Genomic DNA, 115,429 nt, shown 5'->3' with positions numbered 1-115,429 from the left:
TGCTGAATCGAAGGATCATATCTTCATTGAATGTTCATTTTCAAGGAACATTCTTCAACTCTGAAACATTCATGCTGTTTGGATCCTTTGCTTTTTCGAGGATCATATGGATTTTCATTCGGTGCTTATGTGCCACTTGGGGCAATCTTGTAAGTTGTTATTGCGCTCATGAGAACTTGTAAGCAGGCTTAGTCCACCTCTTCTGTGAATGTGGAGGAAAAAAAAAAACTAATCAGAAAAATTAATAGGATAATTGATTACAAACTTGGGTTTATCTGACAAGGATTTTAACTGGTAAACTTTCTCGCTAACGCGAAAATAATCATGTTGGATAAATAAATTGTTTGAAAATAATGCCAAAATTTTGTATGTTCTATGATGAGGAGACATGCCAGTTATTCATTTTCTTTTTCAATTAGCTCCAGTAATTTTTTTTTTTTTTGGTAAAAAAGAAAGCATAGTGTCGATAATTTTGCTATTACGTCACCCGCTAATTAGTTCTTGGCTAATGTCTCTGTTTTTTTTTCCCCCTCCTTAGAGATTTATCAAGATAACAGCAAAGAAGTTTTTAGCCTACTGATATTGGAGGAGATGAACCTACAGATTTTGCTGGTGTATGATGTATATGATTTTGGGGTATGCTACCACCCTAAGCGTATAATAAAGGAGCGTACATTTGTAGAAGCCAAGCTTGTTTAGATCATCCTGGCCGCCTCAAGGATAGTCCTCACATTGAGTCAAAGATGAAGAAGTTGGAAAGGACGTATAATATGACTAATGACTTGAAAGTTCAAAGTGGTTTGGGCTGCATAACAAAAAGCATAGCGTTGATACTCGTTTGAAAGATAGTTTGAACAAATGTTGCAAAGTTTTTGTAACTTCTTATCGTTAATGTATGAGTGTTTTGTTTTCGAATGAAAAATATAATTTCTTTGTAGAGAGACCCACATGTATCTTCTTTGAGAAGGAAGTTCTCCCCTCAATATGCTCAACTAGCAATCATAATTAGAAATGGCCCATGCCTAGGAATCCTCGAAGACCTTTCAAAAGATCATGCGACTGTAAACCATCAACAAAGTGAGACTTATGATGATGAGACAACTAATGGTGCAAGTCAAAACTTACGCCACCATCATCATCAACACAAGTTTATTCCGAGCCTTCAAGAAGAAAAAGAGCTACGGGCTGCTGGATTAGTTGAGATTGTAGGCCCTTTTGGCTTTTTTTTTTTTTTTGAAAAGCTAATGAGAGGATGGAAATTGCTAATCACATTGAACATGCTAAAGATTTCGACAATGATAGGAGAAAAATCAAAGATGAGCTTCTTTAAAGTTGAAACTATGCAGAAAAATCATGAGGGATCATGAGAACGTTCATCTCGTTTCTAAAATTTGAAAGGGACCGGATAGGATGGAAATTATGGAGATGGTTCTCCAAGAGATAGAGATAAGAATGACTCGCCATTATAGGCTACGATATAGAGGCTTGCATATATTTGCTTCGAACGACTTGCCTATAAATATCTCTGGATTTCACCTCTGGATTTCACAAAACAACAGTGTTCAATGTTATTCAATGCCATAAAACTACAAAAGGACTACACACAAGAGACCTAATATATGTATAGACACCATTAACCTAACTAAAATACCATCATAGAAGTTACAAGGAGACAAAACATAGACAAAAGTCGTTCCAAGCAAAGATTAGAATGATAACTCATTCTTATCTCCCACCACTTAGAGAAGCATTTTCGTAAATTTCTTCCTATCATCTAGTTCTAATCCAAAAGGGAGCTGAATGATCTTAAGATCCTTCACAGGTTTTCAACAAAATGTTATTCTATCCACAATTCTTAGAGACGTTTAAAGAAACTCATCATTGTTTATTTTATCGTCATTGTCCAAACTTTTAGCATGTCCAATGCAACTAACAATCATTTAAATCATCTCACTAGCTTTTTCAAGAAAAGAGCCAAAAGTGCCTAGAATATAAACTAATCTATCAGCGCATTTATCACTTGCTTTAGCCCTTTTTTCCCTTCTTGAAGGCCTGAATGATTGTGTCTAGAAGAAGATGGTGGTGGTAAGTTTGGACTTGCACAAATAGTTGCCTTAACATGATGATTCTTACCTTGTTGATGGTCTAAAGCCGCACGAGCTTCTAAAGGGTCTCCATTGAGATTCCATTTGGCGTGTTCCTTTCATTATATGATTGGTATTCAATCATATCGAGGGAAGGGCTTTCCTCTAAAAGGAGCAATTCTCTCTACAAAGAGACTATATTTACTATTGGATAAAGAAACAAGTAATAAAGAAGAAAATGAGCAGTGACACACACCTTGCAATATTTTTGCCAAATATCCTTCGAGTGACTGTCAACACTATGGTTTTCGTAATCCCACCCAATACCACTTTGATCTTTCAATTTATAAAGCTTGTAACTTCATTGCTCATGGCCAATATAGGGGGAAACAAGAGTTTCCATATAAATAGCAGACTCAACATTATGATGCTCTTCAATGGGGTAATTCTTGTAAGTACCATCCTTCAGATTGAACAAAATCATCTCCGACACATCGATCTGGAAAACAATTTTTCCGCTCCGGGTGTAGGCTATTGGGATTACATAAAAAATATGGTCTGGAAAACCGTCGATTGGGATGCTGAATAATCTTGTCCAAGATTCCTTTTTCCCGTATTCGTTCATGACCCAAGCCTCGAAACTTATAGAAGTGAAGTCATAAATAAGTAGGCGTCCCTCGTGAATCCCCACACCTTCAAAAAGTACACCTTCGACTTTGGGGATTGGAATTGCCTCTTCAAATGTTTCCGTCGCTAAACCAAATGGAATGATCGCTTGCTCTGTCCTATATCCGCTTCCATGATCCACGATCCAATGAACAGCCCCGTTCAGATAAATTCCAACTCCATCCAACAGGGGAACATCTTCGCTTGGAACCCTTCTCCAGGAACCATATCGGAGCGAAAATATCTCCAATACACATTCCTCAGAGCCATCATCTGCTGTAAAGAAAGCTCCATGTACTAGTTTGTAGTCATCAGTTGTGGAGATGTAACCGAACCCATGGAAGCACTCGTATGTTGCAACTAAATTAGAAGCTGGCAACTTCCTGGACTCCCTGGTGGTTGGGTTATACACGAGAAATCCACCGTAGACAGCCAAACTCACCAAGCCATGGCACGACCCCGCGAGCCCCCGGGGTTCATCCCTTCCCAAGTCATGAGACTCTACCACCACATGATCATTGACCTCATCGTCGTCCAGTGCTTCATAGTCTATGATTTGAAGCGGGTTGCTTTTGATGATTTTCTGGCTAGGGGCTACGGTCTCCAAGCTGAGCATTTGTAGGTGCAATTTTGCAAAGTGCTGGTCAGAAATCAGTGATCGCCATCGCTTGCTTACGCACTTGAATCGCATCAAGGACTTGGCCGGTAGCCTTGACAGTATGTCGATGATAATATCCTCTGTAATGTTTTCTGCCACGGCGGAGCTTCGACTTGTTTCGGCAAACTGTTTCTTCATCAAGCTCATTCAACAAAGAGATCTGTTTCTCCACTGTTTAATCGGTCTTTTCCTGAGCAGGCTTAAACAAGGAACTCTTCTAGTCAGAACCACAGAATAAAAAAAAATGGTTTAGGACTCGATCAACAAGCATGCTCACCACAAAGCAGACAGGATCAACAGACAAATTCCAAGACATCCTATCATACACGGAAAGACAGGAGATAGAATAATGATTTGGAATGTTCAGTGGAAACCAAAACTGATCAGACCAATCCACCTTTCCTTATTGATTCTTAGCACACTCGTCGCACTACTTACTGAGTAAATCTTGTCTATAGCAACACTCCATGCTACGCACACTCCACCTTGAGGCTTGTCACAGAAAGGGGCATTAAGAATTAAAAGACCGAGCAGAAATCCTAAGACCTTAAAATCGCACGAAAAATTAGCAATTGGTCACTGCGACAGAAGGGTTCGCCGGAGCAGAGGAGACGACGATCTCACAATATCTGTTATGAAAAAGAAGCCCGGAAAGAGGACGACGACGACAACAACAGCAACAAAAAGAAAAAAACATCAGTAAAACGTGCGTGTTGGTGACAGGGTCGGTCGTTACCTATGACAGAGTGTTGCCAAAGCTCGTTGCCTCGCCGCTGGATCTAATTGTAACCATTACAGAGTGCTATGTAGAAGGAGAAGGCGGAGGAGGAGGAGGTAGGGGTTTTCAGGAAGGAGCTTTTATATCAGGAGTCCCACGCTCCACACGAGATCTTTTAATCCGGATTAGATCCTCACTTCAGCCGGTTTTGGACAGCAACCAAACACCCACGAAAAAGCAATACGGCCTCTGGTCGATAACAATTCTGTTATAAGAACGATTTTTAAGCAGCAATAATTTTTTCTAATTCTATTATCGAAAACAAAGAATTATATTTCTTTTTCTTCTTATTTCTATTTTAAATATGTTTCAAATAATCAGATTTTCTTTTTCTTTTTTTTTTTTTGCTTATTTCCGTTGCAAATATGTTCCATGGCCATTGATCTATTCTTGAATAGAAAAATTAACTGAAGTTACAAATAAATTTATGTTCTTTTTCCATTCCCGAGAACAAAAGATCAGGAATTAAAGAAATAGGAGCGTTACTCCTATCTTTTGTTGTCACGACCCGAACCCCGAGGACTCGAAACATCCCCTCGATCCGGCCACGCATACGTACGGTTCTTCAGGATCCAAAGGCCAACAAAATTTACACCTGCGAAAGCAACAACAATCTCCGTACAGAAAACCAACTTACTACTACGATAACTTGGGATGGTAAAAACAAACTTATGTACATATATGCACGGTTGTTACAAACTCTCCAAAAACTAAGGCTTCAGAGGCCACTATACAAGCCTGTGACCACTACAACAAAAAGATTACGTGGTCGAAGCCCACTACATAACCAAAAGAAAACGCTACAAAAGTTGAGAGGTCAACCATCCTAATCCTCGTCCTCGCTAACAGGCAATATCTCATCTATAGTTGCCGGCTCGTCCTCGTCCAACTCGGGAGGCTACTCCACATCCGAAGGCTCCATGACTTCCCCATCCGCTTCAGGCGTCACAATCTCTAGGCTGGGCTCCACGTCATCGGGACCGGCGTTCGGGTGTACCACTATGCCATCTGGAGGTGGAGTACTAGTAGGGTCCCAATCCCCAACACCGTCATAGGGAATATCAAACCGGTCGGCGGACCCACTGTCAAGTTCCCGTGACGATAAGTCCAAGCCACATACATGTAGGTCTTCCAAAAGAGCTCTCCGATGTCCACCCAAATTGTAATCACGTGCCTATAATACACGTTGTCTTCTCCCACCAGGTACTCGGTAACTACCGTATCCATGTCTCGTGGGATCCCGAACCTCCGGGGCAAATTATTCATTGCTGAGGCAGAGGGTCCGAAAAAGAGAGCCCATGACGGGATGAGATAAAATCTTAGTAAGAAAGCCCCTAACCCTAGGTTAGAGTTCTAGTGCCTCCAGACACAACTTAGGTGTGCAATTCTCCATAAATCCTCCTATACTCAAAAATTCAACAAATAAATTTCCAAATATTCCATTCTTCCTCCAAAAATTGCCACACCTTACAAATATTCCACATTACCCCCATATCGATATTTCACGTCTCAGATCGGAATAAAAATATTCCACGTTGCTCCAATGCCCGCCTTCCACGCCTTAGGCTATAATATAAATATTCCACGTGGATCCAAAGCCCGCGTTTAACGCATCAGATTATCATATAAAATTCTATATTGGTCCAAAGCCCGCGTTTAACGCATCAGGCTATTATATAACCGGACAGACCCGCGTAATAACGTCTCAGGCCATCATATAAAATTCCACGTTGGTCCAGAGCCCGTGTTTAACGCATCAGGATATATTATAACCGGACAGACCCACGTAATAACACCTCAGGTCACTATCCCACGTTTAACGCATCGGGATAATATAATAAGCACAACCCCGCGTTTAACACATCATGGTAAATTAATAATAACAGAGCCCGCGTCATAACGCCTCAGGCTAAATATGGTCTTACCATGACAAACCCCGCGTAATAACGTCTCGGGGTATATTTCCACACTTCCTTCCAATTATTCCACTTAAGACCATATAACAATAATAATTCCTCGATCGCTCATATGATACCACACGGTCCCTTAAATCCTTCCGATCGATCAATCTTTGCCACGTGATCTTGCTAAATTTCCTAATTACAGATCGAAACCACCCGATCTCACCCATTTCCTCTTATGACAGATCGAAACCACATGAGCTTCTCAATTTTTCTCCAACAAAAGATCAAGACCACATGATCTTTCTAATTTTCCTCAATTGCCCAATCGAGACCACTCGATTAAATTGTACTAGGCAAATACTCGATCGGAACCACGTGATTCACTCACGTTAGAGAATTGATAAATCGGGACCACCCGATTAGGTCACACAAGACCAATGGCCAATTGGGCTACACAATTAATTTTTGTCACCACAAAAATTAATCCGCACCACACGATCAAAATTATACTAACATAGCAATTAATTATTACCGTCCGATCAAAATTTCACTAACATACAATTAATACGCACCAATTAATCAAACTATACTAACGTGGCGATTAATCTGGGCCGTCCGATTAAATTACCCCCACATGCAATTAATCTCCACCACTCAATTTAATTTATACTAAGCATGAATTTATCTCGGCCGTCGGATCAAGCTTCCTAGACAAGATTCATTTTGGGCCGTTGGATTAAAGCAAGATAAGCTAGATCAAATCCTAGCCATCCAATACTAATCATGCAAATTCACTATTCATTCAAGAACATCATCTTTTCTCTCTCCTCTCCCTCTCATTCTCGGTCAAGGCATGTAAATGAGCAAAACCAACCAATTTTTCACCCAAATCTACTCAATCTCATGTCTATTATCACCCTAGATACCTAATCTAAGGTTATGGACCAACTTACAACAAATTTAGCAAGTTTTCCGGCGAGAAAACGGGAGAAGAATCTTGGTTCCAACCGGCGGCTTTGGCGACTCCCTTTGATCGGCTAAAATCCTCAAGATCCGGCGGTTCCCGGTAGTGCACGGCGGTAGTCGAGCTCCGGCGGTTCAAGGCGACACCGGCGGCAACTTGAAGAATTTCGGCAATGGAGGGTGAGGGAGAGAGGGAATTTCGTCCAAGGGGTGAGGTAGAGAGAGTAAGTGAGATAGTGAGAGAGAGTGCTCTTGACAATAAAGAGGAAGAAGGCCAAAAATAATAATTAATAAAAGGTTGGATATTTTTGGGGTCTTCAAAGTTAAGAGGGGCAAAAATGAAAATTCCCCCCCCACAAAGACTAGTCAAATTTCGGCCAAGAGGGAAAAATGACCAAAAGGCCCTTCGGTCCAAATGAAAAAATTGGGTATTCTTCAAGGGCAAATGGGTATTTTCCCATTTTCAGTCCAAATTTTATTTTTCCCGAACTTCTTGGGCGAACCGCGAAGAATTTGTACACTGGGTGAGGAAACGTCCAAAATTTAATTGTTGGAACCCTTGAAGGTCCGACGTCAAATTTTGAAGCTCGATCGCAATCAGTTTCGATCAATAGAATTTTCAGCGCATCTCAAATTAACGGGCAGCTTTTAGGAGTTACGCGTATCGACCCGTGATTAAAATCACATTTAAGAATTTCTCGAGCCATGACGACTTTGGTTGTCATTTAATTGCGAAGGTTAATCACTAGTCCCGATGGACACGATTGTTAGAAAATAATTCGGGGAAGTTCGGAACCCACACGAGGTCAAATGGAATCACCCGTGATCCAAGCGTAGGGTATTATCCAAATCGTTCATTAATTATTCTAGGATCGGCCTATATTGGTCGAAAATATTCCCTCGACAATTTTCATGGCCAAAGAGTCGGTCTAGGATCAAGTTCTTAGGTCCACGTACTTAATTTTCCTAGCTAGCTATTCTCATTTGGTTAGTCCGCTCGAGAGGGATCAATTCCGAGTGAGATTAGTCTGAAATACATTGATAAGATTTTTCATTTATTCAAGGTTTCGAAACGAGTCGGAATACAGAATGTCACATTTGTTCTAATCCCCTAACACAACCTAAGAAGAAATTTGCTATGGAGACACCGACATTATTGTTTATCGTGTCACCCATGTTTGGCATAAATTCTATCTCGGGGACCAAAATCAAAGTCTAGGTTCACCCGACTTGAGATTTTCGTTAGAACGAGAGCACTAGCTAGTTTTACAGTTGACAGTTTGATTTGTTAAGGTCTATGTCATCAGATCATTGTACTTTTCCTGCAATGAACGGAAGCACTCCATGTAAAGATGGTTTTAAAAGGAATGTAGGATGGCTCAACGGAGTATTGTTCTGCCTGTCATTTTCGCCAGCCAGATACCAAAACAATGTGCTGGACTTATAAGATAGATTGATGAGATCTCAACTGGTTGAGCTTGTGTACCCTTTTCTTTTCTTCTTCTTCTTGATTGCATTCCCTTGAGAATATGTTGTGCTAATGCTAGCAAATAGATTGAACCGAACGGCCTTCTCTTGCCCTCCTAAAACAGCGGCATGGAGAGCAGTTCTTCCCTTGTTGTCTAGCAATTCGCAAATGCAGGGACAAACTTTTAGGACCTGTTCCATAGCGGAAGTGCAGCCTCCAAATGCCACAATATGGAGGGCAAATTCCCCGCCCATGCGTGGGATGTAAGCGGCTGAACTGTCGTACTTTAAGACCAATTGAACTGCATTGACATTGCCAAAGTGAGCAGCATAATGGAGAGGAGTCCAGCCGAGGGCATCTCCTTCTCGTGTCATGTCCGATCATTTCAGTACAATCTTCTTCATAGTGCATGATAAAATGACAAAAGCTTAAAAACTTCTGTAGCCACTTAGTTGAGTTTTTCTTGTTAAATCTTGTTTTAAACTATTCAACCTGCTAGATCTAACTAGAATTTTAAGCAGACAGGCTCTTCCACAGTTTGGGACATCTTTTGCAGCAGACAAGTTGGGAAGGAACTGGGGGACAGACTCTTTTCCACTGCCAAGATCTAGACTCTGCATCTCTCCACTAACCTTCACTAAAATTAAGACACGAGTCAATTAGCTAAGCCTCCATTTAGAGTTAATTAACTTACAACGTACCGTTATTGCAGCCAACGCAAATCTGAAGCAAATGGAAAGGCCAGACAGCGAAGTTGCAACCTTCCAAAATGACTGGAGTCTTTTCTCCTACTAAACAAACATCTGGACCAATCTTGTAGATATGGCAAGAATTCTAGACAAGCAAGCATGTCTGCTGCTTGCGTTGCTAGTATATAAACATGACGATAGTGCTAGGTCAGCTTCTCTGCTAGTTATGCTAATCAAGTCAAGGATTTCAAGGGACAGCCTCACTTCCTGTTCTATGTATATAAACTTCGCATCCTACATGAACTGTGCTTAAGAAATCCTAAGACGAATTGTAGAATACATCTCATCATCAATTAACTGTCAAACACATTTCACCTGTCAGTCACCACTATTTAAGAACTTACTCGTCCAAGTGATTCATGGCACATTATGCAATGTAGGCTCAAGTGAAGATTTTCACTGGCTTGTTTTTACACAACGACCCTGATCAGACAATCACAACCTACAACTTTGAATTTATCAAATTAGCAATAGGATTGACAAGTCCCTTGAGCCAGCAAAGTTCTTCCAAAGCAAGTGAAGAAAAGATGCACAGAAAATAAAATCACGAGATCAATAGAAAAACTAAAAGCTTGTAACTGGTTGAGTTATAAGACATGAAGTACCATTGAGCTGATAATACAGAGCAGCGTGCAGAGCAGTTATCCCATTGGTGCCTCCGCGATCTCGCCGTGCCCCATCGCCGTGGCGATATAAAAGAGCGATTTGCCGGCGCAATTTGCATAGTCCAAGAGCCCAGCGTTGGCATCAGCGAGCGACTTCACCGCCAAGCAATGCCCACTCCTCACGCCCAAATGCGACGCCTTGTCGCCCTCCGAATTGACCATCCCGCGCAATTCCTGGAGACCCCCGTCATGCCCAACCTGGCGTGATCAACGATGAAGTCAAACAGGTCGGAGCAACCCACTCTGGCTGCGACCTGAAGCAGGGTCTCTTGCTTCGAGTACTTATAAGAGACGATTAAGACGGTTGGTGGACTGCAATGTCGTATGACAAAATGTTGATGGCCTGAAAGGTTCTCAAACTAATTAGTCCTATCATCCGAGGAATGAGCCAAGGCTATGTGGACCAGGACAAAAGTCAGGAATGAAAATTCATTTCTATGTTGGTACTTATTGCTGTCAAAGACAAAATGAGGCCCGACAAAACAAGGATATAATCCAGGTTAAAATATTTCGTGAGAAGAGTGGGAAAAAGGTGGATACGATTTATCATATGCCGGTATAAAAACTACTTTTTGAAAAGCCGTAGCTACTCCTCCTCCTTCTTCTCCGTAGCTCTCTTGTTAACTCGCCATCAAATCTAGCATTGGCGTCACTCCATCATAGGTAACAAAGACCCCATCACCAGCGCTACACGCACGTTTTATGGAAGGATCTTTTTTTTTCACTTACATAGACTTCTTTTTCCTTCCAGAGTTCGTCGGATGATCGTCTCTAGCAGTATCTCGGTGCTCCGGCCAACTCCTCTGTCGCAAGTAACAGCAATTAAACATATTCCACCGGTTCTTTCTAATTGTTTGTATGATTTTGAGGTCTTGAGGATTCGCGCTTGTCGACTTTTATTTCTCGATGAGCCTGTTTTCTAACAAACCGCAAAGGTGGGGCGTGCGCAAGAGTAGGTTCTTGATAATTTGGACTGCTCCTAGAAACAAAATTTTTACAGCAAGTCATGCATAGAATTGCTAAGAACCAAAGGACCAAAGGTGGCTTGGTCTCATTTGTTTTGGTTTTGTGTGAACGTACCAAAGGATTCTTTTTCCTCCGGACATTTCGTATGTGCTAGGATGTCTGTAAAAGAGACAGAATGAGGTCTTGGAATTATTCTGTTGATGTTGTCTGCTTCTTATGCGGTATTGCTGCTGAATTGAAGGATCATATCGTCATTGGTTGTTCATTTTCGAGGAACGTTCTTCAACTCTGAAACGCTCATGCTGTTTGGATCCTTTGCTTTTTCGAGGATCACATGGATTTTCATTCTTCACTGGGCTGTAACAGCCATTGGTGCTTATGTGCCACTTGGGGCAATCTTGTCAGTCGTTATTGCGCTCATGAGAACTTGTAAGCAGGCTTAGTCCACCTCTTCTATGAATGTGGAGGAAAAAAAAATACTAATCAGAAAAATTAATAGGATAATTGATTACAAACTTGAGTTTATTTGGCAAGGATTTTAACTGGTAAACTTTCTCGCTAACGCGAAAATAATCTTATTGGATAAATAAATTGTTTGAAAATAATGCCAAAATTTTGTATGTTCTATGATGAGGAGACATGCCAGTTATTCATTGTCTTTTTCAATTAGCTCCAGTATTTTATTTTATTTATTTATTGGTAAAAAAGAAAGCATAGTGTTGATAATTTTCCTATTATGTCGCCCGCTAATTAGTTCTTGGCTAATGTCACTGTTTTTTTTTTCCCCTCGTTAGAGATTTATCATGATAATAGCTTGGGGTGTCAATGGGTCGGATCTCGACCCGGCCCGAGCTTGCTCGAAACCGAACAGTGCTAAGCCCCACCCAGCCCGAACCCCCTTCGAACCGGGTCGGGTCGGTTTTTTTTTTTCCTTTTTTTGAATCAAAATCATTTCATATATCCGTCAAATGAGAGAATATAAAAAATAAAAATGAAAATAAGATAAATTAAAAAGAAAACGTGGGTGAAAAAAAAAAAGCTGGAATTGGGCCGGACCGAGCCGGCCCGATCCTAATAGTACCAAGCCGGCTCGAAAATTAGGGTGAATTTTCGAGCCGGGCCGGGTCGGGTTGAGCCGTCGCAGGCTTTTTTGACACTCCTAATAACAGCAAACAAGTTTTTAGCGTACTAATATTGGAGGAGATGAACCTACAGATTTTGCTGGTGTATGATGTATATGATTTTGGGGTATGCTACCACCATAAGCGCATAATAAAGGAGCGCACATTTGTAGAAGCCAAGCTTGTTTAGATCATCCTGGCCGCCTCAAGGATAGCCGTCACATTGAGTCAAAGATGAACTTGGAAAGGACGTATAACATGAATAATGGCATGAAGGTTCCAAGTGCCTTTGGGCGGCATAACAAAAAGCATTGCGGTGATACTCATTTGAAAGATAGTTTGAACAAATGTTGAAAGTCTTTCTAACTTCTTCTTATCGTTTATGTATTAGTGTTTTGTTTTCGAATGAAGAATATAATTTTTTTGTAAAGAGACCCACATGTATCTTCTTTGAGAAGGAAGTTCTCCCCTCCATATGCTCAACTAGCAATCATAATTGGAAATGGCCCATGCCTAGGAATCCTCGAAGACCTTTCAAAGGATCATGCAACTTTAAACCATCAACAAGGTGAGACGAGACAACTAATGGTGCAAGTCAGAACTTACGCCACAATCATCATCAACTCAAGATTATTCTGAGCCTTCAAGAAGAAAAAGAGCTACAGGCTACTGGATTAGTTGAGATCGAGGCCCTTTTGTTTTTTTTTTTTAAAAGCTAGTGAGAGGATGGAAATTGCTAATCACATTGAACATGCTAAAGATTTGGACAATGATAGGAGAAAAATCAAAGATGAGCTTCTTTAAAGTTAAAACTATGCAGAAAAATTATGAGGGATCATGAGAACATTCATCTCCTTTCTAAAATTTGAAAGGGATGGACAGGATGGAAATTGTGGAGATGGTTCTCCAAGAGATAGAGATGAGAATGACTCATCATTATAGGCTACGATATAGAGGCTCGAATATATTTGCTTCGAACGACTTGCCTATAAATATTAAGCATCTTATGGAGTTCATTTGTTGCTTTTTGGCATTGAACAACATCACTGGATTTCACAAAACAACAGTGTTCAATGTTATTCAATGCCATAAAACTACAAAAGGACAACACAAGAGACCTAATATATGTATAGACACCATTAACCAAACTAAAATACCATCATGGAAGTTACAAGGAGACAAAACATAGACAAAAGTCGTTCTAAGCAAAGATTAGAATGTTAACTCATTCTCATCTCCCATCACTTAGAGAAGCATTTTCGTAAATTTCTTCCTATCATCTAGTTCAAATCCAAAAGGGAGCTGAATGATCTTAAGATTCTTCACAAGTTTTCAACATAATGTTGTTCTATCCACAATTCTTAGAGACGTTTAAAGAAACTCATCATTGTTTATTTTATCGTCATTGTCCAAACTTTTAGCATGTCCAATGCAACTAACAATCATTTAAATCATCTCACTAGCTTTTTCAAGAAAAGAGCCAAAAGTGCCAAGAATCTAAACTAATCTATCAACGCATTTATCACTTGCTTTAGCCCTTTTTTCCCTTCTTGAAGGCCTGAATGATTGTCTAGAAGAAGAAGATGGTGGTAAGTTTGGACTTGCACAAATAGTTGCCTTAACATGATGATTCTTACCTTGTTGATGGTCTAAAGCCGCATGAGCTTCTAAAGGGTCTTCATTGAGATTCCGTTTGGCGTGTTCCTTTCATTATATGATTGGTAGTCGATCATATCGAGGGAAGGGCTTTCCTCTAAAAGAAGCAATTCTCTCTACAAAGAGACTATATTTACTGTTGGATAAAGAAACAAGTAATGAAGAAGAAAATGAGAAGCGACACACACCTTGCAATCAATATTTTTGCCAACTATCCTTCGAGTGACTGTCAACATTATGGTTTTCGTAATCCCACCCAATACCACTTTGATCTTTCAAGTTATAAAGCTTGTAACTTCATTGCTCCTGGCCAATATTGGGCGAAACAAGAGTTTCCATATAAATAACAGACTCAACATAACGATGCTCTTCAATGGGGTATTTCTTGTAAGTACCATCCTTGGGATTGAACAAAATCACCTCCGACACATTGATCTGGAAAACAATTTTTCCGCTCCGAGTGTAGGCTATTGGGATTATATTAAAATTATGGTCTGGAAAACGGTCGATCGCGATGCTGAACAATCTTGTCCAAGATTCCTTTTTCCTGTATTCGTTCATGACCCAAGCCTCAAAACTTATAAAAGTGACATCATAAATGAGTAGGCGTCCCTTGTGAATCCCCACACCGTGAAAATGTAAACCTTTGACTTTGGGGATTGGAATTGCCTCTTCAAATGTTTCCGTCGCTAAACCAAATGGAATGATCGCTTGCTCTCTACTATATCCGCTTCCATGATCCACGATCCAATGAACAGCCCCGTTCAGATAAATTCCAACTCCATCCAACTGGGGAACATCTTCGCTTGGAACCCTTCTCCAGCAATCATCATATCGGAGCGAAAATATCTCCAACACACATTCCTCAGAGCCATCATCTGCTGTAAAGAAAGCTCCATGTACTAGTTTGTAGTCATCAGTTGTGGAGATGTAACCGAACCCATGGAAGCACTCGTACGTTGCAACTAAATTAGAAGCTGGCAACTTCCTGGACTCCCTGGTGGTTGGGTTATACACGAGAAATTCATCGTCAACAGCCAAACTCACCAAGCCGTCGCACGACCCCAAGCCGTCGCACGACCCCGCGAGCCCCCAGCGTTTGTCCCTTCCCAAGTCACAAGACTCTACCACCACATGATCATTGACCTCATCGTTGTCGAGCGCTTCATAGTCTATGATTTGAAGCGGGTTGCTTTTGATGATTTTCTGGCTAAGGGCTACGGTCTCCAAGCTGAGCATTTGTAGGTGCAATTTTGCAAAGCGCTGGTCAGAAATCAGTGATCGCCATCGCTTGCTTACGCACTTGAATCGCATCAAGGACTTGGCAGGTAGCCTTGACAGTATGTCGATGATAATATCCTCTGTAATGTTTTCTGCCAAGGCGGAGCTTCGACTTGTTTCGGCAAACTGTTTCTTCATCGAGCTCATTCAACTAAGAGATCTGCTTCTTCGCTGTGTAATCGGTCTTTTCCTGAGCAGGCTTAAACAAGGAACTCTTCTAGTCAGAACCCCAGAATAAAAAAAAACGGTTTAGGACTCGACCAACAAGCGTGCTCACCACAAAGCAGGCAGGATCAACAGACAAATTCCAAGACATCCTATCATACACGGAAAGACAGGAGATAGAATAATGATTTGGTATGTTCAGTGGAACCAAAACTGATCAAACCAATCCACCTTTCCTTATTGATTCTTAGCACACTCGTCGCACTACTTACTGAGTAAATCTTGTCTATAGCAACACTCCATGCTACGCACACTCCACCTTGAGGCTTGTCACAGAAAGGGGCATTAAGAATTAAAAGACCGAGCAGAAATCCTAAGACCTTAAAATCGCACGAAAAATTAGCAATTGGTCACTGCGACAGAAGGGTTCGCCGGAGCAGAGGAGACGACGATCTCACAATATCTGTTATGAAAAAGAAGCCCGGAAAGACGACGACGACGACAACAACAAAATGAAAAAAAAAAACATCAGTGAAACGTGCGTGTTGGTGACAGGTCCTGTCGGTCGTTACCTGTGACAGAGTGATGCCAAAGCTCGTTGCCTCGCCGCTGGATCTAATTGTAACCGTTACAGAGTGCTATGGAGAAGGAGGCGGCGGAGGAGGAGGAGGAGGAGGTAGGGTTTTTTCAGAAAGGAGCTTCTATATCAGGAGTCCCACGCCACTCTCCACACGAGATCTTTTAATCCGGATTACATCCTTGCTTGAGCCGGTTTTGGACAGCAACCAAACACCCATAAAAAGGTAATACGGCCACTGGTCGACAACAATTCTGTTTATAAGAACGATTTTTAAGCAGAAACAATTTTCTCTAATTCTATTATCGAAAACAAAGAATTTTATTTCTTTTTCTTCTTATTTCTATTTTAAATATGTTTCAAATAATCAGATTTTGTTTTTTTTTTTCTTGTTTCTGTTGCAAATATGTTCCATGGCCATTGATCTGTTCTTGAATAGAAAAATTAACCGAAGTTACAAATAGATTTATGTTCTTTTTCCGCTCCCGAGAGCAAAAAATTAGGAATTAAAGAAATAGAAGCATTCCCAAATGGACGCTTATCATGTCCTATCTTTTGTCCTAATCCCCTAACACAACCTCAGAAGAAATTTGCTATGGAGACACCGACATTATTTGTTTATCATGTCACCCATGTTTGGCATAAATTCTATCTCGGGATCAAAATCAAAGTCTAGGTTCACCCGATTTGAGATTTTCGTTAGAACGAGAGCACTAGTTTTACAGTTAACAGTTTGATTTGTTAAGGTCTATGTCATCAGATCATTGTACTTTTCCTACTATGAATGGAATCACTCCATGTAAAGATGATTTTAAAAGGGATGGAGGATGGCTCAACGAAGTATCGTTCTGCCTATCATTTTCGCCAGTCAGATACCAAAACAATGTGCTGGACTTATAAGTTAGATTGATGTGATCTCAACTGGTTGGGCATATGTGTACCCTTTTTCCTTTCTTCTTCTTCTTCTTCTTCTTCTTGATTGCATTCCCTTGAGAATGTTGTGTTAATGCTAGCAAACAGATTGGAAAATCTCATTTTGAGTAACGACATAGATCGGGACTCGCAATTGGAAAAAGGTTGTCGGTTGGTTCTCTCATTTTCGTGGAATACATACGCATGTACGTAAGATCGCCAATTTTAAGGTTAGAAGCCACATTGTGCTCCTCTTCTTGAATCATATGTTAACTACTCGATCAATTACTTCATCAGAATGCTTTAGATGTTGTTGCATATGTTGGGATATATGTAACATGCATAGGCAAATAAAACATAAACGCAGCGGAAGTAAATAAAAACCTATACACGTATCTCCGGAGGCATAGTTCGTGCGTTTCAATCGAAAATCATATTAAACGAAAGAGGGTCAACGAGTTACCTCTTGAAGCGTGCTTGAAACAAAAAAGGTTCAGACGTTCTATCCGAGCCCCACAAGTGTTGAGCCTCTAGTTCGGACACACCACCAATCGTAACGTCAAACAGAAGAACGAATTCGCGAGAATCACCACTTGAATTGTGCTAGCAATATTGTGGAATCAATTCTCACAACTCTCAAAAATTTCTGGTCTTTCGTTCAATGCAAGAATAAAAGTGCAAAGAGAAATTTCTAGTTTTTCTCATGCCTTTTACGCACACCAGCGCACACTTTCTCTTCATTCTCATTAATGGGCGCCGCACGATGAGTGTTTTGCCGATCGTGTCACACGAGCACACGATCAGCAAAACCTGTTGTCCACGTTTGTGTCATGCACACGTTGCAGATCGTGCGAATAAGGCACACGATCTGTTCATGGGCAAAACAACACACGGTTAGCAACTTTTGCTGATCGTGTGCTTGCACTATTATTACCATTTTTTTTTAAATTAAGAAATAAAACGCATGGTCAGCACTTGTTGTGCTAACCATGTACGTTGCACGCACATCAATATGTACGTGCAACATAAATTATATATAAATATATATAACAATTATATATATACATATAATTTAATAAAAACATAATAGTGCGATTAAATGTGTGCATTTCGGATACATCAATATGTGTCCACTATAAGAGTGCGTGTGCATCATATGCACGTACGTCCATGACCAAAAATAAGAATCAAATAAAATCTCATCTAATTTAATTGTTCGACTAATTCGGTGTACGTAATTGCAAACATATTTGCAATATTGTCTTTCCATTCAACGTCGTCATTTATTGGTTAAGGTGTGTGACATCCCTAGGTTCATCACCGAGCTGGCAGTAAGACATGCACTAACACGTTAGTACTTCCAAGAGAATTGATTGTCCCGATCAATCTCTAGGTCCTACAAGTCATGAGTGACATCTAGCAATATATCATGACTACCCAGGCAGTGTGAATCCTTTAAGAACATAATGAACCTATCAGCTTTGACTACAGTGTAATTCAATCCCTCTGTCTTACTATATCCCGATCGAACAAAGACCATGGAATATTTGTCAAGTCACCAATTCGATCATATGCACAAATCTAATCGACATGCATTCATACGAGACATGAACATTTCATTCTCGGTTATAACCCCGGCCGAGGATTTCAATGCATTGTCATAATTAAATTGCATAGGATATCATACCTTGCATGTGACAAGGAGACAGATTCTATTTTGCGCACACGTGTGACTTCATATGTGCATGAACTGTGACCATCAAGTACAGAGACGGATCGACGAACCGTCAATATGCGTCCTTGTGAACCATAGCCATCCAACACACAAGTCAACACTGTGCCTCAGGTCTAAGGATTATTTACACAAGATCAAAGCATGAACAATTAGACATTGACCATGCTAAAAGCTTCCATGTCGCTAATCATTCAACGCGTGTCACGTTCAGTGAACTTGTCTAGTACAAGCACCTGTGTTTTAACTCGGGCATCGCAATACCCAATGACTTGTGACTCGTCATTCCTTTAAGTATCAAATACTTAATTATGAAGTCAAGAACACACCGATCTCAACATGATCATTGATATCCATTCAATGATCCATTGATCGGGAACATTTTAAAGATTCAGTTTAACCGTGAATCCGTCACATATATTCTTAACGTCTCAAGAATAGGTCCAGTCACAACCGATCTTATGGAATTTATTCATATAAGTAAATAATTGGACAAATGAATAAATATGTCTTTGCCATTAATTAAATAAGAAATTGAAAATACAACTGAAATCCCTACCATGTAACTATTACATAGTCACTTTAGGGCATATCTCTAACAACATATCCTATAATAATCTTGGGTTGGGCGGGATTAGAGACAGTAGAATCAAATTCAAATATGACTTGCGAACCAGAAAGATACATGACTATAAGAACTCTTCGAGGAATTATGTTTACTAAACATAATGCGCTAAACCGGCAAACGTAATGCTTGTACCTTTATTTGCTCATCGCCAACATAGGGCAAAACAAGAGTTTCCATATAGATAGCGGACTCAACATTATGATCCTTGTCAATGGGGTAATTATTGTAAGTACCATCCTCCGGATTGAACAAAATCGTCTCCGACACATCGATCCGGAAAACAAATTTTCCACTCCGGGTGTAGGCTGCCGGGATAGTATAAAGTTGACAAGTAAGTAAACCGTCGATCGGGACGCTGAACGATCTTGTCCAAGATGCCCTTTTCCCACATTCGTTCATGATCCAAGCCTCGAAACTAGTTCTGAAAGTGACATAAAAAATGAATAGGCGTCCCCCGTGAACAGTCCCATTTAGATAAACTGCGACTCCATCCATCTTGGGAACACCTTTGCTAGGAACCCTTCTCCAGGAACCGGATCGAAGCGACAAGATCTACGATGTACACTCCTTAGAGCCATCATTTGCTTTAAGGAAAGCTCCATGTACTATTTTATAGTCATCGGTTGCGGAGTTGTAACCGAACACACAGAAAAACTCGTGTTCCGCAACTAAATCGGAAGCTGGCGGCTTCCTGGACTCCCCGGTGGTTGGTTTATACACGAGAAATCCATCACCGATAGCCAAACTCACCAAGCCATGGCACGACCCCGCGAGCCGTTCATCCCTTCCCAAGTCATGATACTCTACCACCGCATGATCATTGACCTCATCGTTGTCGAGTGCTTCATGGCCTATGGTTTGGAGCTGGTTGCTTTTGACAATTTTCTGGCTCGGGGCTATGTTCTCCAAGATGAGTCTTTGCGGGTGTGTCGCGACCTAAAAATTCTAAAAATTTATAGGCTAATGGATTATCAAGTTAATTATTTAACTAACCTAACTCGGACTCTCCTAAGTCCATACCAAATCGCAACTTGAGGTTCAATTGATTAACATGCAATGTATTTTAATTTTGGAGCTGCCACTAATCTTTTATGGTTGATTGATTAGAAACCAAAATAAAATAGTGGGAGAACTATTTTATTCCTACGAACCCGAGATTAAGAGTTCAGGAACTTGATTATGCCGGATTACTCTAACGCCCTTTCGGTACCATTTTATTTCATGAAAATCATTTGAGAAAGCAACATTAATTGATTTTGACCTAAGTCACTAACAAAGGTTATCATACGGGTGCGCAATCAATTAATGAACATCCAGAAATCAATATAATCAAGGGAGCATGCGCCACACAAGATAGTTCTTTTAGTTTTGATTTTTTTTTTATGAATGCATGAAAACTATACTATATGCAATGCAATGTTATGAATTAAATGCAAGACTAAACAAGATGACATGCAAATTAAATTAATATGCAAGTGAGACCGTGGTTTAATTAAATTAACTACGTGACATGTAAATTAATTAAAACCTAGACATGCAATTCTAATACGCAATATAAGCTAAAATGCAACCTAATATGACATGGCAAGAAATAATGACGTGGCAAAGATGACATGGCATGGATGACATGGCATGTATGACGTGGCATGGATGACGTGGCAAGGATGAATGATTTTTTTTATATTTTCGGATGAATTAATTTCCTAAAATAGAACTATGCCAAAACAATATTTATCTTGCATATTTTAGAGTTCAAATTGACCTAAACCCTAATATATTAAGATAGATTATTTTAGGCATAAAATTCTATTTAAACATGCAATTTCCATTCTAGTATGCAATCTAACCTAAATAAAAAAATTAGATATGCAATATCTACATGATGTTGTTTTTTAAAAGATGCAATTTTCAGATACGCAAAGTGAATGAATGCAATTTTTTTAGAATTTTTGAGATCACATCATGCGACGGGTATATTCTAAAAAAATATGACAATCAAGCAATTTAAATCAAATGAGGAAAGTGAATATGCCAATCAATGTCAAACAAGAAAGTGGATATATCAATCAAGTTTTGGAATATTTCGCGAATATTTGAGTCAATCTTTAATTCGTAATCCTATGATTAACGATTGAACCAAAATCCTTGCCTAATCAAGTATTCCATCAATAATCCTAAAGATGGACATTCTCGATCATATGACAAGTTGCGGATTAGGAAAGGAAATTTTCCTAATCAACCTGTATTTTGAAAAGATATCCACTTTGATGTGATGTGATATGATAGATATATTCAAATATTCAAGCTAAGCAAGATAATATTTTCGGATATAAGAAAATATACCTTTTGAATATAGGTTTCCTAATTTAAATTTGCGTAACTTGACGGTCATGATCGCACTCCACAGACCGAAACGGTGAGGCTTACACGTAAAGATCACGAACAACTTGTGGGTTGATGACCGGTTCGGGTGGTTCTTGATCGAGAATTGCTTGCGGTGGAGACTCAGTGATCATGGACGCACAAGAGCAATTGGACTCAGGCTCGCAGCAACAACGTTAGGATCTGTTAGTGTTTAAAGATAAAAACAGAGGACTGAAGAAGTGTTTTTGGTACTGAAGAAGAAAAGGAAGATACGTATGTGCAGCCAACAAGGAAATCTACTTCTATTTGATTTCTCAATCTCAAATTTAAAGTCTAAACAAACTGAAAGTGAGAGAATCATGGATCAAAATCTCAACAACATATCTAACTACTTCCTAAAGACTAGGACAACATGATTTTATTAACTGAAACAAACTAAAGAAAAAAGAAACGTATTCAAAGAACACGTGCAGCACTGAAGCAATTTTATAACACTCCTCCTTGCTTCAGGTGCTGCAAATCCCGAGCTTCTCCCTTAGATCTTCAAATTTGCTTACAGGCAATGGCTTCGTGAAAATATCTGCCAACTGATTTTCTGACTTGCAATAAACAAGTGCAATTTCGCCTTCTTTCTGCACTTCCCTTAGAAAGAAAAACTTGATTTTGAAATGCTTAGTCTTCCCATGAAAGACTGGATTGTGAGAAATTGCAATTGCTGCCTGATTATCAACAAGAATTTATGTGTTGTTCCACTGCTTCAAGTGCAAATCACATAAAATTTTTCTTAGCCAAATTGCCTGATTAACTGCTGCTGTGGCTGCTATGAACTCAGCTTCTGCTGTGGACTGTGCTACAACTTCCTGCTTCTTAGAGCACCATGAGAAAATTCCTGAACCAAGACTACAACAATAACCAGAGGTACTTTTCATATCATCCACAGAACCTCCCCAATCACTGTCAGAAAATCCCAACAGCTTGAAATCTTGGCTTTTCCTAAACTTCACACCAAATTCAATTGTTCCTTTAATGTATCTCACCACTCTTTTTTGCTGCTCTTAAGTGCATTTCAGTAGCACAATGCATAAAACGAGATAAGAGACTTACAGAAAATAAAATGTCTGGTCTTGACGTTGTGAGGTACATTAGACAACCAATTAGACTTCGAAAGTAACCCTCTTCAACTCTGTCAGTCCCATCCTCTTTGCTCAAGCTCTCCTTTTGATTCATTGGAGTGGCCATTGCCTTGCAATCCTCCATATGAAACTTCTTGAGAATTTCCTTGGCATACTTCTTTTGACAGATGAAAACTTCATCTTCCAACTGCTTAATCTCCATTCCCAGAAAGTATGTCATTAGTCCAAGGTCTATCATTTCAAATATCTGCATCATTTCTCTTTTGAACTCTTCAACAAGCTTGGTATTACCACCTGTGATTAAGAGATCATCAACATAAAGAGAGACTATGAGCAGATCATCTCCCTTATGTTTCACATAAAGAGTAGCCTCCGACATGCTTTTTTCGAATCCGAGGCTTGAGAGATGCTCATCTATCTTGCTATACCATGCTCTAGGTGCTTGTTTCAAGCCGTATAGAGCCTTCTTGAGCAAGTAGACCTTCTCCTCTTCACCTTTTTCCACGAATCCCTCGGGCTGTTCAACATAGATCTCATCCTGCAAAATACCATTCAAGAATGCAGATTTTACATCTAGTTGAAACACCTTCCAACCCTTTTGAGCTGCAATTGCTAACAAGAGTCTTATGGTGTCCAATCTAGCCACAGGTGCAAAGGTGTCTGAATAATCAACACCAAAAATCTGTGCATACCCCTTAACTACAAGTCTAGCCTTGTACTTGTTGATGGAACCATCTGCATTTAACTTGGTTCTGAACACCCACTTTACTCCAATAACCTTTCTATCCTTCGGTTTGTCAACAAGCTCCCAAGTCTTGTTTTTTCTTATCATTGACAACTCCTCTTCCATTGCCTTCTTCCAGTTCTGGTCTTTAATAGCTTCTTCATACCCTGCAGGTTCACAAATGGCCACATTGCATCTCTGATAGATGTCAGAGAGCAGTCTTATTCCATGAATTGGTGGATCATCTTCCAACTCTTCTTGCCACAGTTCTGTTGCTTGCTCTTCTATTGTTTGGCAGGGAAGACTTGATTTCTGCTTACTCGTGGATGCTTCTTGTGTCTGTTTCCAGTTCCACTTCTCATCTTCATTAAAGAACACATCTCTACTGACAATTATCTTCCCCGTTTGAGGTTGATACACCTTGTAGGCCTTGGAGGAAGAACTGTAACCCACGAAGATGCCTGATTCTGACTTCTTGTCAAGTTTATCACGCTTGACCTGTGGAACGTGAGAGAAACACATACAACCGAACACTCTAAGGAAATTGAGTGAAGGTTTATAGCCATACCATGCCTCGAATGGAGTTTTGTCCTCTAATGCCTTGGTAGGCAATCTGTTCTGCAAGAAAACCGCAGTACTTGCTGCCTCAGCCCAGAAATTCTTTGGCAGCTCCTTTTCATGAAGCATGCATCGAGTCATTTCCATTATGTATCTGTTTCTCCGCTCACTGACTCCATTCTGCTGTGGAGTGTAGGGAGCGGTGTGTTGGTGCTCGATGCCTGATTCTTCACAGAACATGCAGAATTGCTCTGAAGTAGACTCCCTTCCATTGTCAGACCTAATGCATTGAATGTTGCTACCACTCTGCTTCTCCACCATTTTCTTGAACTTCCAGAACGTGCCAGCCACTTCTGATTTATTCTTCATGAAAAAAATCCAACACATTCTACTGAAATCATCTATGAAAATAACGTAGTACCGACTACCTGCGAGTGATTGAGTTCTTTGAGGACCAACAACATCTGTGTGGATTAGTTGCAACTTGTGAGAGGCTCTCCAAGTTGACTTAGGAAATGGATTTCTATTTTGTGTACCGAATTGACAGGCATGACAATTCGGTAAATGGTCTGCAAAGACTGGTAAACCATTTGACAGCTCCTTTTTCTTCATCAGCAACATTCTTGAAAGGTGACAATGGCCTAGTCTCTTGTGCCAGGTCTCAGTCACATTCTCCTCCGTGGAATAAGCAGCTTGTACCTCCTTGGTTGGTTCAAATGAGAAGCTCTTGCATCTCATTTTTTCTTTGACGATTTCATTTCCATTTGCATCTTGAATGAGGCAAAGTTTATCTTCAAAGAACACCTTGAATCCTTTTTCAATGAGCTGACCAACACTCAACAAATTTTGGTCGATATCAGGTACAAAGAGAACATCTGAAATTGACTTTGTACCTGAATTTGTTGAGATAGCAATGGTTCCCTTTCCCTTCACCGGAATATAGTCACCATTTCCTATTCTGACCTTTGTGATTGTCGTGGGCTTCAATTCTTTGAAAAGACTTCGATCGTGAGTCATGTGGTTTGTGCAACCACTATCTATCAGCCAACTCACATTTGATTCTCTGGTTGAGAAGCAAGTGGCTACAAACAGTTTATCTTCCTCTTCTTGGTCTGCAACTTGAGCATCTTCTTCCTGCACCTGATTTTTATTCCTGCATATCACTGCCTCGTGTCCGAGCTGATTGCATTTTTCAGGCATCGTTACAAGGATTTTTTTTCAACAATCCTTGATTCTGGCAGAGAAGAGCCGAGTAGTCTGACTCGGCTTGCAATGCTAAGCAACCTGTCAGAATACTCTTTGATGGATTCAGTCTTTTTCATCTTCTGCAACTCAAAGTCACGTACCAGATTCAGCACTTGCATCCCTCGGATCCTTTCATCTCCTTCGTATTTAGTCTTGAGATAATCCCATATCTCCTTTGCTGACTTCAGAGACATGATACAAGTGAAGATGTTGGATGAGACTGCAGCAAACAAGCAGGCCTTTGCCTTTGATTTCTTCGTCTTCTTCTCCTTCTGTGCTTTGATCTGCGCCATGGTGGGATTGTGAGGAAGAGCAGGAATTTCATAATCTTCTTCCACTGCTTCCCAAAGATCCAAAGCATCCAAGTATGTCTCCATGCGTACTGCCCAAATCTGGTAGTTGTCTCTGTCAAACACCGGCGGAGCAATTGATGAGAAACTGGCTTCGGCTTCCATGATGCGTCAAACTCACACACACAGATCCCTTAAGAAGAGAGCTCTGATACCAATTTGTTAGTGTTTAAAGATAAAAACAGAGGATTGAAGAAGTGTTTTTGGTACTGAAGAAGAAAAGGAAGATACGTATGTGCAACCAACAAGGAAATCTGCTTCTATTTGATTTCTCAATCTCAAATTTAAAGTCTAAACAAACTGAAAGTGAGAGAATCATGGATCAAAATCTCAACAACATATCTAACTACTTCCTAAAGACTAGGACAACATGATTTTATTAACTGAAACAAACTAAAGAAAAAAGAAACGTATTCAAAGAACACGTGCAGCACTGAAGCAATTTTATAACAGGATCAACAACGGCTCAGTAGGGTGCTAATCATGATTGGACGCTCCCAATTTGTATGAAGTGCACGCATGATCCCTTTGGGAGGTAAAGGGAGGCTGAGAGATGGACGCCAATTGTCAATTGCAATTGTATTCATGTGAAGAGAAAATAAATAATAATCTAACATTAAGGGATAGTGGGGGTCAGATCAAGACGATCATGGTGGACTACCCTTTTGTCCTTCTGTACGTATTTTCTTCCTTTCTCAGTCCTTTGCTTCTTGTTTTTGACTTTCGTTTTGTATGGGAAACCCAAATCGAAATTCTGTTCTTTTTATTTCTTTGACCACCGCTTGGACTCCGATCTTCAATTCCAAATAGGTTGATCTAATCAACTGCGGAAAACTCTTGGCAAGGACATATTCGGTGTAGAGTTCGATTCCTGCAACACAACAAGAAAGAGCAAACGACCAAGTACGAATCCACATAAAAGCACAAGGAGAATAGGTACGCCAGGGCTGATCCGTGAATACTAAAAGTGTCTGACAAGGTCGTCCCGAGTTGATGCGAAAGCAAAGGCACGGTTGGTTTGATTGGGAAGTGCTCATTCCACGGTGCAGAGACCACGTCAAGGACGATCGTTCATCGGGGCAGTCGCTCGAGTTGGTCGTCACTTGGTGGCTGGCAACCTACAAATAGAGAGAACCTAGATATCAAGAAATTGAAACATAAGAAGCTTGACCTCATTTTGAGTTCGCTGGAAGATGCTTGGAGACCACCGAAGTTTGACGTTGAAGTTTGCAAGGCCGCTCGATACATGAGTGGAAGCTCAGAGGGGTAGCCTTGGTGCTTCCTTCATGTGCACTACTCTTCTTTGGCCATGTATCAGAATTCGTGTGGCCCTCTATGCTCTGGCCATCTGTGACAAATTAGTTGGCCTCTCAAACTTCTGCCGTATATTCAATGAAAGTGTCCCCCGAATGGAAACCCTACATGTGTATTTATAATGGTGAGCTAGGATTTACGTGTAATTTTCATTATTTGCAAAATTGTCCCTCAACTTGTGATAATCGCAATTTGATCCGGAGACAAAATATTCATCCTTGATGCCTTTTTTTTTTCAATTAATGGACATTTCTAATTAAAAGGATTTTCCCAAATTAAACAGTAAATGGGCTGATTTAAGCTCAAAATTATGCCAATAGCCTTGTTAATTTTCGGCACACACTCCTTCTTGATTGTCAAAAAATCCAAACTAAGCCTAGTCCAGTCCTCTGTCAAATTGAGCTCAATTGCTTTGCCTCTGGCCTAAATGCAATGATATGCATGACCGACAAAAAGTAAATATGCAGTGCATGAGAAATTAATTTTTTATGAGAACTATGATAAATCTCATTTTATACTTAAATGAATGATTTACTAAAAATCAAAATTTAGGTGTCAACAGCTGCCCCTCTTTGAGTGAAGGCTCGTAGAGGTTTCGCTCAAAGATAAAATTGGAACCTAAATTTTGCAAATGCCAATCATAGTAATTTTTGGTGGGAATGAGTCCCATTTTTTATGTGAAATAAATGATGCATGAATTGCAAGACTGTAAATATCGGAACTAGAAAAATTCCTAGACTCCTCAGTGGTCGGGTTATATAGGAGAAATCCGCGGCGGACAGCTAGACACACCAAGCCATCGTAAGACCCCACGAGATCAGGCTCCCAGCTAGGATCGTCCATTCTTGGCTCACGATGCTTTACCCCTGCGCTACCTTAATCGCCACCAATGCCACCATCAAGCAGTTCGTAGTCTATGGTCTCAAGGGAGCTGCTCTTGACGATTCTCTGAGTTATATCCCCTGCCTTTAGCCTTTGCAAATGCAACTTGGCAAAGCCCCGGTCAGAAATTAGACACCGCCACCGCTTATTGACGCATTTGAATCGCATCAAAGACTTGATCGGTAGCCTCGAGAGTATCTCGACGACGATATCCTCAGTGAAACTTTCAGCCAAGGTTCGGCTTGTTTCAGCAGATAGACTCTTCATCGCGCAGGTCTTGAGTGAAAGATCTCTATGTTTGCTTTTCGATCTTCTGCTGAGCAAAGGCTTATATAACAAGTCAAGTATAGTACCAAGTCAAGAAGCCTGCTCAAGACGAGGATTGACCAAGTCTTCGGCCACGCGGGGAGGAAAATGGAAACAGGAGATGGTAGCGGTAGGTGGAAACAGCACCCTATCCTTGTTCAACAAGCTTTTCAAAAGGTCAAAAATCAGTTTTTCTACACTTCCCGAAATCGAACGGGGCCTATATTTTATAGCAAGTGCGTTCTTTCGTGGTTGGAGCAGCAGTACATTCACATAAGGTGGTATGCTGAATATGTAAAGGTGAGGCCCATTGGGCGTGATTACAACAGCAATTTACACGATTTGCATCACCTTAGCAAAGATAATTACAAACTAGTAAGTGTGATGTGAATTATTTCGTCCTGAAAGAGCAAGTTCCGTAGATACTTCCTCAATGGGCATAATCCAAGATCCGGCTTCCCTAATGGATCCATGAACCACCAAAGAAAGGATGTCACAATAAAGCAGCCGGCCATAAGGTACGGTGTCAATCCGAGGCCGATGCACTTGGCCAGCACTATGTACATTGCCGATGCAAACGCTAATACCATCCCAAGTATCGCGATGAAGGTGAACACCATGGCAGCCTCTATAAACCGGGCTCGCTTGTAGTAGCCCCCGCCAGAAGTCCCTTATTGGAGATACACGGTGGCGACCGAGCAGCAAAATGCCATAGTATCGAAACTCACAAATGCCTTGAAAGCTAGGTTTGAGGTGAGACTGGCCATCCCCTTGTCCGGTCCGTCGTTGTGGTAGCCGCCAGGCATTGTGAAGGCTGCTGCAAAAGTGACTGAGGCTATGAGCATCGCCACAAGGAGGTGGATCTCCAGCATGTTGCCCTTTTCGTGAGAAGAGGTCTCTTTGTGGCCGAAGTTCTCGGTCTGCACTATTTCATCGAGCCCTCAATTAAGCATCTTCTTGACATTCGTGTTGACCCAGGCTCGCATGTCTTGTACGCCGTAGAGCTCTTTCAACATGAAATAAACATTTGCAGCTGCAAAACCACTCTACATACAAGGAACAGTAATGACGATCGAATTTCTGTCGCTATGTTGTTAGCATAGACATCCTTAATACAAATTCAAATCATTAGATGCTGGTGGTCGATCAGCTGCAGAAATCCTCAACTAACATACGAGAAGCTGGTGTGGTCTATATAAGCTAATCCTAGACTGAAACAGGACTCCTTTGCCTCATGGCCTAGCTTCTTGTTAAGTGACAACAGGAGAGAGATACCGAATGGAAGATAACATACCTCTTGATATTTCCTATAAATGCGGAGGGCTGTCAAGTCCTTCTTGTTCATGGCTTTTATGTCGACTTGGCTGTCCCGAGCAAGGATCGCTATGATGCTGTACTTTTTGTATGTGGCAGCCAGATGTAAAGGTGTGCTCCCATCTTCGTCCACTTCTTTCACTAGGCCCACAAGCTTCGGGATCCCAAAATGAACCGAACGGCCTTCTCTTGCCCTCCTAAAACAGCGGCATGGAGAGCAGTTCTTCCCTTGTTGTCTAGCAATTTGCAAGTGCAGGGACGAACTTTTAGGATCTCTTCCATGGTGGAAGTGCAGCCTCTAAATGCCGCAATATGGAGGGCCAATTCCTCCCCCCCCCCCACTTGCGTGGGATGTAAGCTGCTGAACTGTCATACTTTAAGACCAATTGAACTGCATTGACATTGCCGAAGTGAGCAGCATAATGGAGAGGAGTCCAGCCGAGGGCATCTCCTTCTCGTATCATGTCCGATCTTTTCAGTACAATCTTCTTCATAGTGCTTGATAAAATGACAAAAGCTTAAAAACTTCTGTAGCCACTTAGTTGAGCTTTTCTTGTTAAATCTTGTTTTAAACTATTCAACCTGCTAGATCTAACTAGAATTTTAAGCAAACAGGCTCTTCCACAGTTTGGGATATCTTTTGCAGCAGACAAGTTGGGAAGGAACTGGGGAACAGACTCTTTTCCATTGCCAAGATCTAGACTCTGCATCTCTCCACTAACCTTCACTAAAATTAAGACACAAGTCAATTAGCTAAGCCTCCATTTAGAGTTAATTAGCCGACAATGTACCGTTATTGCAGCTAACGCAAATCTGAAGCAAATGAAAAGGCCAGACAGTGAAGTTGCAAACTTCCAAAATGACCGGAGTATTTTCTCCTACTAAACAAACATCTGGACCAATCTTGTAGATATGGCAAGAATTCTAGACAAGCAAGCATGGCTGCAGCTTGCGTTGCTACTATATAAGCATGACGATAGTGCTAGGTCAGCTTCTCTGCTAGTTAGGCTAATCAAGTCTAGGATTTCAAGGGACAGCCTTGCTTCCTGTTCTATGTATATAAACTTCGCATCCTACATGAACTGTGCTTCAGAAATCCTAAGACGAATTGTAGAATACATCTCATCATCAATTAACTGTCAAACACATTTCACTTGTCAGTCACCACTAATTTAGGAACTTACTCGTCCAAGTGATTCATAGCACATTATGCAATGTATGCTCAAGTGAAGATTTTCACTGGCTTGTTTTTACACAACTACCCTGATCAGACAATCACAACCTACAACTTTGAATTTATCAAATTAGCAATAGGATTGACATGTCCCTTGAGCCAGCACAGTTCTTCCAAAGCAAGTGAAGAAAAGACGCACAGAATACAAAATAGCGAGATCAATAGAAAAACTAAAAGCTTGTAACTGGCTGAGTTGTAAGACATGAAGTACCATTGAGCTGACAATACAGAGCAGCGTGCAGAGCAGTCATCCCATTGGTGCCTCCGTGATCTCGCTGCGCCCCGTCACGGTGGCGATATAAAAGGGCGATTTGCCAGCGCAATTCGCACAGTCCAAGAGCCCAGTGTCGGTCTCCACGAGCGACTTCACTGCCAAGCAATGCCTCCTTATGCCCAAATGCAACACCTTGTCGCCCTCCGAATTGACCATCCCGAGCAATTTCTGGAGACCCCCGTCATGCCCAACCTGGCGTGGTCAACGATGAAGTCAAACAGGTCGGAGCAACCCACTCTGGCTGCGACCTGAAGCAGGGTCTCTTGCTTCGAGTACTTGTAAGAGAGGATTAAGACGGTTGGTGGATTGCAATGTCGTATGACAAAATGTTGATGGCTTGAAAGGTTCTCAAACTAATTAGTTCTGTCACCCGAGGAATGAGCCAAGGCTATGTGGACCAGGACAAAAGCCAGGAACGAAAATTCATTTCTATGTTGGTACTTATTGCTGTCAAAGACAAAATGAGGCCCGACAAAACAAGGATATAATCTGGGTTAAAATATTTCGTGCGAAGAGTGGGAAAAAGGTGGATAAGATTTGTCATATGCCGGTATAAAAACTACTTTTTGAAAAGCCATAGCTACTCCTTCTCCTTCTTCTCCGATGCTCTCTTGTTAACTCGCCATCAAATCTAGCATTGGCGTCACTCCATCATAGGTAACAAAGACCCCGTCACCAGCGCTACACACACGTTTTATGGATGGATCTTTTTTTTTTCAACTTACATAGACTTCTTTTTCCTTGCAGAGTTTGTCGGATGATCGTCTCTAGCAGTATCTCGGTGCTCTGGCCAACTCCTCTGTCGCAAGTAACAGCAATTAAACCAATTCCACCGGTTCTTTCTAATTGTTTGTATGATTTTGAGGTCTTGAGAATTCTCGCTTCTCGACTTTTATTTCTCGATGAGCCTGTTTTCTAACAAACCGCAAAGGTGGGGTGTGCGCAAGAGTAGGTTCTTGATACTTTGGACTGCTCCTAGAAACAAGTTTTTACAGCAAGTTATGCATAGAATTGCTAAGAACCAAAGGACCAAAGGTGGCTTGGTCTCATTTGTTTTGGTTTTGTTTGAACGTACCAAAGGATTCTTTTTCCTCCGGACATTTCGTATGTGCTAGGATGTCTGTAAAAGAGATAGAATGAGGTCTTGGAATTACTCTGTTGATGTTGTCTGCTTTTTATGCGGTGTTGCTGCTGAATTGAAGGATCATACCGTCATTGGATGTTCATTTTCGAGGAACATTCTTCAACTCTGAAACATTCATGCCGTTTGGATCCTTTGCTTTTTCGAGGATCACATGGATTTTCATTCTTCACTGACTGTTACAGCCATTGGTGCTTATGTGCCACTGGGGGCAATCTTGTCAGTTGTTATTGCGCTCATGAGAACTTGTAAGCAGGCTTAGTCCACCTCTTCTGTGAATGTGGAGGAAAAAAAATACTAATCAGAAAATTAATAGGATAATTGATTACAAACTTGAGTTTATTTGACAAGGATTTTAACTGGTAAACTTTCTCGCTAACGCGAAAATAATCATGTTGGATAAATAAATTGTTTGAAAATAATGCCAAAATTTTGTATGCTCTATGAGGAGACATGCCAGTTATTCATTTTCTTTTTCAATTAGCTCCAGTATTTTATTATTATTATTTTGGTAAAAAAGAAAGCATAGTGTTGATAATTTTCCTATTATGTCGCCCGCTAATTAGTTCTTGGCTAATGTCTTTTTTTTTCCCCCTCGTTAGAGATTTATCACGATAATAGCTAGTGGTGTCAATGGGCCGGGTCTCGGCCCAGCCCGAGCCGGCTCGAAACCGAATAGTGCCAAGCTCGACCCGGCCCGAACCCTCTTTGGATCGGGCCAGGGTCGTTTTTTTCCTTCTTTTTCTTTTTTGAATCAAAATCACTTTTCATATCCGTCGAATGAAAGAATATAAAAAATAAAAATGAAAATAAGATAAATTAAAAAGAAAACATGGGTGAAAAAAAAAAGCTGGAACTAGGCCGGACCGACCCGGCCCAAAAGGCCCAAAAATTAGGATGAATTTTCGGGCCGAGCCGGGTCAAGCCGGGCAGGCGCGGGCTTTTTTGACACCCCTAATAACAGCGAACAAGTTTTTAGCGTACTGATATTAGAGAAGATGAACCTACAGATTTTGCTGGTGTATGATGTATATGATTTTGGGGTATGCTACCACCGAAAGACACAACCATAAGCATACAATAAAGGATCGCACATTTGTAGAAGCCAAGCTTGTTTCGATCATCCTGGCCGCCTCAAGGATAGTCCTCACATTGAGTCAAAGACGAACTTGTAAAGGACGTATAACATGAATGACATGAAAGTTTAAAGTGGTTTTGGGCGGCACAACAAAAAGCATTGCGGTGATACTCATTTGAAAGATAGTTTGAACATATGTTGAAAGTTTTTCTAACTTCTTCTTATCGTTTATGTATGAGTGATAGTGTTTTGTTTTCGAACGAAAAATGTAATTTCTTTGTAGAGAGAACCACATGTATCTTCTTTGAGAAGGAAGTTCTCCCCTCAATATGCTCAACTAGCAATCATAATTAGAAATGGCCCACGCCTAGGAATCCTCGAAGACCTTTCAAAGGATCATGCAACTTTAAGCCATCAACAAGGCGAGACTTATGATGATGAGACAACTAACGGTGCAAGTCAGAACTTACGCCACCATCATCATCAACACAAGATTATTCCGAGCCTTCAAGAAGGAAAAGAGCTACCGACTGCTGGATTAGTTGAGATTGCAGGCACTTTTGGCTTTTTTTCTTTTTTTAAAGCTAGTGAGAGGATGGAAATTGCTAATCACATTGAACATGCTAAAGATTTGGACAATGATAGGAGAAAAATCAAAGATGAGCTTCTTTAAAGTTGAAACTATGCAGAAAAATTATGAGGGATCATGAGAACGTTCATCTTGTTTCTAAAATTTGAAAGGGATGGATAGGATGGAAATTGTGGAGATGGTTCTCCAAGAGATAGAGATGAGAATGAGTCGTCATTATAGGCTACGATATAGAGGCTTGCATATATTTGCTTCGAACGACTTGCCTATAAACATCTCCGGATTTCACAAAACAACAGTGTTCAATGTTATTCAATGCCATAAAACTACAAAAGGACTACACAAGAGACCTAATATATGTATAGACACCATTAACCAAACTAAAATACCATCATAGAAGTTACAAGGAGACAAAACATAGACAAAAGTCGTTCTAAGCAAAGATTAGAATGATAACTCATTCTTATCTCCCACCACTTAGAGAAGCATTTTTGTAAATTTCTTCCTATCATCTAGTTCAATCCAAAAGGGAGCTGAATGATCTTAAGATTCTTCACAGGTTTTCAACATAATGTTATTCTATCCACAATTCTTAGAGACGTTTAAAGAAACTCATCATTGTTTATTTTATCATCATTGTCCAAACTTTTAGCATGTCCAATGCAACTAACAATCATTTAAATCATCTCACTAGCTTTTTCAAGAAAAGAGCCAAAAGTGCCTAGAATCAAAACTAATCTATCAGCGCATTTATCACTTGCTTTAGCCCTTTTTTCCCTTCTTGAAGGCCTGAATGATTGTGTCTAGAAGAAGATGGTGGTGGTAAGTTTGGACTTGCACAAATAGTTGCCTTAACATGATGATTCTTACCTTGTTAATGGTCTAAAGCCGCATGAGCTTCTAAAGGGTCTTCATTGAGATTCCGTTTGGCGTGTTCCTTTCATTATATGATTGGCAGTCGATCATATCGAGGTAAGGGCTTTCCTCTAAAAGAAGCAATTCCCTCTACAAAGAGACTATATTTACTGTTGGATAAAGAAACAAGTAATAAAGAGGAAAATGAGCAGTGACACACACCTTGCAATATTTTTGCCAACTATCCTTCGAGTGACTGTCAACACTATGGTTTTCGTAATCCCACCCAATACCACTTTGATCTTTCAAGTTATAAAGCTTGTAACTTCATTGCTCATGGCCAATATATGGGGAAACAAGAGTTTCCATATAAATAGCGGACTCAACATTATCATGCTCTTCAATGGGGTAATTCTTGTAAGTACCATCCTTCGGATTGACCAAAATCATCTCCGACACATCGATCTGGAAAACAATTTTTCCGCTCCGAGTGTAGGCTATTGGGATTACATAAAACTTATGGTCTGGAAAACCGTCGATTGGGATGCTGAATAATCTTGTCCAAGATTCCTTTTTCCCGTATTCGTTCATGACCCAAGCCTCGAAACTTATAGAAGTGAAGTCATAAATGAGTAGGCGTCCCTCATGAATCCCCACACCTTCAAAAAGTACACCTTCGACTTTGGGGATTGGAATTGCCACTTCAAATGTTTCCGTCGCTAAACCAAATGGAATGATCGCTTGCTCTGTCCTATATCCGCTTCCATGATCCATGATCCAATGAACAGCCCCGTTCAGATAAATTCCAACTCCATCCAACAGGGGAACATCTTCGCTTGGAACCCTTCTCCAGGAACCATATCGGAGCGAAAATATCTCCAATACACATTCCTCAGAGCCATCATCTGCCGTAAAGAAAGCTCCATGTACTAGTTTGTAGTCATCAGTTGTGGACATGTAACCGAACCCATGGAAGCACTCGTACGTTGCAACTAAATTAGAAGCTGGCAACTTCCTGGACTCCCTGGTGGTTGGGTTATACACGAGAAATCCACCGTAGACAGCCAAACTCACCAAGCCGTGGCACGACCCCACGAGCCCCTGGGGTTCGTCCCTTCCCAAGTCATGAGACTCTACCACCACATGATCATTGACCTCATCGTCGTCAAGTGCTTCATAGTCTATGATTTGAAGCGGGTTGCTTTTGATGATTTTCTGGCTAGGGGCTACAGTCTCCAAGCTGAGCATTTGTAGGTGCAATTTTGCAAAGCGCTGGTCAGAAATCAGTGATCGCCATCGCTTGCTTACGCACTTGAATCGCATCAAGGACTTGGCAGGTAGCCTTGACAGTATGTCGATGATAATATCCTCTGTAATGTTTTCTGCCACGGCGGAGCTTCGACTTGTTTCGGCAAACTGTTTCTTCATCGAGCTCATTCAACTAAGAGATCTGCTTCTTCGCTGTTTAATCGGTCTTTTCCTGAGCAGGCTTAAACAAGGAACTCTTCTAGTCAGAACCCCAGAATAAAAAAAAAACGGTTTAGGACTCGATCAACAAGCGTGCTCACCACAAAGCAGACAGGATCAACAGACAAATTCCAAGACATCCTATCATACACGGAAAGACAGGAGACAGAATAACGATTTGGTATGTTCAATGGAAACCAAAACTGATCAGACCAATCCACCTTTCCTTATTGATTCTTAGCACACTCGTCGCACTACCTACTGAGTAAATCTTGTCTATAGCAACACTCCATGCTACGCACACTCCACCTTGAGGCTTGTCACAGAAAGGGGCATTAAGAAACAAAAGACCGAGCAGAAATCCTAAGACCTTAAAATCGCACGAAAAATTAGCAATTGGTCACTGCGACAGAAGAGTTCGCCGGAGCAGAGGAGACGACGATCTCACAATATCTGTTATGAAAAAGAAGCCCGGAAAGACGACGACGACGACGACAACAAAAAAAATGAAAAAAACATCAGTAAAACGTGCGTGTTGGTGACAGGGTCGGTCGTTACCTATGACAGAGTGATGCCAAAGCTTGTTGCCTCGCCGCTGGATCTAATTGTAACTGTTACAGAGAGCTATGGAGAAGAAGAAGGAGGAGGTAGGGTTTTTTCAGAAAGGAGCTTTTATATCATGAATCCCACGCTCCACACGAGATCTTCTAATCCGGATTACATGGTTATCTCGGCCGGTTTTGGACAGCAACCGCACACCACGAAAGATAACGCTCAGCTTAGATTGTATTTGGTCGTTTGAATTTTTAAATAGGGTGAGATTAGATAGGGTAGTATATGAAATTCAGAAATTTTGCTATATTATATTTATTATCTGGTGAATCGAAATTATAAAATCGAATATTTTCGCATCTTATTTTGTCTATTACCTTAAAAGTTACACAAACAGTGGTGGAAAGAACATTTCATTACACTATTGCTTACTTCATTTTTGTTTTTGCTTATTTTTTTCACTCCTTTTCCTTTTCTTTTTTTAATTATTTTTCCCCCTTCCGTCATTCTCTAATGATATCTTATTAAATAGTAAACCATACTAATATTCCTAAAAATACTAAAATACGTAAAATATGTAATAAATATAAACACTATATATATTGAACTTATATCATAAGATAAAAAGAAATTCGAATGCATAAATAAAAATAGAATTAAATAGTTATGAATTTCTTTTTATTTTATTTTTAAGTTTTATTAGAAATCACATATTATTTATATTCTAATACTATTTTAATTTTATTAATTTAAGAAAATTGTTATTTCAAAAAAATAACTTATACATAAGGTAGTTAGAAATCCTATCCACCTCTATCTCACCTCCTCCATGAGACAATTTTAAGTTGACTATATCCCTTTTATATCCCACTTTATCCAATCTTGAGCAGACACCAAATACGGGATATGATAAATCTTATCTTTTTATCCCGACTATCAAACGTAGCCTTAGAGCCTATTTGACAATAATTTATGTTTTTAGGAACAATTTCTAAGCAGAAATAATTTTTTCTAATTTTATTCTCGGGAGCAAAAAATCCAATTTTTTTTTCTTATTTTCATTTCAAATATGTTCCATGGGCATTGATCCGTTCTTGAATAGAAAAATTAACTCAAGTTACAAATAGATTTATGTTCTTTTTCTGTTCCCGAGAACAAAAGATCGGGAATTAAAGAAATAGGAGCGTTACCAAATATACGCTTATCACATCCCATTTTTTCCCTAATCCCCTAACATAACCTCAGAAGAAATTTGCAATGGAGACACCGAAATTATTGTTTATCGTGTCACCCATGTTTGGCATAAATTCTATCTCGGGATCAAAATCAAAGTCTAGGTTCACCCGATTTGAGATTTTCGTTAGAACGAGAGCACTAGTTTTACAGTTACGAGTTTGATTTGTTAAAGTCTATGTCATCAGATCATTGTACTTTTCCTATTACGAATGGAATCACTCCATGTAAAGATTGGTTTTAAAAGGGATGTAGGATGGCTCAACGAAGAATTGTTCTGCCTGTCATTTTCGTCAGTCAGATACCAAAACAATGTGCTGGACTTATAAGACAGATTGATGAGATCTCAACTGGTTGAGCATGTGTACCCTTTTCTTTTCTTCTTCTTCTTCTTCTTCTTGATTGCATTCCCTTGAGAATGTTGTGTTAATGCTAGCAAATAGATTGGAAAATCTCATTTTGAGTAACGACATAGATCGGAACTCGCAATTGGAAAAAGGTTGTTGGTTGGTTCTCTCATTTTCGTGGAATACATACGCATGTACGTAAGATCGCCAATTTTAAGGTTAGAAGCCACATTGTGCTCCTCTTCTTGAATCATATGTTAACTACTCGATCAATTACTTCTTTAGAATGCTTTAGATGTTGTTGCATATCCTATAATAATCTTGGGTTGGGCGGGATTAGAGACAGTGGAATCAAATTCAAATACGACTTGCGAACCAGAAAGATACATGGCTATGAGAACTCTTTGGGGCATTATGTGTACTAAACATAATGCACTAAACCAGCAAACGTAATGCTTGTACCTTCATTTGCTCATGGCCAACATAGGGCGAAACAAGAGTTTCCACGTAGATAGCGGACTCAACATTATGACCCTTGTCAATGGGGTAATTATTGTAAGTACCATCCTCCGGATTGAACAATATCATCTCCGACACATCGATCTGGAAAACAATTTTTCCACTCCGGGTGTAGGCTGACGGGATAGTATAAAGTTGACAAGTAAGTAATCCGTCGATCAGGACACTGAACGATCTTGTCCAAGATTCCCTTTTCCCATATTCGTTCATGATCCAAGCCTCGAAACTAGTTCTGAAAGTGACATAAAAAATGAATAGGCGTCCCCCGTGAATCCCCACACCCTCAAAAAACTATACCTTCGACTTTGGGGATTGGAATCGCCTCTTCAAATGTTTCTGGGGCCAAACCAAATGGAATGATCGCTTGCTCTATCCTATTACCCCTTCCATGATTAACGAGGCAATGAACAGTCCCGTTTAGATAAACTCCGACTCCATCCATCTTGGGAACACCTTTGCTAGGAACCCTTCTCCAGGAACCGGATCGGAGCGACAGCATCTCCAATACACATTCCTTAGAGCCATCATTTGCTTTGAGGAAAGCTCCATGTACTATTTTATAGTCATCGGTTGCGGAGTTGTAACTGAACACATAGAAGAACTCGTGTTCTGCAACTAAATCAGAAGCTGGCGACTTCCTGGACTCCTGGCGGTTGGTTTATACACGAGAAATCCATCACCGATAGCCAAACTCATCAAGCCATGGCACGACCCTGCAAGCCGTTCATCCCTTCCCAAGTCATGATACTCTACTACCGCATGATCATTGACCTCATCGTTGTCGAGTGCTTCATAGCCTATGGTTTGGAGCGGGTTGCTTTTGATAATTTTCCGGCTCGGGGCTATGTTCTCCAAGATGAGCCTTTGCAGGTGCAATCTCGCAAAGTGCTGGTCAGAAATCAGAGACCGCCATTGCTTGCTTTTGCACTTGAATCGCATCAAGGACTTGACCGGTAGCCTCCACAGTATGTCGATGATAATATCCTCCATAAGGTTTTCTGCCATGGCAGAGCTTCACTTTGTTTTGGCAAAGTCTCTTCATCGTGCTCATTCAAGTAGGAGATCTGTTTCTTTACTGTTTAATTGATCTTTTGCTGAGCATGCTTAAATAAGGAACTCTTCTAGTCAGAACCCCAGTATTATTGATGAGTAAAAAAATGGTTTAGGACTCGATGAACAAAGCGTGCTTTTTAAGCATTGTGCTTAGCGAGCCAGTATTATTGATCAGTTTCCATCCACCAATGCAAGACCGTAGTTGGGAGTTGATTACGCAAAGCTTTTCCAGAAGTCACTCTCTTTTGACTCTTCTTTGTTTGCTTTAGTTATTATAATATAGAAGAGGCCAGAGTAGTTCATAAAGTCATCATCTTCAAGGATGACTTGCAGGCCATTAGATGAGATCTGACCGGACCCAGTTTCTGCCTTTGGGATGGAGGTTGCCTTCATTTTCAAGAGCGTCCGACCGAACTGGCTTTTGATACATTAAGCACGCGTCTGTGCATGTAACCAGAGTTAAAAATCAAGAAGCAAGTGGTCTCTCAAATTGACAGAAGAAAGACGAGTCTAGACAAGCCAGACGAACCAGCGCATGAACCTAAACGAAACGGGAAAATATGATTGACCGCAAGAGCTGAAGCCGCTGAAAGATTAAATACGATGAGGTCCGCTCAGCTTATCAGACGGCAGACGAAAGAGCTAAGCTTTATGATTGATCTGCTTGTAGGTGTTGGATACGGTTGTTCTGTATCTAAAGAAGCCTTGGTATAGCTTTTAGTTTTACTTGTCATGACGGCTGTGCTTGAGTATGAAGAATGCAGAGAAATGAAAGTGGACATTGTTCTGTGAAAAGTACTTTCGACATGTTTTAACAGACAGTGTGTCCTATTGGAGAATTTTCCAGTGAACATCTTTATGCTTCTACCGCCTTGTTACATAAAACCGACCTCTTTATCAAATTGACTCTGGTTATTCCCAGTGGAGCCACCAGCTTGAAAGATTGGCGGGTAATTCACTGCAGAAACAAGTGTGGTTTCAGGATGGCGATCAGGTGCAACTTCAATCAAATGAGACATTGGTGAGCAACAGAGGAGCTGTTTAAGGCTAATAGTTCAAGTGATCAAAGGTGCATATTAGATCATATATGAAGGTATGTAGGGTTATGTTCTGATCAAAGTGGCTAGACGCAACCATGGTTTGACCAGCTATATGGGGAACAGAAGACTAATTATAAGATCTACCATTTGAAATTAACAGCAAGAACTCTTACAACAGGACAATAAGGATGCAGCAAACTCTTGTCCTCCCTCTATGTTCAGCAGCGCCCTTTTTGTCACCCCTAAAGCCTGCCATTTCATCCTTCATTGCTCATGGTCGAGATAGGGCGAAACAAGAGTTTCCAGATAGGTAGCAGACTCCATGTTGTCGTCCTCCTTGATGGGGTAATTCTTGAAAGTTCCGTCATCTGGGTTGGACAGAATCATCTCCCACACATCGATCTGGAACACAATCTTCCCTTTCCCAGTGCAGGCCAGTGGGACAATGTAATATTGACTGGCGGGCAAGCCCTCGGTCGAGATGCTGAACCACTTCATCCAGGACTCTGGGTTCCCGTACTCCTTCATGATCCATGCCTTGCAGCGAGGCAGCCAAGTTCCATAGTACATGAACAGGAATCCCCCGTAAACTCTGAGGCCCTCAAAGATCACGCCCTCTTCGACTCTAGGGATCAGGAGCACCTCCCAGAACTCTTCCTTGGCCAAATCAAACGAGACGTTGCTTGCTACATCCTGTCTCCGCTCCCAAAGGAAACGCTACAATGGACCGCACCATTCAAATAGACCCCACATTCATACAGATTTAGGACGTCTTTGTGAGGAATCCTTTTCCAGGTACATGATCTGAGTGAAAATATCTCCACAACACATTCTTTAGAACCATCATTAGCAGGAAAATGGGCACCTTGAACTATTTTGTAGTCCTTTGATGTGGAGTCATAACCGAATCCGTGTAAGACCTCGTTTCCTGGGCGCAAGTCAGAGTCAGGTAAATTCCTAGACTCCTTGGTGGTCGGATTGGGCAACATGAATCTGCCGCAGACCGACAGACACACCAGCCCATCGCAGGACACCACGATACTGGGCTCCTCACTGGGATCGTCCCTTCCCGTGTGTCGCGACCTAAAAATTAATTTTTAAGTTAATGGATTATTAGGTTAATTAGATGAATTAACTAACATAATACGAACTCTCCCAAGCCCCGCAACTTAGATTTGATTTTTAATTTAGGAGCCGCCACTAATCTTTTTTGGTAGGTAGATTAGATACCTAAATAAAGTACGGGAGAATACTTTATTTTCTGCTAACCAGAGGTTTAGGGTTCGGGAACTTGATTATGTTAATTTTTAATTAACACCCTTTCGGTACCAAATTTCATGAAGATGCCTTTTCCCGATTGATGATTTGTGATTTTGATTTCCCTTTTTTTTTATTTTCGAATTTTCCCTTTTTTTAATTTTTTTTTCGAATTTTTGAATTGAAACAGACGAATTTGAACAAAATTAAACAAAAATGCCCATAATATACCTTTAAATCAGATTTTCCGATAAATCTTCTCATTCCCGAAGATCCGGGCCGGAGCGAGATTTTATCCGCTACATCCTCAAAGATTCAAGCCGGTATGCGGATAAATATATAGAAACACAACGTCCCTTCTCGCCAAAGGGCAGAATACGAATTTCTATATTTAAATCACCATCTCATCCCATAAGATCAAGGGCGTGGCGTGTGATTTAATTTTTCGACGGGACTAGGCACCAGGGAGCATACATTATAGGCAGTTTTGTTTAAAGATGTGCAAATATTTATTGAATTTTCGAAAATCCTTAGGGGATTCCGGAATTTTCAAGGAGATAAGCTCCTATCCACAAAGGATTGATATCTTTTAAAAAATGGAAAGATTATCTTCTGAAATTTTTCGAAGTATACTAGATAACTTCCCGAATTTTAAAGATGCATTCAATATTCCTAAAAAGAAAATCTGATTGAATCTTGAGTTATTTGAATATTCCGAAAATATATGATACTCTACAAGATATGATTATATAAGAATAATTCGAAATAGGCAACAATATATCTAAAATATATTCAGATTATGATTGTTACCTACCTCGCGGATAACTTTCCGAATTCGAATTCCAAACCAATCTCGTGAAGCAAGCTTGAAAACTGAACCGATTGGCTAAGGGGATTTGCGCACGAATCAAAGGTTTCGGTGAAGGCGCATCTCAACTTGCAGCAGTAATTTTGACCACAAATCCACCTAAAAATCTGAACAAAACAGTCAAGAAACCATTCGTAAATAGCAGTAAAATTGATCATGGATAGCGGGCAAAATCTACATTGAATAGTTAGTGAAATTGTCCAAAAACAGTGCTGTTTTTGGTCACGAACAACAGCAAATTGAACTCCCAACAGCGGCGAACTGATCCCTCAACTTGTAGCAAAAATTCTTGGAACAAGGATATAAGGAACCAGAGATTTATTAGGATTCACCGGGAATCATGATGAGCAACTGTTAGAGAAACCTTGCGACAAAAATTTTGATCACGGGATGGCTTATTAATGGAACCTGCAATTCAATGAAACTTGCAATAATTTCAAGGCTAGAACAGAAGCAACGATTGGGTCAATGGCAAGTTTATGAGACAATGGTCTATAATGGAGAATGGGAACTCAATTGAGACTTCCTGTTGGATTCATCCTGCTGTCCTCTCTTGCCCATGCTACGTGTGTCTCCTTCAGGGTCAAATTGGTGGAGGAATCTTGACTGGATTTGCAGTCTTCCAATTCGGTGGTGATCTGTGATTCATCATGTGACCATCCCAGCCAAAAAAAAAAAAACAAATCCACAGCCCTTTCGTCGAGTGCATGTTCGGAGAGGTCACGAAGGTGTTCCGCGAGGGAGAAACTTCATGGACTTGAGATTGCAGCAATATTGATCACGGAAGGGAGGAATTGGTGTTGCGAGCGTGCTTGAGTAGTCTAGGCGTCACAGCTTTTGAGCACGACAACCATGAGCGTCCTCCCTTTTCTGAACACCTCTGCCTCTCTCTCTATATGCCGTATGTTATAATGTGTGGCCTCCTCACGTAAACCTAGACATAAGCTAGTTTATATAGACAAAAACCTTGCAAGCTTGGGCCTAAATTTTGTAATTATCGCAAAATAGACCCCTCACCAAAAATCAGATTTTAATTAAGTCTTAGGGGGCCTAATTTGCGTTAAAATAAGACTGAAATTTTTGTCATAATAGACATGCATAGGGCCAGCCGAATCCCACATGTGATGTGGGCTTAGCATGCAAATTTAAGCTCGAATTGGAATTTAATTAATTAAATGAATGATTAATTAAAAACCTCAAACATTTAAATGAGCAAGAATAGGTTGGATTAAATTTGAAAATAAGTCCAAGCCTTCTCGAATTTTTAAGACACTTCACCATGCCTGGGCACAATTTCCCATACAAGTTCGGATCCAGCCGCTTGTCAAATTAAGCTCAATTCCTCACACTGCCGATGCAAATGAATGCATGAATGACAAAAATAAAAATGATTTTGTTATTTTTGTTTAGAACTAAAGTTAGTTCTATTTTTTTATGCAGAAAATGATTGAAAAGGAAAAGTCAAAATTTAGGTGTCAACACCAGGTCATGAGGCTTCTTCACTGCATGATCGCCCCCTGCATCACAGTTGTTGTCGAGCACTTCGTAGTTAACAGTCTGGGCCGGGCTGCTCTTGATGATTCTCTGGCTAGTGTTAATGTGCCCCACGAGGAACCTTTGCAGATGTAGCCTGAAATTAAGGACCGCCACTGCTTGCTCACGCACTTGAACTGCATCAGGGACTAGACTGGCAGCCTCGAGTATCTCAACAACCATGTCGTTAGTGAGCTTTTGTGCCATGGTCGAGATTCGATTTGTTTCAGCAAATTGTCTGTTCACTGAGGAGAAAGTTTCTGTAAGATATCTTAATTTCGTTGCTCCGAAGTATTCCCTTCAGGTCGTGCTTCAAACGGTAATATAAAAACAACAGGACAAGAATCAAGAAGCGTACTCAGGACACATCTGTAACGGAACAGGACAGAACATTGGCCAGATTCTGTCCCACCTAACATTGGTCTGCGCTTTAATTTATTACCCAAAACAATATATACTTATTGTTTCTTTCCATGTTCTTTCTTTCATCATATTCTTTTATAACAAAAAATCACTTCGGTGTTTGATAAAGTCGTACTAAATCAACTTTGCTGATGACTTGGAGCCAATTAAAATTTAATATGCACAAAAAGACTACTGGAATGAACGCAACATATAGTGACAAAAGCCATGCAACTGTATTGCTACTAAGGAGAAGCAAGCCGATCGGGAAAACTGTAACTGCAAGCCATCTACAAACTATGATTCATTCAATTTGGAGATGGAACCACATTCGAGTTTGGGGATGGAACGCGTTCAATTTGGAGACCTATCCAGCCAAACTACGTGTGCTTCATATTATGTCGAAACACATAACTACAGCTACTATGGGGTGCATCTACCATTAGTCTTATACTAATGCAATCTGGAAATAAAGAGATTGACAATAGTACTTCAAACCAGTTTTGGTCAACCAAGGAGATGCTGTTCTTTTTTCCCATGCAACATAAGCATGCAATGTGGAGACGTTTACCTAAAAACAGAATGGTACATGCAGATACTCAGAATGCAACATCTAGAAATTGGAAATTGACCAACCAAATAATACTAAGAAACAAGTCTTGCGGGTAAGTTTAATGGATCTTTCCAGCAAATGATATCACCCTTAAGAAGCCACTCATCCAGCATTAAAAGTCGGATCAACAGAAGTAAGATGTTTCCAGAAAAGCCATGACAAACCATCACAGAAACCTACATGAAACAGAGTATGAATTCATGGACACAAAAGGCCAGGAACACGCGAGAGAGCGATCCAATGAGTCCATTTGCCCCAACAAATTCGGCCATGGCAGATAAAAGAGACACCTCAACATTTCAAAAGATCACAAGAAACCAACAAATTGAGGACATCATCTCAACTCACTAGCAATAGCATTGAGCGCATAGACAATAGAACCAATCCGCACTTACCCCCATTAAGTTGTTGACCACATAGGGCGTGCATGGCAACACTTCTACTATAGAAAAATCAACTTCTTGCCAGAAGCTGATTTTTCTACTTTTGGAGGAAAAAAAATGGATTTCTGCTCCGTAAGTGTTGTATATTGAACCCATCATAGGTCACTTCTTTTCTGATTATGCGGGCTTGATGAATTATATATGGAACCCGCAAAGAAGGGACTGTTCCTGCGCACAGGATGCACATCCCTCCTGAATTGGACAGGCATGAGCCTGAAAACACAGGCATACATGACTCCATCTTCCCACAAATGCACGCAACCGCTGAGCATGTAAACGCTCACACATAGATACACTGAAACAACATGTGCTGCACATGCACAGAGACAAGAAGTCATAAACAGGAGCCCTGTGCTTGATTGAGCAAGCGTGCAGTGAGGCTCAACAAGCCAGCACATGTCTGTAAGTGGACCAACTCCCCAATTTGCACCCGGAAGAGGACGCAACACAAGCATATCCTTTTCGGATTATTCAGAGTTTTTGGTTAAGTTTAGCTCTTATAAAGTGTTCACAATATGTAAAGATACCAGAAGGTGTCAAATTTGTCCCTTGAAATAAGTGCTACAGAAAGAAAACTAGAGTAAACTAGGAATATACACCAAACATGACCTAAAGTAGGTCAAGAAGACATTTGACAGTTAAAAACTATACATTACAAAAGGTCGCAATCGCTGCTCCGAAGCAAATGGAAAGGATTTTCTCGGCACTAATCAATCTTTTGCACTGCTGATAACACCACCCTGATAAAGATTAGTGAGCACCGGGCTCCCAATGGCACACTAAAGCTTAACATTACGTCTGTCGATTTCACTAATTCGGGAATTTGATGGTTCTGCTTGTTTCAGCAAATAGACTCTTCGTTGGGCAGGTTTTGAGTGGAAGGATCTGTATGTTTGCTTTTCGATCTTCTGATGAACAAAGGTTTATATAACTAGTCAAGTATAGCACCAAGTCAAGAAGCTTGCTCAAGAACAATAATAATAAGTCAAGACGCTTGCTCAGCGTACAACAAGACGATGATTGACTAGGTCTTTTGCCACGCGGGGCGGAAAATGGAAACAGGAGATGGTAGCGGTAGGTGGAGACGGCACCCCATCCTTGTTCAACAAGCTTTTCAAAAGGTCAAAAATCAGTTTTTCTACACTTTCTCCATATCGAAAGGAGTCTATAATGTGTAGCAAAAGCTTTGACATGATTAACTCCCTCAGGTATTGTCCACTTTTACTCGTCTCATACTGAGCCTCATAGTTTTATCTTTTGGCGTATAGATGGGCACCTTCCTAGGAGATTAACCATCCTAGGAGTGCTCCTCACGGTTTTATTCTTTGACATATATGTAGAAACCTTCCCAGGAGGGGTCACGCGTCGTGGGAGTGCTCCCACTTGAGCTCGCTAGCTAAGTATTTCCGTTACGTCAAAAGGCGTTTATGTGAGTTAATTCTAGTTTTTACATATATATTCCAAAATCGCTCTCCCTCTGTTCGATGCACAGTTTGATTCATTTTTGCACCCTTCACCATCCTAAAAACCTATCAGGAGCCGCTCTTTAGCCCTAGCCCTTTAGCCCTAGCAACCATTCCCTGCCCTCGTCGGACCAGGTCTCTACAAATGCGTCATACAAAATATTTCCCAGATGTTGAATGAATTATGTTGACACTAAATGGAAGGGTAATAACACTCGTTCAAACGTCTCTCCCTTAAATCATCACTGAGCCCACGAAATAGAACATTTTTTTTCCATATTCGCGACTTGAATTTGTTCTTATAATACTCTGTCTTTCTTGTGTATGCCCATAATATCCTTGCAGATTGAATGTTGCATCATGGTATAGAAGGGTAATAACGTACATTCATTCTTGTCTCTCTCACTCGTGGTTGGAAAAGTAGTTTATTCGCATGAGGTGGTATGCTAAATATGTAAAGGTGAGGCACATTACCACAGTAATTTACACGATTTGCATCACCCAACCAACGATAATTACAAACTAGGAAGTGTGATATGAATTGCAGACATGCTACTTAGATTACTTCGTACCGAAAGAGCAAGTTCCGTAGATACTTCCTCAATGGGCGTAATCCTAGATCTGGCTTCCCTAACGGATCCACGAACCACCGGAGAAAGAATGTCGCAATAAAGCAGCCGGCCGTAATGTAAGCTGTCAATCCAAGGCCAATGCACTTGGCCAGCACTATGTACATTGCCGATGCGAATGCTAATACCATCCCGAGTATAGCGATGAAGATGAACACCATGGCGGCCTTTATAAACCGAGCTCGCTCATAGTAGCCCCCCCCGGAAGTCCCGAACTGGAGATACACGGCGGCAACCGAGCAGCAAAATGCCATAGTATCAAAAATCACGAATGCCTTGAAAGCCAGATTCGAGGTGAGACTGGCCATCCCCTCGTCCGGTCCAGTATTGTCGTATCCGCCGGGCATTGTGAAGGCAGCCGCAAAAGTGACTGTGGCTATGAGCATCGCCACGAGGAGGTGGATCTCCAGCATGTTGCCTTTTTCGTGAGAAGTGGTCTCTTTGTGGCCGAAGTTCTCGGTCGGGACTATTTCATCGGGTCCTCGATTAAGCATCTTCTTTACATTCGTGTTGACCCATGCTTGCATGTCTTGTACGCCGTAGGTCTCTTTCAACATGAAGTAAACCTTTGCAGCTGCAAAACCACTCTACATACAAGGAACAATAATCATGATGTGCACTTCAGCATAGAGTCTGAATATTATTCACATATTGTAGAAAATAAGCATGAAAGCTAATTTGATGTGCACAAACGCTGCCTTGTCAAAATGGTCCATTTAGTAAGCAAGAAAAGGTAGAAAGTTTTCATGTGATGATGAACTTAGATTTCTGTCGCTGTGTAGTTTGGTGTGGACGCACTTGGCACAAATTCAATTCCTTTGTTTCATGGGCTAGCTTCTTGTTAAGTCACAACAAGAGAGAGATACCGAACGGAAGATAACTTACCTCTTGATATTTCCTATAAATGCCGAGGGCCGTCAAGTTCTTCTTGTTCATGGCTTTTAAGTCTACTCGGCTGTCCCGAGCAAGGATTGCGATGATGCTGTACTTTTTGTACATGGCAGCCAGATGTAGAGGCGTGTTCCCATCTTCGTCCGCTTCGTTCACTAGGCCCACAAGCTCCGGGAGCCCCAAAATGAACCGAACGGCCTTCTCTTGCCCTCCTAAAACAGCGGCATGGAGAGCAGTTCTTCCCTTGTTGTCTAGCAAGTCGCAAGCGTCGGGACGAACTTTTAGGACCTCTTCCATGACGGAAGTGCGGCCTCTAAATGCCGCAATATGGAGGGCCGATTCTCCGTCCTTGTCTGGGATATAAGCCGCTGAACTGTCGTACTTTAAGAACAATCGAACAGCATTGACATTGCCGAAATGAGCAGCATAATGGAGAGGAGTCCAGCCAAGGGCATCTCCTTCTCGTATCATGTCTGCTCTTTTCTTTACAATCTTCTTCATAGTGCCTGATCAAATGACAATAGCTTATAAACTTCTGTAGCTGCTTAGTCAATTTTCGCTTGTTTTAGACTATTCAACCTTCTAGATCTAACAAGAATTTTAAGCATATAGGCTCTTCTGCAGTTTGGGACATCTTCTGCGGCAAACAAGTTAGGGAGGAACCAGGGGACAGACTCTTTTCCATTGCCAAGATCTAGACTCTGCATCTCCACATCAACCTTCACTTAAATTAAGACATTACTGAGTCAATTAGCTAAGCCTCCATACATAGTTAATCAGCAGACAACATACCATGATTGCAGCGAATGCGAATCTCAAGGAAATGGAAAGGCCAGACAACGAAGTTGCAACCTTGAATACTTCCAAAAATGACTGGAGTCCTTTCTTCTCCTAAACAAACATCTGTACTAATCTTGTAGATATAGCAACAATTCTAGACAACAAGCATGTCAGCAGCTTGCATTGCTAGTGAATAAACATGACAGTCGTGCTAGGACTGGTATACAAGGCCAGTGTACCAAATAAATGTGGCAGATTATTATTGGGTGTCAAATGCGACCTACTTGCTTAAAGCCCCAGGGACGGATGATCCGCATAACCAATTTTGTTGACTGGTTTTACCAAAACTACCATTTCTAAAAACACAAACAAGAGGCCAGCTTCTCTGCTAGTTATGCTAATTGATATGAACTTTGGATTCTTTCAGCAGAAAATTAATCAAGGCATGGCATTCAAGAGACAGCCTTGCATCCTACCATTAACTGCACTTCAAAAATCCTAAGACAAACCCATCTCATTAGAGACTCAAGGAGCCGAATTTACAAATGTCGCCATCATTTAACTGTTAAACACATTTCACCCACCAAGTATTCCCATTTTGTGAGGCATTTCACTCGCTGGTCACCACTAATCAAAGAACTTCCTCGTCCAGGTGATGCATAAGCATGTTATGCAATGTATGACCAAGTGAAAATTTTCACTGCCTTCCTTTTACACTACCACCCTTATCACACAATCACAAGCTGCAATTTTGACTTCATCCAATTAACAAAGGATTGAAAAGTATCCTCCAGTAATCAAAGTTCTTCCAAAGCCAGTGAAGACGCTCAGAAAAGCCAACGCCAAGAACTATAAAAAAAATGAAAGTTCGTAACAAAGTCGGGGTATGAGACATGAATTACCATTGAGCTGATAATACAGAGCAGCGTGCAGAGCAGTCATCCCATTGGTGCCTCCGGGGAAGCAACTCCCGGAGTGGCTCAGTATCAGCTCAGCGATCTCGCCGTGCCCCTTTGCCGTGGCGATGTAAAAGGGCGATTCGCCGGGGCAATTCGCACAGTCCAAGAGCCCAGCGTCGGCCTCCACCAGCGACTTCACCACCAAGTAATGCCCATTCCTAACGCCCAAATGCAACGCATTATCGCCCTCCAAATTGACCATCCCGAGCAATTTCTGGAGACCCCCATCATGCCCAACCTCGCTCTCAAGATCCGGGTACGCCCTCCTGGCGCGGTCAACGATGAAGTCAACCAGCTCGGAGCAGCCCACTTTGGCTGCGACCTGAAGTGGGGTCTCTTGCTTCGAGTTCGTCTTATCGAAGAGCCATGGGCAGAGCCTCGTGGCTTCTTTGAAGAAGTCGACTTGCTTGAACTCGGCCGAGATGTGAAGGATCGTGTTTCGCTTCGGGGTCACCTGCGAGAGCAGAGTGGAGTTGCCATCTATCCTCTCGAGGAACGAGGCGTCCCCGGATCTCGCGGCTTCGTAGAGCTGAGGGTCCATGGATTCTTGCAGCAGCGATCTCTCTGGACTTTTTGGAGGAGCGACGTGAAGCTATTTGTTTCCTCGGAGTTCATGAGAAGAAGAAGAAGAAGAAGAAGAAGAAGAGTGAAGGGACAGGGGAGGATGCTCGGGAGCTTCCCGTAAAAGAAGAGGCAACTTCCTATGCTTGTCTACCAAGTGCCATAAGTTGTGTATGACGTTCACTTTAGTGTTAAAACTTTCAAATCGATCACTTTAGTGCTAAGTTTTTGTAACTTCGATCACTTCAGTGCCAAAACTTTCAAAATGATCACTTAAGTGCCAACTTTTTTTAAAAACGATCATTTAAGTGCCAATATTTTTAAAAAATGATCACTTTAGTGTCAAATTCACCGAGCCACGTCATCTCCAATATTAATAAAAAATAGCACGTGTCGAATTTTCGGCAAGCCACGTTGGCTCTGGCACTAAAGTGATCGCTTTTAAAAGAAATTGGCACTTAAGTGATCGAAGTTACAAAAACTTAGCACTAAAGTGATCGATTTGGAAATTTTGATACTAAAGTGAGCGTAATACACAGCTTATGACACTTGTGGTGTACTTAAGCCCAGCTTCCTATTGCTGGCTCCGTCAAATATTACGCGGGATCGTCTAGTCCGATCATAATTATAGAGAGTAAACAACGCAACTACATTTTCTACAACCGAATTCATTGTAAGCAATTCCTTTTGTCGTGTATAAACTCAGAACGCTACGACTAACAAATCTTTATTGCATAGTAATTAGTTACGACACTTCGGACCGAACCTTAAATAATCGGGCTCGTTTAGGGCAACTTAACGCATAGAGACACGGATACTAGCCAAAGATATCGAATTGGAAAAAGATTGCGACGAGCAGCGGTAGACCTTTGTCCATGACACTCCTGGGGCAATCCAACTCCCAGGTAACCGTTTGCCGTTGATAATGGAATGGACATTCATTTTTTTTATTGAAAAGATTTTTTTTTTTTTCGATCAGAAGGAATGAGAATCAAGAACAAGAGGAACGAAGACTGAAATTTTTTCAACTAACGTGGCTTGCCGAAAATCATACGTGACCTTTTTTCATTAATATTTGCGTAGGCTTGCCAGAAGAAGACGTGGAATTCCACATGGACTTAACCTTAAAAATTAACTGAAAAATTAAAACTAAAAATAATCTGAATGCTGATAATAATAATAATAATAATAATAATAATAATAATAATAATAATAATAAGTGGCTGCACAGCCCTAGTTGCCGCCCTCCCCCCATCGCCGACAAAGGCCGACAAGGGTGGGGTTTGGCTAGCGAGGGTCACCGAGGGGTTTGGCCAACGGGGATCGCTAAGCCCCGGAGCAAGTGGGGTCTCGCACAACCTCGACGAGGCCCCACCTCACAAATCTAAGCGAGGCCGCCCACCGCAAAGCCTAACCCTCACCGGTCTAGCCAAGGTTGACCCTTGGCCCAACCTTGGCTAGATAGGCGAGGGCCAAGCCTCATCGTGGCTGGCCTCACCCAGTGACGGCGAGGCTTGACCTCCCCCAGATTTGCGAGGTCGGGCCTCGCCCGGCTTGTCGCCAATGGGGGTCACCAGCCAACCCCCACCCTCGTTGGCCTTTGCCGATGATGAGGGCGGCGGCTCACCTAAACGAAACCCCACCCCAATTTTTTTTTTAAATCAGCTTATTTTTATTTTATTTATTTTATTTTTAAATTTTTTATTTTAAAAGTCTACATGGAAGTCCACGTGACCGAGAAAAAAAATACCACATCAAATAATAAAATTAAAATTAAAAGCCACGTATTTTATTTGGTTGGACTTTTTGCGATTTGACACTTAAGTGATTGTTTCAAAAGTTTTGGTATTAAAGTGAGCCAAGTTTTGACACTTGTAATATGCTTAACCCTAAAAAAAAAAGTAGGACTTCATGCCCTTATTTAAAATTTTTCGATTTTCTAATCGAAAATGCGGCTATTATAATCAATCAAAGTATGGAAAATACCTAAAAACATCTTGCTTAGGTCTTGTTATTTCTTGGTATTTGGTTGACGAGTTCGAAGGTATGTCTATTCTTTAGTGTCAAAATTAAAAGGAAAATAGAAATATAGATGTATATATACATATATCCTCGAGCTTTATCATTTATCTCTTTTTCTCTCGTATTTTGGTTTTTTCATATAATTTGTGGGTTTTGTTTGCAATTTCCCATTAGAATCGCTTCATCCATCAACACAGGCCATGGGGATACTGTTGATTCAAGCACTTTTGAATCATTATTTTCAGTACAGAATGTGTTTTATTATCATAATTATTAGGTAACTGATATTGTACGAGCTTGGATGTTTGTAAACTGGCCATGTCAATAAATAATTCTATGTCCGAAAGTGACATTGTCCGGGTCGGTGCTCTCGTTGTGAAGACAAAGACGAGTGAGCCGAGTACCGACCGTGTGTTCCATCTTCAGAGAAGGGAAATTGAGAGAAAATGAAAATAGGGAGGTCGATTTTGTAAATAGACTCAATGCTCTTTTTTTTTTTTTTTTTTTTGCCTTATTTCAAATTAGAATAGAATTTGTATCAGGAAAAAAAATTAAAATAGGTATCCTGAAAACGTCAATTTTGATTTCAAAGAGCTGGAGTTAATAAGCAATTCAATCTGACCAGGTCAACAAGCTAAAGTGAAAAAGCAGTTGAATCAAATACGATTTCGAATGTGATATCAACTCGGGTCAACAGTGACGGGAGAATGTTAAGGCTGCATTTGAAAAGGCTTTTGGGGGAAGTCTTTGAAAAAATGCCTTTGGTCCGAAGGGATTTGGTGAAATGTAAAAATTGTTTGGCAAACTGTAATTAAAAAGTTCCTTGGAAGAAAGTTTGGGAAAATGATGTTTGGTAAATATATATTTGATAAGTCATTTAATGTGACCTATTTAGACTTTTTATTTTAATTTGTTTAAAATTGGAAAAAGAAAACAATGGCTGCTACGTTTACATGCTTGCATTGAGAATAATGTAAAAGAAACGTCCTGTAATGGCTCGAAAACTCTTACTTGCTTAAGAATGGATTAGCATTTAATAAGTTCGGATTATTGAATAAACTATAAGGAATTTTTATCCGACTCAAGGGTATTTTTAAGGAATTATTATTGGCCCGATACTATTTTTAGAGACACTATACGTTTGATTTAGGTCCCATCGGATCAAATATGTGTGAAATTATGACAACCGAAGGTAGGATATGAGACAGGGGCGCACGTGGACACGCAGGCAGCTACGTGTCACATGCGCGGCAGGAGATTGACATGTGGTAGCCACGTGTCACCACCACATGACATGTGTCGTGCACACGTGACACGTGTCACACTCTTGTTCAGCCGTCCAAAGCTTACTCATCTCAAGATGATCGATCCCAAGTTAATTGGTCTCAACTGCTTCCCCTATATAAACCTCTGGAGTTAGTTTATTCAATATAAGATTGTCATAACGTCGTCACTCTGCTTTCGTATACCTTTTGAGATTGTCGACCTCCTCTAGCCAGCAGTCCGATCGCCGCCGTCGTCCACGACAGCCACTCGGCTGCCGTTCGTTGTTCCCACCGTGTGCCGCCTTTGGCCACACAGCCATCATTCGCCCCCGTTCTACCGGCCGTTCGTTCGTCTATCCGTTCGTCCGTTGATTGTTGTTTCTAATTCCTTGCTTTATCGATTAGTCGAGGCAAATAGATCTCTATCGTTATTACTAAGCATTCTATGATTGTGGATGCGAGTGTTGGATTCTGGTGAATCTTGTTTGGTGATAGATGTTTTGGGTATGAATCTAAGATCTACTATCCATGAGAATTGTGTTTGCATTGATATGATTCAGATACCTCCTTTTGATGTGAGATATGTTTGTTTGTGTTGAACAACCCTCAATTCCGTAGTATTATAGTTGGTTTAGTCGTTTGGATTAGAATTCTACTGCTGGGAGTAACCACTCACTCCGTTGATTTAAACACTTTTCAATTTCCTAAGATTTCTATGGATTCAACGCCCCTACGGCAATGTTGTTATGGTTATCCCATAAAGACAGCCTTACATTTGAAGAGTTTACTGATCCTCATCTCGAAATACCATATTATCCCCTCTAGAAGTTGGTTCACTCCAGAGTTTATATAAACGAAGGACCCTCTAATGGAATTGCGAAGTTGAAATACAAAGTGATATACTGTCGTGGTTTAGCAAGGTGGATAGGCCCTATAACTCCCGGCATGCTTGACCCGTTCGCTTCTCGTCTCTTTGTAATGGAAGATCCGGTTGAGAAACTAGATGAGGATACAAGCGACGGATCGGACTCTAAGGGATCGGTACTTTGAAGTAGATTACCCCTCTGTTGTACTTATCCCATGTAAATATTGTAAATAAATGAAGTGGTTGTATGAATATGTAATAGAGAATGGCTGGACAAACGAGATATAAATAAAAGTGTGTGAGTTGGATTGCTGTATGAACTCGTTGTTTGAAATGTGTGTTATCTAGTTAGCAAAACCTATTAAAGCCATACCCTTTGATAGGCATGCTTGCCATTGGGTGTTTTATATTCCATGCACTTGTGCGCTTATTATAGCCACCCTACTTGATTTTTTATTTTAGAGTTTCCCCATATGTCGGTTACTACGAAAGATTAATTAAAGAAGAGTGCGAGTATAGCAACACCTCGGGCGTGGTGGTATGGGACGCCACACGTACCAATAAATTTATAAATAAAAAAATTATATCAAAGTGGACTTCTTTCGCAGTTAAAAAGAGGGTACTTTCATTATAATAAACATAGTCACATATCCACCGATACAAGATTTACGTTATCATTGAAAATTACAGGCATCCTTAAATATTTACTAAACTCATGGCTGTTTGATCACGTAAACAATCCATTTCAGACGATAAATTATCATTTGAAGCATTAGTCCCCTCATTTACATCTTAAGGTTAACTGAATATCCATAATCAAAATCCAAATCAGCTATTGCAAAATGTATATCATTGACGGCGTTTCTCCGTATATAATTGTGCAAAGTCATTGCTGCTAGGACAATTTTCACTTGTTTTTCAAATGGGTAGGTTGGCATTTGCTTTAGAATCTTCCAATTCTTTTTTAACACACCAAAGGCTCACCCAATTTCTAATCGCAGCGAGGAATGATCATGGTTGAATAGCTCCCGATAACCTATAGGTGTGGGACATTGCCGAAATTCTGGCAAATGATATCTAACTTCTTTGTGTGGCCCCAAATAACCTGTTCAATTTGGATATCCGACATCTACTAAATAATATTTACCTACACAAATATAATGTAAATTCAATCAACATAGATACATGTACACGTATTACTCTACAAAAATCATTAATTCACGAACCTAAAGGAGGATGAGGAAATCGTACATCATGTCTCCCAATGGCTTCATAGAAGATATGAATATCATAAGCTTGTCCTTCCCAACTAGTCCAAATATAAATAAATTACATGTTAAAATTACACACTACCAATGCATTTTGAGTCGGTGTTCCTTTTCGACCAATAAAACGATGATCGTGCATGCGTGCCATTGCTGGAATATGTGTACCATCAATAGCCCCAATACAATCCTGTCACGAAAATGAAAATATTATTGTATAATCGAAATATATGTTTAGTACTAGATTTATATTGTATAAGGAAAACATACCTTAAAATAAGGCTAAAATCTTCAATTATTCTTTATCTTCTCTAGAACTTTTCTAAATTACCTATCAGATGGTTGGATCAAATCTTTTCCCATTGCACATACTTTATCTAATACAAAGCTAAAATGCATGCTTATGGTTTCCTCGGAGTATTGAAAGCGCTCTTGTACTAATCTATTGCCCATACCATATCCTAAATGAGAAGTAGCATTTCTGTTATATCAATATTCCTAGTACCTTGAAGGCCATAGCCTGTTGCTAAATCATGCAATAAACTATTAAATATGATCCTATCCATTCTAAACATTTGATAGCACCTTATCGGATTAGTATCTTCGTCCATCAACTCTTCAAACCATCCATTTCCTGTATTTGAAGATGTTATGCATGGTTCTTTATAGTCGTATATTGCCCGATAAGCTATTGTGGCCTAAGCGACTCTCACAATTTGCCAATATTGTTCTTCTTCATTTTTTAGGATTTTCCCCTTGAGAAGAATCATCCATAATTGGTTAAAGTAATAAAATATAGAGTTACAGTGAGAAATAGATGAATAATCTAAACTATCCATAAATAGAAATTAGCCATCATATATATGCAAACTCCACCCAATAAAAAAAAATTAACTGAAAACAGGTCTCACATTAGAACGTAAATAGAAATAGAGTTCATACATAGTGCAAATAGAGTGCAAATCATATCAATTGGAAAGAGGTCTCACACTCACAGTTTATAGGTGTCCCGTCTATCTCGTCCCATAGCGAGTGACAGTTTATCAAGTCCGATAAAATAATGATATGCTCATGTATGAATGTTTCTCAAAATTTCGTTTTAATGCAACAAATCCGTGCAATGCATGAACATCCTCACTACTCTTCACATTACTTGCTTTTAAATCAATCCTTATCTTAACATGAACTTTCTAACACAATGAGCGACCATCATATCAAGAATCAATCACCTAAAATCAATTTATAACCTCATATTTAGTCGCTATTCAAGTCAAACTCATATGCATTCAATCACACCGGCCCTTCATCTAAATGTTTCTTGTTCACTTTCTTGTGAACCTTTTTTCATCAATTAGGGCCGTCAATAAAGATCGGTAACTAAAATCATCAAGATACATCACCATTCAAGTCTAAACCCACCAATATCAGTCATCTCATTATAACCCATGTTCACAAATCAAGCATATCAATAAGTCGTTTCCATTTCGACTTATTGTCCAATCCACTGTCAATCATTAAACTATAATCACAAATAACCACGAATATCATCAAACCCTAAGTAGTGATCGACGAAAATTTCTTACCCACAAAGTAATGGAAGCTACCATTTATCCCCTATCAATCACAACCACATGCACTTGTAAGTTTTTTTACGCATCCGTGCCTACCAAATAAGTTAGTTTCTAGTGCACCTTATCACTCCATAAACCTGCTCCGATACCATTTTGTGGTGTTGGTGAAGGTTGGTTTGTGCTTCGAATGTGAGTCGGAGAGGGGACCTACGGTGTGATCGGGGTAGCCTTGATATGAAATAAGATGAGAACCACAAGAGATAGTTAGCTAACAAACCAGCAGTGTCGTGGTGAGGTGTGAATTGTGTGAACGCTATAACCAACGAAACCACATGCATGGCAGGTGAATTTAGCATTGAGAATTGATAAGTTATGAAAATGGGTGTTCATAGTGTTTGACCGGATAGCATTGTGGAATTGCGTGAGAATTGTAAGATATCAAAGTTCGGGAATGACCACAAGAGATGCTCATGTTTGTGAGATATGGCAATTAAAGAAGATAAGTGATCAGAGTGCGCGGTGAAAGTGTAGTAAGGCTTAAATTGTGAGGACGCAATTTTCTTAAGGGGGAGGAACCGTAGCATCCCGAAAAACCAGCTCCTTAAGTTAAGGTCATTTTAGATATATTGCAAGATGTACTCACAATAGGTTATAAAGGGTTCAATTGATCAAAAAATGTAGGACGAAACATTTTACGGAACGATATGGATGATCGAGTTCTACGGGGATTTCCATCTTACAATTGCCGCATGTGCTAAATCCAGGACTTTCATATTTAAGATGTCATGTTCATACAAGGCGGCCAACATTTGAAGAGATTAATTCACATGAAAAGGATTAGAGGCGGTGGACGTGCAAAAGGTGAGTGGGAGTTACCGTGCAATAGAAGCTGACCATGATGGGTTGTAAGTGCAAATGGAACACTTGTCAATGTTGTAAGTGCAAATGAAGCACTTGTCAATATGATGAGTGCAAAAGGAACACTTGTCAATTACTTCCAAAACATAAACTGATCACCTCATCATCTTGTTCTTTCCCCTTCATTCCTTTTTACGCGCACTTCATCCCGAGAGCTCATTCTCTTGGATCTCCGCTTGCGTCTGAGAGGGAAATGCTCGTTTGAGCACGTCTAGAAGCCGAATTAAGCTCCGTTTTTCCTACACGACCGTAAGATCATAAGCATATGAAAGAGTTCAAACAACTAGCTAACATCCTAGTGATGACTATTATGCTCTTCCAACTTAAACTTGAGCCACTCAACTTTTTCTTCATCTCCATCCAAGTTCAAGAAGATCCGTCTGATGTATTTCTTTCAACAAAGTGTGAGAGTGCAGGAAAGTATAACTTTTAGTCTTGCTTAATTTCAAATATGGCTTTCAATGTTTGCATAATTTCCTTGTAAGGATCGTATTCCCTTGCAAGAGATGTTACACTACTCCTACTTTCAACAGCTAAACAAAATCAGTCAATTTGCGATGCTAACTTAGCATGTCCGGTCGAGTTTTTTTCCTTTTTTTTCCTCCAACTTGCCTCTGCGCCGCTCTTTTATGGCTGTAAGTTATCATTAGTAGATCATGCACCATCACCCATATCAGCTTGTGGGCACTCAATATCCTCATTATTGATTAAGCCTTGTGCAAGATTCCACATGATACTTCCAAGAGCAACCGTACCCCTAAACATTCTCTCCAATAAAATTTCAAGATCCAGATGTATGCCTTTCGTTCGAAAAGAATTGAAATTATGATCCTCCTGTTATAATAAAACATTTTTGTGAGTTGTATCATAAAGATGAACTTACAAAAACATAACAAAATAAGAGATAAATACCTTAATTTTCCTCTCCCACCATTCATCACTTGCACCACTGGTCCTCTTCCTTACATTCCATCCTAGTCTTGTTTCATTTAGAAGCAATTTCCTCCATCTTTTGTATTCTTCCTTAAGATTATCTCACTTACTCTTCATTTGATTTTTATCATACTTTTTTCCCCTCAGCTCCTCAAACTTGTTAATTATGACTGTTCATCCATCCTTTTGTTGCTCGTAGGATGATTGTTTATTTCAATTTGTTCAATGCACAACTTACAAATGATTTCTCCATCTTCCGGGCCCCAATATGCCTTTTTCTTTGATGAACTTGCCATCTTCCAGTAAAATGAAGACAAACATTTAAGAGATGAAAACAAATTAGATTAACTATGCGAATAAATGGAACACGATCAATCCCCGTATACTCTCAAAGATCTATAGGATAAAAACCTTATGTGCCACAAGACATAGAGAGCAAATCCACTCAAAGGCCCTTCCATAGTTACACAAGTAATTGAAATGTCAAAATAAACATACTCTGATCATTAAAAAGATTAAGATTGTCAATGGCAGGCAAGAGGATACAGGAAAGTTTAACAGAGTCTTCCCATGACAGTGAGAAAAATACCTCACTAAACAGGGAACACAAGATTCGATGCTTCAAGTCCTTAGGCAATCACTTATGTTTGCATGGGTATCTTGTTGGAATGAGAGTATAATCAACATTTCTACTAGTGTGCTTTGAAGAATGAGCACAAAAACCAGCACTGAATGCATTAATTGAAATGTGATTAGACAGGGCAATATTCAAAAATATGGACTTTGTGAAACAGAGAAAAAAAAAGAAAAAAACACCGACCTCCCCAGGGAAATGAGGAATGAGCTCCGACTAAGAAGAGAGTGGGACAACAGCAGGTGGAACTTGGGTTGTGTTACGGAAGGACGAGAAGAGAAGCCCAATAAGAAAAACGTCTTCTTGCACTCATTGAGTCATGGGCATCTCAGAATAAGAAAAATTCGTTACTTCAAAAAGACAATCACTAAGAAAAGAAAACATCATGAGGTGACCAAACCAACAACACTTCACACTAAAGCAAGAGAAAGGAATGATCCCCATTTCCAGACAAAATTGGCCATTTTATTTTTGAACAATTCATCATCCGTTAGAATCACAACTAGAAAAAGCAGAATGAGAAAGAGTTGAAGTGAAAGAACTTGGATTCTAGTTGAGACGAGCAACTCCGGAAAGAGCGAAGAAGATGTGAGCACGCGAGAGGCGACCACACGAGATGCAAGCTCAAGAGGCAAGCATGCGAGAGGTGAGCTTCGGGATTCCGGAGAGAGCAACACTTGAGAACCTGGATTCCGATTGAGACAAGCAACCGTGGACTGAGCGAAGAAGATGCGAGCACAAGAGAGGGGACCATGCAAAATTCAAGCTCGAGAGGCCAGCTTGAGATTCTAGAGAGAGTGACACTTGAGCTTCGAGATTCCAGAGAGTGCTCGTAGCTTCGGAAGAGAAGAGACGACGTAAAAGAAATGAGTGGCCGGATCTAGGGTTTCTATTTTGAAATGCCCGAACTTGGAATTACAATAAATATGTGAGGATGGTAAAGCAAAATAAAAAAAAAGTTTATTCATTCTTGGCAACATGCCGAGAATGCTAGAAAGCCAAGGCCAGGTTGCCTCAAGCTTTTAGCCTTTTGAAAGCTGACTTTCATCTAATGATGTTTTGAAAAAAGTTTCCAAACACCTAGATTTTAGCAGCAAAGCCCCTTGGGAAAGCCCTTTCCAAACACACCCTTCAAGTTGCCTTGGCCTTTTACCATTTTGAAAACCGACTTTCACCCGATGATATTTTGAAAAACATTTCAAACACCTAGACTTTGGCCCAAGGGATTTTGGACACCCAAAGCCCCTTGGGAAAACCCTTTCCAAACATACCCTAGTACCATTGAGACAAATAGAAATCTCTAAAACCTGCCCACGGTGATAAAGCAAAATTAACTAACAAAGATCAAGGATGATTGAGTAATAGAACGTATTAAGCGTCTAATAAGGAAAGAGTAAATGTTGATTGATATATGTGAAATAGTATAGATCATAGGTATAGTCAAGTATCATGGCCCAACGAAATCCTTGTATAAGGAAGGGTCATGACATAAACAATGAAATGAACAACGAGCTAGGCCATGATATGTGCCACTAATCGAGCCATGAATAAAAAATGATACAGTCCATGGATCGGGCACAATGGCTTATCAAGAACGATCTAACATGGCCGAACATAGACCAAGGTGGCCGAGCGGATGCAATGCATGAGCCGATACATGAACCGGCGCAAGATCCACACAATCCAACAGATGGCCAGCATGACCAGGCCCATGATGGGGCTATCCGAGGAGTGATGATATTCTACCTAAAGCATCCAACAAAATGGGGGAAAGGAAAAGTGTCATAAGGGACGAACCATGTAAGACGAATCAAGATGATCCAAACAAGTAAAACAAGGAGAATAAGACTAGAAGAAAAAGATGGAACCCAAGGGGTCACCCGAAATTCTACCCAATGCTTGTATAAATAAGGGTATTTCTCCAAATTGTAATCACCTTTATACACACCATCATTGGGCAATAGGCTCTCATTCTCTCCCATGACTAACTCTCTACACACACACACACACACACCCTCCGATTCATGTGGTTAATGAGCATGTGTGAACAATTCTTGGGCAAGGTTTGGCTTAAGCAATCCATCAATCTCGTAGGCCTAAGTCACCGCACAGTCGTGGTTCGAGCACTAGCCCATGACACGAGGTCAAACTCAGTGTTAACTATGAAAAGCCAATAGGACGGAAACAATATTCATCTATAGATGTCAGTCGAGTCCACAAGCATTGATATCGACTTAGAAGTTTGACTAAAATCAAATCAAAACACAAGGATAAGAAGAGTGGGAGCCGGAATAATTAATAAAGGTATTGACAACTATTTCAGCCAAGCAATCATTACAGTTCAATCAAGCACTTATTGCAATCAAACTCTTTAGGCTGGAGCAACTAAAGAACGAAGTTGAAATATCATGTCAAGAAGGTGAACGGTTATTGGGGGGAAGGCTAAAAACTATAAAAGGAATACATCTAAAAAGGAAGAGGCACACAAAACACCAAAAGGCACTGTTGACACCTAAATTTTGATTTTTCTTAAATCATTTATCTTGCATAAAAAATGAGAATTAACTTTAGTTCTCACCAAAAATAATTTTCATGCATAACATATTTAATGTTTCTCAATTTTATGTTCACGTATTTGCATTAGCATTTGTCCGCATCGGCGGTGCGAGATTGACTTAATTGGATGAGTGATGAACCCGAGCGCACACAAAATTCGGCTGAGCCCATTGTTATAGCCAAAATTTTTATAATGCCAATTAGCAAAATAAAACTTGGAGGATAATTCAGCATTTTATTATCAAATCTTGAGATTTCTTTGAGAATATCCTTTATCTCAAGATAGGAAATGAAATATTCGCTGGAAATTCTAAACCTAGCATTATATAAGACTCATGTTCACGTTGAAAAAGGGGAGGCCACCAAAATTCTTGTACGGCATTCATTCTCAGAAAAAAAGACAACGGAAGAGAGAGAGAGAGAATCATTCTTTTTCTTTTCTGCTTGGTGGAAGATTCACGGAGGAGCGAGCCGAGGACGGTCCACTCATTGCAAGACGTTGGGGGCTATATCACTTCTTGATAAACGGCAAAAGTGGGGATTGAATTCTCGTCCTTCTTGGGGGCGTTTTCTGTCTATGGTCTTCATCCATTGTCTAAGGAACTTCAAGATGGACGGCACATTGAGAGCAGAATGTGATACATATCCAGAGGGTGAATGTGAAGGGAGAAGCTGATTTCCCCTCCATGATGATCTTCTATAATGACACCAGTTATTGATGTCATATCTTGGTTCCGTGTGTTCATCCAAATTCTATCTCTACTCATATATTCGCATTGTAGTCTTTTTGCTTTGTTTGCGAGGAATCCTTACTCTGGACTTGCGGTGAATTTTTATTAAGCGGACTACCGGATTCGTTGAAATTAGCCACGAGTCCAGCCACGCCAAGCTGTCCTTGCCGCCCGTGATGTCCAAGCCGATTGGTCCCTTGGCGTCGAAGTTTGGTCGACGAGCTTGGCGAGAATTCAAATTGGAAAGGCAATCCGGCAAATTTGGAGGGTATAATTTCTTATCCTAAATTGAATATTGTCCTGCCTATTTTTTGTATGTTGCATATTTGAGCGTATCTTGCATAAAAGTGGATATTTTTTCAAAATACAGATTGATTAGGAATCTTTCCTAATCCGCAACTTGTCATATGATCGAGAACGTCCATCTTTAGGATTATTGATGGAATACTCGATTAGGCAAGGATTTGGGTCTAATCGTTAATCGTGGGATTACGAATTAAAGATTGACTCAAATATTTCGCAAAATATTTCAAAACTTGATTGATATATCCACTTTCTCGATTGACATTGATTGGCATATTCACTTTACTAATTTTATTTGAATTGTTTGATTTTTAGAATATATCCGTCGCATGATCTAATCTCGAAAATTCTAAAAGATTTGCATTCATTCACTTTCCATATTTGAAAATTACATAGCATCATGTAGATATTGCATATGTAATTTTTTATTTAGGTTAGATTGCATACTAGAATAGAAATTGCATGTTTAAATAGAATCTTATGTTTAAAATAATATATCTTCAATATATTAGGGTTTAGGTCAATGTAAACTCTAAAATATACAAGATAAAAATTGTTTTGACATAGTTCTATTTTAGGAAATTAATTCATCCGAAAATATTAAAAAAATCATTCATTCTTGCCACGTCATCCATGCCATGTCATCCACGCCACGTCATTCATCTTTGCTATGTCACCTCATACCATGTCATATAAATTGCATATTAGAATTGCATGTCTTCGTTTTAATTAATACACGTGTCACGTAGATAATTTAATCATGGTCATACTTGTGCATTCATTTAGTTTGCATGTAATCTAGTTTAGTCTTGCATTTAATCCATGCCATTGCATATAGTGTAGTCTCTCATGCATTCATATAAAAATCGAAAATTAAAAAAAAGAACTATCTTGTGTGGCGCATGCTCCCTTGATTATATTGACTTCCGGATGTTCATTAATTGATTGTGCACCCACATGATAACCTTTGTTAGTGACTTAGGTTAAAATCAATTAATATTGCCTTCTCAAATGATTTTTCATGAAATAAAATGGTACCGAAAGGGCGTTAGAGCAATCCGGCGTAATCAAGTCCCCGAACTCCTAATCTACGGTTCGTAGGAATAAAATAGTTCTCCTGCTATTTTATTTAGGTTTCTAATCGACCTACCATAAATGATTAGTGGCGGCTCCAAAATTAAAATATATTGCATGTTAATCAATTGAACCTTAAGTTGCGATTTGGTATGGACTTGGGAGAGTCCGAGTTAGGTTAGTTAAATAATTAACCCGATAATCCATTAGCCTGGAAATTTTTCTGAATTTTTAGGTCGCGACAGGCACAAGATTTAGTTCATTTACTTCCAATCAGTTGACTTTCTTGTAATTTATGTACATGCTTTCCTTGCTCATCAACCCTTGCTCTTTGTAGTTGCGGGTTTCGTGCTGTCAACCAACAGTAGTCCCACTTTGTAATGGAACTCAAAAGTTGAGTTCATCTATCAATCAAGTACAAGGACTGCAGTGTGGCCTCGGAATGAGTCACCTTTAGTCCTTGCGAGGCAAGATGTTGATGGCTTGAAAGGTTCTAATTCGACCATGCCTGCCAATGCACTAGGGGGCAAATCAATCCGAGTGTCAATCCATATTACAAGTTCGTCGATGATCGGTCGACGGAAAATATAACACCAAGTAGAGCGGATGACATTATTCAACCCACTTAGCTTTTCTCAAAGTGTGGAAGAGTGTTGAATGACTCCAAACATAAACAACTTTTGTCCTCCACGACCACATACAATCACTGAAATTATACTCAATGCCGCGCTTTCCCGTGAACTTGTTTGTACCGTCAATGATAGAAGTTTGGGTGTAATCGTTGATTGTTTACGATTCTCAAACTAAGTAGTCCTGCTATCCAAGGAAGAAGCTAAGGCTATGCATGGGGAAAAGTACACTAGAAGTGCCATAACTTGTGTACGGCGTTCACATGAGTGCTATAACTTTCAAAACGTTCACTTAAGTGCCATAACTTTCAAAAATCGTTCACTTGAGTGCTACATCGGAGCAAAATCGTTCACTTGAGTGCTATAGTAACTTTTCCGGCGTGCCACGTCAGCTTTCCGATATGCCACATCAGCTTTCCGGCGTCTACGATAACATTTCCGGTGTGCTACGGTAACTTTTCCGGCGTCTACAATAACTTTTACAGCTGCCACGTCGGCTTTTCCGATCGCCACGTCAACATGGCACTCAAGTGAACGATTTTTAAAAGTTATGACACTTAAGTGAATGTTTTGAAAGTTATGGCACTCAAGTGAACGCCGTACAAAAGTTATGGCACTTTCAGTGTACTTTTCCCGCTATGCATGGGACCATGTCAAAATTCAGGATAGTAAAATTTAGTGTTGTGTGGTGTTTAGTTGTTGTCAAAGACAAAATGAGGCCAGAAAAACAAGGATATAATCCCGGTTAAAAAATCTCGTGTGAAGAGTGGGATAGGTGGATATGACGTATTATATTCCAGTATAAAAACTACTTTTTGAAAAGCCCTACCATCTCCTTCTCCATAGCTCTCTTGTTAACTCGCCATCAAATCTAGCTATGGAATTGATGGCGAATTATTCACCTCTAAAACATTGATGTTGTTTGGTTCATTTGCTTTTGCGAGGATCATATGGATGTTCATCCTTCAACTCTGGAACAATCATTTTGTCAAGTGTGATGTTATGTATAGATTGCACAACGAGAGGACTTCTCGAGTTGTAATGACCATTGGTCCTTATGTGCCACTTGGGGCATTCTTGTTAGCTGTTTTTGTGCTCATGAGAACTAGTAAGCAGGCTTTTCATTTGTGTATGAGGAGGGGGGAAAAATACTAATCAAGAAAATTAATAGGATAACTCATCAAAAACTTGTGTTTATTTGACAAGGATTTTAACTTGTAAACTTTCTCACTAAAGTGAAAATAATCGTGTTGGGTAAATAAATTGTTTGAAAATATTTCACTGGACTTGAAATGGTTTTGGTGGCCAAAATTTTGTATGTTCTATGATGAGGAGAGCATGCCATATATTCTTCTTCTTTTTCAATTAGCTCCGTTAGTTTGAAAGGTTGTACTGTTGGGTTTTGGATGATTTTGCTATTATCTCACTCGCCAATTAGCTCTTGGCTAATGTTTCTGTGTTTTTTCCCCTCATTCGAGATTTATCATGATAACAGTGAAAAAAATTTCAGCATGCTGATATTCGAGGAGACGAACCTACAAATTTTGCTGGTGTATGACGTATATGATTTAGGGATATGCTACCACTGAAAGACACAACCATAAGCATGTATTGAAGGATCGCACAGCCAAGCTTGTTTAGATCATTTTCACTACCTCAAGGATAGTCCTCACATTGAGTCAAAGATGAAGAACTTGGAAATGTCGTACAGTATGAAATATGACATGAAAGTTCAAAGTGGTTTTGGGAGGCATCACAAAAAGTCATTTTTTATTTAGTACTTGTTTTCTTTTCGAACAAAAAATATAATTTCTTTGTAGAGATCTTCTTTCATAAGGAAGTCTTCCCCTCAATATGATCGACTAGCAAACATAATTGGAAAGAACCATGCCTATGGAATTATCGGTGATGACCTTTTAGAGGATTATGCGACTTTAGACCATCAACAAGGTGAGAATTATGACAATGAGACAACTAATGGCACAAGTCAAAACTTACCACCACCATCATCATCAACACAAGATTATTCTGAGCTTTCAAGAAGAAAAAGAGCTTAAGCAAGTGATAAATGGGCTGCTGGCTTAGTTGAGGTTGTAGGCACTTTTGGCTCTTTATTTGAAAAGGCTAGTGAGAGGATGGAAATGATTGCCAATCACATTGGACATGCTAAAGATTTGGACAAGTATAAGAGAATAATCAATGATGAACTTCTTTAAATGTCTATAAGTAATTGTGGATAAATTAAAACTATGTAGAGAAATTGTGAAGGCTCGTGAGAACATTCAATTCCTTTTTAAATTTGAAGGGGGTGAAAAGATGGAAATTGGGGAGATTCTTCTCCAAGAGATAGAGATATAATGACTCATCATTCTGGGCTAGGATCTAGAGGCTTGTATATATTTGTTTAGAATGACTTTTGTGTATCTCTCGTTTCATAGCAACCTCTGTGATGATTTTAAGCTTGGTTAATGGTGCCTATAAATATTAGATATCTCATGTAATTTTTCTTGGGGTCACATGATGTAGTTCATTTGTTGCTTTTTAGTATCGAACAACATCTCTGGATTTCACAAAAGAACATTGTTCAATGTTGTTCAATGCCATAAAACTACAAAAGGACTACACAAGAGACCTAATATATGTATAGACATCATAAACCAAGCTAAAATACCATCACAGAGGTTAAAACGACACAAAAGATTGATAAAAGTTGTTCCAAGAAAAAATATATAAGCCTATAAATCCAAGCATAGAATGATAAGTCATTCTCATCTCTCATCACTTAAAGAAGCATTTTCTTAAATTTCTTCCTATCATCTACTTCAAATCCAAAAGGGAGATGAATGATCTTAAGATTCTTCACAATTTTTCTACATAGTGTTATTCTATTCTCAACATTTAAAGAAGCTCATTATTGATTATTTTATTATCAGTGTTCAAATTTTTAGCATGTCCAATGTGAATAACAATCATCAACATCATCTCACTAGCTTTTTCAAAGGAAGAGTCAAAAGTGTCTAGAATCTAAACTAATCTAACAGCGCATTTGTCACTTGCTTTAGCCTTTTTTTTTAACTTCTTGAAGGCCCAAATCATTGTGTCTAGAAGATGGTGGTGGTAAGTTTGGACTTGCACCAATAGTTGCCTTATCCTGATGATTCTTACCTTGTTGACGGTCTAAAGCTGCATAAGCTTCTGAAGGGCCTTCTTCATTGAGATTTCTTTTGGTGTGGTCCTTTCCATGTATGATTGTTAGTCAATCATGTCGAGGGAAGGGCTTTCCTCCAAAAGAAGAAGTTCCTGATTCTCTCTACAAAGAGATTATATTCATCGTTGGAAAAAGAAACAAGTAATGAAGAAAAAAAATAAGAAGTGACACACACCTTGCTATATTTTTGCCAACTATCCTCCGAATGAAAATCAACACTATGCTTTTCATGATCCCACCCAATACCACTTTGATCTTTTATATACAAAATTCTCAACTTCTTCATCGTTGAGTATGTGGGACTACCCTTGAAACCCCCAAAATGATCTAAACTAGCTTGACTTCTAAAAAATGTGCGATCCTTCAATATACACTTATGGTATTGCCTTCTCACGGTAGATTACTCCACAATCATAGACATCACAGACATAAGCATTTGTAGGTTCTTTTCCTCTAACATCAGTATGTTAATTTCTTTGATATCATCATGAGCTAGGAAAAAAATGGAAACAATATGCAAAAACAAATTACCAAGTGAGATAATAGCAAAACCCATTTAAAACCCCACAGTTCAACCCTTTCAAAAATCATGGAGCTACTCTTAAAATAATGAAAATATAGCATGTTCTCATCGCTATAAATCTACAAATTTTAGTTATTAACACCATTTCAGGTTCGGTGAAGTATTTTCAAAATATTTGGTAGCTAACATGATTATTTCTGCTTCAACGAGAAATTTCGCATTCTAATCAAATAAACTGGTAAGTACCAACATCAATCTAGACCTAAGGTCACTCAGTCCCCGAGTCAAGTGGATCCACATGGTCATAGTAAAAGTACTTTCAATGAAGAGATGAACAGTTGATTCAGCTGTGGCTCCCATTTGAGGGTCGTTCTGATTGCTTGTTTGTCTTTGTCCGGTTTCCTGCTTGGCCGGGCCTTCTCATTACACGCGAGCTGTGGCTCCCTTTTGTACCGAGTCACTCTTGCACTTGTCCTGACATCTATTGGTATCAGCTTAAGTGCAAGCTTTTGTAGTGTCCGGTCTCTCTTTTGATGTATAGCTGGGCTTTTGCCAGAAGTCAATATAATTCTTACATTTACCACAAAAAAAAAAAAAAAACAGTTGATTCAGCTGCAACACCAACCAAAAAGCAGACAGGATCAACAGACAAATTCCAAGACATCATTCTGTTTTTTATGGACATTCTATCATACACGAGAAGCCAGGAGATAGGGTAATGATCTGGTATGTTCAATGAAAACCAAGACTGATCCGACCAAGCCAGCTTTTCATATTGATTCTTAGCACCCTCGGTTGCACTACTTACTGAGTAAATTTTGTTTATAGCAGCAGTCCAACATAATCTACGCACACTCCACGTAGCGGCTTGTCGCAGAAAGGGCGCATTAAGAAATAGAAGATGAGCAAACATTATTAAGACCTTAAAATCGTACAAAAAATTAGCAACAAGAAGCAGTGAAAAACAGCAATTGTTGTTGCATGTGACAGAAGTGTTCCTCAGAGTACAGGAGACGATGATCTCGCAATCTCCGTAATGAAAAATAACAGTAAAACGTGCGTGTTGGTGACAGGGTCGTCGCTACCTAGGACAGAGTGATGCCGAAGCTGGTTGCCTCGATGCTGGATCTGATTGTAACCGAACAAGAGAGCTATGGAGAAGGAGAAGGTAGGACTTTTTCAGAAAGGAGCTTTTAGATCAGGAATCCCACACTCCACACGAGATCTTTTAATCCGGATTACATCCTTATTTCAGCCAGTCTTGTCCAGCAACCAAACACCGCAATAGGTAACACTTATCGTATCCTAACTTTTATCCTAGTCCCCATACATAAGTTGGGAAGCAATTTGCTATGGAGACACCGGTTATTATTTGTCATTCCACCCATGTTTGACCCGAATTGTATATCAGGATCAAAATCAAAGTCTAGGTTCACCCGACTGAGATTTCAAAAAAATCACTTTAGACAACGATCCAATCGTTAGAACCAGAGCTCTAGTTTACAGTTGATAGTTTGATTTGTCAACGTCTACATCTTCAGATCATCGTACTTTTCCTGTTCTGAATGGAATCACACGATGCAAAGATGGTTTAAGAAGAGATGCAGGATGGCTTAATGTAGTGTTGTTCTGCCCGTCATTTTGTCCTGTCACGTGCCAAAACAGTGTACTGGACTTGTAAGATTGATTGATGTGATCGAAACTGGTTGAGCATTTTGCATACCCTCCTCTTCTTATCCTTCTCCTTGTTGATGGCATTCCCTTGAGAATGCTGTGTTAATCCTAGCAAATAGAATGCAAAATCTCATTCTGAGTAATTAGATAGAGCAGAACTCGCAGTCGGGAAAAGGTTGTTGGTTTTTCTCTCATTTTTTGCGGAATGCATATGCATGTATGTGAGATCACCACCTTTCAGGTTTGACGGGGAAATGTTGTGTTCCTCTTCCTGTAATCTTTAGATCTGGAGGTAGTCTGCAGAAGAGAAGATCAAAAGGGTAGAAAATATAGAAGTCTGGAAGGCACCACCAAAGGCAATTCAGCAAGTTTGGTGTAAAATCTGCGGGGTATTGTCAAAGATAACCACTTTCATATTCATTCTGCTACTAGATGTTTTGCATATCCTATAATAATCATGGTTTGGACGGGATTAGAGGACGAAACCAAATTCATACACAACAACTCGCGAACCAGAAAGACACATGACTGTAAGAACTCTTCAGGGCATTATGTGTACTAAAACATAATGAGCTAAACCGGCAAACGTTAAAGCTGGTACTTTCATTGGTCACGGCCAACATAGGGCGAAACAAGAGTTTCCACGTAGGCAACGGACTCAACATTATCATCCTCTTCAATGGGGTAATTCTTGTAAGTACCATCCTCCGGATTGAACAAAATCATCTCCGACACATCGATCTGGAAAACAATTTTTCCACTCCGAGTGTAGGCTATTGGGATCGTATAAAATTGATGGCCAGGTAAACCGTCGGTCGGGATACTGAACAATCTTGTCCAGGATTCCCCTTTCCCATATTTGTTCATGATCCAAGCTTCGAAACTAATTCTAAAAGTGACATCATAAATGAGCAGGCATCCCCCGTAAATCCCCAGACCCTCGAAAACTATACCTTCGACTCTGGGGGTTGGGATTGCCTCTTCAAATGTTTCCGTGGCCAAACCAAATGGAATGATCGCTTGCTCTGTCCTATTTCCGCTTCCATGGTTCACGATCCAATGAACAGCCCCGTTCAGATAAATTCCGACTCCACCTACCTTGGGAACATCTTTGCAAGGAACCCATCTCCAGGAACCAAATCGGAGCGAGAATATCTCTGATACACATTTCTTAGAGCCGTCATTTGCTTTAAAGAAAGCTCCATGTAGTATTTTGTAGTCATCAGTTGCAGAGTTGTAACCGAACCCAAGGAAGAGCTCATGTTCTGCAACTAAATCAGAAGCTGGCAATTTCCTGGACTCCTTGGTGGTTGGGTCATACACGAGAAAACCATCGCAGACAGCCAAACTCACCAAGCCATGGCATGACCCCGCGAGCCCCCAGGGTTCGTCCCCTCCCAAGTCGTGAGACTTTACCACCGCACGATCATTGACCTCGTCGCTGTCAAGAGCTTCATAGTCTATGGTTTGGAGCGGGTTGCTTTTGATGATTTTCTGGCTAGGTGCTACGTTCTCTGAGATGACCCTTTCAAGGTGCAACTTTGCAAAGTGCTGGTCGGAAATCAGGGACCGCCATCGCTTGCTTACGCACTTGAACCGCATCAAGGACTTGACCGGTAGCCTCAACAGTATGTCGATTATGATATCCTCCGTAACGTTTTCCGCCACAGCGGAGCTTCGACTTGTTTCGGCAAAGTGTTTGTTCATCGAGCTCATTCAAGTAAGAGATCTGTTTCTTTGCTGTTCAATCAATCTTTTGCTGAGCAGGCTTAAATAAGGAACTCTTCTGGTCAGAACCCCAGAGTTATTGATGATTAGAAAAATGGTTTAGGACTTGATCAACAAGCGTACTCACTAAGCATTGTAGCTTAACGAGTCATAATTGACCTGGTCTCAATTTTCATCCACCAACGCAACACTGGAGTTGGTAGTTGATTGTTGCCATAAGCTTTTCCAAAAGTCACTCTCTTTTGACTCTTCTTCGTTTGCTTTAGCTATTATAACATAAAAAGGGCCTGAGTAATTCATAAAGTCATCATCTTCCAGGATGACTAGCAGGCCATTAGCATAAGTTACAGAAAACCGAACCTTTTACATGAGAACTGACGGGACCCAGTTTTTGATTCGATAGCGTCCAACCAAACTGGCTTTGAAATATTAAGCCCGTGTCGGCGTTTGTAACCAGCGTTTAATCAAGAAGCAAATGGACTCTCGAATTAGCAGAAGAAAGACAAGTCTAGACAAGCCAGACGAACCGGCGCATGAACCTAAATGAAACGGGAAAATATGCACGACCGCAAGAGCTGAGGCTGCTGAAAGATTAAATACGACGAGGTCCGCTCAGCTTATCCACGGCAGATGAAAGAGCCAAGCTTTATGATTGCTCTGCTTGTAGGTGTTGGATACGGTTGTTCTGTATCTAAAGAAGCCCCGGTATGGCTTTCAGTTTTACTTGTCATAACGGCTGTCTTTAAGTAATGAAGAATGCAGAGTAACGAAAGGGGACATTGTTTTGACAGTGCTTTCAACATATGTTTTAACAGACTGTACATCCTATTGGAAAATTTCCCGGTGAGCATCTGTATGCTTCTACCGCCTTTTCACATAAACCCAACCTCTTTATCAAATTCACTGTGGTTATTCCCTATGGAGCCACCAGGTTGAAAGATTGGCGAGTAGTTCACCGGAGAAACAAGCATGGTTTCATTGCATCCTTCATCGCTCGCAGACTCACAGTCAAGATAGGGTGAAATGAGAGTTTCCAGATAGATGGCCGACTCCAGGTTGTCATCCTCCTCGATGGGGTAAATCTCAAAAGTCCCGTCGTCTGGGTCGAATAGAATCATCCTGGTCGAATAGAATCATCCCCCACACGTCGATCTGGAAGATCTTCCCCTTCCTAGTGCAGGCCAGTGGGACAATGTAGTATTGACTGGTGGGCAAGCCCTCGGTCGAGATGCTGAACCACTTCATCCAGGACTCTGGGTTCCCGTATTCCTTCATGATCCGTGCCTTGCAGCAAGGCAGCCAACTTCTGTAGTACATGAACAGGCATCCCCCCTTAAACTCCGAAACCCTCAAATATCATGCTCTCTTTGACTCTAGGGATCGGGAGCACCTCCCGAAACTCTTCCGTAGTACGTGGTCAAGACTCGATTTGTTTTGGCAAATTGTCTCTTCACGGAGGAGATAAGTTTCTGTAAGACATGTTCCTTTCGTTGCTCTGAATTATTCCCTTCAAGTCACGCTTCAAACGGTAATTAAAAAAAAAACAATAGGACAGGAATCAAGAAGCGTCCTCAGGACATATCTCTAGCGGAACAAGACAGAACATTGACCAGGTCCCGTCCCACCCAACCAACATTGGACTCTGCTTTAGTTTATTCAAGAAGCATTCTAAAACGATATATATCTAGTGTTTCTTTCTATGTTCTTTCTTTCATCCTATTCTTTAATTAAAAAAAAATCTCTTCAGTGTTTGATAAAGTCGTCACTATATCAACTTTACCGATGACTTGGGACCAATTAACATTTAATATACACAAAAAGACTAGTGGGATGAAAGCAACATATAGTGACGGGTTTGTCAAAGATTGTCGCAAAAGCTATGCAACTGTACTGTTACTATGGAAAAGCAAGCTGAGCGGGAAAAGCAAGCCAATCACTTATAAGTAAAATGTTGATCAGCCTATAGAGAATAGGAATGACTATTGAAAATTTTCCAATCTATAAACTATGATTCGTTCAATTTGGAGATGGGACCACATTCGAATTTGGGGATGGAAAGCTTTCAATTTGGAGAGCTATCCAACCAAACTACGTGTGCTTCATATTATGTCGACACACATAACTACATCTACTATGGGGTACTTCTGCCATGAGTCTTATACGAATGCAATCTGGAAATAAAAAGATTGACAATAGTACTTCAAACCAGTTTTGGTCCACCAAGGAAATGCTGTTCTTGTTTCCCATGCAACAAAAGCATATGCCATGTGGAGACCTTTACCAAAAATAATAATAGCACATGCAGATACAGAAAGCAGAATTTAGAAATTGGAAATTGACCAACCAAATAATACTAAGAAACAAGTCTTGAAACGCAAATATCATAAGGAGCTTCATGCCGGTAAGTTTAATGGCTCTTTCCAGCATATGATATCAGTAAGAAGCTTCAAATCCAGCATTAAAAGTCAGATCAATAGAAGTAAGATGTTTCCAGAAAAGCCATGACAAACCATCACAGAAACCCAAATGAAACAGAGTACGACGTCATGGATACAAAAGGCCAGGAACACACAAGAGACCGATTCAATGAGTCCATTTGCTCCAACATATTCAGCCATGGCAGATAAAGAGCCACCTCAACATTTCAAAAGATCACAAGAAACCAACGAATTGAGGATGTCAACTGAACTCACATGCAATAGCATCAAGCGCATAGACAATAGAACCAAGCTGCACTTACCCCATTAAGTTGGTGATGACATAACCGACATAGCTTACTTCTTTTCTGATTATGTGGGCTTGATGAATGATATATTGAAACGGCAAAGAAGGGCTATTCCTGCGCACAGGATGCACATCCCTCCTGAATTGGGCAGGCATGAGCCTGAAAACACGGGCATACATGACTCCATCTGCCCACAAATGCACAAGACTGCCGAGCATGCAAACAAACACATAGATAAACTGGAACAATATGTGCTGCGCATGCACAGAGACATTAAGTCAAAAATACGAGCCCTGTGCTTGATTGTGCAAGCGTGCAGTGAGGCTCAACAAGCCCGCACATGCCTGTAATAGGACCAAACCCCCAGGTTGCACCCCGAAGAGGACGCAACACAAGCATATTCTTTTTGGATTATTCAGAGTTTCTGGTTAAGTTTAGCTGAAGATACCAAAAGGTTTCTCACAAAAAAAAAATGTCTTCTAGATCAAAATAGATTTATGCTTCATGTAAAAGTAGAGCACAAGCACTTGCTGATTGCAGTACAACCCAATCTCATCCACTCACTGCACCCACAAGCACCTGTGAGATTTAGAGAAGCTGTCAAATTAAGGTTCATTTTATGAATTGGAAAGTTCATTTTGTCCATCATTAGCCGAGTGAATTGTGAATCGTTTTTTGACCAGAAAAAAAAGAATTGTGAATCATTTGATTCAGTAGTCATTGAAGACAATACAAGCGTAACCCACCAAATCAAGTCTTACTTGCAGGAAATTTTCACCTTTCCTTTCTATATACAGGGGTAATGATATCTAACAAGGCTATCAACTTGATCATAGAACATGTAAAGGTGAAGAAGTACATGATACCATTGCCTCCCTCATTTTGTTAACTCACTCAACAAACGAATGCATTCACCTCATTTAATACCAAATTCAACTTAGAATGATTTTAAGGACAAGGTTTCGCACACTTCCACAGGTATCCACCCACAGGTTTACCACTTGAAGACAAGTACGATAAGCACATGATCAGATATACGAGAAGCAAGTGATCACATATCCACATTAAAATGCATATAGACGTGCATACGTCAAAAAAGTGTGTGTTTTCACATGCATTTGGGGGAGGAAGAGTTAGCAGCTTGACCAAAACAAAAAGTCTAAGCCAGACTTTCGCTAGCTAATACATCTTCAAAGTGTTAGATGAACGCCAAACAAAAATGCTCTTAAAGTGATCTTGAAGATTGGTTGAACACGCCAATTGACCTTATCAGTTCAATCACTTGGGACATAACAAAGATAAAAGAATGCATTTAACCCCAGTCTATCCGAGAGTATTGTTAACAGCATTTAAGGCAGCAACCAGGCCTGTGTTCAAAAGAAAGAAACCAAAACCATTTCATCTCTAACTGCCAATGATGGCATAGCTACTTAAACTATGATTTCATGTCATACACCAATCATTTCAGCAACTAACATACTTGCATATTGAGGAAAAATGAAGACTAATACAGAACAGGTCACAACAAAATATCCTGAGCGAAGAGTGGTCTATGCTCTAAAGACATATATTGAAATTAAACCAAATTTATTAACTTTTCTTAACTTATAACAAGAAACAGGACAACAAAGCAGTTATACAGCATAATTCCACATAAATGCAGAGTCAACCTTCCCTGACCTTTCATGATAGTGAATATCTCCACAGACAAGCATGGGATAACTAGGCAAGATTTACAATCACCCATCAACAATGAATTCGTCATCTGGATTATCTTCATCAACTCTTGTGTCACCATGAAGCATACTATTCACACGGTGCATGTTCTGCATCACCGGTGAAAGATAATGGTTGCCAGCATTTGCATGGTTGGATAGCTCAGCCGGATGGCCAGTCCACTGAGAAATAATCCCAAGCAACTGACTGGTAAGATTCTGTTGCTCATGAAGAATACGTGTCTGGATCTGCTCCATCTCTAACCTATGCTGACTAAGCTGTTCATCGATCCTCTTCCTCCATTCTAACCTCCTCATGTTAAGCCTCTCCTCCCATTCCCTCTCCTCAATTAACTGCTCCTCTCTTCTTCTTTTTTCCCTCTCTTCACTATCCTTCAAAAGACTATCCCATTCTTGAATCATCTGCCTCCTTGACTCCTCCCTGATAATCTCTGTCTCTTCCTTTTCCCTTTCTCTCTCTTCAAGTTTTCTCTCCCGCTCTCGTCCTGATTCCATCGAAAGATTCTGCCTTCTTAGCCTTTCTCGTTCTCTTTCCTTGTCACGCTGCTCAAATCGAGCCTCAATCTCCCTCAATTGAACCAAGTGTTTAGAGATAAAGGCCCATGACTTTTTCTCCAATCCCCTCGGCAGCTTCGCTTTCCTTCTCATCATAGAACCATTTGGATCCGCCGTCTCAGCGACAAAGCCACCATCTCCCTCCTCTCTAATCGCGTCCCTCCCACTATAGTTCCTTTCCGCTTCTTCATCATCATAATCAAAACCCATAAATAACGGGCCACCGTCACTTCGATCAAGCCCTGTCCCGACATCACCGCTACCCATATGGCTCGTTTGACCAAATCCCACCGTCTCCATTTCCTGTTGATTACCAACAAATACCTCATCATGGTCAGCCTCATCCAGAGCCACCATCGAATGATTGACCCCATCGCCAGTGCACATGATGGGCACATCCCCAAACACCTCCTTGTACCTCAAAAAATTCGACCAATGGGTAAGCCCCTCCATCCAATCAAACTCCTCAACTGCACCCTCGCCGCCTATACTCTTGGCCGATTCGAGCGGCCTCCTGATCTTTTGCTTGACAAGCAAATACTGGTGGCGCATATTCTGCACCTTGGTCGACACATCCTTCCACGTCCAATGCCATGGATAAGCGATGGGGTCGCGGGCGTGGTGCGCGGAATTCACATGGCAAGCGATGGGTTTGAACTTCTTCTCGCGAGTTCGCATTTTCGCGAGCGTCCCGCACGAGAACAGCTCTTCGTATTTGTCGATTAGCGTCCTCTCCTCAGCCTCGGTCCACTTCTTCCTTCTAGGAGGCACCATCGCGTACCCAACAACAGATGTCGCTCAAGATGAACCAAAACCCAGAATTGATTTCACGCGAAGATTGCGAGGCGTCCACCGATTGCGACTTTAGAGAACAAGACCAATCAAGAACGACTAAACCGCAACCACAGAAGGGGGAATTTCATACCCGGTTATCTTGGACTGCAATCGCGAAGCTCAATCCGAGTATTTGGGTGGTTTAAGCAGCGCCGGAGAGAGGATTTCTCCATAGGTGGTGGTCAGAGTTGGGGAAGAGAGAGAGCGAGAGCGAGCTGCTCCGACAAGTCCAAAGAGCTCTGGAGGAGGTCTCTAGTAAGCTCGCGCTTTACTAATTTACTTTTTTCTGCCGATGTAATAATGCTGAAAACTACCGTAAAAATACATGAACAAATAAACAATTAGTGAAATTTTAGAATAAATTCTTGGAATATTTTCATTTTCTCAAATAAAAAAATAAAATGAATATTATTTTAAATAAAAACCTAAAGTATCCCCGTTATTTAAAAGAATAGTAGCATTTTCATCCTCTTACTTTCTTTTCTTTTTTCTGTTTTTCTCTTTTCCTTTCTTTTTTTTCCCTTTTTCCTCTCCCCTCCCCGCCATCACCGGCATCAGTCACCTGCCTAGCCCAGGAAAGGGCGGCCCTGGCCGGACGTATCAAAACCAAAGCAAGCCCGCTGTCTCCACAACACCGATACCGAATCGAAAGGCCCCTCCAACTCCATATTCTAGAACAGAAACAGAAGGCGACGACCCGAAAATTCACACCCCACGACGATGGGTGTCACAAAAGCGATCAGCGTTTGTTGATTCCGTATTACTCATCGGCTCTGGACTTCCGAGTTGTGGTGGGTACGGGGTCTCGTCGTCATGGACTGGGACCTGGGTCGTGCACTCGTTGAGGACAGCATTTCACACGGACGAGCTCCAAGGAGCGGAAGCGCAACGCCCATACCGGATGGGGATCAGCTCCCGAGAGCGGACAGTTTTGCCGGAGGGTAAGGAAGGAGCTATTGTGCTCTTGCTTATTCTCCAGTGGGATGGATCAAAGGGGAACTTCAGCTCCATCGACAAGTGCAATGTTGGGAGCTTGTGCTCGCCATGCCCTTTGACACTTCCACGACAGAGGGAGAGAGAGAGAGAGAGAGGTGTTTCCTTTCGAGTGGGGGTCATGAGGGAGAAAACAACCAATGCCGGAAAGTCTGCAAGATCAATGATCTACAAGATTACTCAACGCCTGCCTAGGTGAGGACTACCCTTGCCCGACACCGGCCAAGGTTGCCCTCGTCGGAGCGGGCGAGAGTTGCCCTCAACTACCTAGTCAGGGGTTGCCCTCACTCGACGACGGCCCAAGCGATGGCTGGGGGAGTAGAACAAGAAAAAAAAAAAAAAAAGAAAAACAAAAAAGAAAAAAAAATGCAAAAAAGTAAAAGACGAAATACCTTTTGACTAGGCCCTTCTTTGATATGATTTAAGCACATTAGGTTCTTATTTGAAATAAGATCCATTTGAGCCCTTATTTGAAAAAATTAGGATACTTCGGGCCTTTATTTGAAAATTTTCCAAAATTTTATGATTCATCAAAATTTGATTATAAAATTCCAAAAACTATATTTATAAGATTTTCCCATACGGTCTTTATAAAGATTAATAACTGGTTCAAATCCCATGCATTGCACGGGTTTTAAAACTTAATTTATTCAAATTTTATTTTCATGATATATGCTGTTAAATTCTACAAATTGGCAATACTAAGTAGGTAAATTTGAAAAATTGGCGAAAACCGTAACTTTTACCGCCCAAAATATGATTATCAATCAAATTGTCAGAGGCCCTAAATATCTCTAGAAAATAATGAAAAATAATAGTAATGATCTCTAAATAGTCTCCAATACAATTGGTGTTCCTTCAACGTATTCAATTTAATTTGAGATGCTATCTTGTGTAAAATTAGTTAAGTACACCAATACAAGTATGGCAAATTGTGAACTTTTTTTTTTATGATGTAGTTAAGTGTTTTGCTATTCGTAAAATGCATTTACTTTTGTATTCATATTAATTATAGGGGGCTGACAATGGAAATGTGACAATTAATTTATTAAGGTGGACATTTGTTTAACCTGCCACTTCAATTAGATATTTTTTACGGCCATTTTCGGTGAGAGGTGACCTTATCATTTTAAAGTCAACGAAATATCTTACTACAATACTTCTGAAAAAAAATTGAATGACCAGTCGATAATACATAAAAAAAAAAAAAGTTCTGAGTGGTCCACGGGATAGGCACTCTTGTATTAGTAGGTAAAGAAATGCAATTTTTGGCTAATATCATAAAAAAAAATCCTAAATTGTTATATTTGCAATAAATTTATCTCAAATTATTTTTTAACCACAAAAAAAATACGCATATGACAAATTTACTTTAATCAATTTTTGTACTACAATAACTTCAAATTAGTATACTTGTGATAAATTTACCCTAAACTAGTATGTATGAGGCAAATTTATCCTAACTTACTTTTTTTACCATCGCGACAAGTTTAGCCTCCATTAGTTTCCGTTGAATTGAGTTAGTATCACGAAAAATTTCAAACCAATACATTTATGACAAACAGAGGGTAAAAACCCCAAACTGGTATACCCATTAAGCGCCACATGTCATCCAATTCGTAAATTTGACGATAAAATAAAGAAAACTAATAGAGGATAAATTTGTCATGGATGTACCGATTTGGGATTTTTTGCTGTCAAAAAAATAATTTGAGGTTATATCAATTTGGATTTTTTTATGGTACTAACCCTAAAATTTTAGGTGGCGCTATTTCCATAACTTTAATTATCAAAGTCACTACCTTTTGATTGAACCAACTAAAATAACTGTCGAATTTAACACGATTTTTTTTTTTGGTCAGGATCGTTGGTAAATCGGATCAACTCACCACCACCCGTAAGCCCTTTCCATGACGACTATACCGGAGGGAGGCTAGCCCCCCGACCCACCAAAGAAGGCCCCCACTTAAGTCCAAGAAACGCGTTGGGACGGTTTTGAACCTTTGACTAGCTTGCGCCTTAGGGCCAAAGAGCTCAAAGCTCACCAAACGCGCCATGCCCGTCGAATTTAACACCGTTGTTCGTGACTCTTGGTAAAAATCAACTAAATTCGTAATTCCATGGTCTCCAAGTAGAGGGGGGCATTTGGGCCCGTGGGCCGGAACCGGCCGTTGTCCCGGGAACATTGCGAATGGTGAAGCCTTCCGGTTCGAACCGTGAAAATAAATAAATAAATAAATAAGGGCCGGGGGGGGCGGAGGGCTTTTTGCCCCGGGCCCGCCACTACCCCCTCCCCCCCTCTTTGGGCCGTTGCCAATGGCCTAAAGAGCCCTGTTATAACGGCTCTTTGGCCGTTGCTTTGTCAAAAAAAAAAGAATTAAAAATAATTCTTGCCTATAAATACATATGCTTCCCATTTCATTTTTGTCACAAATTTTCTGAACAATCTCTCGAATTCTCTTTGAAATCCTCTCAAATCGCTCAAATTCTCCCAATTCTCTCAATCCCGACTCAATTCTCTCAATCGGATTTCCGATCAATTCTCTCAAAAATGGCAAGTGGGAAGCGAAATGCGACAAGGGCAAGATGACTATGGGAGATTCCGAGTATCCCATTCCTGAATATGATCCTCGTGAGTATGCAAGTTGGGAAGACGACGACGATAATATCAACTATGTCCCGATTCCGAACGTCGAACACATCCCAACAAAAGGAAGTCTTCATCCTCCCACTGGTGTCGAAGAAACGTCAACGGCAAATGAGCCGGAACGGAAGGGCCGAGATAATACATCGGACTTGTGGCTACACTTCGACAAGGTACGTGATGAAGTCGAAGGTAAGTATAATGTAAAATGTAAATATTGTTCGCAAACATATAAATTTACGAAAAGGAGACTGTGACGGAACATTCCGTCGGCATTTGACGAAAAAATATCCAACGCAAGCGGGGGATCGACAATACGCAACAACAAATTTCCAGGTACGCCACTTCTAATCCTCATCCTTTATTTCGTTTCATCGAAGCACTTTATAAACAAACATTATGTGAATATGTTGCCCTTGATCATGCTTAATACTGTTTAATACTTGTAGAAAATTTTAATATGAAATATTTGATAAATACTACGTTGGTTCATAAGCGCCAACTATTCCAAAAAATACTCTTAAACGCGAAGTTTTTCATCTTTATAAAAAAGGAAAAAAATCTTTAGCAAAATTTTTTGCGGAATTCAATGGACGTGTGCATATATGTAGCGATATTTGGAGTGATCCTTGGCAAATTCATTTTTATATGGGTGTCACATGTCATTGGATAGGTGACGATTGGACGATTCAAAAAAGACTTATTGCATTCCGAGTTTTTGATGAAAGACATTCGGCTCATAATATTTATAGAATAATTAGGCAAGTTTTAGAAGAATATAATTTAATAAATAAAGTATTTTCAATTGGTTTTAATAATGCCGCCGCAAATACCGCTTCTATTCCCAAATTAGAAAATATTTGCAAACCCACTTTTGGCGGACAATTTTTTCACATTAGATGTGCTTGTCATGTTTTAAATTTATGTGTACAAGATGATTTACGAACTCTTAACACTTCTCTCGCCTCAATAAAAAGTGCAATTAAATTTTTATGGAGTCGTCCCCAATGTATGAAATCATGGGAAAAATCAAAATGGGAGAAGGGCAAGAAGATTTCCAAAAGATATTCCGACTCGTTGGAATTCTACGTACAAGTTGCTTCGGCAAACTTTTGAATATAAAGATTTATTGTGTATGTTTATTTCACAAAATATTCCCGAAATTACTTTACTTCCTCAACATTGGGACGTTTGCAAGAAAATTTTAGATATTTTGAAAATTTTTAATGATGCTACTAAGACTTTATCTGGTATTTATTATCCTACAACGCATTTATTTTTAATAGAGTGTGTTAATATTGGTAGTGTTTTTAGTGAATATGAAAATGATACCAAATTAGGTCGAACTATTTTAGTAATGCGAGAAAAATGGTTGCATTATTATTTGCAAATTCCTCTTGTCTATTTAGTTGGTATTGTTTTTGATCCACGTATTAAATTATACGGTTTACAAGATTATTTGAATGTGTATTATCATGATTGTTTACATTTGGAAGATTCAATAGATATTTCAAATATATTAGTACATGTTAAAGAATCTATAGTAGCATTATATGGAGAATTTTGTAGTAGATATGATTTAAGTGATTACGGATCTTTACATCACCTCATTCTCGGTGAATGTGGTAGTTCACTTAGTAGAGGGTATAATATGCTTAAGAGTAGGCAAAAAAAACAAAAAAGGGGCAACGGGTTAGTATTTCTGAATTAGAAAAATATTTAACCACTCAATTTGAGTTTCGTGATGCGTAACATAGTACGGATTTGAAATCCTGAAGTGGTGGAAGAGTCACCAAATCGAGTATCCAGTTTTCGCCCTCATCGCTCGTCAAATATTAGCAACCCCTTCTTCAACGGTTGCGATTGAACAAGCATTTAGTGCTGGAGGATTAATTTTGGACTCTCGCCGTTCAAGATTAAGCCCGGACTCCGTGGAAGCTTAAGTTTGTGTCGGCGATTGGACGAGGGCGAAATATCGACACCAAGAGTTAGAACGTGAACACGAATTTTTTAGCGATGATGTTGGAGATACCACCGCCACGGGTACCACAACGGGCAGCGACGAATGACGATGAGGTAAGTTGGGGTTCTCAAAGGTAAAAGAACTACATGGGCTTTGATTCTTCTATCCCCAAGAAGATATGTAGGCGCTTAATGATAATTCATTAAGTTCAAGCCCATTCCTTCTTCTTTTTTTTTCCCCATATTTTATTACAATGTACAATTTAATTGTATTTTATAATTTATTATTTATTATATTTATTTTATTATTTATTATTTTAAAAATTATTATTAAAAAGGAATCGGAATGAACCGGCGGGTTCGAAGCGGAACCGGAACCGGCCCGGAACCGGAATTATACACGGCCGGTTCCGGTTCCACCTTTTCGTGGACCTGGAACCGCCAGTTCAAAAACCAAAGCCGGCGGGTTCCACCGATCCGGCCGTGGCTATCTCCAAGCGACCGAAGTCTCCATCGTTATGAATGGCCATCTCTCTTTTAACCTCTAGAACATCTCCACGTGTATTCGTAGGAGAAGATCGTTTTCTTCTTTCGAGCATGTTCTCATTTGATCTCTCGGTGCACAAAGGGGTTGACCTGCATGTCGTTTTACGAGAAATTGCGATGGTGATCGTGAACTATTCGACTTCAAAGTGATTGAGCATGAAAATGACAAGGATAACAAAGGGAAAATCGACCCCATTGTGAGGTGATGTGCGGCCTATAAAATGATACACTAGAGCGTGTCTTAAGCACATGCAATGTGAACCGATAGCACATTCATAATGGATGAATTACTTCATTTGGGCCACTTGCAAGTAGTTGCTATCGATTGAACGAGAAAATATTCAGTGGTTTGAGAGTGACAACAACCGACGCAGCAAGCATCTACACACTCGAAGCCCATTACAAATTGCCATATATACAAACCACCCGCCATTTTCTCTTCTTCCTCTTCCATCACAACCACCTCTGCTAGGCCCAACGTTCATAATGGATTAATTACTCCATTTGGGCCAATTGCAAGTAGTTGCTATCGATTGAACGAGAAAATATTCAGTGGTTTGAGAGTGACAACAACTGATGTAGCAAGCATCTATGCACTCAGAGCCATTACAAATTGCCATATATACAAACCCCCCACCATTTTCTCCTCTTCCTCTTCCATCACAACCACCTAATTGTATGTGATTTATGGGGAAAAATGTCAAAAAAATCCTAAACATATTGCATTAGTGTCAATTCAGTCATAAACATTTTTTTGGTGTCAATTTAGCCATAAACATTTTGTGTTGATGCCAATTAAGCCCTAAACCTTTTATTAGTGCCAATTCGGTCATAAACCTTTTACAATAGTGTCAATTTAGTCCTAAAAATTTTGCATTTATGCCAATTGAGTCAATTCGATCAATTTTAATTGAAAATCACTGGCATGGATGTCAATTATCCTACGTGGTACGGTTGGTGCTAACATGGATATTTTTTAAATAATTTTTAAATATTTTAAATAATTTTAAAAAATAATTTTGAAAAAAACCAAAAAAATGCTTAAAAATTATTTGAAATATTAAAATAATATTAAAAAATTTCCAAGTTAGCGTTAGCTGTGCCATGTAGGACAATCCATATCCACGTCAACGATTTTCGATCAAAATTAGCCTGATTAACTCAATTGGTATAAATATAAAATATTTAGGACCGAATCGGCAACAATACATAAGGTTTATGACTAAACTAGCACCAATAAAAGGTTTAGAACTTAACTGACACCAATACAAAATGTTTAGGACTGAATTGGTACTAAAAAAAAATTTAGGACTGAATTGGCACTAATACAATAGGTTTATGACTTTTTTGACACTTCTCCCGTGATTTATATCGTTTCTACAACTTACGAATGTGGTATGTTCTTTGCCTATAAATTTGGGAGGAATTTATATACCATGCTAGAAAGAATCTACCTCATATGACCCGATTTGATTACTAGCTCAAGCCAATATAATTATGAGAAAAAATTTATTAACACCAATTAATTGTGTTTCCCCTTTAAGACATTCTTTTGGCAAAAACGATAAATACGACAACGTCTAAATTATATGTTTTTGATTTGAAACTACGGCCAAGTCAAGGTGCAAACAGACAAAATCCCCCTTAGAGCTGGACTTCGTTGTTTTAAAACTCGTTCCGACTTATTCGAAATCTTATGTGGCGAGTATGCAACTTGACTCCCTAAGATCGAGCTGGACTTAAGGTCAGTAATACTTTCGTTCTGGTGAATTCCGAACCCTCGAGGTAGGAGACAGCATGGTCAAAGTCGTCGAGGATGTCGCGAAGGAGCTCAAGGCAGACGTTCAGCCATTCGAGTATGTTGATCTTCGCAAGGAGATGGTTCTTCACGACCGTGCAATGCTTGGAGGTGACTCTCACTTCGAGGGCGGAGTGGTGGCGCTCGGCGGACATTAACTTAACAGAAAAATCATTGTCACATCAAATTATCCCAAACCCTTTCTAAACTAGGGTTGATTTTAAAATGAAATCCAAACTAAATTCATTTCAATGCACGAGAGCACGAGGCACTTCATAGCCCTTGCACGAACCTTGCACGGACGTATCTTTTCTCAAACGATTAATTGAGTTAGGGTTTGAAGTAATTTTCTTATGCATTTGAAAGGCCAATTTCTAGTTACTTTCGTCCGTCGTCTTTCTAAATGTAAGTGTCTTTTGAACGAATCGAGAGGATGGATTTCATGTTGTCAATCTTTGGTTTATCGTAACGTTGTCAATTTAGGACTTCAAAAACATAGAGCTACACTTATTGAATTGATTTTACTTTTAGAAAAAGATTATATGCGCGGGTGTCGAATTCATCGGTACACGTGTAAATATTTATCATCACTCCACTAAAGAGGGACTGATTGTCGTAATAGTGGTCTCTAACGACTTTCGAGGATGTCACCAAACAGCTCAAGGCAGATATCGAGGGTTGCCATTTGAGCAGGCTGAGCTTCACAAGAGATGGTTCTCCATGACCATGCAATGAATGGAGGCGGAATGGTGGAGCGAGGCAGAGATTAATTTAATGGAAAATCCATTGCAACACCCAAATATCCTAAATCCATGCTAAACTAGGGTGGATCTTAAAATGAAATCGAAATAAAATTGCATGATAACACGCTGCACTTCACGATCCTCCCACGAACCTTGCACCTCGCAAGACCCAAACAAATGCCACTTGATTATGACTTGTGGGTGGATTGTCCCATTGAGCTTGAAAAAATGAAACCCAAATTAAACTTACTAGTTAAGAACTTCTGTATTTGACTTGGGCTGACTTCGTCCCCCTCATAATCACTGTCATCGAGAATTCGAACTCATGAGTGCAAAGACCTTTTCTGATGCTGAAAATAAAACTTCCCAATTGGCTGATTCAGATTCAAAACAGAAGAGCCAACTTTGCCTACCCATTTCAGTTCCGTTGGCCTTAAAATAGGTCTCACAAAGCACCAAAGGGAATAATACTTTGCGCCCACTTCTGGAAAAAGGTATCATAACATCCGAAAAAACAGAAATAGAGAAAAAAATTGGGAGCCGATGACAAATGAGAAGGATGAATATAAGGAAGAAAAGAGTAGGAAATAAAAGTGAATTAACGTAATTACTTTAACTAGAACGTAGACCAGTATTAACCTATTATTATTTTTTTTCTTTTTTAGAGATATGTCAAAGCGATTCCAATACTTTAATCTAATCTATTCTCGCTTTTGCTGTTACCTCAGGCAATGAGCCACTAAAATTCGACCAAACCGACAAAGCAAGCAGACCCAATAAACAAACGAAAACATGTCCAAGTTCGATACGGCATACCTAGGAGAACACAGCAACCGGTCGGAGAAACCGGAGGCAAAGGAGAAGCGAGACGGAGAGAGACTCGCGGTCGTCGCTGTACTGAACCTGTTGGTACTGCGGGAGGAGAACAAGGGAGAGAGACAAAAGAAAATTATGGTTCTTGTCAATTTTGGGTTTTTCATATGGTAATTACACTTATCGAAGTAATTTTTCTTTTTAAAATTACAGCATAAAAGAAGGAGCTATAGCTGTAGTTCTTCCTTTTATAGCATAAATACTTGTTGTGCTACTCTAAACAATGGCTATTTCCTTACTACGAAAGAAATCAAAATGATGCGAAGGAAATGGCGTCGGCCTAAGCGATCTATAATTATCAATATTGTCCTTTCTTATACGCAGACTGTCGCCTCCATATTTTACTCCCGATATACTCCAAACAAGACTTGAACCCAAGATGACGAGCATAAGAGCAAACTGGCATGCCATTTAATTGATCTAAGACCGCTTATAGCACAAAGCAAACCCAACATTACTTTTAACCTCAAATTTAGGCTGAAATATTCTCAATGTTGTTTATGGTTGGCATAAGACGAACCATGATCACGTGTTATTAAGCAATGGACAAAATGATCATTTAAAAATACAACCTACTAATGACGGTGTTTCATAAATCTCCTTTGTAAGTTTGAATTGCGTATTCCCAATCTCACGAAATTTTAAATTCAGTCCCTCAAGTAATCCAAATTACACTTTCACTTCTTTTTACTTCATCTTCTATTTTTGCACACATTCCTACAATATGCGTGTGCGATTTTTAGCTAGTTTGCTATGAAGTCCTTCCACTACTAGCCTCCAATTCCTGTTTGTAATTAGACATTGCGCTTTGGTAACTAGAAAGTCAAAGGAGCAATAATAATAATAATAATAATAATAAAAAGGTCTGACCATATCAGGGAAGGAGGCGATGGCATGGAGGGGAGGCCAAAGATGTGTGACAGATGAAATATTATACGGTGAGCCGGGATCGGATCGAGCTAGCCGGTTTTGGGCGGTTCTTACTGGAGCAGGCCCCTGCTTTTGGCTCCTAAAATTTTGAACCGATTATAATCGGTCCGGTTCCCAATTTCAAGTGTGGACCGGTAGTTGTTATTTTTATTTTTATCATTACAAAAACTAGAAGTGCCCATTCCCAAACTCTAACTGCCCATTCTCGCACAGTCTCACTCTCACCTCTCTTTCGTATCTGTGCCAGAGGTTAATTGACAAAAATTAGTTACTACTTATATATTTAAGGGGTTAATTAACATATGAAAAAGGGACTAGTAAATATATTTACAAATATTTTAAAAATAAGGGATATCCTCGATTAACTAAAAGAGATGTTTAATGTTGGAAAATACCGCTAAAGGATTTTGACAATATAAAAACTTAAATTAAAGATTCATTCAAAGGATTTTTCATGGCATTTTGTCCCGTAGATTTTTGCAGAGAATTAGATTGATATAGAAGATGATCCAAGTGCAACTTCGATTTGATCCGCTTGATGATTCTCAAATGATTTATGACTAAAGATACAAATCGTTGAAAGGTTTAGAAATAAATTGGTACAATTGAAGGATTTAGGACTAAATTGGTATAATTGAAAAGTTTAGAACCGAATTAGTCCCCTTACAATAGGTTTAGCACTTTTTGGACATTTTTCCCTATATGTACTTTGAAGCTTATGTAATTGTTATAAGATTGATTGAGTATCTTCAGGTGAGAGCATTCTTTGAGGCATTGGAGGAAGAGCTTAATTAGATGAACTAGTTTTATGAGAGCAGGGAGAGAGAGTTTCTGGACATGGGAGAAGCTCAATTAGCAACTGCAGAACTTCCAAGACCTCAAGGGCATATCGAGCGAGAGGCGACACCGGAATTCGTCATCGCCTTAGGAAAATGGTAATCGCGAGGTAAGCCTCTCGCGTTCACGGCCTTCTCCTCGTCGTGATTCTCCTTTCTCATCAGATGATGTTCGAATGCCTTTCTGTTTTTGACAATACGAAGCGATTTTCCTGCTACTTATACGTGATTTATGTTGTTTTTCTACAACTTACGAACGTGTCATGTTCTTTGTCTATAATTTTGGGAGGAATCTATATACCATGTGAGAAAGGATCTGTCTAATATAACCCAATTTGATTGCAAGCTCAAGCCAATTTAATTACGAGAAAATTTTAAAATTAAATAAAAAGAGAAAAGAAACACCAGTTAAGTGTGTTTAACCTCCATTGAGATATATTTTTTTTTTGGTAAAAGTAAGTATTGTATTAGCATTAACAAACGCAAACTTTACAAAGGCGAAACCCGACACCAACAAAGAAGCTTGCACTCAAGGTGACACTAGGCAATGTCACTAAGTGTGCAAGGGTGTCGTGGGTTCAAAAGCATAGGTATGTACCCTAGTACAGCAAAAAGACAGGCCAAAAAAGTCGGCCAAAAAAAAGGGCACCCAGACCGAACCTCCGATCACAAAAAAATAGTCGGATCAATGCCCCGCCTAGCTTGCATCCTCCGGTTCCTAGAGGTATCTTCAACATGTTCATACGTGAGTGCCTTATCCCTAACCACCTTCTCAATGTGTTTCTTGATAGCTGGCACAAACAAAGTTTGATTCCGAAAAAGAATATGATTCATTTCCTTCCATATAACGTGGCACAAGGCTCCAAAGGTGAAGCGGGCAATACATTGGTGAAAGCTCCGACCATAGATGTATTTCATGGCCCATTGTAGGTTTTCGCGCCATGACCCATTGTACCAAGCAAGGTTGCACTTCGCCCTACCAAAGAGAGCAAGGCTTCCGGTGGACCGAGAGCCAAAAAAAAGAAAAATGGTCGATGGAGTCCGCATTAGAGGAAGAACTTACACAGTAGCATCGACAATTCTTCCATAGTTTAGTAGTAATAGCTGGGTTGGCAGCCTATTCCGTATGATCGCCCATAAATGAAACGAGTGGCAAGGCACAAGGGCACCGTCCCATATAAAGGATTGCCATGGCACCGTTTGCCCTCGAGGACGTATGTTCTCCCGGCCAGATGCAATGGAAAACACTCTTGAGGGATGACCGATCCAGGTGAAACGTTCGCCTGCTCGAGAGCACTAGAGAGCTTTCGCCAATGCAATAGTGGTCGAGACATAAGAGGGGGGGGGATAAAATAAGATGAAGTCTACCACCGTGGCAAGTCGAGATATGCCGGATCGATAGATGTCTCTATCCAGGAAGATCTTATTGAGTGGTCCTCTTGGGTGCCACGAGTCAAACCAGAAGGACACTTGACCAACACCGCCAATCCGCCATTTAAAAGATTGTTGGAAGTCCGCACGAAGGTGTAAGATCTTCTTCTTCCATACCCATGAACAAAGGGTTTAATAAAATCCAGAAATTTTGTTCTTTAAAAAGGTAGAATGAATCCATTTGGACCATAGGGACTCCTTGTTAGTAAATAGGACCCAAATATGTTTGAGCATGGCTGCCTTAGTTACAATCCAGCAGGCTTTGCGAATGCCAAGACCCCCTTCCTTTTTTGGGCGACAAACATCATCCCAAGAAACTTTCGCCCCACCACTCCAGAAAAATGGCCTAAGGATGCATATCGATGCGGTCTAAGATTGATCTAGGCAAGATGAAAACACTTGCCCAATATACATGAATAGCATTTGAAAAATTATATTTTTAAATATATATTTACATCTCTTAAAAAAAGAAACGAGCATAAAAAAATGGCGTAATTAGTTCACCAACACATTACAATCGCTTTGCCAAGTATTGACAATGAGATTTCCCAAGTATCGGAAGGGCAAGATGCCTTCACGAAAGCCAAGGATACCCATGATTTGATTCCGATAAATTAGTAGATCCCCGAGAAGAATATCTCACTCTTGTTCATGTTCGGTTTCAAGCACAACTAGAGAACCTATCAATTACATCCATCGAGATATTCATTTGGCGATCATCGGTTTTTACGACAACGTCTAAATTATATGTTTATGGCCAGCAACTAGGGCGATGCTAAGGAGGGATGAGGTGAGAGAAAATCCCACTTTTTAAATTTGCTTTTTAGTTGATTCTAAGTCGATGGACATTTTTTTTGCGGAAAAAAAAAATACGAAGAGAGATGGCAAATTCAGTTCCTAAGAGTCACGTAGGCTAATAAAATGCAAGAAAAATATGAAACGGACTTTGTCAGAATTATATTTTTAAATATGAGATTATACATTTTTTATAAAAATTGACGAACATAAAAAAAAAAATCATTTGTGAGGATATATTTTTTAAATTATTGATGGGATTTTGCCCATGATGAATTATTTTTATTGATAAATTATTTCAAACGATATAAGCGATTATTTATAGGAAAATATTTTAAAATAAAGGGAACCTAGAATTGGGTTTTGACAAATTGCTATCTCCGGCGAGTGGGGGTGATGGCTATGCGGGGTGGAGGTGAGAGAAAATTTGAATTTTTTTTTTATGTTTTTTCAGTTGATTCTAAGTCAATGGACATTATTTTTGGTCGGAAAAAAAAAAAACGAAGAGAGAGAACAAAAGTTCGAAGTCAGGTGAGGCAAAAAAAAGGGCAAGAGAGACATGAAATTTCCCCGTGATAAATATAGGTTGGACTTTGTCGGAATCTCTAATTGGTATATGCATAAGGTTATACAGTTCAACAAAAATGGAGGATTAGATTCTTTTATTACAATGTCAAAAAATCCATTAAGACTTTAGTGAATGCTTCCAAAATATTTTGTTAAGCAATTAACTAAAAGAATGTTGACATAATGCTAATAATGACGGGAATTTGAATGTCTCTTGATCATCTTAAATCGCTCGTTTAATGAAGCCGTCGGACATTAAGTGCGGCGAGACAAGGTCATAAGAGCTCGCTTCGCAAGACTTCATATTGGTCGAGTAAACAGAAATCTCGAATGGCTTCAAACGTAGCCGATACGCTCGATCGTAATGTCCAAGTTCTCTTCCTCATTCCGAACCTCGTGTTTCTTGCTTCGGATCTATATGAAAACCCGCTTAGCGGAAGATTTGTTACTTCCGATTGCCGGACCTATTCCGACTCTATCCGAGAACTCCCTCGGATCCACTTCTGTATAAGGTTGCCTATTCCCCGTGCTATATATAATCAATACTTTCGTTAAAAATAAGAGATTTAATAGCAAAATATACCTCTAGGTTGGCATGAATCCACGACCTTATTCTATGTATTGTGTCCTTCATATATAAGGAAGGCTAAGCCGGTTTTCTCGCCCACTTCCTCTTATCCAACGCCGAACCATCTCAACCTAGCGCTGCCGCCGGCCAAATCAGGTACTTCCTCCCGCTCTCGCTCTCTCTTTCTCGTCGTTTGATCAAAACGGGTTTCGCCCATTCTCGCGCACACCTGCTTGATTGCCGTGGAACTTCGATCCCCTAATTCATCAGCCGCGACGAGAATGCTTTTGCGCTCGCTAATCCGAATCGTTTCGAGTCGCTGCTCCAATCGATCCGCGTGATGATTCTCAACATCGTCGTTCCGATGCTCGCGTGTGTCGATTCGTGAGTTACCGAGTAGGAGCACGGTGGGTTCAGCTGCTTCGATGGGAGAAGTTGAAGTCCGTAGTTGCTAGGGTTAATTAAAGAGATCCTCGAAGTTTTAAGTTTTCCCATTGTGATTGCATGAATCTGATCCTTGTTGTGGCGTTACTGATGTTTTGGGCGGGATTAGATTGAGGAGGCTTTATTATTGTGCGGTTTCTTTCTTGGATTTGCATTGAGTGGTTGTGAAGTTTTGTGGACCCTAGGTTTCAATGGCGGATCGTAATAACGTGGTTGCTAAGCCTGTTTGGATGAAGCAAGCTGAAGAGGCTAAGCTGAAGAGCGAGGCGGAGAAAACGGCAGCCGCAAAGGCTGCATTCGAAGCTACGTTCAAGGATGTAGAGAAGAATCATGAAAAGGAGCAGGCTTCTTCCGATAGCGAGTCTGAGGAAGCTGAGAATATGTCCAACAAGCCGATTGGACCTGTTGACCCTACGAAATGCATGGCTGCTGGGGTGGGAATCGCTGGCGGGACAGCGTGTGCACCGTCTTCTTTTATGGTCGTCACGAAGGATGCGGATGGGAGGAAAGTGCCTAACGGTGATGCACAGATCAATGTGAAGGTCGTGCCCGGCGTGGGTGTAGGGGGAACAGACCAAGAAGGAATTGTGAAGGACATGGGTGATGGGACTTACACTGTCACTTATGTGGTGCCAAAAAGAGGGAATTACATGGTCCACGTTGAATGTAATGGAAAACCTATCATGGGTAGCCCATTTCCAGTTTTCTTCAGCGGAGGTACAGTTCTTTGGTGGAATTACAAATTTTCACGTCAGATTTTTGTAATCGAGTTCAAATTCTTGACTACTTTTCAACATTACATCACTATTTTAATGCTTGCACTTTCTGTTTATCAATAGATCTTTTCTTTTTTCCCTTCATACTATTGATAGAGCTTATTGCATTTTTCATATTATTATAAACTGCTATTTTGGTTGAGATTTGTCACAAATCGATATCTAGTTAAACCTCGTTCTTATCGTATTTAAAGCATGAAAACTTGGATCTTCATAAGAAAAGTAATTCAGTATGAGCAAGACTTAACGAGCGCCTAAGATGAAGGGCTGGAGAGATTGAAGCAAGAAGCGTGTTACTGGAACCAAAACATTGAGTCATCTGATCTATTATCTTGTACTTATTTTTCTCTGTGTTACTGCTTCTTTCCGTCTTGTTTGTCATCTTTCCTGGCTTTGGACACTTTCATCGGCTAGTTCCCCTGGAATTTTTCTTAGTGTAAGTTATAAAGAAGCACGATGGTTTCATAGTCTAAAGAAGGAAAAGGTGTTGCAAATAGTTAATTTGTTTACTTATTATTTTTTTTTTGTGTCTTCCACTGTCAAAGGGTGCGTAATGTCAGCAGGCCATCCAATGCCCTTAGTTTTCTGGTAGACTTCAGTCAAAGTGGAATTGGAAGGATTTATTAGTCATTTGCTTCTTTCAAGTAAATGGCCATGAGGATTGAAAAGGGGTGTGATAAGAACTTGTGCGTCTTCCTGGCACACATCTAGAATGCAAGATTCAATGGAGGATTCTTTTCTTCTCTCTCCTCAAAACACAGATCAAATACAGTTAACCAAAAACTTGATAGTTGGATAGAAATTTGGAAGGGGAGATAGAAACACTATCACATTGTAACAAAGGCGAAGCTTAAGAATTAGAAGTACAAGAGGAATCTTACTACGTAGTACTTTGAGCCGGACCACCAGCCCTGGTAGAGGCTCGCTGCCTATGCCAAATGGATCATGTGGGTTTTTTTTCCTAGACTCTTTCCCCCTATATATATATATTCATACATGATAGGATTAATTATCAACTGATTTTATGTCTGAGATCTCTGGTGCTTGTTATAAGGAGATTAGTGTATGTTTTACAAGTTCATCCTAATATCATGTACAAGCTTGCTGCAGCTAGTGTTGTTGTATGACTTTTCCTTTCTCACACTTTTGGTTGTCAAGTTGTTGATGTTGCTGTGCATCACTCTCTCCCTCTCACCAACAGAATGTTATGACACAATTCAGCTTTAGAGAATTAGAAAATGATGATTGACTCAGCAATTATACAAACTTTGTCAATTATATATGTCTTCTCTACAACCATTTTATTTTTCTTATTGAGCCAGCTCCAAGGTGTTTCTTTTCCTTCATGCGAGTATAGTTACTTGTAATTTTCTCTTGCCTTTGTAATATCTGTTAACAATAGATGAGAGGTCGGGCATAATTGTGAACTTTTCTTGTTTCAAGTTCCAGAGCAAGAGAATGATGTTTTGCCATGAAACTCATAGAGATGGAATTGCTGGAAGAGATGGATAATGAACTTTTCAAGTGAAGAAAATGCAGTTAATATTAAGTTTTATCTGTCGATTCACATGGAAATTGAGTCTCTAAAATTTGAGTGATGACAACCATAACTTAATATGGCCAACTCTTTAATGTCATAAATGGATTGTTACTGAAAGAAAAAATAGAGTACTGGATTGTACTTGATGCGTTTTACTTGGGGTGGATGCGCAATTGTAGACAAAAAAGTACTCAAGTTTGGAAAGCATGTCTCATGTAATCTTATCTGTGATGTACCGTGCACAATATCAATGCGTGTTTTAAATGGAATGCTGGTCAAGTTAAAGCTTTATGCTATCTTTGGTTGGGAGGAAATGGAGATAAATAAAAATGTTGTCAAATGCTACCCTTGTTTGGCTGGATGATTAAGAAGGATATTGAGAGAAACAAGAAGGAAGTATTTTCCTTGAGGCACACAAAATATTCACTCAAAAGTGGGTGGAATTGGAGGGAAGTAGAAAATGCACCCTTATATCCATCCTTTGTTACCCTTACTTTTGGTTTTGGGACTGAAATGAGCATAGCAAGGTCATTTAGTATATTTACTATTTGCATTTCCCTCCATGACTTTTTCATGCAACATGTTTCTGAACAAGTTAAGTTATCAGACAAAGTGTTAGGGAATTGTATTGGGGCTATGCTCTTTCCACATATGTTTCAAATACTAAGTCTGCCATTAGAGAGTTGTTCTTATTAAAAACTCTTCTACTTATGGTTCTTGCAGGTACTTCTACTGGAGGATTGCTGGGTGTGGCGCCTGCTTCCCCATTTCCTAATTTAGTTAACCAAACAATGCCAAACATGCCAAACTATACCGGTTCAGTTTCAGGTGCATTTCCAGGATTAATGGGAATGATTCCTGGCATCATATCAGGTGCCTCGGGAGGTGCTATCTTGCCTGGTGTCGGAGCATCTCTTGGGGAAATCTGTAGAGAGTATTTAGCAGGTCGATGTGCCAATACTGATTGCAAGTTGAATCACCCACCTCATAATTTGCTGATGACTGCATTAGCTGCGACCACCACCATGGGAACACTCAGTCAGGCACCTATGGCACCTTCAGCTGCAGCAATGGCTGCTGCTCAGGCAATTGTTGCAGCACAGGCACTGCAAGCCCATGCAGCGCAAGTTCAGGCGCAGGCCCAGTCAGCAAAGGATTCGACTGGTATCTCATCCATCTTTATTTCGTTTATACCCTGTGAACAGACTGTATTACTAGTGTTTATGCTGTGTTTACCATCATTATAGGGTGCATTTGGTGCTGTGTTGCATTGACTGTAACTTTGGGTTACTTCTGTTGATTGATCTCATCATTTTTGTAGGCTTATCTACATTTTGCGTGCTTTTCTTGTAAGGTTCATCAGAAAAGGATGTCAAAGGTGATGCATTGAAGCGAACATTGCAAGTTAGCAATCTCAGTCCACTTCTCACAGTGGACCAGCTGAAACAACTCTTTGGCTTTTGTGGTACGGTTGTAGATTGTACTATATCAGATTCAAAGCATTTTGCTTATATTGAGTATTCCAAACCAGAAGAAGCAACTGCTGCTCTAGCATTGAATAATATGGATGTTGGTGGTCGGCCGCTGAATGTTGAAATGGCAAAATCACTTCCCCAAAAACCAGCTACTTCTAGTCTTGGTTCGTCGTCTCTCCCAATGATGATGCAGCAAGCTGTCGCCATGCAACAGATGCAATTCCAACAGGCTTTGCTGATGCAGCAGAGTATGGCTGCACAGCAGGCAGCTAACAAGGCTGCATCGATGAAGTCTGCTGCAGAGTTAGCAGCTGCAAGGGCTGCAGAAATCAGTAAGAAACTGAGAGCTGATGGAGTGGTGATGGATGATCAAGAAACTGCAAGAAAATCTAGGTATGTTATGTTGCAATCTTTGAAATGGCATTAATAATTGATTGGTGGCATAAATAAGTCCAAACCATGGATAGACTCGTAGACAAGGCGCTGGCTGTGTTGGCAGTTGCTGATCACTGATCATAGCAGCCTCTGTTTTGTTATGGGGCCCTGCCTTGATGTAGGAAAAAGATTGGCCACCATCGTAAAAGCAACACGTGACACATTTAATGGCCATAATAGCTGTTACATCCTGTTAGAATTGGCATCTGACCAATTGCAGCTTTTTTCTTGCCTTAAAGCGAGTCTTTTTCTTTTTAAGGTCAGATGAACATGATGCCTTCTTGTCCAGTTTTCAAATCAGATATGAAAATTTTACTAATAACAAAGCTTCTGACGGAGAGCATGCTGCTGCTTTGTACCCATGCTCTTTGTTTTCATATGTGCATGCGTGTATGGATTGAGCATTGTGGGGTTTGGGGGTGTTGCTCCTCACTTCCCTGTATTTGCAAAATGACACCCACAACATTCTGTTTGTGTTTTCAAAACTTGGTCTAAATTGAATAGTATCCCAAATACACCATGCTGTGAATCTTGAAGTGGTGGGATTTTGCCTTAGTGATCAGTGATCATTATGCTTCAACACTAGGGCAACCTGGGATGCTTGAATTACAGAGTGATGGAAGTTCTGACCCCACCGGTTCCATCTCTTCCTTCTATCTGGGTTATTTCCTTAGAATATCTATTCTACAAAGAATCAAATGCTAAAGTTTTTATGATGATGGTAGTTTCCAATATGGGGTGGCGATGAGCCCGATGCCAGTGAGATCGCTGGTAGTAGGTTGGAAATTGTGGTGTTGGAAGTGAGAGTATGTAGCAATCGTAAGCACAGAGATACTCCAGATACTGGGGTGTGGAGTGAGATTGCTGGTGGTAGGTTGGAAACTTGGAGTTAGTAGTGGTGGAGGTGGGGGTGTTGTTATGGCTGTGACTTCTGATGTATTCTTGGCATCTTAATCTAGTTTCTGGTCACTTTTTTTCTGAAAGCTCCTTGTTACTCTTTTTGTCCTCTTTAGATCATTATCCAGTTATCAAGTGTTGAGGCATTTAGTTATCGTGTTTAAGACTATTTGGCTTTTCTGGAGCTGAAGAATGAGAATGATCGGATGAAGGTGAATGTTGTGCAATGCCTCATGACATCATCCTGTGCTTGAAGCTGAGGTTAACATATGGTGCAATTTTTCCCCCCGTATTGTGTGGTTGACTGAAAATATGACTATCTGCCAGAAGATAGTGAACAGAAGGGAATTTTCTTTGTCTGCCCTTTGTCTTTTCTGGAGTAGCATTGGGAGAAGCTCAATTTCTTTCTTTCCTAATGGCTTTATGTAGCATTCCCAGAACTTCAACGAGAATGTTTCACCTGTAGGAGAGCTGATTGGGTTTTACTGGTGCAGTCTTATATATGGTTGGGGAATATATATATGTATGCATACCTATGTATATGTACATATACGTATATTTGTGTGTATGTATATAAATATGTGTATGTATGTAATGTCGGAAGAGAAGAAGATATGGGCAACTCGACTAATCAAACTGACTGCATAATGTTGTAGTTTGTGCATTCCCGACAGTAGTCCAGAAAGCCACTTTTCCATGGATGTCCACAACTTTTGAGTTGGGCAACGTTAATTGGAAAAGAAACAATTGGCACAACATGGCAAACGGATTTAGGGATTGTATATGTCAGTTTGGATACGCGCAAGGCTTTGTGAATGAACGTCAGCTACAATTATATTCCCTCAGATTTTGGCTTTCTTATGTTCCAGTAATTTTGGTCTAGAACTTACGCACTTAAATGCCATCAAATGAATAATTTTTAGTGTGCTCGCTGTTGTCCTACTTTCTAGTTTATGATCACCAGTTAAGCTTCTGTGATTGTCCCCTGGTTAGCTCACATATCTACTCTTTTAACCCTCGTCTATTGTTTCTTTGTGCCACTGTAAAACAGAAGATCATTGTTTCTGATTTAAGGAAATACTTTTCTCTTAATTTTTAACTTTAGGACATAACTCTACTTTGTGCTTCCCAGCAACATAAATGCCGTCAAATTTTATTTGTCTTGAATAAGAGGAACAGTTTTACAATGACATATGCACCAGCTCTGGTTTTAAGTTAAGAACGGAAAATGAGCTCCAGATTCATGAATATCTTGTTCAAATATTGACAATTACTTATTTAATTGACTATTTGCACTTTTGCAGTTCTCCTTCAAACTCTCGTGCAAGGTCAAAATCCAAGTCCTTATCTCCTGTTAAGTACAGAGGGAGGCATAGGTCTCCTTCCTACTCACCTCCAGCCAGAAATCGGAGGGAACGGAGATCCAGATCTCCACTCAGATTTCATCATCGCTCAAGCACTGAAGGTGACCGAAGGTCACATAGAGATGTAGGTTACAGCATCGTAAAGAGTAGAAGGCGGGATTCTGATAGATCACATGATCATTATTCATCTTTTTCTAGGAGAAATAGGAGTAGGAGTGTGAGTCCTCAAAAGAGGAAATCTTATAGATCTGATTCAGAGTCGCCAAGGCGTCATCAAGAAGGTTCTCATAGATCTCGTAGATCAGCTCGTGGTAGTTCAAGATCACCAAGACGAAACCGTGAGAGCAGGTCATCTGCAAAAAGAGATGATGGAGATAAATTAGGGGAAAGAAGGTCACGGTCAAAATCTGTTGAAATTGATCGTCGTGGGAGTGAGAAAAAGGGTGACACAGGAGAGGAGCGAAGGCGGCACCGAGGGCGAAGAAGGTCCAGGTCATTATCTGCAGAAGGCAAGCATAGTAAGAGGAAGTCCTCTCCAGGAAGCCCTGGTGGAAAAAAGCAAGAGCGTAAAAGGCGTTCCAGGTCTAGATCTGTGGAACCTCATCAGTCTCTTGAGAAGGAGGAAGAAACTACTGGTGAAAGACGAAGTTATCACAGCAGAAGAAGGTCAAGGTCAAGATCTATTGGAGATAAGCATAACATGAGCCAAAAAATGGACAACAAAGATGCGAGATCAAAGCATCGTGATAGAAGACGGTCGAGATCAAGATCTCTGGAAGGTAAGCATCACTCCAAGGATAAGGTGGACGACAACAAATCTAAGGCATCAAGGCATCGTAGCAGAAGGCATTCAAGGTCAAAGTCTGCAGAGAGAAAGTATCGAAAGGATGACAACACATTAAAAGATAAGAAACCTTCTGGTTCAAAGTCTAAAGAATCAAGGCATTATTCCAGCGACGAAATGGATGGAGGTAGTGACAAAGAATTGGAGGTGCGCAGAGGACAAAAATCCAGATCAACTTCAACTGAGGTTGATCATAATAGAGAAGGATTGTCCCCCAAAAGGACAAAATCAAAGAAACCGAGGCATTCTACATCCTTGTCTGTGGACCAGGAGGATGACTTACATGATAGATGGAACAATAGCAATGTCAAAAAGTTGGACCATCATAATACCTTTGGTGATGCTCGAGATTCTGACAACGTTCCAGATTCTGATGATAATGGAAGGTTGGTTTCTGAGATTGAGCATTTTGACTTGGTTGAAAAGATGCTTGAGGAAGATCATGATGATATCAAGGGCTCGCCAAACCCAAAAAGTTACAAACAAGGAACAGTATTGCAGAGTAATGGAATCTCAATGGATGCAGAGGACCTGTAGACCCGGCTGCGGTAGATACTGGGCACTTAAGCTTTGAACTGGTAGAGTATACGATTTGAAGTTGATCTTCTCTCATTGTTCTTCTTGTTATAATTATTAATCATAATGGGTTTACATTTAGTCTGATATTGCATTTTTTCAAGCAGCTCAGGTTCATTTATTCAGCAAAATTGACTCTAGGAGAGAGACATTATATGCTCTTACAAGTAAAAGGTTTGTTTGGGGAGACAAGTCGAATGCATCCTCGCCATGTTCAGACATTATGAGAATTCTGTGTCATGTCAGTCAGAGATAGCCGTGGAGTATAAACCAATGAAGCAAACTTAAATTAGATTTAGATATGGTGCTCCTGTGATTCCAGGGCCTTCATGGGGGAAGATTGAGAAGATTGTTGCTCGAGGAAAAGATTTATCCAGTTTGAAGAGTCTTGTTTCATGTGCAGTGATAGGAATCTTGGCCTGAAGCACGGGACTTGCGCTTTAAATGGAGGACGGTTTCGTTGGAGATTGCTGTTTTAATATTTGGTTCTAAAAGTTTATGCCAGTCGCTGGCTCGTCATGAATGTGGAGATCTTTTGTTCATCTTTTGCAGGTCCATGTGGAAGTGAATGAAGACTGTTATGAGCTTGTCCCCATATGCTTTGACTATTTCAGGAAGTTTTCTGCCTTCACTTGTGGTCAGCCACCCAATGTTTGTGACGACTTTCTTTTTCGCTTGATGATGTTGGATTAATACACACTTGCTACTTTGCTATTTTATGATCAGTTTCACAATCACATGCTTAGTGCCAAGTTATCTGGTATTTTTATGTGTTGCTTACATTATTTCATTCTCCATAACTTAAAAGAAGTGAAAATGGTAATCAATTTTAGGTATATCTTTGTTTTGCTTATATGTTCTTTCGTTTCTATTGTATTTGATGGTGTGGTGGGCATGTTATATATCCCATGCACATGCAGGTCATATGTGGGGATATCTACAGAGCTCTCTTGAGATCAGTATGGACAGGGTTAAATTGCACTGTGATAATAGAGGTAAGCAGCTGTAGATCTTGTCCTTCTAGGATGAAGACATATGATATTAGGGTTTCAATGAGCGTTAAATGTCTTTCGGGTTAAGTGAGTTGATTGGGAAAAGTTGTTTTCTGTTCTGTTTGGGCATGCTTAACTTCTCAAATGTGCCATAAGCATGGTCCTTACCTGGTTACCATCTTCCTTTTTTGCTTTTCTTTTTCTCCTTTTCTCTTTTTCCTCCTTCCGTGGAACTTATCTTTAGGTAAGCTACTTTTGGATTCAAGTGAAACCAGTTGCTGGGATGGGTATTGTCACGATTGCTCCATGTTGAGCATAAGCAGATTGGCCAGCTTGGTGTATTTTAGCTAAAGGTCAGAAGCAAATGTTGATTTGAGCAGGTAATGTCCGGTTAAACTTTCCGTCAGGTGTCAGCCTTTCCACCTGATGTGCCTCATCTTATGGACATGGAGATTCGCCATGTAAAAGAAAGGCGGTCCTAGGCAAAAAACCCTTAAAAACCAATTTGAGGTTATTTTGCTTTTTGCTTTCATTCTCTTTGCAGTATAGGGCCAAACATATATCGAAATACTTGCTGGCGGTTCCAAATTTTAACACATCAATGCCTTGCGGCAGTTGCCTTTCTGTCTCTGGTGTGCAAGGGCAAGCAAGCGTGCATTTTCATTGGGTCTCTTATCTTTTTTTTTTTTGTTTGGTATTCTTTTCTCCTTTTTTCTCCCTTTGGGGTCAGAGATAACGTGGTTTGGGCGTTTGTTTATCCTTCAATTCTTAATCAACACGTGCTTCTGATGATGTTTAACTTTACGACTGGCCATAAGTATTGAGCACATGCTCTTTGGAAAAGTTTGTTTCAACTACATTTCCCAACTCCCTTTTTCTTGATATCACTTCCCAACTTTTTTTAATTTTTCATATGATCATGGAGAGGTTACTGGTTTTTCTTGACAAGTTATCATGTAACTAGTGGTTGAAGAGGATCCATTAGTTGTCCCGATGCTGCCCCTCTTTTCCTCCTGAAATTCGGTTATTTATTAGAGAACTACTTCATGTAAAGGAAACTCAGAACAACCAAGGATATTTTGTTGTTCGAGCCCCGCCTTAGCTGTGACCGGGTGTTTCATGTTCCCAATTAGATATTGACAGCATTGGTCATGCTTATTTCTTCTCTGGAGTTTCCCATGCAATTTGGTTTGGAACAAAGTGGTTTCTCGTTTTTCTTATGTGTGCCAAAACGAACTTTCCTTAGCAATTGATTTTTGCTATTTTTCTTGGTAGTTTGGGCTGAATAGTTTCTGTGCTCAGCCCTTCCCATTTGTTTTTCCTTATTTTATGCTTTTTTTGCACTTGGACGAAGCAGATCTCGTGCTTACTAGCCCTAAGAGGAGTTAAGAAGACCGATTAGCCCCTCTCCTTTAGTAAAAGGCGTACCAAAAAATTGGAAATTAACTAGATAATGCTTGAGAGTCACGTAGTCAGTATTACCAGCTTTGATCTCGATATGATCTAATGATCATCCTACTGGACTCCAATGGCCCATTGGATCTCCAGCTTGAGTAGTTTTGCAGAGTAGCACGGACATCTTGCATGATTTGCATCCAGATATTCATCCGTTTTTGGTCCTCCTCTGTAGGAGAGACGCTTAAATCCCGAGTTTTCCAACATTAGCAATTATCATCCCGTTGAGGATAAGTTCTCTTTTTGTTGGGTTAGGATCGATTCTCTCTTATGAATTTTAAATCCATGACTTAGATTTCAACTTTCGAGACTTTCTAAGCCAACCTGGCTAATTTTTCTTGTGATTACCTATGACTAACTTCAAATGAGTGAGTTTTCGGGAAGTAGAATTCATTTGCTGGTGTTTTCGGTCTCTGAATTTCCTGATCTTTCTCCTCTATTTTTGTTCTTTAGCCGAATTTGCCGTCTCCTTGAATCCTCCGACCTCCAGCCCATAACTCTATACTTCATCGAGGCCTTGGTCGCCATGGTGATAGCGCCTTTTATCTAATACGGAAGAAATCAAAGCCTTTGACGTGCCTATCTAACGGTCGGTTACATAGCTAGCGATATGGAACCCGGTCGTTGCACTGCTCGTGCGATTTGTATTCCATCCTATTTTTGCTTGAACTTTTGAAATCACTCATGCGTGGTATAATCGCTGCACGCGATAACCATGTAACGTAACCGATAATTTATCACACTTCAAATTTAGCTGTGGGAGCTTTTTGGCATGTGCGCAAATTAACTGCACGACCACTTAATCTTCCCGAGGTGGGTGGCCGCTATTGTTTAGCTTTGCAGCTATCATCTTGTCGCGTTGGTTATCTACATGTCATTGACAGCACGATTTGTATGTGATTACAATCAACAAGTCAAAAATTCAATTTAGTTGATACTTGGATTGAGTAGACATTGCTACATTCGTATTTTCCCTTCTTTTTGCCACTTTTTGTCCTCTAAGGTCTGTTCTACATCGGTTATCTCGGGGGTTGCGTCCTGATATGTGATCGAGGATTACATGGAGCTAAAAGATAATCACAACAGGAACTTACGCTGACTCTTGTTCAGTTACCTCAAATACAAACTATGCGCAATTGCATGTTTGATCCATCACGCAGCTCTCACTTTGGCTCGCGTCTTTTCTAATATGCGAGGTCGAGGGATAATTTTATGTAATCCCAATTTTGCCTCTATAAAATGGGATTCTTTGTCCTTTGGTTTAAGCCTAAAAAAGCGGGCACGTCTCGTAGCTTCTCGATAATCGTCGCACCAAAATCAGGTCATCCGGTCCATCAAGTGCTATTCTTACTTCAATACAAGATTTCAATCTCGCTTATGGTTTCGATTAAGAGGGAGGATACATCATATGAGCAAAAGACTTTTTAGAGTGCTCCAGCTTCTAGTTTTGACCAGGTGAAAGGGACGATGTGAAGGTATATTGTTGACCCCTTTCGAACATTTGTCTTCTGTTCCATAAATATATATGAAACTCTAATCTGACTCAGATTTGAGATTGTAAATTCAGACATCGGTGGAATTTGTCCAAGTTACAACAATTAAAGCCCTACATAAAATTTCGTGGACAAATGCTCGCCATCCTAGCGGAGGCGGCTGGCAAAGTCATCATGGGGGGTGTCGGAACCCTAATCGTGCTACCGGGTATGTTCGAAGAGCTGGTGGAGGGTGGATTCGAACTTAGCGAGCAAGCGAGGGTAGGAATCAGAATCGAAGCAACACCAACAATCGAGGGCATCACCCAAAATTAAAATAACAAATCCGAGGGTACTTGAAATATAGCTTACACCAACTTTTCATGTGGCCTAAAGTGCTTGATTTTGGCAAAGCCACACGAATTTTTCAGGAAGTGAAAATTCTGTAACTTTGGAGGGAAAAAACATGAAATTTCGTCTCTATCATAGTTGCTGGGGCCACTAATGTTGAGTAAAACGTAGTTGACATTATAGGCAAATAAATGATACAGAACGCTTCCTAAATAAGCAATTGAATGCGGAAGACGAAACTATTTTCTTTCTCTTTGTTATTTTTTTTAAGATTCTTATTGGGTGTAACACCGAGTTAAAGGACTCTTACACATTCAACATTGGATTAGTGATACGTGTACTTAGTGATGGTTTTGTAATTGAATTTATTCACATGGTACAATGGTTTGGCGTAACAGCTCCACCAACCAGAACCTTTGAGTTTCTTCCTTGCAAATCATATCTCGATTCTTAAACAAAAATCAAGACCCTCTAAAGTCAAGGCATAACTTTATAATGTAAAGTTACTCTCTTTGGAGGTTGACGCCGCACTGTTAGGTGAATCGACATTTGAGATTGATACACATTACATGTACACTCCCGGCGATAGAGCTAGGATAGTTGAGCCTAGACCGAACGTTGTTAGCCTCGACACCAGGTGGCCCGCTAGCCTAGAACGACAGGTCGTCTGTGGCTAGCGAGCGAGGATGCGGTACTTCCGTGCGGAGGGAGGGGGGGACAGACCTAGATGAAGAGGAAGAGGCGGGGAAAGTGTCGGGTTTTGAGTTTTCGGTGTTTCGGGATAGAATCGATATAACTAAAAAATAAGGGTGGTTCGATCTTTCATAAGATCAATTGAAAAGAAGGTAACATCAAGATGGTTAAGTGCTCACACATCGTCTGGTTAGAAAACGATCCAAACACGTTAAGTTATCCGCAAGTTACCAGTGGCGATCCATCAAGATAGTTAAGTTTGGTGGAATTCTGGCCTGCCAACAGCAAGAACAGGCCAAGATTTCTCCTGCAGAGAGCTTGGCTCTTCGGAAACCACTAGGGGCTAAGCGATATTTAAACATTAGGTTAGTTCAGTCCTTTTGCCAATGAGGTTGACCTTAAAGTAAAAGATAATAAGCCCATCTCGCTCCCAAATAATTCTCTTTGGACCGTCACTTTCGGACAATCTGGCCTCGTGATTTCGTTCTGATCGAATTGTTTAAGATAAATATAATCTGAGTAGCAGCCGAGGGCCCCTCCGCCACGTGTAGAATCTTAACGAAGTCATTTTGCGTGATCAATGACGCAAATGTAAGATTCTTCTCATCAATCTATTGATTTCTTCTTCTTTTTTTTAATCGAGTAAAGAGTATCATCTTTTGAGTACGTCACGCATTGAATCTTAAGCGAAATCATTTTTGCGTGATCAGTGACGCACATGTAATATTCTAATCATCGGTCTGTTGATTTATTATCGAGTAAAGAGAATTATGTTTTGGTATTAACTTAGAAGGTAAAAGTTTGAAGAAATAACTCAGCTTCTGTCCATGATTCAATCTCTGAGTTCACATGAAAACCTATCCTACACTGTTGAAAGTGAGAGGGGGTGGGGTCAAATGGGCTGAAGATTTTTTTTTTTTTACTTGTGGGACAGAGATTGCTGATAAGTTAGAACTTTCACACATTTAAATATGAAAGCTTCATGGGCAACGAGAAAGTAAAAAAAATAAATTACTGCATAATAAAATGTGCTCACTTATTAAGAAATTTTGAAACCCGAAACCTTTGTGCAAGTTCTAATACCCAGTTTGAAACCCACGTGACCATGCGGGTTCCGCAACGTCCGGGAGTTCCACGGATTCTTGACATCGAAGTTTTGTTTGCAAAATAAATAACAAAGTACCTTTACTTCATCCAGATAGGATGGAAGGAAAAGTATTAAATACTTCATAAGTTAGAAGGCTATTGTAGTCTCATAAATAAAGAAATGGGTAAGTAGGCTAGATCTCACTATACCCACATGAGGGTGCACGATTATTAGGTGCACTTAGTGCTTTGCACTCTTGCGCAATTACGATTTGAAATTGGCACTATTTAGCAATTATTGAGACAATCTTCAGATAACGAAGAGTTGTGTTCGCATAAACTGCTTTTCGAAAATAAAGAGTTGTGTTCCTTTCTCATTTATAAACTGCAAATTTGTTCGTTGTTCACTACACTTCAACATTCGGAACCTTCAATTTCGTTTTTTTTTTTTCAAGTAAACACAACCTTCTTCTCCAATTGCTTCCCCCGAGAGTTTTGGAAAAATATCAAAATTGCTATCTGCTATTCTTATCGAGACTTCATTGTATCTCGGAGAATATTTGTCAGAAATCATTAGCAATCCTTAAAGAGAGTATTGTCACGCTTTAAAATTTGATTCCATTTTATAATGTTCCCAACGATATTTTCCAACACTTGATACCCCTACCTAATGCTCCAAATAAGTACGCCAGCTCTCTGATTCGGCTTCATATATATTCGGTGTGTCTCAAACATTACACAATAAGTGAATACCGAATTGAATATATTACACTTTTGCGATTTGACGTTTAAAAATTGCACATATACCAATGTAATCAGAATACCCAATAAAACTCGAATCAAATGAGTTCGTCCTGCGATGCACAAGTCGATTGAAACTTCAAAATTGGATGTTCCAGCCTTGGAGCATCCATGGTGGGTCAGAAATATTCATGAAAGACATTCTTTCTCTAGCTTGTCAAATAAACTAGGAGGGAACTAGTAGCTTCGGCAATTTCTTTGGGCTTACTGCGATCGTGGTTGGAATGTTCAATTTGAGCTGTTACTACCGCTGATTTTGAGCAAACCAATCATCGTCGCACCACTAGGTATAAGTTGGAATAAAACCGGAGTGATCCTTATACTGGATACCCAAATCGAACCTATGTCATAGACGAATAAGAATTTCCCGAGATCGAGGAATCATTGAGTAACCTATGACTGAGAAGGACTCCAAACCACTAGAAGGTAAGGCTTGACAAACTTTGGTCAATCACCTAAGTGGTACTACTGAGTGACATTTGAGGAGGCGAAGATATCACTTGCAAGGATTCTTTTCCTTTTCTATTATTAAAAAACCTTGATGTTAACTTACAGTAAGTGATGTAGGGAAGAGACACCTTCACAAGCGTTCAATTTCAATCAAATCTAAAACTTCTAATTAACAAAACATATAGGAAAGAGACGACTTCATGGGGCCATCATATAATAAATTATTGAGAAGCATTGTATAGCCTCGTATCTTTGCCTAAAAAGATCCTAAAAGAAAGTTCAAATCTAAGCTCGAGAAGGTATCAAATTAGATTCACATTCACTAAAAAATAAAAGTAACTGATTCATGGGACGACTACGTATTATTGATTGCTTCTTTTTCTCTAGACATTTAAGGGGGAATTCTTTTTTCAAGCCTTTCATATATGCATTTAATGATCCCACCTCACGTGTGAGTCTCTACCACATTGGTCTAGCTCCCCCTCAATCCAAGTCCGGTACTGTTCTGAATCTTCACTCATTGTCAATCGATTCAATCACGTCTTCCACTGCGATCTCCCCTTGGACGAACCGTAATGGCAAAAATCAGTTGATAACCGAAAATACTCGTGAGATTCATTGTCCAGTTCAAGATAGCAATACACGTTTGGGGCTACGAATACAACCATCGATTCTGATATGTCTGTCGGGAGAAGCTCTGCAAGATACCAGTACATTCACAATGAGGAGATCTAATAGGGAGCCTATAACTTGAGCTCATCACCCACATTCACATAAAAGTTTAAGTCATTATGGGCAAATTAGGCGTGATCAATAGTTCTTTGTTACATGAAATCTAGGATGTCAGACTTTGTAATGACCCCTCACGCGACCACATCATAAATTCTCCCCTATCATTTAAGGCTTCGATGTTTTCCCCTTGAGTTCAAGTACCCTTTTGCATCAACAATTAGCTCAACTTGAATCTCTACCTTCGTTGTGTCAAAGGCACCGTACAACCGCAGTACCCATTTTCACCCTTGGTCTCTTCTGCTAGAACGACACATGAAGGCTGCCCTTGGGACCACATAATTAGGCCACAACATCAACATACCAAAACTTCGCGTTGCTCATGTCATTCCTTTATATATTCCCCGAATGTTGATACTTATTGAGAAGAGGCTACTAATCAAACAACAACTCTATTACCACTTATTAAGATAAGCATATCTTATCCTATGAAGATCACCAAGAGAGAACTCTAATCTAATTCTATCAATATATCCAATCGAACCTCACTTTCATTTAAAAGATTAATCATTGAGTTATAGATCAATTAGTTATTATCGATTGCTTTCAATTCTAGGTTCCAATGTGAACACCTTCATATGTGCATCCAACCTTGAAGATCTAATAGATAGACGCACTAAGGTCTCAAAAGGGAGAATAAGAGGGAGGGAGGGTCATCGGTTGCTCTGTCCTGTAAGAAAAAATAAATGAAAAAGCAGAGAGAGGAACACTACAAGCATGCGTACGAGGAATACAAATTTTAAGTTGATTGATGTGCCATTCCACCAAGTTTTTAACTTTTAAGCCAAGTTGTCAACATTGTTTATATCCGTCACTGAATTACGTTTTGTCCGTCTTGAACCGGCACAAAGGAAATAGTGTGACGTGCAATTATTCAACCAAAATTTTCTTGGATAAAAAATTCATTTGCACAATACAATATGCAAAAATTCGCAAAAGAAAAAAATTGAGGACAACTTTTCGTGTTTCTTTTTTTTTCTTTGTCCAAAAATCCTTTTTATTTTGTTAAGTAATCAGAGACGATCGGGACAACTTTCATGCATTTTGATTAGTCTATATTCGTAAGCGATTTGTATAGCTATTAATTGTAATATTTACATAATCATACCGTTAAGATTTTGCAAGTCTATGTCATCAATCCGGCTCACTCATTATTTTCGAAAGTCTAGGTTGGAGTTAGGGGTGATATGTTTCAAAGCGGGTCGGTTCCCACTCTGAAATCGGGAATCGGATCGAATTGGGTCAATTTTGGTCTTTGGAATTGGGAGCCGACCCTGTCCACCTCGAACCAGTAGTGTTCTTTTTTTTTTTCCTTTCTCAATAGTTCATAAATATTTTATAAGTTACTTTAACATAGAATGAAATAACTAATCACAAGAAAGTTACTAGTAAAAGAAGTGATCATTCCAATAAACTATTGTAATATAACGTGAAAAATAACCAGGATCTTGCAAATAAGTCAATGCGAAAAACACAGAAAAATTAACAAAGAACGATAAAGTACACAAGAAATTACGTGGTTTGGTTTGAATATCGGTACCTACATCCATGGGAGAGTCAGCAAGAATAATCCACTATAATCGGAGAATTAATTTAACAATCACTCAATACGCTCATATTTTCCGTATCTAGATTATACCCAAAATCCAAAGTGTTCACAATAAACAACTAAATTGGATATAATAAAACTCACGTACAAATCTATTGTGCTCAAGGCTCCTTGTGCGATCAAGAGAAGGTCATTGTACGTTCACCTTTCTTTCGTCTTTGCGGATCTGTCACGACCTATAATTAGGCTAACGGATTATCAGGTTAATTAAATCAACTAACCTAATTCGGACCCTCCCAAGTCCTACGGAATTGCAATTTAGGTTCAATTTATGAAATTTTTTTTAATTAGAACGGCACTAATTATTTACGGTAGGTCGATTAGAAACCTATATAAAATAACAAAATGACTATTTTATTTCTGCGAACCAGAGAAAATGAGTCCGGGGATTTGGTTACATTAATTTGAAAAAATTAATGCCATTTCGGCACCAATTTCATGAAAAATCCTTTTCAATTGACTAATGTGAATTGAATGATTAACTTAGGAAAATGTGACATGGAACCATATGATATGGGAACAAAGCGCATGACTTTTTTGGTGTTTTCTCAGCAACAATAAAAACAATCAAAAGCTTGAACAAAAATAAATAAAAATGCCAATAATATACCTTTTAATTTCGATTTTTCTGATAAATTCACTCATTCCCAAAGATTTGAGCTAGAGCAAAATTTTATCTGCTACATCCTCGAAGATTCAAGCCAGGATGCGGATAGATGTATAGAATAACATCGTCCATTTTCCCAAAGTGTAGAACATGAAAATTCTATACTAAATTATAATCCCATTTCATAAGATCATGGCCAAGGCATATAATATATTTTCCGATGGGACAAGGCACATGGGAGCATATATATATGGGCATGTTTGTTTATAAATGTGCAAACTTTATAAAAATGAAACAATCTAGCAAACATGACCAAATGAGAAGTAAAAATAGACCAGCTTATTTAATTTTCAAAAAAAATAAGAGGGTGGCTGAAAATATAAAAGTGGGGTCCACCTTTCCTCATCCAAAGCTCGATTTAAATTTGATAAAATTATCTTTAGGATCGGAAAATGTTTCAGACAATTCTAAAAAATTCAGATAATTATCCTATTCAATCAAATCTTATCCTCAAATCAAATAAATTAAGAAGATTTGCAAGAGATAAGATAAGACATATATCATATAAACATCCCAACCAACTCACACGATAGAGATAACAATTAAGATCGGGGTTCATCCATGGGTCAAAAATTATCTAATTCAGTTAATAAGATAAAGTCCAATTTGGTCAAATCTTATCCAAAACAAGAGATAGCACTAAACAACCAACGGATTAGTTCAATTCAACCAATACTAGATAAAATTGAAGCATGGATTGTCCATATGGCAATTTCGGCCTAGATGAAGCATGCGTGCCGAAAATTAATCTCCCAATTCAACAAAAATTCTGTTTTTTACCAATCAATCCAATTTGATCTTAAAAAAGAGTTGAGCAATTTCTACTTTGATAAAAGAGATAGTTTCAATTTAATTTTGTCAATCCTCAAGAGCATTTCAAGATTCGATCAATTCATGACCTCATTGAGTTTGATCTAAAAAAAATTAGACTTTACTCACAATGTCCAATTTTCGGTTCTTATAAAAAATTGATAGAGAAGTTCAATCTTTCCAACTTTGATCACAAATCAGCATACATTCATCAAAAATATATATATATATATATATATATATATATATATATATATGAATGTATATGCATGTTACCAATCAAACAAGCATAGATTTTGTAATCAAAAGTTGAGAAAAAAATTACCTTTTTGAGCTAAATTTTCAGAACCCGTGTAAGCTGATTTTAGGCCAAAAACGGCTCCTTTTAAGCCAAATTTGAGCCCTAAACAAGTAAACAGCGAGGAACTCTAGCACCAAATAGTAAACAAGTTAGCCGTTGAATTCCAAGCAAAAACGAAGCTAACTCAGCCCAGAACGGAGCTCAACAGTGGTGCAGAAACTGCTGGACAGCAAGCTAATCAACAAGGAGCGAGGTTGGTTGGTGTCGGGCTCGTCGGCGGCTGGTCCGATGGAATGCGACGGCACCAGGGCTGAGCTGGTCATGATTGGCTGGCCAATAGTGATTCATCAGAACGTGGAGAACTCCTGGGAACAACTTGACATTTTGTCCTCTTCACTTCCATGAATTCTCAATCACGCATCTGGGCTCGGCAAGGCTCGTGGCCGCGACGTCTCAAGAGTACTCTCCAATGTGCCGAACGTTTGATTCCACAGAAGTCCTTCGAGTACCCGACGTTAAGACCTCGAAGACCCCACCTTCCTAATCAATTATGAACTTCTGAGGAACAATTCAAATTACGTTGACTATTGTTCAATTACCTCAAATGCAAACTAAGCACAATTGTATGTTTGATCCATCACGCAGCTCTCATTTTGGCTCGTGTCTTTTCCAATACGCGAGGTCGAGGGATAATTTTATGTAATCCCAATTTTGCCTCTATAAAATGGGATTCTTTGTCCTTTGGTTTAACACTAAAAAAGCGGGCACGTCTCGTAGCTTCTGGATAATCGTCGCACCAAAATCGGGTCATCCATTCTTACTTCAATACAAGATTTCAATCTCGCTTATGGTTACGATTAAGAGGGAGGATACATCATATGAGCAAAGGATTTTTTAGAGTGCTCCAGCTTCTAGTTTTGACCAGGTGAAAGGGACGATGTAAAGGTATATTGTTGACCCCTTTCAAACATTTGTCTTCTGTTCCATACATATATATGAACTCTAATCTGACTCATATTTGAGATTGTAAATTCAGACATCGGTGGAATTTGTCCAAGTTACAACAATTAAAGCCCTACATAAAATTTCGTGGACAAGTGCTCGCCATCCTTGTGCAGGAGGCCGGCAAAGTCACCATGGGGGGTGTCGGAACCCTAATCGTGCTACCGGGTAAGTTCGAAGAGCCGGTGGAGGGTGGATTCGAACTTAGCAAGCAACCGTAGGAATCGGAATCGAAGCAACACCAACAATCGAGAGCATCACCCAAAATTAAAATAACAAATCCGAGGGTACTTGAAATATGGCTTACACCAACTTTTCATGTGGCCTAAAGTGCTTGCTTTTGGCAAAGTCACATGAATTTTTCAGGAAGTGAAAACTCTGTAGCTTTGAACGGAAAAAAAACACGAAATTGCGTCTCTATCATAGTTGCTTGGGCCACTGATGTTGAGTAAAGCGTAGTTGACATTATAGGCAAATAAACGATACAGACCGCTTACTAAATAAACAATTGAATGCGGAAGACGAAACCATTTTCTTTCTCTTTGGTTTTTTTTTTCGTAAGATTCTTATTGGGTGTACTACCGAGTTAAAGGACTCTTACACATTCAACATTGGATTAGTGATACGTGTACTTAGTGATAGTTTTGTAATTGAATTTATTCTCATGGTACAGACCCAACGATGAACGTAATTATATGCATCCGCATGTCAATCATCAAACGGTGAATTTGTGGAAAAAAAAAAGAGTTTATACTCATCGTGGACATAACGATTACTCTTTTCTGTCATGAAAAAGAAATTTTTTCTTTAATAGTATAAATGAAAAAAGGAATTGTTATTTGCCTATTGATATCTTGTTTACGATTCTTCCACGTCTGCGTTTTAGTTTGTGGTTTTTGTAATACGACATAAGGAATGCTAAACTTGTCTAAATGTACTTTGACTTGGCGTAACAGCTCCACCAACCAGAACCTTTGAGTTTCTTCCTTGCAAATCATATCTCGCTTCTTAAACAAAAATCAAGACCCTCTAAAGTCAAGGCATAACTTTATAATGTAAAGTTACTCTCTCTGGAGGTTGACGCCTCACTGTTAGGCGAATCGACATTTGAGATTGATACACATTATATGTACACTCCCAGTGATAGAGCTAGGATAGTTGAGCCCAGACCAAACGTTGTTAGACTCGAAACCAGGTGGCCCGCTAGCCTAGAGCGACGGG

General features: G+C 39.9%; 9 protein-coding genes and 2 pseudogenes across 14 annotated transcripts; 1 reads left to right on the top strand and 10 right to left on the bottom strand.

The window, feature by feature from the left end:
- Window positions 1-2,445: 2,445 nt before the first annotated feature.
- LOC125314580 (F-box/kelch-repeat protein At3g06240-like) lies at window positions 2,446-3,576 on the bottom strand. Its single transcript, XM_048277167.1, has one exon. It carries the CDS (start codon window positions 3,553-3,555, stop codon window positions 2,446-2,448), a length of 1,110 nt encoding a protein of 369 aa, XP_048133124.1. The 5' UTR covers window positions 3,556-3,576.
- A 10,399-nt stretch (window positions 3,577-13,975) lies between these two features.
- LOC115733435 (F-box/kelch-repeat protein At3g06240-like) lies at window positions 13,976-15,097 on the bottom strand. The gene has a single exon (XM_030664089.2). It carries the CDS (start codon window positions 15,095-15,097, stop codon window positions 13,976-13,978), a length of 1,122 nt encoding a protein of 373 aa, XP_030519949.2.
- A 9,857-nt stretch (window positions 15,098-24,954) lies between these two features.
- On the bottom strand, window positions 24,955-25,452 carry LOC125314578. Its single transcript, XM_048277153.1, has one exon. The coding sequence runs from the start codon at window positions 25,450-25,452 to the stop codon at window positions 24,955-24,957; it is 498 nt and encodes a 165-aa protein (XP_048133110.1).
- A 2,762-nt stretch (window positions 25,453-28,214) lies between these two features.
- On the bottom strand, window positions 28,215-32,001 carry LOC125314577 (annotated as a pseudogene).
- Window positions 32,002-34,661: 2,660 nt separating this feature from the next.
- Window positions 34,662-35,762, bottom strand: LOC115732714 (F-box/kelch-repeat protein At3g06240-like). The gene has a single exon (XM_030663397.2). It carries the CDS (start codon window positions 35,760-35,762, stop codon window positions 34,662-34,664), a length of 1,101 nt encoding a protein of 366 aa, XP_030519257.2.
- A 2,510-nt stretch (window positions 35,763-38,272) lies between these two features.
- On the bottom strand, window positions 38,273-39,458 carry LOC125314572. Its single transcript, XM_048277138.1, has 2 exons — window positions 39,117-39,458; window positions 38,273-38,684 (listed from the first exon to the last, which is right to left on the bottom strand). Exons 1-2 carry the CDS (start codon window positions 39,455-39,457, stop codon window positions 38,369-38,371), a joined length of 657 nt encoding a protein of 218 aa, XP_048133095.1. The 5' UTR covers window position 39,458; the 3' UTR covers window positions 38,273-38,368.
- Window positions 39,459-45,851: 6,393 nt separating this feature from the next.
- LOC125315567 (histone-lysine N-methyltransferase, H3 lysine-79 specific-like) lies at window positions 45,852-78,954 on the bottom strand. Of its 2 annotated transcripts, none has more exons than XM_048280864.1 (2): window positions 77,249-78,954; window positions 45,852-45,874 (listed from the first exon to the last, which is right to left on the bottom strand). In XM_048280864.1, exon 1 carries the CDS (start codon window positions 78,631-78,633, stop codon window positions 77,308-77,310), a length of 1,326 nt encoding a protein of 441 aa, XP_048136821.1. In that variant the 5' UTR covers window positions 78,634-78,954; the 3' UTR covers window positions 45,852-45,874; window positions 77,249-77,307. The 2 variants fall into 2 exon arrangements, with proteins under 2 accessions (XP_048136821.1, XP_048136794.1); XM_048280837.1 differs by lacking the exon at window positions 45,852-45,874 and adding an exon at window positions 74,205-75,727.
- On the bottom strand, window positions 47,595-51,071 carry LOC115753290 (ankyrin repeat-containing protein NPR4-like). The gene is made up of 3 exons (XM_030691841.2): window positions 50,327-51,071; window positions 48,639-49,150; window positions 47,595-48,340 (listed from the first exon to the last, which is right to left on the bottom strand). Exons 1-3 carry the CDS (start codon window positions 50,922-50,924, stop codon window positions 47,681-47,683), a joined length of 1,770 nt encoding a protein of 589 aa, XP_030547701.1. The 5' UTR covers window positions 50,925-51,071; the 3' UTR covers window positions 47,595-47,680.
- Window positions 59,130-60,179, bottom strand: LOC125315581 (annotated as a pseudogene).
- LOC115753279 (F-box/kelch-repeat protein At3g06240-like) lies at window positions 71,719-72,822 on the bottom strand. Its single transcript, XM_030691827.2, has one exon. The coding sequence runs from the start codon at window positions 72,820-72,822 to the stop codon at window positions 71,719-71,721; it is 1,104 nt and encodes a 367-aa protein (XP_030547687.2).
- A 14,462-nt stretch (window positions 78,955-93,416) lies between the features above and the next one.
- Window positions 93,417-103,346, top strand: LOC115753259 (serine/arginine repetitive matrix protein 2). Of its 5 annotated transcripts, none has more exons than XM_048285788.1 (8): window positions 93,446-93,535; window positions 93,906-94,540; window positions 96,863-97,303; window positions 97,494-97,517; window positions 97,611-98,007; window positions 100,251-101,732; window positions 101,838-102,725; window positions 102,967-103,346. In XM_048285788.1, the coding sequence occupies exons 2-6, from the start codon at window positions 94,015-94,017 to the stop codon at window positions 101,689-101,691; spliced, it is 2,829 nt and encodes a 942-aa protein (XP_048141745.1). In that variant the 5' UTR covers window positions 93,446-93,535; window positions 93,906-94,014; the 3' UTR covers window positions 101,692-101,732; window positions 101,838-102,725; window positions 102,967-103,346. The 5 variants fall into 5 exon arrangements, with proteins under 5 accessions (XP_030547660.2, XP_048141745.1, XP_048141709.1 ...); XM_048285752.1 differs by having other exon boundaries at window positions 97,494-98,007; window positions 101,838-102,367; window positions 102,651-102,725; XM_048285716.1 differs by having other exon boundaries at window positions 97,494-98,007; window positions 101,838-102,381; window positions 102,651-102,725.
- The last annotated feature ends 12,083 nt before the right edge of the window (window positions 103,347-115,429 follow it).

Source organism: Rhodamnia argentea, chromosome 1, assembly GCF_020921035.1.
Source record: "Rhodamnia argentea isolate NSW1041297 chromosome 1, ASM2092103v1, whole genome shotgun sequence".
In the NCBI taxonomy this organism is placed as follows: Eukaryota; Viridiplantae; Streptophyta; class Magnoliopsida; order Myrtales; family Myrtaceae; genus Rhodamnia; species Rhodamnia argentea.
This window is presented reverse-complemented; position numbering and strand designations above follow the sequence as displayed.

Coding starts and splice junctions, on each gene's coding strand:
- LOC115753279 (XM_030691827.2), bottom strand. CDS start 72,822: ATGAACAAACACTTTGCCGAAACAAGTCGAAGCTCCGCTGTGGCGGAA.
- LOC115733435 (XM_030664089.2), bottom strand. CDS start 15,097: ATGAAGAAACAGTTTGCCGAAACAAGTCGAAGCTCCGCCTTGGCAGAA.
- LOC115753259 (XM_030691800.2), top strand. CDS start 94,015: ATGGCGGATCGTAATAACGTGGTTGCTAAGCCTGTTTGGATGAAGCAA. Junction 97,304..97,493: donor GTCAGCAAAGGATTCGACTG/GTATCTCATCCA, acceptor TTTTCTTGTAAG/GTTCATCAGAAAAGGATGTC. Junction 98,008..100,250: donor GAAACTGCAAGAAAATCTAG/GTATGTTATGTT, acceptor GCACTTTTGCAG/TTCTCCTTCAAACTCTCGTG.
- LOC125315567 (XM_048280864.1), bottom strand. CDS start 78,633: ATGGTGCCTCCTAGAAGGAAGAAGTGGACCGAGGCTGAGGAGAGGACG.
- LOC125314580 (XM_048277167.1), bottom strand. CDS start 3,555: ATGAGCTTGATGAAGAAACAGTTTGCCGAAACAAGTCGAAGCTCCGCC.
- LOC125314572 (XM_048277138.1), bottom strand. CDS start 39,457: ATGGCAGAAAACCTTATGGAGGATATTATCATCGACATACTGTGGAGG. Junction 38,685..39,116: donor ATCGGTGATGGATTTCTCGT/GTATAAACCAAC, acceptor TGTCACTTTCAG/AACTAGTTTCGAGGCTTGGA.
- LOC125314578 (XM_048277153.1), bottom strand. CDS start 25,452: ATGGAAGCCGAAGCCAGTTTCTCATCAATTGCTCCGCCGGTGTTTGAC.
- LOC115753290 (XM_030691841.2), bottom strand. CDS start 50,924: ATGGACCCTCAGCTCTACGAAGCCGCGAGATCCGGGGACGCCTCGTTC. Junction 49,151..50,326: donor TCTGTATTATCAGCTCAATG/GTAATTCATGTC, acceptor TCATTTGATCAG/GCACTATGAAGAAGATTGTA. Junction 48,341..48,638: donor TTTATAGGAAATATCAAGAG/GTAAGTTATCTT, acceptor CCTTGTATGTAG/AGTGGTTTTGCAGCTGCAAA.
- LOC115732714 (XM_030663397.2), bottom strand. CDS start 35,762: ATGAAGAAACAGTTTGCCGAAACAAGTCGAAGCTCCGCCGTGGCAGAA.